The sequence below is a fragment of the Urocitellus parryii genome, unplaced genomic scaffold (genome assembly GCF_045843805.1).
Source record: "Urocitellus parryii isolate mUroPar1 unplaced genomic scaffold, mUroPar1.hap1 Scaffold_540, whole genome shotgun sequence".
NCBI lineage: Eukaryota > Metazoa > Chordata > Mammalia > Rodentia > Sciuridae > Urocitellus > Urocitellus parryii.
The window spans coordinates 1-127,008 of NW_027554073.1; the positions used below are offsets into that span (position 1 = coordinate 1).

The following is a 127,008-nucleotide window of genomic DNA, read 5'->3' on the forward strand; positions in this document are numbered from 1 at the left end:
TTTTTAGAGTGAATGCTTTAATTTTTTCCCCATTTAGAATGATGTTGGCTTGGGTTTAGCATGGATAGTTTTTACAATGGTAAGGTATGTTCCTATTATCCCTATTTTTATCCTGTTTTGAGCACAAATGGATGCTGATTTTTGTCAAATGCTTTTTCTGCATGTACTCACAGAATCATACAATTCTAGTCTTTAGGTCTATTGAATTACATTTATTAATTTTCATCTGTTGAAACAACCTTGCAGCACTAGAATTAACCCCATTTGATCATGATGCAGTATCTTTTTAATGTGTTTTGATATGCTACTTGCAATTATTTTATTAAGAATTTTTGTATCTATGTTCATCAGGTATATTGATCTGAAATTTTCTTCCCTTGAAGTGTCTTTGTCTGGTTTTGGTATCAAGATGATATTAGATTCATAGAATGAGTTTGGAAGGTCCCTCTTCTTTCTTACTTCATGAAATAATTTGGTGTAAGTTCTTCTTTGAAGTTCTGGTATATCTTGGCTGAGAGGCTATCTGGTCCTAGGCTTTTCTTTGTTGATAGCATTTTGACGGTGTCTTCAATATCATTGTTTGAAATTGGTACATTCAAATTTTCTATGCCCTCCTGATTCAATTTAGTAGATCATATGTTTCTAGAGATTTAAGACAGAAACTTTTGACAAACTGGTAAACTGTTTTCTTAAAGAAACTTTCTCCAATACCAGAGATCTTGAATAGCCTCCAGATCAATAATCCAGAAACATCTCTCCACATAATTGAAGAACTTGGCTTCCATTTTGGGAAGAGAAGGACCCTTTTGTACTTTCTTTCATTTCTGTTTTTTTTTTTTTGTTGTTGTTGTTGTTTTTGTTTTTTTGGGTTTTTTTTTTTTTTTTTTTTGCTTTGGCAGAAGTGGGTCTTTGGTTTTTCAGGAGTTTTTCTCTGTGTTCTGGAGGATTCTTGACCTCTTGATCTAGGTGTCAGTGGTTTTTCATCTTCCCTGTTCTTATGTCATTGTTGTGCAATTTTAGCTGGAGAGTCACAAAGAGGTTTCCTCACTAGTGCTTTTATTTAGTTTCTTCATCAACAAAATCATCACCTTTAGCAGAAACAAGTTTTACTGCTTTCTGTTGAACCTTGCTACTGCTTCTAGGGTCCAACAGCTTTTCAGATTCACTAAAGAGCTTGACATCCCTGGGATATTCCTCCACAGTGTGCACAGACCAGGAACCACACTTCATATCAAGACCATACATGGTGTAATTTTCAAGTCCCCAAGGGAAATTATTTACTGCACAGATATTTTTCAAAACTGCCACCATTGCCTTACTGGGACTGCCTTCATAATCTATTGCCTCTGTTTCAGCAAGGTGCAGTTCATTCTTTGCACCACCCATCAAAAGACCATTCTTAAAAATTACTTGTGTTCATTTTCATCATTATCCACCTGAAAGTGATCATCTTTGTCAGCCTCTATTTCTCAACCAAAAAGGTAATTCTGGGGCTCTAGGGCTCGTGTCTGTATTGACTGAATCTCTCATTGTGGGGTATTGAATGCAAATGGATCTCAGTCTTTAAGAGGAAGGGTTTGAAAGGTTAGAGGTAATGGGACAGAGGAGAGTGAGGTTGGGAGAAAATACAGACATGGGAAGAAAGCAGATAGCAAAAGAGGCAGGGAAAAGAGGAGAAGCAGTATGTAGAAGGAAGGAACTCATATAACCTCCAGCAAGCTCTGCTTCCCCTACAGAGACTGGGTATTCACAGTGAATTTTGTTTTTTAACATCTGCATTTCTAATTTTTAGAATTCTATTAATAAGTAATTCTGTTTTGCATTACCTGCTAAACATGCCTTAAACAACCTTTTTCTTCATTGAATTTCAATAGACTGGTCCTTAGTCCTCCAATGGTAGGTTTGGGGCATGCCCACACCCTAGAGGCTAATTTTGCGTGTTTCTCTGAGACTTATTCTCAATAGAATGTCTCCGGTATATTCCAATAGCTATCTTCTTTTGCTACTTATGCTGCTAGTAGAAGCTTGGAAGACTGTGAGTCATGAGCGTTAGCAAGAACTGGTTAGGGGTTGGGTTTGTAGCTCAATGGTAGAGCACCTGCCTTGCATGTGTGAGGTACTGGGTTTGATCCTCAGCACCACATAAATAAATAAAATAAAGGTTTTGTGTCCACCTAAACTAAAAATAAAATAAAAATAAAAAAAGAACTGGTTGGAAACAGGGAGAAGAGATTGGGGCTCCATGCTGGGCACAGATAAGTGGATACCTCTTCTAAAGAATGGGGAAAGGGTGTGGTTTGGCTAGAGAGGTTCCCTGGAATCTGATGATCAGCTCCTAGGGCCCCAGCCTAGGACACCAGACTAGGTTCTGTGCTCCTGTGTGGCAGCTCCCCTCTGCTGCCATGTTCCTGTATCTACTCCATGATGACCTCCCTGAACACCAAGACCATGATGAATTGACCTGTGATCCCTGATGCCTCCTTTTTCTCTCTATTGGAAATACTGACTGTTCAGCTAGGTTTTAAGTTTAAGGAGAACAGATATCATCTTGTATTTTTTGTACCCAGAAGTTGGTAGAGGTCACTGAAAGTGCTTTCAGATTTTCTCCTGGTAACACTGTGCCTGTGAGGGGTCCCTGATAGCATGAGAGCATCCTACAATATCAGTTAAATGTGACACCAAAATAAGGATCTAGAAGATTGAGGGGGTCTAGGATGAAGAGTCCTCTATCTGCCAGCCTGGCCCTTCAGAGGGAGTCTGAGAGTCACAAAATGATGGGAACTAATGGCTGTCTTCTCCCTGTCCTGAATCTCACATCCACGTTTCTCTCACAGGTACCCACTCTCTTTGCCTCGACTTCACAGTCAAATCTCAGTCCAGACCTGGGGAGTCCTGGTGTGAAGTGCAGGGCTCAGTGGATAAGACCACTTTCCTTCAGTATGACTGTGAGAGCAACAAGATCAAACCTTTGGGTCACCTGGGAAGGGAGGTGAATGCCACCAAAACATGGACACAATTGACCGAAATGCTGAGAGAACTGGGGCAAGATCTCAGGATGATCCTGCTTGACATGGACTTGGAAAAAAAATAAGACCATGGGTAAGTATGGAATGGGGTGAAGAGATAGAGCAGGAGAGAGGAAGGGGTGGAGTGCACATGTGGAGGAGGCTCTGGATGTATTTGTGTAAAAGAGATTAACATTGGCCCAGCCTTAGAGGGATGTGGGGCTTAATGGGCAAGAAAGGGCAAATCTGGGAGAAAAGAATACAGGCCTCTAAATGTGCAGAGAAATTCTCAACTTATTGGGAGGTGATGAATCTATCAAGAGTGGAAGATGATAGTTTTGTTGTGTATTGCAGGTCATCTCACCCTGCAGGCCAAGATGTCTTGTCAGTTTGAAGGAAAAAATCACATTGGTTCATTCTGGAATTTCAGCATTGATGGACAGCCATCTCTCTACTTAAACGTGATGCACATGGAGTGGACAGTGATTAATCCTAGAGCCAGAGGGATCAAGGAGAAGTGGGAGAATGAGAAAGAACTGACAGAATTTTTAAGGAAGGTCTCCATGGGAGATTGCAATCACTGGCTCGGGGAATTCTCAGAGCACTTGGAGGAAATGCCAGGTAGAGAGCTGAGTTACTATGAAACTCAGCAGGATGTGAAAGATGTAGGAATTCTCTTTAAAGGTCTGATGACTTCCCTGTGGGATGTGAGCATGTGCATATAATGGAAAATTTGATGGGCTGAATGACTGACTTCTTTATCAGCTTCTTGACTGGACAATCAGTGATAGCCATGTGGATTTGTCACTAGCCTCCTTTCTCATCTCACCTCCCAAGGTCTCTTCTTTACAGGAGCCCCCATTGTCCATTAATCAATGATGCAGTCATTAATGGTCGGCCAACTAGTTCCCAGGTCTATATACATTTCTGTAAACTTCCAGGCCTTCTCTTGTTACAACAAATTGGATGAACTTTTGCTGTCCCCTTCAGTTGTAATGTGAGCTCTATAAGGACATAGCACAACCTCTGTTCATCTCTGTACTCCCAGGACCTGGTAGAATAATTGTCCCATAATGAGTCAGTATATATGAGTTGAATGCACTGTATGGGGAAAACGGGTGCTGAACAATGGATATTTTTAATTTTGACAGGGATTTTGCTCTTTTGTTTGTTTTAGCACCAACATCAACAGTCCCAGTTACCAGCAGATCTCCACGTACCTCATCTGTTTCAGTGACCAGCTTAGGGATCATCATTGTCTTAATTTTAGTCATCAGTCATCATCATCATCTCCATGGCCAACAAGTTCTACAGGAAATAAACAGACACCATGAAAGGTGAGGAATAGTCTGTCCTCTGGCCTTTGGGTGGCGCTGTCTCAGTCTGGTAGGGCCTTAGGACAGGTGTCCCACCAGTTTCACCCAAGCCCCTGGCCACTGATATCTCTCCACAGAAGTAATGCCCTTCCTTAGCCTTGAGCACTACCCACTCCACAGTAGTGCTGGAATGACTGCTGCTGAGTAGAGGAGGCCACTGTAGGTAGCACAGCAGTGCAGTGAGAGGAGGGACACACAGGAGTCTCCTCCTGAGTGGGGCAGTGCCTCAGATCTGGAGAATCTGGTGGGTGTTGGCTCCAGATCTTTGGTTGAGGAGTTATTTGCTCTCTGGGATAATATAACACAGGTTAATAATTTTCCTTAATGTTGTAGAAGCTGTTCCATCATCTACTATGTCTTCTGTGGACCACAGGAAGGCAACATCATCAGACCACCCTTGGTGGCAAGAAGTGTCCTTAGATGACTGTCTCTACTCTGCCACTCTTTCCAACAAACTTTCCTCCATTTGAGTGGAATTGGAAAGCCTGCAGACATTTCCCTTATTTATAGAGGAAGATGATTTAAAAGGATATTTATCTTGGTTTAATGAGGTTTATCTATGTATTCACACTTATTTTTGTATATAATTAAGTTACTGATGGACAGAAACCACAAGTCAACTCTGCTAACTCACTAGATATTATGACACAAATGATTAAGGCCATAGAGTGAAGTGACATGTGGATATATTAACATCTTGTTAACACTATTAGACTTTATTAGCAAAAACTCCTCCTCTGGCTAGTAATGTTTCTGATATGGGGCTCTGGCTCCAACATCTAAATGGAGAATCTCCATTGTGACCTGAGCTGCAGAAGAACAGTTCTTCCAGCTAATAAAGACTGAGCTGACTCAGAGCAGAACATTCAGTTGGGTTTCTTGGAGGCTTGTTTATAAAGACCATTCTCTGATGGAACAATTCCATCTTCAGGAAGCCAGAGAGCAGCAGGGCTTGCAGACTGGCAGGCTGTTGGTGAGGACAATTATGCCCATCTTCAGAGGAGTTACTAACACCCCCCCCAGGACTTTACCCTCCGTGTGCCTTGAAATCTGGGGCTTGGGAGGGGTCCCCAGTGGCATCTGCCTCCTCCTCCTCCTCTAGCCTGCCTCAGAGAGACTGGTGTCTCTTGTTCTCCTTGATCTTCAGAGAGGATCTTACAAAACCCTCTAATACTTTTTTTGGCATTTCTAAAAGGAAATCATTATAATGCCAACTTCTTCTTAGCATTCCTGTGGTTTTAAAGCCTGGGCATTTAGGCCACCTATTAGAGACTGGACCAACAAACCTTCAAAGAAAACAAATTTCCTCTTGGTCCATTTGGCAGAATTATACTGGTCTGGGCTAACAATTGCAAAGCAATGAACCCCCAAAGAAAATCATCAGAGTTCTCATGTAATAGAGATATTTTCCCCTTTGAACTACCTTTTTAGAAGGTCATCAGAACACTAGACAATCAGCTTTCTTCAACTACTTGCTCAATGTTTTTAGCGAGACTCCTTTGGTATGAGTTTCTCTCTCCCAAATAATCCTCTAGTCCTTTTAACTTTTAGTTCAGCACTAGCTACTCTAATATTGCTATCTGTGGATGTTACATTTTGCCTATTGAATTTCTGAAGGCCAAGTTCCTGATTTGTTTTTCCTTCTATTACACTCCAGTACCTAAAATAAACTTTCCTCCATTTGAGTGGAATTGGAAAGCCTGTAGACATTTCCCTTATTTATAGAGGAAGATGATTTAAAAGGATATTTATCTTGGTTTAATGAGGTTTATCTATGTATTCATATTTATTTTTGTATATAATTAAGTTTCAGAGGTCTCAGTCCATCGACAGACGACTCCATTGCTCTGAACTGGAAGTAAAGCAGAACATCATGGCAGGAGGGTGTAGAGGAGGAGAAACAGCTCAGGAGGTGACCATCAGGAAGCAGAGAGTGCTCTCACTGAGCAGGGACAGAGGCATACTCCAGTGACCTAGTCACATCCTACCTGTGGATTTAGTTACCACCTAGCTAATTCCTATTGTTAATATATCCACATGTCACTTCACTCTATGGCCTTAATCATTTGTGTCATAATATCTAGTGAGTTAGCAGAGTTGACTTGTGGTTTCTGTCCATCAGTAACTTAATTGTCCTCTGCCTCAGAGCATGTCACATTTTCCATCTTGTAGTAAAGCTGTGTATGTATATTTTGTCTCCCCAGTATAGGGACAAAAGATATTTATGGAAGTGTAGGATAGGTATTTCTGTAGTTCAAATTCAGAAGTTAAAAAGGGTAAACAGAAACTCTTAAGCATGACACCATAGTACCCAATTCCTTTTCCCCCAGACTACCAATGGGACCAGTTTCTTCGAAATTGTTGATGTAAAATAATAACTCAACTTTAAAGGAAATAAGAAAATAGTTTACTTTGAGCCAAATATCAGTGTGACCATGGCCTTGAAACACAGATTCAAGTTAGTTTGGATGACGTTCCACTGTGAAAGAGGTTACATGAACTTTCATAGTCACAGAATAAAAAGTCATGAGTCAGTGTACTTACTAAATACATGGGTGAGGTCCTCCAGCACGTGAACCCCAGTGAGATGGCGCAGTCTCCTCCACAGGGTTCAGGTGTCTCAGCTTTGAGGTTGGTGGAGGCTAGAGGTGTTTCAAGCTTAGCAATACATTCTGAGAGTTTTTTCTGTAAGTCACAAGGGTGTCAGATACAGAGGTTGATAAGAAGTGACTGTTAAAAGGGACAAAAGTAGCCCAAGATAACTTTGACTTCCAATCTACACCACACCTCTGATGTTCCACTTAGCCAGGGTCACATGTCTGTAGGGTCTTTGGTACACAGATGCAGCTTCTTCAACCTCAGTCCATAGCAGAACCGTACTCATCATGCCATGTATTATTTATTCCCTCTATCAAAAAGCAGAAATGCTAATGTGGAGGAGGAAAATGTTTTCTACTCATCTTGGGTTCATGATTAAGATCTTATAACCAAAAATCAAAACAGAAAACAGAAAAGCATACAAATTATAACTTCCGCATGACTTGAGAGCCTTTATAACAAAATGGGAACTCAGTTAAATTAAAGTGATTTTTATAGTGGACTTGATGAGGAACGGTCAGTCATGGAGAAATATGATTGAAGGCAAAAGGATATGAGGTACCAGTGATCAACAAGGGACTTAGGAAGGCCTGTTCGGATTCTTCTTGGCTCATAGTCCTGGAGGGAGGATGCTCTTTCCTCCAGGTAGCCAGGAGGGCACTTCCTATAGGAAGGTCTCATGACCTGTGTTTTAGTCAGATTTCTCACTGCTGTGACTAAAAGACCAGACAAGAACAATTTTAAAGGAAATATTTATTTGGGAGCTCATAGTCTTGGAGGTCTTAGTCCATAGACAGCTATTTTTTCTTTCTTATAGAAAAGGTAGCATATCATGCATGTTTTTCTTCACTTTGCTTCCCTCAACACTGTCCCCTGGCAATCACTGTAGTGAGAAACCCTCCTTGGTGTTTCTACAGTGTATTTTGCTGTGTGGTGGAAGCTCTGCCTATTTAACTATTGACCCATCGGTTCCAGCTGCTGCTAGTCTTTATCACCAATAGTGTTGCAATGGTACCTGCACATCTTGTCTTGTGCTATTCTTGCTAGTATGTTTTTGGGATAGTGTTGTAGAATTTCGATTCCCAAAAGACTAACTTCCAGGGTGACTGCTTTGTCAAATGGTATCTTTCTGCTAGGTTTGGCCAAGTTCCTCTTCATCTGAATTGTGCCATTCTCCCCTCCCTCCAGCAGTGCCAAAGGGCCCTCCTGCATCACGGTTGCCTCACCAGTAGAGCACGTGCCACATTTTAGTTGTTTGCCAACCTAACCGGCAAGCAATGGTATCTTACTGTAGTTTCAATTTACATTCATCTTGTGATAAGAGAAAGTGATATTGGGCACCTTTTCAAAGGGCTAACAGTCACTTTCACTTATTTTCTGTGCATTGCCTGTTCATATCCTTGATGAAGCTTTTCTTTTTATTTTGAATTATTACCTTTCTGTAAACAGTATCAAATCCTAGCAAAAATACTCTGTCCAAGAGACCTCAGCTCCTGTGAAATACAGTGGAAGGTGGCATGGGACTCTAGAGTGTAATAAGGAATATTGGATTTCTTGGGTATTTTAATTCACATAATTAACTAATCAATTCAACTAATAATGTTTGCATACACACTGTGTCTGAGCACTGTTCTCTCTCAAAGAGTGGTGGAGAAGAGTTTCCTCCACAATTTGTTCTTGTCAGGATTTTTGTCACATATAGCAACAAACCACAGGGTCTTGAGAGGGGAAATCAAAGGATCCCATCAGGACTTGACAGGGGCCTATTACACTCAGTGAAGAAGATCCTCTGAGGATCTTTGGAGATAGGGCAGGAAGAAGGGTCGCTCATGTTCTCCTGGTTGAAATCCTATATAAAGAGGTTTAACTGAATTTGTGACACAGGAATGAAAGAAAGGCAAATGTGAATCAAAGGCCCCATCCCATTATTCCCACCCTAACCTCAGATCCCCTCCCAGCGCCTCTAAATCCAGGGAAGCCATTTCACACTACTCTCTAAGACTGTCTTTAAGCCCACCCACCATACACATGCACAGCAATTCTCTCACACTCTCCAGATGAGCCACTTCTGGAGGGTAAGCCTGGCTCAGGGGATAGGGCTGTGGTGTACAATGGGAAGCCCTTTCCTCCCCTTCCCACTAGGTGTTTATGATTATGCACAGCTTCCCTCTGGAAAGGAAAGGCATGAAGTCATGTCTCCATTTAGGGTCTGTGTGGCTTTGAGCTCCTTCTCAGCCCTTCTCATACTATCTGTTACCCCAGACAAACACAGGACTGAGACTGCACCTGTCCTCACAAGTCTACCTGACATGTGGACAAGGACATTCTCACGCCCATGGGTTTCCTGGTCACTAGAAACTACTAGTGTTTTTTCAGCTACTTGTGGTGATAGGGACAATTGTCCTGGGCTGGGCTGGAGAATCATTATGCAGGAGTGAGAACTTATGTTTTTATGTATGTCTATTTCTCTATTTTTTTAAGGTACTGAGACTGAATTCAGAACCTCACCATACCAGCAGGTGCTCTACCACTCAATGTACTAGTGAAGCCAGACTTTGAGAGCAAACTCCATTCTCCTCTTCTCCTGGCAGGTGGAATCAGCTCAAAGTGTGGCACCTGGAAGAGCCAGCTTCTTCCTCTGGTATTGAGAGTGTGTTACGGCTCTCAGGGTGGGAGCTCAAGATGGTGGGCCATGCCCACCACTGTTGCCATGGACACCATTGCTCATCACCAACTTTTCCCTGGGTTCTTGTCTTACAAACACGACAACAGAATCCAAGGGTGGAAAGAGCAGGATTTATTCAAGTGTGAAAAAGAACAGAAAGTATATCTAAAATGAACAAATAAAATTAGAAAATAGAAACAGAACTCTCACAGGGACAACAGGTGAGCCTAATAGAGGTTGCCGCCTGAATGTGCTAGTCTAGGGGGCTTTTCTACACTTGGGTTAACACCATTGGTCCAAATTCATGCTCATCAGGGCTTGGGAAAGTGCCATGCTATTGGCTAGCCCTACAATCCCATTCAGCTCTGCCTCACTTGTTTTATACCCATTTGTTGGGAAGCGAGAGGTTCGTGAAATTGGGGATGTTGCAGGGTGTGGGTGTATGTAGAGCAGGTGTCCACACCAGGCCAGCCTGCCCCTGTGAGGTGACAGGTCTGCACCCTCTGGCTCCCAGCTCCTGAGACCCACACTGTGATGGTGGTTCTGTGGCCCTCCAGGGCCACAGCTCCAGGACAAGGACTTGGCTTCATTGTTTAAATATACTTCAGTGGCACTAGAAGGAGCTTCTCACCTCTGTGTTCAAGTCGTGTTCAGAGTACTGTGGCCTCTGACATTTTGTTTTGGTTGGGGGTAGGTTAAAAACAGGTCCCAGAAAATGAGAAAAGTTGAAAAAGGCTGTTGACAGCATTTGGTAGAGTCAGGGTCTGAGGTCATTAGTTAGAGGCCTCTTAAGTGCTTGCCAGCCTCCTCTGTGACCTGTCCAACGTTCAGGTAGCTGTGCTGAACACCAGGGTGTGCCAGCAGGACCTTGCTACTCCCATGGCACCCCTGGCCTTTGCATGTTGTCGTGTACAAATGTTTGTCATGTACATGTTTGTCATGTACAAATTTCCTGAAATATTTGTGCACTCAATTATCCTCCCTTAACTATCTGACTTTTATTCATCTTTCATATCTACTCTGAAAAATCCAGCCTGGGTTAAGTGTTCCTGCTTCCTGTTCCCATGGCGTCTTATACTCTCAGTGTCATATCATTGACCTCACTGCATTATAATTGCCCATTTATTTGTCTGTATCCTTCACTAAGCTGTAAATTCCATGACAGGGACTCCTTTCTATCTTATATGTGGCTGTATTTTTATAGCCAATCATGTCAGTAAATTATAGGCTTTTGGTTAAATAAATAAATATTTTGGAGACAAGATTTCTCTCTACAATATGTGATAATTCATAAGCATCAATTAAATATTTATTCTTATCAAATACATTTAATATTTTTAGTCACTAAAATGTATAGCTTCAAATTGTCACACACTTGAATTTCATTTGGAGACATTTGAGATGTTATAAATTATATCAAGAGTGACACTCTACTCCAGGCACAAATGCACACAGCCAAACACAAGAAGTGTTATTAGACACAGTACTGCACAGGAAATTGGGACATTTAAATTCAGATCCCCATTTCACCACAAACATTGTGTCTTTGGCAAATCTCATCCTTTTCAGGATTCATCCTCATTTGTAACATAAAGGGATTATATTAAAATGTTCCACTTGGTTCTCAAAGATCTAGCCTTAAAATTCTGAGTACTAACAATATTAGCTTTGAAATCTGGTATGTCTTAGTTCAAAATCTGGTCCTTAAACTTACTGGCAGGATTTCCTAGTCTGTATAATGGGGGTAATTGCTACTCAATAATGTTGTCATTGATGAATTAAATAAGATCAAGTTAGTTCTTGACCTGGATCAGGTACTTAGTAAGTGTTCATTTCTTTTCCCTTTAGGAAATGTGAAATATCATAAATAGGATTTAACTGGGATAAAAGAAGATAGTTTATGTAATAAGTTCTGTTTTTCACCTTGCTAACTGCTAACACTGCAGGTGTGACTAGGGAGCAAATACCACTTGACTTTTGGTTTCATTTTCTTAGAACCCTATTCTATTGCCAGACACCCTGGTGTTGGTCATCTTGCTTAGGAGGTAATTAAACCTGGAAATTTGAACATGACAGGATAGCAAGTACCAAGCCGTTGATGTATGTATATAATGGGGGAAAGGAGAATCTAAATTGATGACCTTATACCACCTCCAAAGATAAGTAAAATCATACTTGATCATTCAAAAGAAGGACACAGATTAAAGTGATTCATAAAAAAAAGACCCAGATACTGGTGAAATCTGTTTACCAAGCCTTAAAATTTGGATACCATTATTAAGTCATTTCCAAGCAATAAGGAAATATAGGAAAAAATGGTCTTCTGATTAGAGCCAGTTCCAGAAGATAGACACCAAAAGGGTTCCCATTGTCAGATTAGCAGTTGAAAGATATCAGCAAAGTTGCTGAATTTTTTTTTCTATTTTCAAGCTATTCTTAGTTTTATATAGTGATTTTAGCCTTTATTTATTTGGTAATATTGAGAGCAATTTCATGTAGAATGTATTTTTGCCTTGCTGAAGTTCCTTGTTATCAATAGTTTCCAGAGAGTCCCACCAGGCCCACCTCTTGGCTTTTGACTGACAGCAGGGTGACATCAGAATTTCAAGTCTGCTCTGCCATGACAACTCTGTCACCTTGGCCCATGCTGACTGGTTCTATCTGGATTCTTAATCATTTTTACAGGTTTTATGGTTAGGAGGAATTATCTTTATCTTCCAGAATCTGGTCTGTGAAGGGACACATAACTTGGGTTCTTCTTGTCAATGTTACTTCCTGCCTGAATTTCCTTGTAGATAATAATTTGCTGAAGAATAAGACATATCCTTTCCACTTTGGTTAGGCAGAGCTGCAGGTAAATTGTTTTTTGGCAAAGAAAGCATGTGGGGGTGAAGAAAGCATGTGGGAGTAAGCACAGTGGGACATTTCATAGAATTATTCTCTTAATGTGTGTTCCCACCCTCCTCATCTGTCTGTCCCCTAACAGCAATGGTACATCTATACATTTCTGTAGTAGCATCTATAGACTTCTGATCTTGGATCCTAGGCTCATCTAACTCTTGAGGATCCAGCATCATATAAGGGTATAAAGTAGGCACAAGTTGTTTACTTTCTCCGTAAAGGCAGATAGTAAGGGGTGGCAGGCCTCTGCAGGCCACACTATAACTGTCTCTATATCAAGTACTCATGAGAGCAACTGAAGACCACATGCCAATGAATGGGGCACTGGCATAGTTTTCTATGCCCTAGTTTTCTGACCCTAGATTAGGGTATCTCCTGTGTCTCCAGTGTTGGTGCCCATCCTTATGCTGTCTTTCCCAAGTGATTCTGCAGATGCATATTTTAGAGTGAGCAGCAGGTCTTATGCTCCTGTGGCTTCAGATGGTCTGGTTTTTAGGAGGGGTTCCTGTAGATTGAGGCCTACTGTACCCCCACCCACACTCACACCCTTTGCTGCCCAGTGGATTCTTCGGTTCATGTTGATTATAGGGTACACTTTCTAAAGCCACAGGTGTGAGCTCAAGGTGAAGTGATACACTTAGTAGAGGACAAATGTGTGTTCTCCAGGATGAGATACTATTTTAAGCATTGGTCTGGGGAAAGTAGTGTCAGAAGATTGTACTTGACCTTCTCTACCAGGGTATCCCTGACCCCACAGGTGACTCACTAAGTCCATGGATGATTCATTTCAGTTACAAATTCAGAGAATTTGAAATAACCATTGAATGGATCTGTGGCCCCAGACCTCTAGGAGAAGAACCTGGGACAGGTCCATTTATTCCTTGTTCCTGGCCCCATGTGAACCTTGTCAGAACCAGGGGGCCATCATGATGCATCTTGAGACAGGGTCTCCCTATGTTGCTTAGGCAGATGAACTTCTAGTCCTCCTGACTCAGGGTTTTGGTACCTGGGATTACAGACACATGCCACCATAACAGGATCAACTTTTAAAAATTATTGTTATATACATTTTTAATGGTTGATTTTTTTGCCCATTTCATTAAACTCTTATTACAATATGATCATTTCTGTGTTTTTGTTTCTGATATGAGTGAGACATGATCTTTTTGTTACCTGCTCCCCATTCTTGGTATCTATTCCATTGTTGTGTAAGTGATAAATATTTATTAATATTACTTATTAATATTGAGTTGATTTAATAGTTTAGTAACAATGATCATGCAGAAGTATAGAAAAGATGTTCTTGTATTAAAAAATAAATAGTACTTCTTAGTGAGATAAGAAATATTAGGATTCTAGTCAACTAGATCAAGAAGGTCATGGAGAGAGTGAATGTCCATTTTAGATTTTCCCTTGCCATTTTGTATAAATTTATTTAGGCTGTAATTCTCTCAATAGCCTGTAAAGGAAGTAGCATTTTCATTTTAGAACTGGGGAGATTAGAGTATTTATGTAAATGTTCAAGTTATTGTTGTAATTGTAGGGCTAGGTTTTGATTTAAACCTTCTACTTTGATCTTCTGCTGCTTCCCCTTTGCTTGTCAGACTTAAGTTCCCACAGTCCTTTCTGTGCCTCGAATAAGGCAAACTGTTTCCTACTTGGAAACTTTGTTGTTGCTCCAGCCTGTTCTCTAATACCTGGGAAGCCCTTATGCTAGAGCCACTTGTGGATGATTCCTCTCATCTCAGGTCTTGGCTCAAATGTCTTCTTACAGTTTAGTTTTGAAAGGCACCCTGTCTACCTTAGCTACTCTACCAAGTTCTCTCTGCTTTTACACAGCATCCTGTTTGTATCCTTCATACCACTAATCACATCTTACATTATCTTGTTTATTTGTTGGCATATTTATTGTCTACTTTTCCTTAGTAAGGTCTAAGGTCCAAATATGAGTTCTTGATTACTGTGTATCTTTAGCACCTAAAACAGTGATTGGAACATTGTGAGTACTCGGTATGCATTTATTGAGAAGAAGAAAGAGATAAAGGATGAGGAAGAGCTAAAGGGAGAGAGAATAAGAGTGAGTAATGAGAATCTAGGTACAAGTTTCCAACTTCTTTCTCACTGGATGATTGACTCCTATTGGAATAAGTTATGTAATTACAACCTGTTCTTTTTGAATTTCCTTATTTAGGAATCCAATATGCCATACTCCTTTTAACTCAAATCTGCAAGACTCCAAAATTAAAGTCTGAGTAATTAGAGTAAAAACCATGGGTTGCACAATTAATAATGCTAAATATTCACCTTGAAATAATTGCAGGTAGTCACTAGAACCCATAAATTGGGGAATGAAACAATAAATTTCATAAAATACTTTTCCAGATACAGATAGAATTGTAGATCAACCAGGACACAAGAGGTGATAGCATTATGTTGTTTGATGACTTCCCTGAGGAGAAAGTCTGCTGTGTGTGTGTGTGTGTGTGTATGTGTGTGTACACAAGTGTAAATATATATATATATATATATATATATATATATGCACACACATATATGCATGTATATATGTGTGTACACATATACAATAAATTTCATCATAAAAGGAATATTAGAATTATAACCTTGCTGCTACAAACCTTACCAGTGTGATAAGTATTGAGGGAAATCTACTTAGGATAAAGAATAAGATGTGATTATCTATTTCTCTTTAATTAGTCATCTTCAGTATCAATCTTTTAATTAAAATACTTCAGGAGAAGAGGTATTCTCTTTCACTGGTACCCCATATCACCTAGGAACTTGTACATTGGAGAACTATTTTATGGTTCATTTTCTATGAGGGCTCTGAGACTTTCCTTGGAGATCTTACAGTACCTGCAGTCCACAATGGACATTTTTATTTTGCTATGACACTCAGTAGTCAATTGCAGAGTCTTGAAATGATAGTGAAGCTCGGAATTTAAAATACATATATTAATGTGTGGTTAATACACTATAAAATATGATTAAAAGTATCAGTTTAAGATATAACATATAAGACTAACTAATATATAAGTCTTACATAACATGTAAGATTAAGATATAAGACTAATGTTGGTCTATGTCTTTATTCTAGTCCTAAAGAATATTCTCACATATAATAAAGAATTTCCATTTGATGTTCGGCCTGTCCCATTAAGGTAAATAAATAAGCATCCATATTTTGTCTTCTGATTTTATTATCTATTTTATGCCTGTTTTTCAAATATTTCTGGATTTTTTCCCTATCAAATTTGGTATTGGTGATATGGCTGATACCATTGGTAGCAATGAGATGATTGACATTGACATTGATATCAACATTAACCTAATAATCAGCATCTTATCTGGGAAGTTAGTGGCTCTGAGGGTTAGCTGGTATATTAAGTGGAGTAGCTCACTATTTTTTCTATCCTTTTTTATATAGGAGAATTTCAGCCCCTGGTGAGGAAGAGCATTTGGAATTTGAAGAAGATGAAGAAGAAGGTGGCGCTGGAGCAGGGTCTCCTGATTCTTTTCCTGCTAGAGTGCCTGGTGGGTACAAAAAATGTACATTATATAATTAAAGGTCAGGTGTTTGGAACTTACTTTTGTACTTGTTAGTGGCAGGTAAAACATCTCCAGTTTTGCCAATCTTAAGCAAATTATCATGGCCATTCTGTTAGCGGTAGCTATCGGTTTATTGTGAAAGTATCTTACTATTTGTGTCAGGGATCCTCAAAACATCCCGTGTTTAGTGATTGGCTAGGAAGAACCACAGGACTCAGCATATAGCTGTACTCACAGTTGTATTCTGAGTCATTACAACAAGAAAACACAAGAACAAAATCAGCAAAGGGTAAAGGCACACAGGCAAATTCCAGAGGAAACCAAACTTCTAAGAGTCCTCTCCCAGCAGAGTCAAATATGTACTTGATTCTCTCAACATTCTTTCACACCTGTGAAATGAAAAATATTGTCTATTGGGGAAACACTGTAGAGATTCAGTGCACAAGACACTTATTGGGGTTAGCATGAACCAAAACTACAGACTCCAGGAAGAAAGCAAGTGTTCAGCAGAAACCATATTGTTTGCATGGATGGTTTAGGCACAGTGATCTTCTTAACAGGGCATGATAGGAATCCTGCTGAAATCCAGGTTCCCAGATGCTAGCCATGGGCCAACATTGTAAGTAGGCTTTCTAGAGTAACTGTTTGCTATGTTAATTTTTTTCTTTATATATCTAGCTGTTCTTTAAATAATCATATATGATTGTGAAACCTGGACCTGGAGGAAAGGATACTAAACAGTTGCCCTTAACGGGGAAATAAAGAATACATAGCAAGTCCTTTTTATTTGTGGAAGATCTTGACAAGGTTGTAAAATACCCTGGTCAAGCACCCTGAGTAAATTTTTTGCCTCTTCCACTTCTATACTTTCTTCTGTTCTTATACAGTGCACAGTTTTTACTTCTGATGAACTAGTTCATTTTTTGGAAGTGTGGATATAACACTGTACTATTGTGATGCATTTTTTATGCTTTATGGTATAATTAGATATAATATACATATCATCCAGAAAACTTCATAATTAAAGTCATATTCCAGTAATTTAAATACTCTTTGGTAGAAGACGTTTGAAATATAAACAGTATAGGCTTAGACAAACAAGATACCTGCACTTTTGAGTCTATCATCTGCCAATCAGTAGTTAAGTGACTGTACTTAATTCTTTATAAAAGGAGATGTTGACAATGCCTAATTCATAGGGTTACAATGAAAATTAAGGCACCACATACAAAGCATTTGGCATGATACTTTTCATTTGCTGGAGTAGTGGTGGCTACTGTATTTTCATTATCACTTCTAAATGGTGCTAACAGTCCTACACCATAGGATTACTGGAAAAATTACAATCACTATAATATGTTATTGTTAGTGTTTCTTTGATACAAGGTAATTATTTTCAATCTGCTTGTCCTTATGAAGAAAGAGCTATATTTTACTTGTCATATTTGTAGGAAATTTCAAGATTGCTGAGATGATGAGGTAAATAAATTTGCTAAAATTTTTCTGTATTTTTTATTTCCTTTTCAAACCACATGCTGTACTTGAAATAGATTCCAGTTCTATAAATTTCTGGTTTGATTATTTGTTCACTAGCTATACTTCTGTAGCAAACAAGATCCTTGAAGCAGATGATGTAAGTCATGAAATGGACAGATTAAGGTCTTTATGGGTTTCAGGTTGCTGAGTTGAAAAGAAACTCTGTAAATTAAGTCTATTTGCTATGAAAGATTAATCCCAAAGTAATTAGATTTTTGTATTCTGATATAGCATTTTGGTATTTTATTTCAGAGATACAGAAAGCTCACTAAACCCTTCTATTCCCTGAATTATTTTCCTCAAAGTAAGAAAGAGTACATATAGTTCAATTGGCAATATTTGATTTGTAATCATATTTTCCAGGGCCTATGTCATTATAAAATTGAAAATGTCATTGAAGGACAATTTAACCTTTAACTTAATTGTAGAATGGGAAAAAATTGTTATACTGTGGACATCCAAGATTTCAGTCGTGATAAGGCTGTTGTGTCTATATTATCATGGAAGGGTGCTTCTAAGAATTATAACATTTTTATTACCTTTATTTTATGTAATTTATATAATTGTAAGTTTGTTGTACTTTTTTTTTTGGTACTGAGGATTTAACACAGGGGTACTTTACCAGTGAGCCACATCCTCAGCCCTTTTTACTTTTTATTTTGAGACAGGATTTCACTTAGTTGCTTAGGGCCTCACTGAGTTGCTGAGATTAGTCTTAAACTTGGGATCCTCCTGCCTCATCCTCCCAAGTCACCTGGATTCCAGGCTTGTGCCATAGCATCTAGCTTATTATGATCTTTTGAAAAAAAATATTTATTAAGGTGTCCCTTGCATATATAAAAGGCATCTTTTTTAGTGTGCAGCTTTATGAGTTTTGACAAACACACATGCTAAACACTACTACTGTTAAGCTAATGAGATGAAGTATAATATATGACTATGGTATGACCAAGAGTAGTTTATTCCCATTTAAAATTAAAAATGGATTTTTATCCAACCTTTCTTGAAAAGAATAAAAAATTGTTAAACCTTTCTTTGACATTAATATCATTTTCAAAGCCTTCAATTCTCATAAGACAAACAGTAACTTTTGTGTACTGCTTTAAACACTAACTGGCTTAAGTACATATAGTAGTTTAATTTTCTTAAGGTAATCTCAGTAGATTTCATTTAAATAGAGGATATAAATTTATAACCTATTATTTATTACCTGAAAACTTATTTATCATGTTGAATATTAAAGCTTCTAAATGATAAACCAAAGTAATACAAATTAAAAAAAAATAGCTGGCCAGGATTATATGCTTATAATCCTAGCTACTTAAGAAATTGAGGCAGGAGGATTGCAAGTTTGAGGCCAGTGGGGGCAATTTAGAGAGACATTGTCTCAAAATAGAAAGAACTAGGGATGTAGCTCAGTGGTAGGGTGCTTGCCTCACCTGTGTGAAGCCCTACATTCGTTTCCTAGTACCACATGCAGAAATAGCCATGACATAATTTTAGACAAAATTAAAAAAAAAAAAAACATTTCTGAGTGACCTAAACATAAGCCTAGCAATCTCAACATTATTCTAGATTTGTATTGGTTATTCATCTTTTATATAGTCTTAGATATGTACCAAAAATGTTTTTTTGAAACTCAAAATGAAGAGTGAATCTTACTTCTTTAATATCAAACCTGTACTTGTTTCTTTCCTGCATAAATATTCAATTCTGAGTTGAACTTGAGAGTTAAGCAAATATGGATTTCATTTTCAGCTAAAGTGCAGTTTTTTTCTTACCCATGCATATAGGAAGTTGAAAACTGCAACAAAATATTCATTGCTGTTCCATGAATATTAGGGCATCCTTATTTCACAGAATTTTAGAATATATTTAGGGTTAAGCAGTAAATACCCTCAAAGTGTGCAGTTAGACTCTGGCTCTCCGTGCACTTCCTTTCTCTCAAAGTCTCAAATTCTCAGACTGAGCCGAACAGTCAGAGCCAGAGTCCCTCATCCAGTCATGTACTTATTTTTTTTTAAAGGAACAGTTTCTTTTTTTTTTAATATTTATTTTTTAGTTTTTGGCGGACACAACATCTTTGTTTGTATGTGGTGCTGAGGATCGAACCCGGGCCACACGCATGCCAGGCGAGCGCGCTACCACTTGAGCCACATCCCCAGCCCCAGTCATGTACTTATATTGAAAGGAAAGGAAAATACCATTCAATGTTATCTGGTAGTTCTCCTAGCTGTTTTTCAATAGTTTTAAGGCTTGCTAATATTCTATTACTCTCAAGCAGTTTTGGAAACATTTTAAGATTTCTTTTTTATAATTTGTTTCTTGTTTGTTTGTAGTACTGGGGATTGAATTCGGGGGTGCTCTACCACCTAGCTACATCCCCAGCTCTTTGACTTATTTTTTTTTTATTTTGAAACAGAGTTTTGCTAAGTTGCCCAGGCTGGCCTCTTCTGCCTTAACTTGCCAAGTTCCTGGGATTACAGGCATGCACCACTATGTCTGGCTCAGTTTTTTTTTTTTTTAATCCATGAATCTTGTCACTTGAAGTCAAAAGGTTTTCTCCAGAGCTTTGCAGATATTGGTTCATAGGAAATGTCTATTGAGTAGGCTCTTCATCAAGGCTCTAAGCAACATCTGGCCTGCTTTTTCTTGAAAGTCCTCTGGCCACTCAAATTTTTAACCCAACACCTGTAGTAACTCTTCCTTGCATGCTAAATGGCAACTGCGTATGAAGCATATACCCACTGATTCATCTTAGGTTTTGTGAGAGTATTTATTATTTTTTTCCAGATATGATGGTGACACTTAAGAATTCAGCCATTATCCAAAACACATATTTCTGAACACAGAAAAATACATATTTCTAGTACCAGTCAATAAAGAAAATAAAAACAAGAATATATTCATATAACTTATATACAAGCAACTTTAATCAGGTATAATTTTTAACAGACCTAGAAATATTATTATTTGAATGCTAATGAACCCTAAGATTTTTATCAAACTTTTAATATAATTTCAAATTGAACAAACTTCTTATGATTTTACTCTTTATCTTGAAAGGTTGGACCAGTTTCTCAACTACTAATCAGTTACCAACCAAAAGAAATTGTGCATGTGTTTTCATATTTTCACACAATTTGTATGTGTGTACAAATTGCAGATGTGCAGTGCAAATTGCAAAATTTTTCTCTTGCTAGATTTTTAAGACCCATTTCATGTTTTGTGCCATCTACAAAATGTTATGACCAAATAATGATTTGACAATACCATTATTTTAAATTATGTTAAAATTATCCCAAAATAATAGAAAATATTATTTTATATATATCCTTTTTATTGGATTTTAAAATTACAAAGAAATGTGCACTTAAAAAATGTGTGTGACAGACTTTGAATTGGTAGTATCAACCATCTGAATTTAATTGCAAGTATGATAAATCTAAAACAAAGAAGACATAAATATATAATCACACACATATGATAATGCTGAGTTTACATTTTAGATATTAGGTTCATCTCTGTCCTAAAAGTATGGACAACAAATTTTGTACTCCTTATTCATGACATTTAATTCACCAAGCACCAAGGCAAAATGAAGACTGACTCACCTCTTATTGAAGTAAATGCCTGTGACAAACATTTGTACGATATCATGTAAAAAGCAAATAAATTCAAATCAGTGTTTTGAAAAAATATAATCTTTGGTAATTTTCCTCTTTTAATGTTCTGACCTAGACAATAATGTACTATTTTGGAACAAAGACTGTCATGCCATTTCCAATTTTGGACTAGAAATTGTCCTTATGGTATGATATGAGATATAAACAATAGCAATTTTAAAAAGCAAAAATAAAAAGTTGAAAGAAAAGAATGACTTCCTCTTCTGCATGTGAGGACAGGGTCTTAAGGATCCCACTGACCTTCATATCCATGTCACTCCAGACTCATTCTCAGGCTGGTGGTCCTTTCATTGTCTGATTCTCCATGATCTCTATGGCTACACAGAGACTATTGAATGTGAGGCCATCCTACTTGATACTCAGACCTTCATTTTTTCTCAGCATCCTCTTGTAACAAAGAAGTTGTGGGCGATGGGCGGGGGGTGGGGGGCTTCAGATGCTCTCCCATTGTTTTTCTGTACCTGTTGCAGGTAGAGTGGTGCTTCATTTCTTGGTCTGTGTCAGTGCTGTGGGGTGCCCAGCAGAGGCAGAGGCCTTACTTGCACAATTCCCTTTCCTCTCCACAGTGGCAGTGGCTGTAACATTCTTGGCTAGGTCAGACGCTTTTACACAGTTTTTAAAACATTCTTGAGCGAACTTGTCTATGTTTAACAAACAGCCATTTGGGGGATCCATAGCTACCTTCATAAATTGTTTTCCACAGATGAAGCACAATGAAATAGAGCAACTTGAGTTTTTACCCAAGTACCACCTGTTAATAAACAGTTTCCATCAACAAGATGGACTTTTTGGTGTCCCCTATTACAGTAGTGTGGTGAAATGGTTCCAAACCTTCTAATTCATTGTCATTACTTTATCAGAGTTGTCTTTAGGTTTAGGCTTAGAATCTTACTCTCGCAGAAAAATCACACTGAATTGAGTAATTCCTTCCAACTCTTTTTGACACCAGTGAGAGCATGCCTGCTCTGGTTGGTGCATAAGAGGTGGTTGGGGCAGATAAGTCAGAAAAAGACGTGCTTTCTGTGTTCAGTACAACTTGGGGCTCACCAGCTACCAATGGCTTCCTTTGTCTTGCAGTAAAAACTGAAAGTGGAATTAACCAAATGAACACAGTCCTGCTGCTCACTGCTATATGAGTGTTAAAGACCTATCATATTGCTATCTGGGCTACTCAGTCTCTGTCCATTCCTGTGAATGTGCATTGCCCAGTGTACAAAGTTCAAATGTTACTCTTTTTTAATCACTCCCTTACTTGGAGTTCTTAGTGACAGCTCAATAACATCCCTGGGATGTTATTGAAAACTTGGTTTGGACAGCAGTAGCCATTTAGAGTTTTCCATATTTAAAAGTATGAGGCATAAATAGTGGCCTCACAAAAATGTCTATATTCTAATCCTGGGAACCTGTGACTGTTATGTTACATGGCAAAAAGAACTTTGCAGAAGCTTGAGATGGGGAGGTTCTGCTGCAGTTCCTTTTAAGGCTTTAGGGACAATTAAAATAAAGATGTTAAAATGGAACATGATGGTTAAAAGCATGGACTCTGTAGCCAAACTGCTGTGTGATTATGGATAATTTGTTTTTCTATGTCTCAATTTTCACCTCTGAAAAATAGAACTAAACTATTGTTGTGAGGATTAGATGAGAGGATTAGGATAGTATGTGGCACATCACAAATACTCACAAGTGTTAGCTATTTCTTATTTACATAGCAATTCCATGTGGAAGAACATTTCTTCTGATCTTTGCTCTAGATCTGAGAGCAGATGATCTAGCTGGAATAGCACAGGTTACACTGGATTGTGTGTAGGGATTTCTTTCTTATCCTTGTTAGTCTTTGAATTTTATGAATGTAGTTGACTTGTTCTCATATTACACTATGTAATTGGATATGTTAATTCTTCACTTAGAAATCTTCCTTTTAATGCATTGGCTCAATTTACAACTATCATGGTTTTATCTTTGATGCAGAAACATGCACCCTTTTTCATCTAACCTGGGAGCTATTGATGGTATGGTATTATTTTAGTATTTGATCTTCTTTTATGTTTATTATTTCTTCACTCATTGATATAGATTTTCTAGCCATTTTTTTTTTACTAGACAATGATAACCTCTAGAACTGGAAATTCAGTCATTCATTCAATAAAATATTTCTTCAACAAAGATCTGTTTAATCCTTGTGCATACTACAAAAGGAACAGTTCCCACACCTTTCAGGATGCTTATTGTGTAGTCAGCAAGACAGAGCCAAAAGCACATGATTATGATTAGAGATGTGTACCAATGTCATAGGTTGGCAAAAAGAAGGACTGAGGGAGTTCAGTAAATCTAGACAGATTTAGGACTCACTGAGTATATAGGAGTTGACCATGCAGAGAGAGAGCACATCATAGACCATTCTGAAACACCTAGGCACCTTTCTATGTAATCTATGATCTTAATTACAGTCAGCTTCCTTCATCATGAAGCACAAGGTTTGACATTCTACCTTGAATTAAAAAAGAAATTCAGACTTGAAATCACTGCCTCCATATTAAATTATTTGAAGCATAATGATTACATTAAACCTTACTGTGTAGTCTCAGGCAAAAAGATTGTTGGTAAGGAATGTAGCATCAGCCCTACCATTTCAACTGAAAGATCTAGATGATGATAGGTTATAAAATTGACTTACCCCAAAGTAACAAGTTTAATATCAACTTAGAAAAAATAATCTTAACATCAAAAAGACTTTGAAAGTTGTAAAGCAATCATCTTTTGACTGTCAAAAAAAGTAGTAAAGAGGTAAGACATAAAAGAGGTAACATTCTTGGGGGTTTCTTAGGGTGGGGTGGGGTGGGTTCTTTTTTTGTCTTTTTGGGAACTGGAGGCCGAATCCAGGATTTTGCAAATGCAAGGCAGACACTTTGCCACTGAGCTACATCCCAACCCAACATTCTTTTTTTTTTTTTTTGTTTTTTTTAAAGAGAGAGTGAGAGAGAGAGACAGAGAGAGAGAGAGAATTTTAGCATTTATTTATTTATTTTTCTTAGTTTTCGGCGGACACAACATCTTCGTTTTGTATGTGGTGCTGAGGATCGAACCTGGGCTGCACGCACGCTAGGCGAGCGCGCTACCGCTTGAGCCACATCCCCAGCCCCCCAACATTCTTAATATATAAAGAAAAAATTTAATTGTAATAACCAAAGCAGAATACATGAGAGGAACAGACAACATGAGCGAGTGCGCACTCGTGCACACACACACACACACACACACACACACACACACATACACACACACACATTTAAAAATACCCGTTAAACATATAAAAAGATACTAAACTTTATTTTTAATAAAAAACATAAATTAAAGCTACTGTTGGTGAGTCTTAGGAGAAATAGGTACTTATTAATCACTGGTGGGAATAGAAAAATGGTGCAGTTTCTTTGGAGGGGAATTGAGCATTCTCTAACATATAAGTACATATTTTTATTTTTCCTTAGCAATCCCATTCCTGAGAATTTACTCTGAAGATGCACCCATAAAATACAGGAAAAAGAGGGGGAAACACTTGCATATACACCAGATTCTCTGTTGAGGTGTTTTTTATAATGATAAAAAGTTAGAAATAATGTAATTGCCATATGAAGATTGACTGAATAAACTATGATAAATAGGATACTGTAGAAAATAATTCAGAAAATCTCCATGAACTAATGAGTGATTTTTCAAAATATATTATTAGCAGAATTTATCAAGATAGTTCACATTAGCAGATTAAGGGGAAAGATTTCATAATGTTGTCAACAATGCAGAAAAAGTTTTCAGTTAAGTTTGAAATACAGCCTTGATTTTAAACAATTCTTGGCAAAGGACAGAAAAACATTCTTAACTTGATAAAACATGGCTACATGACATTTACAGCCCAAAATCATTTAATGATGAATTTGAACAAAACAAGAGTGTCTATTACTTCTTTTCATCAGCATTGTTTTGGAAGCCCTAGCTACTGCACTAGGACAAGAAAAATGAAATATAAAAGGGGGGATGTTCTTTATTTGCATATTTATGAATATATAGAGAATATGCAAAAAAACCTATTCATAACTCATTAATAAGATAATGCAGTTCCTGGATATAAAATTTGTACAGACAAATCAATTCTATCTCAAACAAGTAATAGTTGCTTAGAAAATGAACTATTATAATATTTATAGTAGTATTAAATAATATCAAGGACCTTATTATAAATTCAACAAAAGAAATATAAGAATTTTATGTAGAAAATAAACCTTTGTTGAAAGAAATAAAAGAATATCAAAAGGAAAAGGAAACTGGAACAATCTTGAAATTAGGGAAAAAGATGGAAGAGTGACTTAATAATTGTTATGGTTGGTGAGATGTTAAATTGTACATTCTCTTTTACTTTTTTCATTTCTCTCAATTGAATTGTTTATGAGAATGCATTTTATAAAAACAGTGAAGTCATTATTCTTTTTTTTCATTTGTTCATAATAGGTATTCTTGACATTAGATTTATTTGGACTAATTATAAATGCATGGAATATAATTTGCTCCAATTCAGTCCCTTCACCCTCCCCATCCTCCCTCCCACTGTTCCCTTTCATCCACTTTACTGATCTATTTACATTTTTTAAAATTAGTATCTTATAGATATTCAAAATGATGAGTTTCATTATAGTATATTCACATATGTGCATTGGAAAGTTAGTTTGGGTTTATTCCACAGTTTTTCCCTACCCACTCCCCATTCCCTTCTTTTTCTTTTACTGATTTTATTTTTTTTAAATACACGACAATGGAGTCTATTACAATTTTTATTACACATATAGAGCACAATTTTTTATATCTTTGTATAAAGTATGTTCATGCCAATTCACGTTATACATGTACTTGTTTTTTTGCATTACAATTCTTATTACACATATATACCACAATTTTTCATATCTCTGTTTGTATATAAAGTAGGTTGACACCCAATTTGTGTCTTCAGACATGTACTTTGGATAATGATGTCCATCAATCCACATTCATTAGGAGGCTAATCCCCTGCCTCCTCCCTTTCCCTCACTCCCCTCTTCCCTATCTAGAATCCAACTATTCATCCCATGTTCCTCCTCCTTACCCTATTATGAGTCAGCCTCCTTATATCAGAGAAAACATTTGGCATTTGTTTTTTGGGGATTGGCTAACTTCACTTAGCATTATCTTCTCCAACTCCATCCATTTACCTGTAAATGCCATGATTTTATTCTCTTTTAAAAAAGTTCATTGAGTGTAATATATCACATTTTTTAAAATCCATTCATCCACTGAAGGGCATGTAGGTTGGCTCCAGTTTAGCTATTGTGAATTGTGCTGCTATAAACATTGATGTGGCTGTGTCCCTGTAGTATGTTGTTTTTAAGTCCTTTGGGTATAGTCCAAGGAGAGGAATAGCTCAGTCAAATGGTGGTTCCATTCCCAGATTACCAAAGAATCTCCATACTGCTTTCCAGATTGGCTGCACCAATTTGCAGTCCCACCAGCAATGTATGAGTGTGCCTTTTTCCCCACATCCTTGCCAACACTTATTGTTGTTTGTCTTCATAATAGCTGCCATTCTGACTATAGTTGTATCTTAGTTTTGATTTACATTTCTCTGATTGCTAGAGATGTTGAAAATTTTTTCATATATTTGTTGATTGATTGTATATCCTCTTCTGAGAAGTGTTTGTTCAAGTCCTTGACCCATTTTTTGATTGGGTTACTTGTTTTTTGTCAGGGCTTAGCTTTTTGAGTTCTTTATAAACCCTAGAGAGTAGTGCTCTATCTGATGTGTGAGGGGTAAAGATTTTCTCCCAGGATGTAGGCTCCCTGTTCACCTCATGGATTGTTTCTTTTGCTGAGAAAAAACTTTTTAGTTTGAATCCATCCCATTAATTGCTTCCTGGTTTAAATTCTTGTGCCATAGGAGTCTTATTAAGTAAGTTGGGGCCTAACACACATGATGAAGATTAGGGCCTACTTTTTTCTTCTGTTAGATGCAGAGTCTCTGGCTTAATTCCTAGGTCCTTGATCCATTTTGAGTTAAGTTTTGTGCATGGTGAGAGTTATGAGTTTAATTTCATTTTGTTGCATATAGATTTCCAGTTTTCCCAGCACCATTTGTTGAAAATGCTATCTTTACTCCAGTGCATGTTTTTGGCACCTTTGTCTAAAATAAGATAATTGTAATTTTGTGGGTTAGTCTCTGTGTCCTCTATTTTGTACCACTGGTCTACCAGTCTGTTTTAGTGACAATACCATGCTGTTTTTGTTACTGTTGCTCTGTAGTATAGTTTAAGGTCTCATATAGCGATACCACCTACTTCACTCTTCCTGCTAAGGATTTCTTTAGCTATTCTTGGTCTCTTATTTTTCCAGATGAATTTCATGATTGCTTTTTCTATTTCTATGAGGAATGCCATTGAGATTCTGATTGGAATTGCATTAAATCTATATAGTGCTTTTGGTAGTATGGTCATTTTGATAATATTTTGATTTGAATTAACTTCAAACTTTTGAATTGAAGTGGGTAGGATAGTACCAGATTGCTTTGAAGGGAGATTGGATCAGTTATGATCTGTCTTATAGGCTGTTCCTTAGAGCTGGCCTAAATTCACCCTCATCTGATAGTTCTACTTAGAAATAGTGTGCCTTAATCAGATCAATATCTTATATGGGAGTGTTCCCCAGATTGTAGCTGTGATTTTTTTCCAGATGACCAGATTGTTTTTCTGAAAGTGAGCACATTTTTAGTCATGTTGATTAGTTGTTCTACATCACATTGCTATTGTTTCTAGGGTTAACATTAATGATTCTAGGGTTAACATTAAAACCATCTCTCTCAGAATAATTACAAATTTTTGGGTGGTTTACGTCTTCTAAATCATGTCATCTAAAAATAATTGAGTGAGATGCTAATGAGATACTGCAGGAACAACTGCTGTTTTTCTGACAACTGATTGTGAAACCTTAAAACCTGCATACCTTGTCTTTATAAAGTGATGAGTATGCAAAATCTGGAAAGATATTCTATTTTTTAAATATAGGTAGATATGACTGCCATTTATTTCCTATTTAGATATATTGACATTCATATGAAAATATGCAGGTCATTAGCCTATTATAATTTCACTATTTACATTACTTTTAACTTGATGAGACATAAATAAAACTTTCATAGTACACAAGGTGGATATTTGATACACAGAACATAAAGATTTGTGAGGAGCTTTTTTGTGGGTTACATGTAGAACCCACGTATTTTAATATTCACTATTTTAAATGAACAATGCATGAAGGGAATGCAATACTTGGCCTATTTTTAAACTAGTGTAAAACCTAATGATACCATCCGTTTGCTTTTTAAAACGAATAACAGTTATTTTAGCCCTTGCACTTCAAGAGATCTAGTCTTTAATTTTTCAGTTGTCTGTTAGGTCAGTTTTGTTTACTAGATGAATGTTAACAAAACTATATGAGCCTGAAAGAATTATCAACCAAATTTAGTCTTTTCTTTCATCTGGATTGGGTTAATTTCACAAGTACAAAAGTAGTTCAGTCTACAGTAGTTCTAGGAAATGAAGAATTTGCCTTAATAAAATGTTCACTCAACTGAAACTCTGAGTAGTCAAAATTTCCAGACTCTAAACTTCTCAAGAGAAGGGCCTCATGTTCTCCATGTCATGTAAACTTTCCAAGGTGCTTGGCAGCACTCTGTACCCTGTGGAATACTCAGTACCTTTTTGTTTGATGTTACTGATGTTTGATGTTGCTCCCTTAAAATCTACTATTAAAATGTAGCAAAACTGATACATTGTTCTTTCTGTTTTCTCATACTATAAAACATGTATACCAAAGTGATAATTTAAAAAAAACCTTTTTTTTTTGGTTGTAAATGGACACAGTACCTTTATATTTATATGTGGTGCTGAGGATCAAACCCAGTGCCTCACATGCAACCCCAGCCCCTCAAAGTGATAATTTATATGAAGAAACATTTAGCATCCTTCACATAAGAATGCTTTTTTAACCTCTATTTATTTATGTGGCGCTGAGGATTAAACCCAGGGCCTTGCCTGTGCTAGGCAAGTACTCTACCACTGAGCCACAACCCCAGCTGCCACCAAAGAATGGGGTTATATGGAAAAAAAGGATGCTTTGTATGAATGTCTGTTTCATCAGCATTAAACAAACTTAAATTGAACATTGTCATCAGCTTAGCTTTAATTAAGATATGAATGACCAAACCTCCCCCCCCAAAAAAGGTGATTTTATCTTGAAGCAATTAACACAAAGCAATCTGTATCTCACAAATTAGTTGTTTAAATTTACTTTCTAGTGTGGGAGGGGATGAGTCACTGGACAATAATTACAACTATAGCAGTAATACTTTCAGGTTGAAACACTACTGCTTCACAAATGAAATGATTTTAGTAACTAAATTCAAACACAATTTGCTGGAGAGGACTTCTAAAACTTTTGATACAAAAGTATAATTGAATCAAGGGACAGTATTCTCTACACAACCTGTACGTGGGCAGCTACCTTGGGCTTTGCTACAGAAGTGGTACAATCAGATGGATGTAAGGAGAGGCAACTATGGGTGGGTTCAGAACTGCTCAGATAAACTACATAGAACACATTATAACTTACTAATAGAATAAATACAAAAAAGGCTTTAGAGGGAAAACTACTGTTGCTTTGAATAAAATAATAAATCTGCCTTTCCTTGAAAATCTATCTTCCTAGCTGACATCACCTTTATTTAAATGCTATTTTAAAATTAGGAGTTATAGTAACTTCAGCATTGCCTTGTGTCCTGTAGAGGTTGAAAGATACATTCAAAATGTGTTTGTGACTTAAATTTTATTTTACATGGTTAAAAATGGCATAAGCTATTATATGGTTTTCCTCTTACACACAGCTGCTGCTTCTACTATTAAATGGAGGTTATGTAGATTGAATTCTTCCTAAAGGACTCAAATTCTTTTTGATTCTGAGTTATCTTCAGTAGTTTAGAGATTTTGTTTCACAGAGATTTTGTTTCACACTGAAGCTTTTGCCCCTATTTTGAGAATACTTAGGGGACATAAAAAGAACAATGATATGTTATGTTCTAGGTTTCAACAATCCTATTACTTTCTAGAATTTAAAAGAATGGAAGAATCTGGTCTAGCAGTAAGCAAAAGTACCAGGCTTTTATAATTTTATTTAAATCTTAAACCTCTTTAAAATGTACTGTTAAAATTGCCGTAATTAAAATTACAGTTCTGGAGAGCTAGTTCTTAGAAACATTGTTTTAAAGACAGTAGTTACAGATTCAGGACTTGCTTTAATTGATTTTTAAATAAAATATATTTGAGTATCTATCAAAAAAAAGAATTTAATTCAGCCCATAGTTGCTGATTAAAGACATTATAAGCCTTAGAGTTTCATTCATTCTTAGAGGATTATACTTTTCTAATTTTTTTTATCATATTCCTTGAAAATCAGTGGCAAGGTATGGGAAAGAGAAGAGTGTGTTGTGTACATTTTTAAAAAGAAATTTCCTAATTTTTTATAGACACAACATACCACCTTATATTTTACTGTTATAATGCAATAATGGCAAAAGCAGTAGAACTTCAGGTCAAACAACTCTTGCTACCAATGTAAACTCATTCTCAGAAAACCATTCTCACATGGACAGTGGTTAGAAAAAAGTACATGAATGTGCTACAAAAATAGAGCCACAAGACTTCTCACAAGTAAAAGAAATCCTTTGTAGAAGTCCACAGTTGACCAAGGTCCAGCCTCCTTAACAGTGAGCAACAGGGAATATGCTGACAAGTCACCATCTTCAGTTCTGAGAGTGAGTTGGCATGCTTCCCCAATGGCACAAAGTCTCATGACGATCCAATGAATCAACAGACACTTGGGAAATATTAATAAACATTTTTTATGAACTATTACAACAAAGAACTTCAGCAAGAAGGAAAATGAAGTTTATGATCTTTGAGTAAAAATTTTTAGTGTAGCAGTCTCTGCGACCAGATATTGAAAGAGAAAAAAAAATCAAGCTTATAAAACACCATTTCTCTGTTATCAACTGGAATACACTAAAAATAGGATAATGGAAATACATGTTCTTAAAGCATTTCCACAGGAAATGTCCATAATTATGACACTCTAAATCATTTAGCAATTGTATATGCTACATTAACTAAAACAAATGTATTCCTTATTGCACATTTTAAAATTGGAAGGATACTCTAGCTTAAGTGGGGGATATTTAGGGGGAAAATATTTTGGCTCAAAATGTATACTGCACCAAGGCAGCTTCATTCTAAAAACATAAACCATTTAAAATAAACTTTTATATTTTGAAGCCAATAATCCTTTAACTTGATGAATAGTTTATAGTCCATTTTCTGACTAAGTGTCAAAGGTTAATTTTATGGGCCCTGTTTTAAGGCCTGTGAACAGCCCTCACTAATCTGAGAATTAGGTGTAGGTGGAGGTTCATCTTTAAAGCCTGAAGGCATTAAGTCTTTTGCAGCAGGTGGTGGCCCATAGTCTTGGGGACCATGAGTTGGAGGTGGTAATGGGGCACCAGGAATGAAGTACTCTCTTGGGCCAAATGAGCCTAAAGGTCTAAATGGTGCTGGTGCGGGTCCTGGAAAAAAATCACGAGGGTCAAAAGGCAAATCCCATTTTCCAGGTGGAACACCTGGTGCATATTCTCTGAAGCCTATTGGTGGACACATACCAGGACCTGGAAAATAAAAAGGAAGTTATGTAAATACCCAGAAATTTCTGAACTAGGGTGATTTCAAGTATGTTAATATAGTCTTTAATTTCTCCCAAGCCTAGAACATCAACTGGTGAACATCCTGACTTGCCAGATGAGGCAAACTGAGATGGAACAAGTTTAGTTATAGCCTTTGACCAACCAGCCATGAAGCAACATATTAAGGATTTAAACATGGCTCTACCTAGCTCCAGGCTTGTCTTTTTTCTTTCCCTACTATATAATTGCAGAATTATTTCTATCTCACAAGAGCTCCATTTATATTTGGAAGTACTATATTACCATGACAAGATGATAGATCATGAAATAAGAACTTCACTACATCAAAGAAATATTGATAAAAGGAAATTCCACTATAATTACTGTATCCATTAAAAATTCATGAAGTATTTCAGCATGGACTTTACACATGCCATCAGAATCAAGGAGCATGCCCTCCTGAAAAAGGCCTTCCAAAGCCACCTAATTAAATCAGCAATATTTATTAGGTCACTGTTAAATCCTCCTCTTTAACACTTCCCTCTGACTTTTCTCAAGGTAAGGAGGGTTTGACTTTTCTATATTCTATAACCTACTGCTTATGCTTCCATTATGGGTGATTACAAACTTTATGTTATAGGATTTTCATATCTGTGACAAAATTTTAAGTTATGGCATGTGTCTCATCCACCTTTCCATCTATTGCAGTGCATATCAACAGATTTTCAACAAACATCTGCAGAAGTAATATTTCTGGCTTTTCTGTATATAGCCCCTTATCCTTGTCTATGAGAGATAGCTATTGCCTATCTCAGTATAAGATTATGTAGTGTCCCATATGTCCCAGAAAACTGGAGGAAAAGTTAAAATGTACTCAGCTTTATCCTTCCATTGTTAAGACCTGAGATAGCAACCAACTGTTTTAGCAAGCAATAGAAATGAAAGATGAATGTGATTTATAAGTCAATCACTACTGTTCAGATCATCATACCAAACGGTGGAGGAATTGGCCGAGGCCCAAAAGGCCCACCAAGCTGACGTGGCGGTCCATACCAAATGGGAGGTGGTGGAGGCCGTCCCATCGGGGGTCCCATGAAGGGTACCCCTGAGAAAGGAGGGGGCCCTTTCATAGCCATATGAACCTGCAATTTAAGATTTGAAAGCAGTTAAAAGTTTTAAAATTCCTATGTATTAAGACAAAGTACCAACACCGATAAAAGCTAAAACCCAAAACAGGCACCTGTCCAGAGAACACCATCAGTGCAACAAAACTACCCACCCCTCCTGTGTATTCCCACCGACAGCTTACAGAAGTTGGAAGGATGCCACAAGAGGGAGCAGTTTGTTACTGATTATATCTGCACAGGAAAGGGAAAGGCAAGAGGACTGGCAGAGGTTATTAACAGAGGTGATTTCTGACCAGTATGTCATGCTGTATTCACTACAATCTATTTCAAAGGGAGTCCCCCCCTCCCCATCACTTCCCTTTCATCACAATAGCTCATTACTTCCATATTAAGAATGAACAGAATAAAATGAAAAATCCATTCTCTACCCATGTAATAATAGCTACTATTCAGAGTATCTTCAGTAAGTCTTTCATATATTATTCAACCTCTGAGATCTTTAAGTAGACTGTCTTATTTTAAATAAGAGGGAACAAAAGCAAATGGAATATCATAATTTGTTGAAGGCCACACTGCATATTAAAGGAACTCAATCCCAGGTTTGCCTCCAAGCCATGCTTTTCCCACCTCTACTCCTCTCTAACAATGGGTCTTTTCTCTCTTTTAAATCTTCTACTACAAAGGGATTTGGGGTCTTATCTAAGGTGCCCTTAGATTTCTCTAGAGATGTATATTCCTGGAATATATATACACTGGAACTTGAGAAGTATTTTCCATCACAGTGCTATATACACAAATTAGGAAGACAAAGCTTTAATATTTACATTCATTTACTGTACACCATTTGAGATATTGATTTATCATTTCCTATGAGTAGTGGGTTTGAAACTAAACAATTAAAATTTATTTTGTTATAGAGCTGCAGAAGACCTACCAGATATAATAGCAACACAGTTACAAGAGAATACACTTATGTGAACAAATGAGACCATTTCTTGGGACTGGCTCAAGAGGTCATTTTAGATGATCATTGTTTCATTGAAACAGTATTTCAATTTCAGAAAATCTGATACCAATCTAATTCAAATCACTCAAAATAGGGTTTGCACAAATGGAGGAATTCTTAAATAACATTCTTCCAAAAAAATAAAAAAATATATGAATTATATAATTTATAATGAATTTACTTTGCCTTAGAACATTCAACACAAAACACCATATAAAGTTAGAGTGATAACTTTTCACATTCTGTAGTTCATTACAGTTGTACACACTTAAGCAACATTCCCAAGTTAAGGAGAAAAGTAAGCTCAATATTGCATGCAGTTTACAGCAAACAAGATCAGTGTCATGCTCTGAATATCCTTCCCAGAAATGCACAGAATAAAACCCAATTCAGTTCTCAACCTCTAAGCATCCAACTGGATGCTCAGTCAAAGAAGTAATGGTGGAGACTGAGGGGGTCTCAGGTTCTTGGGGAACAGTTTGCTTTTTAAAAAACAAATGGGATTGTACAAATAGAACACAAAGAAGGATAAAGCAAAGAGCAAGTACTGTAGGAAAGCTACATGTTCCTGCATGACCACATGATTCACAGTAACTACAGAACTTACCTTGCCCTCATTCGTAACCTTAGCTGGAGAAGAACTTCTGGAGCTGCTGTTCATGTGAGGTGGAACACATCCTGGGTCTGTTAGAGATCAAAGAATGGATTCAGACTTATTCTAACATGAAAAGAATAAAAATCATCCATCCACAATTACAGATTCTTTGAAATTACTTGGTCCCTTTACCAGAGGCAACAGGTTTCCCAGATGCCTCAGAAGACCAGTACGAGGTAAAGGTCCATCCATTGACCCTTGGGAAAGAAAGATCAGAGCCCTTGTATGTATTTTTCAGAAGAAATAAACCACTGGTGGACAGGTCAGGATTCAACAATACCTAGAAAGCAAAATGAAAAATGGGTTGCCCAGAGGTTGGGGTCATACCTCAGTTGTAGAGTGTTTGCCTAGCATGTGTGAGGCACTGGGTTTGATTCTCAGCACACATTTAAAAAATAAATAAAGATATCATGTCCATCTACAATTAAAAATATTTTTTTTAAAAAAATGGGCTGCCCAATACGTAAATCACAATTTATGAAGAGACTTAAGTAAAATAAAGAACTGCCTTGGGTTGATAGAACAGCAGATTAATAAGTATTGGTCCTAAACTTTAAGCTATAGACTTGAAGTATGTGTAGGCTGGCTTTTCTTTAGTCTGTATAACCTGACTTCCAATCTTACCAAGACTACAGTCCTATTTAGAATTGGAAATAAGACTCAGTATTTTCATGTAGGAAATAAAGTATGCTACATAAAGTTTAAGGCTACTTTTATAATATTTGGGAAAGGAACACCATAGAGATTTAATTTAAAGATAAAGGTTTACACTTCACAGAGTAAAATTTAAAAGAAAAAAACAATACAGAGACCTCCAGGAAAAAAAAAAATGTTTTCTATTCTAGAACAGATTTTACAGAAAACATTCACTAAGATAAAGTAAGAAATTATCTTCTATATATTGTACAGGCCCAAATTATATGTTTTCATTAAAATATTCAAAAGGGAAAAAAAAAACCAAAACCTTGAAGCAACATGTGAATGCTAACCAAATCCGTTTCTAGGCATATCTTTTTGATTAAGAGTAGCAGAAGGAGGTCTCCCAGCTGGCTCTGCTGTCAGTGGAGGGGAACATTCTCCACCACTCAAGGGGGATGGACCAAAAGAGCCATTATGGCTCAGTGGACCTAAAGACAACAATGCCGTGCTACTACTTTAAGGCAGCCTTCTCCCTGACACCAACCCTCACCTCCCGCTTTAGCAAATCATTCAGATTATTTCATAACCATTACACACAGAAATAAAAAGTAATTTACATACATTATGCACCAAGAAATAAAATAGCTCCTTTTACAAAGTGCCCCCTACCTCTCCGAGGAGGATTTTGTAAATTTGGTCTTCCCGGCATAGGTTTTACAATCACGGGTTCATCTTGCCGCACTGCCATCTTTTGGGTCATTTCCAATAGTCTTGAATATTGAGAAAGAATGGGCTGAATTATGAAACAGCAATCTATTCCTTCATAGATAATATCTAGGATAACCTTAAAACACTATAAAACATATAGTAAGATACCAAAATCACATACTTCTGTCTCAAATCAGCAGCTTCCCTTTTCTCTTCAGCTATAGCTCTTTCTGCAGAACGAGCTTTGAGCTATTAAAGAGAAAATATTCAAAGTCAGTTGCGGTAGGCTATGCACAAAATAAAGAAAAGGGGGAAAAAATCTTACCCAATTATCATGAGCTTTCTTCTCATGCATAGCAATCTGAAAAAGACAACACATTAAAAAAATATGTTTTTAGGGACTCATTATAATAGCCTATAATTGTCTGTATTAGATATCAAAGAATTCTGCAACTACAGGACAGTATTAATTACTACCTGGTTTTTAAATGAGCGCTCAGTTTTCTGTAGTTCTTTTTCCATCTCTTCAATTCTCCGCCTAAGAATTACAACAATTGAATAACATTTGAAACATTCTGACCATTTTCCCTTTATTCCATCAGCTATACTTTTAAAGACGTTATCATACATAAGAAAAACATTTCTATGGTTATATGAATCCAGTGTGATCAAAACTAATACTACAGGCCAGGTGCAATGCCACATGCCAGTAATCCCAATGATTGGGAAGCTGAGGCAGGAGGATCACAAGTTCGAGGTCAGTCTCAGCAATTACGTGGGAACCTATGCAACTGAGACCCTGGCTCAAAGTAAAAAAAAGGTCTAAGGATGTAGCTTAGTAGTAAAGCACCAAAAATAAATAAATAAATAAATAAATAAATAAATTAATTAAATAAAAACCTAATACTAATAACTTCTTTATCATTTAATTGCTAGAGATTCTGAATGATAAATTATAGTTTCCTTAACTGTTCATGAGTGTGTTCTCAAGTAATTCTGCTAGAAATATCTTCCTCCTTAAAACTTTTTTTGTTTTTTTCAAATTATATCCATAGAAGATTTCCAAGGTCTATCAAATGCCACACTTTTGTGGGTCTTGATACATCACACAGCAAACTGATTTCTTAAAGAATTACTACAACATACAAAACCCCCAGAACTGTTTGCATTGACCAAGTTCCCTATGGTCTTGCCCATTAGGTATAAGTAAATCTTTGTTAACATTTTTCATTTGTTAAGTTGAAATTTATTTTTTCTCCTGTGTGAATTGAATGTATTCATATCCTCTCGTTATTTATACTTCCAAGCTATTTTCTTCTATCTACACAATGTAAAAAAAGATTAAAAAGAAAGCTAACACTAGTTCATTAGACACTGACACCCTCCTTTAGAAACTGAACTCACTTGTAATTTTTAACTTCCTGTACAGCGGAAACCACCTTTTCATCTGCAGCTGACAGCTGCTGCTCTTTTTCTAGTCTCTCGTATTCTTCTTGGCTCAGTTTCCTAAAATAAAGCCAGTTATCAAATCAAAAGTTTTTCTTTGTGAATATCACTTCCCACAATTCTATAAAATGCTTAGGCACATAAAATAGAAATTCAAACCTGCAATTTCGTAAATCAAACTCTGGCAAATCACTTACATTTTCTAACTTCTCCTCTTAATTCTCTACTTACCAGTAAATAAAATAAATGTGAAAACAACATGTGCCCCAAGGGCAAGTCTCCTGTGTGTAAGATAATAAAAACTCACTTTACTTCAATGTGGAAGATCAGGACTGATCAACCTAACATAATTAAACATATTAGGATAAAGCAGGGGATAATTCTTTTCTCGTTTCTGCCATGGGTAGGACATTAAGTATATCTTTGTCATGGGGGAACTCTTCTCAATCCAAGACTGGTACCATAATAAAGATATAGTCAGTCAAAGAAAAAATCTTCTAGAATATGTCTTTTAGCTATGCAATTTACCACAGAACATTTTTCACACTTTAGATATCTATTTCAAAAGAATTGTAATTAAGCAAAAAGACCAATCTGAGTTTTGATAATGCCTGTCAACCAGAAAAAGAAGCCAAACTGACCTACAATCAGAGTATTATCTACTGACAAGTTTTAACTCTGATCATGAAACTCAAGATGTTCATCTACTGAGACAAAGGTAGACACATTTAATGATTTAAAAAATACTATTTTCTGCTATCCTTGTACTACCCTCTTTAGCCATAGTTCCAATTCAAAAGATAATTAACTTGAAACTTAATTTTCCATAAATCAGAAGAACTATAGTAAAAAAGGATTATTGATACCAAATAGAAAAAGGGGATTATATATTCTTATATAGCTTCTCATTTAATTCTTCAGCAAGTATTTTATGAGTGGCTATAATATACTAGTTACCTTGTAAGATGCTAAAGAATAAAAGAGTTCACTGTTTCAGGTATAAATGATGCCTAAAGGAATATAATAATTTTCCCCACTGGCTTAAGAAGGAATATGGAGAAAACTAAATCTTGAAGGACAGAGAGAATTTTGTTTCCAATTATCAAAGAGTTAGTCTGAGGAGCACTAAGAAAAATCAAAATATCTTTATAAGAATATAAAATTGTGTTTGAAGGGATCCAAGCTAAAAAGGCAGTGGAGATATATGGATGTGGCCAAGATCCATTAGAAAAAGGAATCTCAGAATTACAAGTAAGGTTGGCACTTTAAGGTACTTTTCTCCTAGGTTTACCCACATATTGAACATAACACAAAGATATAATGAGTCTGAACTAAGCCTTCATCCAATTCTTGGGCTTAGAAGAAAAAAAGAAGTGTTTGGGGCTACAAATAAAGGGACCCTTAATAAAAGCCCTAGCCTTTGAGTTTAGATTAGAAAATACTGCACACTTAAGTGATGAACAGGCAAAAAATCCAAAAGGAATAATACTGAAACATTGAAAAGACAAGTCATTTTTGAATTATCTTAATTGCTGACTAAGTTTAAAGTGACAATCTTACTCAAGTAACCTCAACACTTTTCTATAAGAAGATAACTTCATCTTAGTCCTCAAATTTCATCTATAATTATCACAACAATGTTAGCCAATCAAAACTGACCAGGCACTCCATAAGACAAAATTCTGTGAGAAAAAATCCCACAGAAAAGAAAACCACCTAATGGGGTTATCTGCACATGTTTTAAAATCACTGTGCTTTATACAGTCAAAAAAGTAAAGTCAAGATTATGAATTTCAGGGCTGGGAATATAGCTTAGTTGGTAGAATGCTGCCTTGCATGCACAAGACTCTGAGTTCAAACCCACCACCACAAAAGAGGAAAAAAAAAGATTATGAATTTTGTCAAAGGATTAGAAACTATAAAACCAAGAAAAGGTTGGGTGTGGTGACCTACCTACAGTAGAAGATACTCAAGAGGCAGAGGCAGAATGATGAGATTAAAGATAGCTTGGAAAGCAGTAAGACACTAGTCCCTTATGAGAAAGAGCAAGGAGTCTGGGGAGGTAGCTCAATAGTAGAGCACATGGCTCAATGTCCTGGGTTTGAGCTGTAGTACTGAAATAGGACTGGGGTTGTGGCTCAGTGGTGAAGCACGTGCCCCACATGTGTGGGGCATTGGGATCAGTCCTCAACACCACATAAAATAAATAAAATATTGTGTTGGGCTGGGGATGTGGCTCAAGCGGTAGTGCGCTCGCCTGGCATGCGTGCAGCCCGGGTTCAATCCTCAGTACCACATACAAACAAAGATGTTGTGTCCACCAAAAACTAAAAAATAAATATTAAAATTCTCTCTTTCTCTCTTAAAAAATCCTATAAAAAATAAAATAAAATATTATGTCCCTCTACAACTAAAATAATATTTTAAACCCTGAACTTTTTAAAATCCTAAACTCAATGAATGATTTTAGCAGCAGATTTGGGAAGTAAAATAAATCCTAGCACTTTTAAGATAGGTCAGAAGAAAATATCCAGAAGAAGTAAATCCAGAATGTAGGAGGCATGGGAAATCAAATTCTAATATGCATTATTATAATCAGAAGAGAGAATGAGGTAAAATCAACATTTAGAAAAAGACTCGAAAATTCAAGAAATGTTTAATGGTCCCAAGCAACATAACTGCAAGAGAAAAAGTGGGTGGGGTGGGGAAAACTACACCTAGGCACTTCCCAATACAACTGTTAAAAAAACAGAGAAATGACTACAGGAACTAGGGGAGGGATAAGACCAAACAACAATGATAATGGATTCCTTAATGAAAAAATTTAAAACAGATGGTAATTAATTGGATATTTTTAAATTGCTAAAACTAAGTAACAGTCAAAATTCAGTAGCCAAAAGAAAGAACCTTTAAAAAATGGAAACTGGTTTTAACTCTAATCATGAAGTTCATGTCAACCTAACACAGATTATAAAGGTAGCAATATTTAGTGGATAAAATACTATTCTCTATTTATCCTTGTACTACTTTGATACACTAATCAAATCTATCATTAAAGGACAATGTTCAAATAGAATGAAAATAATTTCAAATAAGAAACCAACAGTGTAGAATGCAGAACTACAGAAACTTTAAATATGTGTATAAATTGAATGAATGTTTTGTGGAGTTCACAGTATATGAAGTACTAACATACAATGCCACAACAGTTATCTGATTCAGGAGCTACTTAAAGCCCATAAAAAGATAATAAACCTATTAATCTATGTCAGGTTGTTATTAAATCCAGAATATATACCATGGCCTTTAAATTATGAGAAGATGAATAAAATTATAATTATAATTATATAATTATAATTCCATTATAATTTAGGATTACATCAAGCTTATACAGGGGATGAGGAAAATAATTAAAAATATTTAAACTATTAAAAAGATACAAGGGGGGCTGGAGATGTGGCTCAGCGGTAGCGCGCTCGCCTGGCATGCGTGCGGCCCGGGTTCGATCCTCAGCACCACATACCAACAAAGATGTTGTGTCCGCCGAGAACTAAAAAATAAATATTAAAAATTCTCTCTCTCTCTCTCCTCTCTCACTCTCTCTTTAAAAAAAAAAAAAAAAGATACAAGGAAGAAAAAAAAGAACAGGTCATCAAATAGAAAGCAAATTCTTCATAAACCACAGGCACATATTGACATGGACAGACTTATATTTTAGAAAGTCCACTCAAGCGGCTATAGAGAAAATTAATAAGAATATATTATATAAAAGAATATATATATTATATAAAGTAATATATATTATATATATTATATATTATATAAAGTAATATATATTATATATATTATATATTAATTATATATATATTATATAAAAGAATATATATATATAAATGCTGAAGAGTAAAATCAGGTGCAAATAAATAAAATCTGACACACAAACTATTTTTAGAGAATTCAAGTATTTTTGTGGATTAAAAACTTCAAATGAACTTTCAAAAAATAACTAGCTCCACACTGAGAAGATTAATATATAAATATATACTACAAACAAGTACTTCTGTAATCATAACTCCTAAGGTCCTTGCCACAGTTCAATTTTTAGTGTGAACATCTGAGATATTCAAGTCCAAAACTTGTACCATCAATAAGTAAATATTATTCCTTTTTGAAGTTTTTATTCTACTAAAACATGTCATTCCAAATCACTCAGTATTTTTAAAGGTCCAGAGTTAGAGATACAAGTTCAAAACATTAGAATTACATAACTGATCACAATGAAAGGTAATTAAAATAAGTAGTGGGATCATAGAAAGGGTCTAGATCTTTGAGAGGTATTTCCACATAAGTGACTGTTAATACCAGTTTACCACTTCCTGCCTTCATATGAATTTGACAATTGATTACGATGTCCTCACAGCCTTAGTTTATGGTTCCAACTACCTCAGGACTCTTAAGACTGACGATGGAAAGAAAAATGCAACTTATAGGAAACAAAACACAAAGGAAAAAAGACAAATCTCTACTTATTACAACTAGAAGAAATTGTAAATAATCTTAAGAAAAGATAAAATTATCTGTTAGTTCACACAGTGATAACAATAACAAACAATGAAAATCTTACTTTTGTAATGCCATCTCATTTTGCTGGTAGAGTTCATTTAAAATCTCCACTTTCTGCCTAAGAGTTTTGCATTCCTCTTCCAGTCCAACTTTAGAAGACCGTAGTGAATTGCAGTCACTTTCTAATTTCTTTATTTGGTCTGTAAAGGATAAAACAGTTTATCTCTATATGTGTACAAGGACTCAAGAACTTGTTTGAGGGAGTAGTGCCAAGAAAAGTAAGAAGCATGAAAGCAAGAAGCTTTATCTTTCCAATAAAATTTTAAGTCTTTCCAACATGGCAATTTCTTCTCAAGAAGAACCCACCTTCTAGATTACATTTTGTGGACTTCGAGGCTCTTAGCTCAAGTTGTGAAAGTTTTAGATCCTCTTCAACTACTGATATTGTAGTTTGTGTCTAAAAATTGCAGAAAAGAGAGGTATTCTTAAAAGTGAGGCACAGGAAGAATTCACAGGCACTATGGGACTCTTACAAAGAACTATACCCGAGAGACATCCATCATCTGCTTAATTTGATCTTTGATCTTCTCGTTCCGATCACCTAAAAAACAAAAGACTTTAGCTTTTTCTTTCCTTACTTTTAACTCTATATTCTCCTAACTTCCCCAAACTAAAGAATGATCGTGTTCAAACACCGGAAGAAAAAAAAATCAATTAAATAATTAAACTGATTAGACTAATGACTTTTAAGAGAATTGCAAGCTTAGATTTAAAAAAAGAGAGAGAGAGGTGAATTTCAGGTTGGGGTTGTGGCTCAGTGGTAGAGTGCTCACCTAGCATGTGTGAGGCACTGAGTTTGATCTTCAGCATAAAAATAAATAGAAGTAGAAACCAAAAAAAGGTGAATTTCTAGTTTGCACAACTAAAATGTTATCTCTGCTATTCTTGTAAGATAAAAGCTTTTCTTCTCTCTCAGATCTATCTTCACCTGGGCAAGTAAGTGTCTTATTTAGAAAGATTCAATCCTATATTTTCTCCCTGAATCTACTACCAGGTGTGGTTTGAAATACTTGCTATGTAAGCAATATCCAACTTGGGAGAAAACATCTGGAAATATTTTCCTCATCAGTAAACACTGTTACACTCCCTCTCTAGCTTTCTGATAGTCTCTAGCCTCTGTTCTCACAGCCTTAGTTTATGGTTCCAACTGCCTCTGGACTCTTAAGACTGACTGTGGACCTTAAAACCACAGAGCCATAGAGATGATGAGTATCAAAATCAAGTATCATCTGCATAAGTTAAGAAATAAATTTCTCTTACTGTACAATGTTCAATACTTAGAGGTATAGGATGTGACTATTGTAGCTGCAGTGTACTTACTAGTTTTCAATGGGATAGAAAAAGTCAGTGTTCTTCACATGCCTATTGCTACATTATACCGCAGCAACCCACCTCTGCCAATGCAACAGACATATCTATAGATCCAGTGATATGTGTCTACAACCCTGAAGCTTAAGAAGAAATTCATCCAGCTGAAAAGTGGCATCTGTATACTTAAAGACAGGAAAGCAAAAAAGGATTCAACCTCCCTGAGACTGATCTTACCTGCTCTCTCTCCATTGGTTAATTCATCTGACTCATCTTCTCTATTTTGATCCTCAGATTTAGATTCACATTGTAACCGATTCAACAGTGTGATATAATTAGTCAAAGCCTAGAAAAGAAGCAAAAGGTTGGAAGACTTTCGATTTTAATTCAGAAGATTTCAGGAGAATTCATGAGATGAAACATGTATTTGGAGTATAAACTTACTTTATTAGTATTATCTTCGTAACTAAGAGCTACTTGTAAATCTTTCTGGGACTTCTCAAATGATTTGATTTGTTCACTGAGCTCAGCATGTGATGTACTCCAGTCTTTGACTTCCTGCTGCAACTGAAAAGTCAAAACACATGAATTCCTATGGGTTAGGTAGGGGTTTCTGCACTGGATACATTAGGACTACAAGACTTAGACAAAGAAATAGAGAGCCATACTCCTCGGTGGCCTGCCTCAAACGAGGGGGTTGAGACCTTGGTTAAGGAAGAGGGCAGAGTGGCCCCAACTCTCACAGCTGCAGTAAGAACATCAGAGCTATCAGGAAGTTGACCCTGTTTTATTGCATTCCCCAGAAAATTGCTGTCAATTCAAATAATTTACCTCCAGCAGGAATGGCTGGGCACATATGACTGTCTCCTAAATTTAGATTCCTTATCATGTAATCTTCCCTTGGCCGGTGAATCAGTAACTACTCAAAACAGGATCATAAAATACTTAATTTTCTGTTTTAAAAAGTTTCTTTGAGGCTATGCAAGTTAATAACTGATTGATATTTGATAAGAAAAGCAATAATCCAAAAATCCAAAACAGATGGAGAACATATATATGCACTCAATTTGGGGAGCATTGTTTAAACTTTGCATATCTAGAAAAGGTCCTACATGAATATTCCTTACCTCAGAAACAGATCCAAGAAAGATTCACTTCTCTAGTTTACATTATGTATGACATCAAATTTTCTTTACCTGCTCTTTCTCCTTCTTAAGCATGGTATTTTCTTTCTGAAGCTGACAGCATTCCAACTTCACCTTCTCTTCACGAAGCTTAGTTTCATTGAGGATAATTTGAAGCTAATGCAAAACACTACAGTTAGTGAATTAGTTCCAAAGAAAAAACAAAGTTATACTTTCCCAAACCAGACATCATATAGTTCTTATTTTTTGCACATTTTAGCACACCTCAAATTTTTGGTTCGCAACAAAACTAAGATGTAGTATTAATATCCGTTAGCAAGAGTTGGCAGCTTTACCTCTGAAAGCTCAGAAGTATTCACTGAAATGACATCTTTAAGCTTCTCTATAGATTTCTTATTTTCCATTATCTGCCAGGTAAAAACAGAACACAAAATATGCATTAGGATTTCAGTAGAAATACTGATACATATGTGTGTGTGTGTGTGTGTGTGTGTGTGTGTACACACACACATATATATATATATACTAAAAAAGATAAACACAACAAAATATTTGTCAAGCCATCCCATTAAATTTCAGGTAAATGCAGGGGATCCAGCTTGGACTAAGCAAAAAATCAAGAAATGAAAGAGATGAGGGAAAATGAAGTCATAAATATTTCATGGCATCCACAACATTACTGTTTATGAGATAACCAGAAAAAAAGGACAAAGTATAGAAAACCATAATGCAATAAGTAAATAAAATGTTTTAAAGCATAGAAAATTAACTAATTAATTACTGTTTCAAATAAACCAGTTCAAATTAGTAATTTTTTTCGAGTGATAGAGAAAAAAATTTCCCAAGATCATTTTTAAAATTTTCTTATCTGAAGTAAAAAATGATAAAATTTAAGGAAGAATAGACTAATCTCACATACAGAAGAATTCCAAAAAAATTATAAAGATACTCGCTCCTTAAGGAAGTGGACATAACTCTGCAATCTTTGTTTGCAATGCCTGGGATTGAATCCTGGGCCTCATGCATGCTAGGCAAGTGCTCTACCATGAGCTGCATCCTGAGCTTGTAACTCTTCATACTTTAACTGTGGGCTGTGCATGGTAACTTCCAAAGAATGCAATATGACAAGGATTGGAAAGAATTTTTACAGTGGAGAAATCTGATAAATACTACCTCAGCTAGGTGATCAAGCTTACTTGGGGGTAGGATATTTCAGAACACACTCTACTATCTTTTGCAACTTTTATGTAATTACAGAAACTTATAGAAATTGAAAATGAAATATGTAAGTAAAATTTTTTTAAGTGCAGAAAATTCATTAATTCATTACACTTTCAAGTAAAAAGTAAACAAATACTATTCAACTGGACAATAGTTTTTTAGTTGTTCTGCATGTTTCCAAGGGCAGAGCAAAGCAATATGAAAATTATCCAAGGTTGAGAATAAAAATATTTCCTAGGCCCATAAAAATAATTTGTTGTATCAGTACTTAAAAGTTCCACAAAATGGGCAGAAGTGTGTTCAACTTCCTTGACTCCTAATCTTACTTTAGTTAACAGCTGGACTAAGTTCAACTTAACCAATTTTACAAAATATTTCAAAAGCCAAATTGCAGTAACACTTAGCAGCAAAACTCATACCAAGTCCTGATTCTTAGCATTCTGTTCTCTCTCAGATTCTAACATAACAAGAAGACTTTTAGCTCTCTCATCCAGAAGTTCATTAGCTTTTTCAAGAAGCTTCATTTCATCCTGGAAAAAAAAGGTGTCAAGATCACTCACTCATTACATTTACTTTTGAGTTTAGAATGTAATTCCCCCCAAAGAAGGGATTTTTACCTTATATTTAGTTACTTCATCAGAAAGAATCATATTTTGTTTCATGGTCTCTTGGACCTGCTGTTTCTTTGATTCCTTCATCTATGTAAATAAAGCATTCAGAATTAAGATACACAAATTATAGTGCTACTATACAAGTTACTTCCAGACAAGTGACCCTTTCCAGAAGAAAGCAGTACTTAATACATATGACTGCTTAGAATTTGGATGATTTGTAGGAAATAATGAAACAAAAATTTTAAAATACGATTTTAAATTAAAACAGGTAGAAATGATTCAAGCTAGAACCAAGGGAGAAAGAAAAAGAATAATTATACCTTCTGTTCATAATTTGACAATTTCTGCATTAGTTCCTCATTTTCTTTCATGAAATTGTTCACCTTTTTGGAAATTTGCTGTTCATTGACTAAAAGGGGGAAATACACAAGATTATTACAATCACTAAATGAAATTCAATTACTCAATCTACTAAAAGCAAAGACATGTTATATGGTACTATGAGGAAATACTTCTTAGCATAACTATTATGCTTTTAAAAAGCAATCTATGCTTATTAGCAATAAGAGTATAAAAATTATTAAAATTTAAGAAAAATATAAGAACAATGATATTTTGCTGGGTGCAGTGGTGCACACCTGTAATCCCAGTGGCTCAGGAGGCTGAGCTAGAAGGATCCCAAGTTCAAAGCCAGCCTCAGCAAGAGCGAGACACTAAGCAACTAAGTGAGACTTGGTCTCTAAATATAGGGGGTTGGGGATGTGGCTCAGTAGAGTGCCCCAGAGTTCAATCACAGGTACCCCTCCCATCCAAAATGATATTTCAATTTAAGCTTATTTCACAGATGGGAAATACAGTAAAGTGTTGTAGCTTGATATTCCTCCCTTCTCAAAACACTTTCTTTTCAGAAAATGGAATCATTTCATTCTTTGCAAAGAAAAACAGAAATGAAAACATACTGATTCACATTACCATTCTTTAAATTATCTACTCAATTACTTAATGCATGATTAAATAATTAGCATAGAAATACTCTTCAAATGTAATACATCTGCATTACATCAATATTCAAAGTTAATCTGCCCCAAATTAAAACTTATCATCATCTCCCTATCCACAATTTGTTCCTCCTCTTTATCTCCTATCTCAGAGTTGGAACCATCATCATCTACTCTATTATCCATGCTAGCAACCTAGGAATAGTAAAATTTTCAGGAGGTAAAAAAGATAATAGACATTAAAAGTCACTGTATCTATTTCTAACATACATAAAACACACATCAAACACCAATACAAAGGGTTATTACAAGTTTAAGAAACCTAAAAATTTACCTTGATATACTCTATCTTTTACCTAGGAGAGAGAAAAAAGATTAAATTTGATGTCAAACATATGCTCAATAGAAACAGTAAAACAACAGTCAGAATCATAACCAAGTGAGAATTTAATAACATTCTGGTTCAGGATAATAATTTATAGGATTAAAAATAAGTAAAGGTTAACAAGCCTTTTAAATTTAATTGGTAGTGAGATTTCATAAATAGCCTCTGACATAAAAACACTAAGATATGTACCTTATTTCACAGTAAAGATGTGTGTGTGTGTATATGTGTGTGTGTGTGTGTGTGTGTGTGTCTTCAAAATCATTTACTTGACAATTCTAAATAACCAGGATAAAGTCTAGAAACAATGACTATTCAAAAGGAATCTGAGGAAACAATATTAAAGGCATAATCTTTGTACTAAGATATGCCACTTTCACTCACCAGAAAACATCTTAGAACTCCAATTTAAATTTGGCTATTGGCTGAATTTAGAAACTAAGAGGCTACATCATCTTATTTCTGCAAACCACTAAATATATAGCAAGAAATCTGAAAGGGAAGACTGCTAGAAGAAAATGCACAAGCAACAAGAGAAATGACAATTAACATATTCTGGAAAGGACAAAAACAATCATTTCCAAAAGACAGCAATAAACTGCCTGATAATAAAACCTAAGCAGAATTTTTTTTAAAACATCACTAAATTTCTTTGTAACTTAGCATATTACTTGTCCTTTCAAACTTATGTTATTAATGGTGATGGGATACTCAGATGTGTCCATGGATCATCCATGGGATCTTCGTAATAGGAAATTGCATTCAGAAAACTCCAACACAGAAATAAATGAACATTTCTTTAATGTCATAGCCTTGCTAACCTTTTACTCAAAATGGCAACAGAGGAAAATGGGAAGTAGCATAAAAGCAGTCATCTAAGGTAGGGACTAAAGTTCCAAAGTCAAATGCTGAAACTGAGGAGCAACAAGTTAGGAACCAGATCCCACATAACCTAGTGAAAAGAGAAACAGGTACCGCAGTTCTTGAAATGAAAGAAACAAGAGGGAGAAATATAAAATGGTTTCATGTTTTTCCCTTCTCTTTATCCTTCTATTTCCTTTTTCCTTTTAGCTGAGACAAAGTTCAATGAGATTAGAAAATTCCTCACAGGAATCCAGGCAAACGATTCTTCTATTTAAGAAGGGAATACTTTTTAAGAGATTTTACTCTCAATTGTACAAGGAGAGGAAACTTATCTTAACAATGATATGTCTGAAATAATTAAGAAATCAGAAAAAGAACACTCAGATTTGAAAAGATTTGTATCCAATGCTTTTGGCCTCTTTAAATGTTAGGATTTTCATATGCAAAGTCCATTTACCTAAAATAATTTTCTTCCAATTATGTTAAATAACTATGAAACAGAATAACCTACAGTACAAACATAAGTATGTATAAGCCTACACACACACACACACACACACACACACTTATACATATATGTACACACATACACAGACAGACTAATTCTGCTCAGGAAAAAAAAAAACTTAATGAACAAAACATTTAATGGATTTTTGGACAACACATAATCTATACTTCCAAATAAAAAGGTATTTTCTGAACATATGATCAAATCATAAAATCTGGGAAAATTTATATAAAAGACTGGAAAAATTATCTCATCTCCTTTTTCTCATTTTACTGTATTTCTTTGCAGCATTTCCCCCTGTTTATATGTGTTTATATTAACATACAGTTCATCAACATTTAAATCTTAGTTTCTGCTTTTTTCCCCACTTCACATTTAATTGTGAGCATTTTCTGTACCTCAAAGCTTTGAAATAAATAAATCTGCCTACTATTCCATTAATCAAACATACAATAACCCCTAAATAATGTTGTGCTAAGTCTTCAATCTAATACACTGTTCCATTGAAAAACATTACCAAAATCTTCAAAGCATAGTTATTTCTTTAAGATAGACTACTAGACATATATGCTACATAAAAGGATATTTATCTAACCTATCCCATCTTTTATCCCACTTTTAAGACTTCTGATACATATGAAACTACTGGTTAGGATGGCTGTAAGAATTACCAGTTATACCAACTGCACCCACACTAAATTATTTTATAAGGTTAGTTTGACTTAAACCACTAATTTGTGTTTTAGCAACTGAAAAAGAAAAAAAAAGGGGGGGCAGTGACTATATAAAATAATCCTTGTGCTTATGTGCTAAGGTATAAGTAAGTCAATTTACTCACAACAACGACAGTTCTCCAAAAGAAAATGAGAAAGGATACAATCCCAAAGAAAACAGTGAAAACTACAGGCTTCCATGGTAGTCCATAAAAATCAGGCCCAGGTTGAGTATCATCAGGCAATGTAGTAAACAGCTGAAACAGACAAATTAGAAAAAATGGGAAACCTTAAATTTATAACAAAACAGTCACAAAGAATCATGGCAATTCTAAACCAACCTCCTCATCAGAAATCCACCTCCTCAATATTTTCCAATAGCGTCTTCAAGAGAGAGGATACTGGCAGTCTCATATTTTTTGTTCTCTTGCAGTGTTTTCAAGTATAATGAATCTAAATACTTTTTTAAAAATATTTATGTATCTTTAGTTTTAGGGTGGACACATTGTTTTGTTTTTTATATGGTGCTGAGGATTGAACCCAGTGCCTCATGTATGCTAGGCAAGCGCTCTACCACTGAACCACAACCCCAGCCGGAATCTAAATACTTTAAATTGAGCATACATTTCCAGTTTGTAACAGGCCCTATATCATCACATTGTCTAACACCTGGCTAGAATCCCTCTGGATCATTCTTTTCTCTGATAACCTGGTTTTTAGAATTTAAAAAATTCATTTAAGACAAAAACTTAAATATATGAAAGAACTAATTAATTTTATGGCAACAAATAAAAACAATGATGATGTATGTATAAGATTTTATATCTTACTTCCATTCCACTCTTATATAAACAGATAAGTGACATGTAATTTCAGACAACTCTTGAAAACTGGCTTAGATAAACTTCTCTGAATTTAACATCCTTCTATAAAATTCAAAGCCTAATTTTAAATGGTTGCTCAAAGGCAGTGTAGTAAACACCTGCCTACTCTTCCCTGTTTTCACCGCCCTCTACAGGTAATACCAGATAACTGTCATCTGGGCCCAATTCCCCAGCAGTCTCCGTAGGGAAAAGACCTGTAGTAACGTTAGCTGTTTGGATTGTTGGCTGCATTTCGGAACATACCATGAGGTTGTCACCTCTATTCCGTCAAAAAAAAAAAAAAAGTGCAAGTGGGGAAAGCTCAAGTCCACTCTCACCGGCCTCGCTTAACAATACAGTCACATCCTGCCTGCCTTGGGCCTGACACACTCCATTTCTCCGTCGCCATGACAGTCAGTGCACCCACTCTGCCAGAACTCAGCCACCCGCCTGCCAGAGCTGGGGTCCCTCCCTGGGAATGGGACCGTCACCTCCAGTAGCTTGGCTATGAGGGCTGCGTAGAGCATGGACAGGGGTCCCAGGAGCTCCGGGTCCCCCGGGGAAGCACAGTGGCAGGTACTGTGAGTCCATGGTGTAGGGACAGGTGAGCAGAAGTGATGCTTCCCTGCAGAACAGCACAGGACCCTGTCTTTCACTGTTTCCTACTTTGGGAGGACCCAGCGCAGGGGGCGGGTACTGGGAGTGAACTTTGCCTTCCTCCACAGGCGCTTTTTGCCCAAAGCACGTAAAATGCGTCATCAGAGAAAGCCACTGGGTGGACTGCAGTGAGCAGATGGAGGATGCCGAGGGGCGGGGCTGGGAGCGGAAAGAACCAACTGCAGAGCCCAGCGGGGGACAGCTCAAGGAGAGCCAAGCGGAAGAGTCCAAATGAAAGGACTCCAGAAGGAAAGACACTTACCTGTCCCTGGATTACTGCTGTACATAGGTGTAATCTTAATATAATCTTCTATTTGTTCCTTCTGTTCTTTGTTCTTTTTCTTTTCTTTCTTTCTGTCTTCTTTTGCAGAAATACCACTATCGGTATTTTTAGTGATTCCTCTATTGGCTTATTATTCCTCTATTGGCTATAACTCTGTTTTCTAATCTTAGTGCTTCAGAGTTTAGAATATACATCTTTAATTTGTCACAATCTACCTTCAGATGATACTATATTACTTCACATATTCAATAAGAACGTTACAATAGTTACTACCCTTCTGAGATTTATACTGTTGTCATGTATTTTACTTTACATGTTTTCTAAGTCCCATACTACACTGATATTTGTCTTTAAACAGTCAATGACTTTTTAAAATGTTCAAATAAGAAAAATTATTTTAAACATTTATGCACACAGTAACCATTTTCTTTACTCCTTTATTCCATTATTTCCATCTGCTGTCTTGGTGCAAGTGTAGGGTGAATTCTTTCAGCTTGTATGTAAGTACAAGTCTTCATTTTAGAAAGATATTTCACTGGGCACGATATTATCGGCCAACATTATTGCTCTTCAAATATATTAAAAGTATCACTCCACTATATTCTGTGTTTCATTCGGGGTACTTCTCTTGCTATGTCTTCAAGTTCACTAACAATTTCATTGCAATGCTTATTCTGGCATTAATCCCATCCACTGTATTTATCATATATTTTCAACTCTAGAAGTCTGATTTTCTTAAAATATATCTTCTATATCTCTTTTTACCTTTTTAACACACGAAATATAATAGTGATAACTTTAAAAAAAATGCCATTACCTCATTCTAACATCTCCGCCAGTTCTCAGTTGGCTTTGATTGGATGATTCTTCTCCTCATCATTGTGGATTGTATTTTTCTTGCTTCTTTGCATGCCTGGTAAGCTTTGATTCGATGCCATACATTACGAATTACTGTTCTTAATATTTTGTATACAGTTAAATTACTGGAAACAATTTGAGTCTCTTGGGTCTGAATATTTGTTAGGTATGACATAAATTGTAATAGTCAGTCCGAGGTAACACCCTTCTGATTATTCTACCCAACTTCCTTAGATAGTTTTTTCCAGGTGCTATTCTGGTCCCTGTGTTAGGACCTATTCCTTCTAATCACTTAAGATTGTTTCTCTGACTTGCTAAGCAGTTTCATCACACTTATGTGCTGATCAATACTCTGCTGAACACTCAGGGAGCCTTTCACAAATTTCCAGAATTGTCTCTCAATGTAGAAACCTTCTTTTGTTACTCCACCCTGTGAATTCTAGTCACTTTGGTTTTCCTGGAATCTCAGCACCATCTCTCAATTCATGGTATCCTCTGGTTCTGCCCGACTTCCCCTTCTTTGTCATGGCTTGGGAATCTCTTAACATAGTAAAAGCTGGGACAACTATAGAGCTCATAGCATTTGTTCCTTATGTTTCCAGAACCATTCTTTGTTGCTTGATCTTCAATGTTGCTTGATCTTCAAATTTTATGTTTGTGGGGTTTTTTCATATTTATTTTAGTTGTTTCAGTTGGGAACGTGAAGCCAGTACCTATATAAACCTATCATAGCTAGATGTAAAAATCATTTGCTTTTCTTTTTCTTTTTATGGTGCTGGGGATTGAACACATGGCCTCTTATATGGTAGGCAAGTGCTCTACCACTGAGTTACATATCCCTTTTCTCATTTGCTTATTTTTTTAATAGCAGAATACATAATGAAATAAATTTTTAAAGTTAACTATAAAAGAGAGTAACATCAGGATAGACAGAACTGGGACAAAAGCTAGAGTTCTTTCAAAATCAGGCAGGAGAATCACAAGTTCAAAGCTAGCCTCAGCAACTTAGCAAGTCCCTATGCAACTTAGTGAGAACTATCTCTAAATAAATATAAAAAGGCAAGGTATGTGGCTCAGTGGATAGGAGCCCTGGGTTCAATCACCAGTACAAAAAAACAGAAACAACTTATTTTTACAAATTAACTTTGGCTCTTCTAAATATTTAAATAATTGTAAAATAAATTAAAAAATCTTAAAAAGTAATACCTAAATATTGAAAGCAAAAATGAAACAACCTGTGATATCAACTTGGTGACAAACCACAGAAATGAGTTATTTCAAACACACCTTAGTGGGATATAGCTTAAAGACAAGAGAATTTCATTTCATTTCAGGAATACATTTCTGAAAGTATTTTAAATAATATAAATATAGTCGTATGTTGCTTAATGATGGGAATAAATTCTGAAAAACACATCGTAGGCAATTTCAGTGTGCAAACATCATTGAGTATACTTATACAAACCTAGAAAATATAGCCATTTCCACACTTAGGTATTCATATATGGTATATTATTGCTTTGAGGATAAAAACCTATAAGATATTATTATACTGAATACTGTAGACAATTGTAACATTGTAAATGTTTATATATCTAAACATATCAAACACAGAAAAGATATTAAAAATACTAGGTGACAAGAATTTTTTAGCTCCATTATTATGCACTAATGACCAAAATGTCATTAAGTGGCACAATACTGTAAACAATTATATTGATGTCATTGAAAACTGGAACTCCAACATCAGAGAAAGAAAACACAAATCTAAGATAGATGAAGTGAAGTAAAATCTCTAGCATCCTGAATTTTCATGGGAATTATCTAAATGACATGATGAAAAACCCCCACATATTTCTGAGCTTTGTTCACTAAAAAGGCCTACAAATGACAGTCAATTTGAGCAATAAGCAATCCTAGTACTTGGAATGTAGCCTCTAAATATGACTTCTTATTGAAAGGAACCAAAGTTATTTTAGAGAAGTAGTTCCTTCAAGGTCTGGACAGGAAATGTTTAAGATGAACGTGGAACATCTCATACTTCAAAAGCAAGGGAAATAGGTAACAATGACCACTAGGTGGTGGCAAAGGGTCCCAGGAGCCAAGATAAAGAGGCTTCTACAAGGCAAAAGGGGGGGGGGAATGGAGCATCAGGTAAGAACAATTACTATTCCTAATTGGATTAAACACACCAAATATTTTTAAATGCATGATAATCATATTGACAAATAAAAGTTAAAAAGATTTCAAGCCCCTTTGTGTATCATTTGATAATGCTAGAAGAATACCTTACTATTCTGAATTGAACCTAAACCTGACTACCAATTTGCAAGAAATATAAAGCAACAGACAGAGGCTGAGGTTGTTAGCTCAGCACTTGCCTAGAATGCATGGAGCCCGAGGTTCAATCCCCAGCACCACCAAAAAAAAAAAAAAAGCAATAGAGAAAACAGGTTAAATTGTTGTACCAGGGGATGTCATTTATTCACCAAAACTATAATATATCCTAGAAGTCCCACAAACATATTTTTTCAATTATTGCAAAAAGTTACATATATATATATTTGGTACCAGGGATTGAACTCAGGAGCACTTGATCACTGAGCCACATCCCTAGTCTCAACCCCATTGTGTATTTTATTTAGAGACAGGGTCTCACTGAGTTACTTAGCACCTCACTTTTGGCTTTGAACTCGTGATCCTCCTGTCTCAGCCTCCCGAGCCGCTAGGATTAAGGCATGTGCCACCATGCCCAGTCAAAATATATTTTTAAAGAGCTATTTTTCAGATAGAAAGCCACAAGGGACATGCAACTGTCACCCCTAAGAGCAGGAGAACAAATAGGTGAGCATTCTACCTGGAGGCACCCTCTAGACCTCAGTTTGGGAAGGAGAACCCAAATGGGGCATAACAGTCTCACTGTGCAGAGAGAGACCAGAGTTCCAGGAGATTAAGCAGCCAAAAATATGTAGAGAAAACTACCAGAAAGATGGGAGCCACAAGAAAAAGAGTTCCAGAAATCTGCATGGAGGTGGTCTTCAGTTTGGGGCTACATTCTAAGCAGTACCTGTGAGGGCCAAGAACAACTATAAGCTAACCAATCCCACAGTTGGCACTGAGCTGAGAGAAGTCTGGATTCCAGCTAGCCAGAGAGAGTTGACATACAAAAACAGTATGGTCAACAAGCTCATGAAGAAGTATTTGATCCAGGCATCATGGCACATGTCTGTAATCCCAGCAACTCAGAAGGTTGAGGCAGGGGCTGGGGATGTGGCTCAAGCGGTAGCGCGCTCGCCTGGCATGCGTGCGGCCCGGGTTCGATCCTCAGCACCACATACCAAAGATGTTGTGTCCGCCGAGAACTAAAAAATAAATATTAAAAATTCTCTCTCTCTCTCTCTCTCCTCTCTCACTCTCTCTTTAAAACAAAAACAAAAAAAAAAAGAAGGTTGAGGCAGGAGGATCCCAAGTTTGAGGCTGGCAACTTATCAAGGACCTAAGCAAGTTAGTGAGACCCTATCTCAAAAGAAAAAAAAGTTCACTCAGTATCATTAATTATCAGGAAATAAACTCACAAAGACATACCCACTAGAATGGCCCAAGTGCTAGTGAAGATGAAGTCAAGTGGAAGTCTCCTAAATTGCTGGTGGAAGTATAAAATGATTGTAGTCATTTTTAGCATGGCTTGACAGTATCACACAAGATAAAAACATACATTAAACGTAGGAGGCAATTGCACTCCTAGATATGAGTCCACTTATAGTGGCATATATATAAAATAGTACTGTAGGAAAAATGAATCTATAGTTAAAAAAAAAAAAAACTTATCAGTGGTTGCCTGAAACAGGTGGTGAAGGAACTCACTGGGAAGGATCCCAAGGAAACCCCTTTTCTAGTGAAAAAACTGTTCTATATCTTGATTATGGTAGTTTTTATATGGGTATCTACATTTGTTAAAACTCAGAGTGTGCTTGCTTTGGCAGCACATATTCTAAAATTGGAACAATACAGAAAAAATTAGCATGGTCCCTGAGCAAGGATGACACCCACATTTGTGAAGCATTCCATAGTTTTGTGGAACCAACCCTTCAACAGATGAATGGATAAAGAAACTGTGGTACATATATGAAATGGAATATTACTTATAGCATTAAAAGAGAAAAAATTATGGCATCTGTGGGTGAATGGGAATATCAGGTTAAGGGAAGTAAGCCAATCCCAAAAACCAAAAGCTGTATGTTCTCTCTGAAAGTGGATGCTGACCCATAATGGGGGTGAGGTGTGTGGTAAGGGGCATGGAAAGAATGGAGGAACTTTGACTGGGCAGAGGGGAGGTAGGACAGGTGAGGGGGCATAGGGATAGGAAAGATGGTAGAATGAGATGAACCTGATTACCCGAGGTACATGTAGGACTACACATGTGTTGTGTACAACTAGGAAAAGTTTTGTTCCATTTATATTCAATGAATTGAAATGCATTCTGCTGTCATGTATAACCAATTAGAACAAATTAAAAAAAAACCTCACTGATATTGGCTATCAAGGAATTACTGTTAAGTTGGGTGATGGCCCGTGGGTTCATTATACTATTCTCTATGCTTTTCTTTAAAGCTTTTCTAATTAAATTTATTCTTTAACTAGTACATAGAAACAAACACTACAATTATTGAAGTAGGTAACATGACATTTTGATGCATGTATACACTATGTAACGTTTAAATCAGGTTAAATATATATCTACCTCCTCAAACATCATTTCTCTATGGTAAAACTTTCACAATCTTTTCTTCTAGTATTCTGAAATGGACAGTATGTTATGGTTACCTATAGTCCCCTACTATTCTCTCTGCTCTTATTTGAAAGTTTCCATGATAAAAATACTAAAAATAATTTTTAAATTAAGATATAACTTCAAATATTTAAAGGATTTCTATGTAGAAAAGAATTCAATTTTATAGAGAAAATCATGTGAAGGAAAATTTGGAGTCAATACAAGGATGAACTAGACAACAGAAGAACATATAGCCTTGTAAGAGAGTGACTCATGCTAGGAAATACTGGTGTACAGGCCTCATAACTACTCGTCAGGGCCACAGTAAAGAAAATTACAGCAATGAATGAGAAACTAGACTAGCTGACTTCCAAGGTTTCTTCTAACACTAAGATTCTACTAAGATTCCATTGATCAATGAATCTGATTGGTGCACATCTCCCAAACACATCAGAGCCTATTACTCTCCAGTCCTATCAGATATCATACTACTTGTTTAAGATTTTACATTGACTTGTTCATAATTTTTGCATATATTTGTTAAGTCCTTTTCTTAAGGCTTTCAAAAATCACAATCGTGCCTTATACCTGTTAGACTCTTTTAGTCCTCGCACAATGTCCTGTACATACTGGGCCATCAAAATGCCTTTTTGAAATCTCCTTTCAAATCAGTCTCCTAACATTGTGCCTCTCCTTTACCACTCACATCTATGTCTTACCTATCACCGTACAATCACTGACCATACCTGCACCACATTTGTGTCCCCCGACCTAGAACTAGAGGAGGGCTCTGTGCATACCTAAAAATATGAATAAAGTAATCCTTCCCATATCGTGAGGCTGTTAACTTTCCAAGTGATGCTGATTCATTCTGATAATCAAATTATGACTGTGGAAGACTGCTTTAATCACTGGAAATATCACTATTCTAACTGCCTGGCTTCTATATACCTCTTACTCAGGTGGCTGCCACCATCATGAACAAACATGGAGCCAACTGAAAAATGATTTGTTTCTCCCCACCACATCTTTTCCACCCTGGTGGTCTTTCCTCCCCAGGTATATTCATTGTCTTTATACCACCTTCTGACTGCCTACATGAGAATTAGGGGGTACGTGGGGGTAAAACCCTTCAAAATGCCAGACACCTCACCAGACACTTTACCTTGTCAAATCATTAAATTCTTATGATTGGAGTAAGCATTATCTACATTTTTCAGATGAGGAAAACTTTTTTCAAAAGTTTAGTTATTTGCCCAAACTTCTAAATGATAACCTTGGGATTTGAAACCAGATCTACCTGGCTACAAAATTTATACATTTTACAAGGAAAACAACATCATCATCTTTCTTACTCAAGCCTTGAAATAACACAATCTACAGGAAACAACTTCAGTTTAGGAGGATTACTGTCACAATGGCCCTAGGACCATCTTATCCTCCAACCTCTAAAAGCTTTCTCATTCCTATAATTAAATTCTAAAAGTCCAATATCAACAAATACCAATGGGGGGGAGGTAAGCCCTAAAATGCTTAGATAAGCTTCTAGACAGATTAAATGTCTTGTTTGGATCATGATTTTCTTTAGAAAGATCAGCCTTAAGTGACTCTAAGAAACAGATCTAACCTAATTCCTTCCATTCTTAAAACTTTCTAAGGATCCCCACTATTAATGGTCTAATGCTACTTTGGCTCATGACTTCCTTTAAGATTTGCTGGCCTCTCCAACAGACCATCCCCTTCCAACTTCACACTTTACAACACCAATTATTCACATTCTCCTGCCCTCCCCAAATATCCTTTTCTTGATGTTTCCATTTCTCTGAACACATTTCTTCTGACTACCAGCTTCCCCCTCCGTCTTCCACCCCAGCCTGTCTAATCAACAACAAACTACATGTCAGACTCCTGTTTGCCCTTTGCCAGTGCTTCAAACACATCTCAACTACTTTATGACCTTATTGATCACCCTTCCAACCATAATAAATGCATTTATGGACAATAATGTTCTACCATCAAATAAATACCTCTCTTTCTGCCATTATCTTACTGTGTTTCAAGTGAATGCTGTTATCTCCCTGCCAGAAAGAAAGGTTCTGAGGGGAAGAACCAAGTTTTTACAGGTATGCAAATGACCAGCCTTGGTAGACAGCAAATCTTCCTCATGTGCTAAACCAAGTAGCCATTTAAGCCACACCCCTATGGCTTTTGTTTCTGGAGCTATCTACTCAAAGGGTCAGGAGTCATTTTCATAAAGACATTTTAAGTTCTTCACTTCATGACCAGAAGCCACTTACAAACTAATAAATAATCAACATTCTAAATGAAGAAACTATGTCAAACTTACCATCTTAGACAAATAAAGCAAGAATGAATGTAACAAGAAAAGTATGCTGTCCAAAAGGGTGGCATCTGCTGGCTCTTCTACCTTTATCGCTAGTTGGTTTTCTGTATCAGCAGCATCAACAGGAGTACCTTCTGTTATAAGTAGCTCTAAAATTGAAAGGGGAAATGGCTATTTTATTTTATGTTATAGAATAAGAATTGTCTCTCTTCAGTTTCAATATTCATCGAGTGTTTCACTAAATATATGAGTCACAGTGCCTGGAATATGTGGCTCTCCTAAAGACAATTAACACAGAGAAGAAAACTTCAAAATCCTAATTAGAGCTGTCAGACCCTTCAATTATAAAATGAACAATCTCCAGTCTACTCTCCACTACTTCCATGGCCATACAACTGCTACCAGAACAATATTAACTCAAGGAAAAATTTTAAAACCAGAGATATGTAGACAGGGTCACATTCAACAAACATGGATTTAGTGCTGGTGAAACTTTGTGTTTAAAATTTTAGGAAAGCTGAAAGAGAGGGAGTCTTGGTTTGCAGATTTGCAGGTGGAATGAGCCAAGGCTTAACACAGCATCTGGCACCTGGCAGAGATACTCAACAATTATGTATTGAATGGACAGATGACAGCTATTTAAAAAGAACACAGTAATACCAAGAGAGACTAAAGGGAATTGGGTACAGACCTGCATTGAGGCTCTGTGAATGAGGTAGAATTCCAGTTAGAACTGAGAGCTTGTAGGGGTGGAATTTCAGTATGAGTTACATGAGCCTGGGGTACGTTTGATTAAACAGCAGGAGTCCAACATGCAGTTATTAAGAAGTTGGACCAGTTGCTTCTAAGGTCTTTCTCAACCCTGAGATTCCATTCACTACTATTCTTTTAAGCTTTTGCCTAATTTTTTTTTTTAGTTTTTTTTTTTTTTGAGAGAGGAGAGAGAGAGAGAGAGAGAGAGAGAGAGAGAGAGAGAGAGAGAGAGAGAGAGAATTTTTTTCATATTTATTTTTTAGTTTTCGGCGGACACAACATCTTTGTTTGTATGTGGTGTTGAGGATCGAACCCGGGCCGCACGCTTGCCAGGCGAGCGCACTACAGCTTTAGCCACATCCCCAGACATTTTTTTTAGTTTTTGATGGACCTTTATTTTATTTATTTGTATGCAGTGCTGAGAATCAAACCCAGTGCCTCACATGTTAGACAAGTGCTCTACCACTGAGCTATAACCCCAGGCCCTCCATTCACTATTGGTCTATGAATTTGACTGCTGGTGAAGTCTGCCCCATTGCCTCAGCATCTCAGCACCTGAGACACATTAAATGACATTTGGGAAGATTTTACCTATAGAGGTCATTGACATCACTTTGTGGTGGAACCTAAACATCTCCTGAACATCTGTCTCTTTTCCTTTAATATGAAGTTCGATGTCCACTTTTGGCTCTTCATCATTATCTGTCTTAGAGGTTTCCACAAAAAGACCATATTCTGCACTTTCAGGATAAATATAATATGTTGCTGCTTGTGGTTTCTTCTTTTTTCTATCTGGGACTAAATCTTCCTCATCTTCTTCTTCTTCTTCTGAATAAGAATTCTCCAAATCCATCATATCTGTTTTCTCATCACCACCTGTGCCAATAAATAAAGTATCCTCCAAGGTTGTCAGTATATTTTTATCATCATCCTTGATGCCCGGGGGCAGAGTTACCTCAGCCTTATCTTCTCCATTTGAATTCTGCTCTTCACCTATTGAATATTTCTCCACTCCAAACTCCACTGTGAATTTCATGTCTTCTTCATTTATAAAGGTTAGTAACGGGGGCTCCCCAAAGCTTTCCTCATTCTCCTCTTCTTCCTTATCAAATGCATAATAATCAGCATTCAATTCCTCATCATCAAAATCATCTTCTAATGAAGTCACCAGTCTGGTCGTCTCACCATCAGACACAAGTGCATCAGCAGTAGAGCCAAATTTGGTTTTCAAGTCGAATGTCATTTCTTTTTTCAAAAGTTTATAAGCATCAGTCTTCTCCTGTTCGTTTGAGACCTGAGAAATGTTGCTGGTTTTGTTGCTTTCACTTTCTGGCACTTTCAATTTATCTGGTAGTATTTCTTCAAAAAGTTCAAATGAAGTTTGTTCACCCTGAGCATTATCTGTTTGACTATCTGCATGAGGATGGTTCTTCTGAGCCAAAAATTGTTCCTACCATCCATAGTGTTTTCTGAGAATGCACTTTCAATGCGCTCTGAGTTTTTCCCAACCCCCGCCTCAGTCAGTAGAGAAAAATAAAACGCTGGCAACAAGTAGGAGGGCGCCGGCAGAGACGGAGGGGACACACACAGGGTCCCGAGGCTCTGTCACTCCTGCACCCCACCCGTTGTCCTTCGAACCCCTAGCCCAGACCACAGGGCTGGGGACCAGGGGATCGGAGCCCCATGCAGCCCCAAAGAGCCACCGCAGAGACCCCGGGCCGCCCACCCGCCTGCTCACTCACTGGTGCATTCGTAGTCTGCACAGAGTTTGTGCTTCGAGCAGCGCCTGCCGGTGCTTGGGTCCGGGTGGCCCGGCACTCGCCAGGTGGGACAGAGCACGAACAGCCAGAAGAGCAGCCCAGGCACCGCAGCCATGTTGTGGTCACCTCAGTGAGCCCGTGATGCGGTGGAGTAGGCTGAGGCAGGCAGTGGCAGGCGGCGCTGGAGGGGGCTCAGGGGGCGGGTGGGTAGCGAGGCAGGGAGGGGTGGTGGGTAGCAAGGCGGGGAGGGGTGGCGCCCGGGAAGGCTTAAGCCTTTCCCGGGTGACACGTCAGCAGGGATATCTGGGGGTAGATGCACAGACTCTACTGGAGAACTCACAGAGCCAGAGCTCTGTCCTTCTCTAGTCAAGACCTTCTCCTCAACTGAAGACCTTCTCCTCTAGTCGCTGCCTTGGCAACTAGAACTCTCCTTCTCGTCCAATCACCTGCCTTTGCTTCTATGCCCTCACAAGTCATCACCCACCCATCCCCCCCCCACTCCGCCAACCGGTCCTTTCTGGCTTTCCTCAATGTCTCCTTTCTGGTCCATCCTGAAATAGCCCACTCCACTCCACCATGACTCCCATCCCCCATTCCTGGTCTGGTACCTCCTTTTCTGAACTACCAAATCCCACCCATGACTTGTCACAGCTAGTCTAGGGTTCCAGGCTCCCTCCCCTTCAAACTCCTTGAGGATCCTTGAAGCCCCACCCCAAGATCCCTCTGATTAGGAAAGGGGAAGGTGAATGGAACTGTGAGTGAGGGTGTAAACTGGAGACAGTGGCCTGCTTTTTTTTAAGGCGGGGACAGGTGGGGGCAGAGAGATGGACATTAGTCTTCCAGCTAAGATCTTGAGATTCTTATCTTTATCCATAAGGGAAGAAATTATTTAATTCAAAAGCATATTTTTAACTCTCATTTTGTGCTACCATTCATGCCAGACGCTGGACAAGGCCCTAGAATGGTGTTGGAGTGGATGAAAATCAAAAGACAAGATATCTGGTCCTGGTCGGAAAAAGTCCACAACTTAGTGGGAACCAACTGACAAAACCGATTGTCAGAGAAGAAAGCTACTAGCTAACGTTTCTTGAACGCTTTATGTCCAGTTGTTATTCTGAAGGTTTTATATATATCAATTCATTTAATCTTCATAACAATAGTACCTTACAGTAGTAGTAGGTCCTATTCAAATCCTTATTTTAGAGTAAATTGAGGCAGTCACACATCCAGTGAGTAATGAAGCTAAGTTTCAAGCCAAAGGAGTAGACTCCTTTTCATCACAACCTATCAACTAACAAGCAATTGTTGTACTTTCTGACAAGAGGAGCAAAATCTGATTTAAATCATAATATAGCTGAATTATTGATATGTACAGTTAACAGGGGGAAGGCACAAGCTAGCCAGCCCAAGGAAGAGTGTCTGCAATGCTCCCGTCCTGGGTGGAGCCATTCTCGTTTGTCTGTGACCAAGGGCTTGTCACTATAGTCTCTGCTAAGGTTATTCATCAACCTCCAACAATGAACCCATCAGTTGTTTCCCCAAATTAACTGAATCTTTAAAACTTAGAGAAAAGAATGTAGTCCACCATGCTCATAATGTTAAATAAAGAAAACGATGGAAAAAAGGTGTGCACAAACATTTGTCTACAGCGGCCATGAGAGGTCCCGGTTGGTCCAGTGTACTTCTGCGCTTTCTGGAGAACCAGTGGATCATAGAGAGAAACTGTCTGAGTCATTCTTCATTTCTTTTCTACCATGTATTTATTATAAAATGTATCTAGTAGGCATCTCTAACAACATGTTGAAAAAACTGAACTCATTTTTCTCTCAAAATCTGCTCCTTTCAGTCTTCCCTATCTCAGAAATAAGAATGACAATTTAATTCCCATTTTCCAGGTGCTCAAAGCCCAACACTTACAAACCATCTTTGATCTCTTTTCTCTCACATTCCAACTCCAGTCCATTAGACAATATTATGTCTTTATTTTTATAATTTTATTGAGATATGGTTGACCTACAATAAATTGCACGTTTAAGGTGTACGATTTGATAAGTTTTGACATGAGTATACCCATGAGACTATCACCAAAATCAAAAGAGTCTTTCATCGTTCTTTGTAATCCCTCCCCTCTCCTTTTCTGGGCTGTCTCCAAACATCTCCTGTCATTATAGATTGTTTTGCATTTTCTAGAATTTGATATAAATTATACAACATTTTATTTATTTATTTTTATTTATTTATTTTTCTGACTTCCTTCTTTCCAAATAAGCATTTGAAACATGCCCCCAATCTGACCACTCCTCTGCATCTGCTAAGCCAATATACAGGCCAAACCCACATCATAAGTCACCTGAATGATTCCCTTAGCCTTCTTCTGTCCTTGCTTCTGCCCTCATTTCCCCCAATATCTATTGTACTGATGGCAACTAGAGTGATATTCTTAAATATAAATTTGATTGTGTCTCTCTGCTCAAAATCTTCCTATAGCTTCCCATTTCCAAATAAAAGGCAATGACTTTAGCCAGGCCTGGTTGTATTCATCTGTAATCCCAGCAGCTCAGGAGGCTGTCAGGAGGATCCTGAGTTCAAAGCCAGCCTCAGAAATGCAGTGAGTCCCTAAGTAACTCAGTGAGAGTTATCTCTAAATAAAGTATTTTAAAAAGGACTGTGGGTGTTGCTCAGTGTTTAAGTGCCCCTGGGGGTTCAATCTCTGGTATCAGGAAAAAAAGCCATGACTTTATTATGGACTGCCCTGGCTTATTATGGACTGCTCTTATTCAATGTGACTCCCCTCATCCTTTTCTCCCCATTTCCTAACATTCTTCTCTTGTCTGTTAGTTCCATTTAAATACACCAAGCCCACCCCTGCTTCAGAGCATTTACACTTGTAACTTTGCCTCAACCTTAACTCCCCAAATCATCTGACTAGCTAACTACCCCTTCACTTTATCATGTCTCTGTAACAGTGGCATTTCATGTGATAAAGGCCTTCCCTGGCCATCCTACACAAAATAGAGCCTCTTGCCATGACTATCAAGCCCATTACCCTGCCTTTCTTTCTCTTCAGACTTGCCTTTCCACTTTAGACTTCTCTTACCACTTTCCTTACATTTGTTTATCTACTTCACTGCTCTGAGCCAACCTCAAACACAATTTCCAACAGGAGCAGGAAATTAGTTGTTTTGTTCACTACTGTTACATCAGTGACTAGGGAAATGCCTAGAATGTATGAGAGAGTTAACAAATGATTTGTTGGGTAAACTCATGGTTCCAATGATATTATAAATATACTACACTATTAACCTAAACACCTATATTAACTATTAAGCCCCCATATATAAATAGTACTGAGAGGAAATAAGCTATGAGAACAAGGCATTTAAGGTCTACCTCTCAGCAGCATGCATCCTCAGCTCCAGGAATGTACCCCTGAATGTGTTTGTTGTTGAATGAAAACATACTTGTGTGGAGAGTAGTTGTTTGGTTACATGATACTGGAATATTTAAGTAGATCTTTTAAAACTAGCTTTAATTTTTTCTTATTTTTCTTATTATAGAATATGGTATGTTGTAGAATTTTTCTTATTGTAGAATAGAAATTAATGATAATTCATTGGTGGAAAAATCAGAATAGCAAAATGATCTAATTGCATATTATCTTCTTGATATTTACCTTGACTCATAATCAGATATACTTTTATATGCATAGTCAGTGCTTCCAGTTACTGAAGAACTAGCTTCTTATTTTGTAGAGTTTTCAATACTTTGATTTATCAGTATTATTTTTTAAACTTATTGCCTTAAAGACATATTAACTAGTCTGGTGGATAATGAGAAGAAAATTTCTCAACTGGCCACAATAAGGTAGTGGTAGTTCTTTCTATCAGGATACATACAATTAGTGGATGAATCAGCATTCACTTTTACTCATGGCATTTAAATTTGTGGCATTGATGTTTAACATGATGTTTAATATAAGGTTATATTAAAAACCTTCAGAAAAGGAACAGGATAGAATGTGGTGGTGATTGTTGGCATGGAGATAAATAATCTCAAGTGCATTATTCTTTAATACCTCAAAGGGAAATCTTACGGGGTAAGGGATGAGTAATGGTTAAAGGTAAATGTGACCAGTTTGGGTGGAGGGGACATAAAATTCTAAGATATGAAGGGTTCCTAATGTCAGAGTACAATCTAAATGAGACAAGAAAAACATATCTGAAACAAATAATTGGCAGCATAATAACATATACCATTGGAAACTTGTGAAGGCACTTGCCTAGGAGCATTCAGTAGGCCTAACGCTGCTGTTACCAGGAAGAACCTCATCTATTGTAAATGATGAGTCAGAAAATAGTGTTAAACATTTATGGAAGACTAAATCTCTCCAAGAGGGGCAACAGATTTACCCTCACATATAAAACATTGGAAAAAAGTGGACAAAATACAAACAACAGTTCTCAGATATTAGATAATAAGCAGCGTAAGAGTGACCTCTAAGATAAAGTTAAGCATGAGAGATGAGTGCTAGGATTATCCCAATTTACTCCCTGGAAAGAATTTTTTCAGGCCACATCCAGAGAAGGGAAACTCAAATAGAAAATCTCCTGAGTTGAAGAGATGGATTTTAAAGTCTGAAGAGACAGATGCAGCTAGAAGTCCCAGAGCAGAATAAAGGGGAGAGTAGGGAATTGCAGAGGGAGGGAGAGTGTGTACATGCACTAGCTCTCTAGACATCTATGGACGGTTCCCCTGAAGTCTGTGGCTATGTAACAATGGGCACACATGTAAGGCCAGAGAAAGAACCTTCAGAAAAGAACAGAATGGAAGGTGGTGGTGATTGTTGGCATGGAGATCAATTTTTGTAATCACCAGCTAGAATGGAAAATCTATAATAAAAGGGCATCAAGTAACATAGTCAGTAAAAGGGAAAAATTAGCCCAAGATTGAAGGTAACTCCAGTCTAGCAGAATCTTAAAAAGATAAAAATGCTTCCAAGATAGTTTAGAAAAAAAAGCTATACACAGCTCAAGAATATTTAAACGAATACAAAATATCCAGTACTCAACAAGGTAAATTCACAATGTTTGGAATCCAATAAAAATGTATGAGGCATGCAAAGAGGTAGGAAAATATAACCCATGTTGAAAAGAAAATTAATAGAAATGATCATTAATTACACTGTGATAGAGTTATTATACAAGGACATTAATACAGTTGTATACCATATGTTCAAGATGCTATGGAAAAGAATAAGCATGTAAAGGAGAAAAAGAAGATATAAAAATGTCTGAATTAGATAAAACAGATAAAATTAGATAAAATCAGATAAAACAATGGCTAAGGTGAAAATTACACTGAATGAGATTAACAGCAAATTCGACATTGAAGAAGTCAATATCAGCAAACTGAATATGCAGTGATAAAGACTCCAAAATCAAACATGGAGAAAGAGACTGAACTGAACAGAGCATCAGTATGCACAGCTTCAACCAGTCCAACATATATATATATGTATGTTATGGTAGTTCCTAAAAGAGGTGAGAAAAACACATTTGAATAAATAATAAATAAAAATGTTCTATATCTGATGAACACTCAGATTCAAAAAGCTCAATGAATAAGAAAAATGATAAAGATGACACAAATATACACTAAATGCTTAAAACCAGTGCTAAAAATTGAAAAGCATCTACAGAAAACAGACACCATTATGTACAAAGGAGTGAAAGTAAAATGTCAAAATTCATTCAAGAACCATGCAGAAAACAGTACATCAACATTTTCAAGTTCTGAAAGAAAAAAACACTGACATCCTAGAATTGCATTCCAAATGAAAATATATTTCAAAATGATGTAGTCTTTAATGCAAAAGAATTAAGTTAAACCCTACCCCACATAAAAATTACCTGAAAATGGACCACAGACATAAATGTAAGAACTCAAAATGGACCACACACACACACACACACACACACACACACACACACACACACACACACATATATATATATATATATATATATATATATATATATATATATACCAAAACTAAATGTAAGAAAGCATAGGTAAATCTTGGAGTAGACAATGACTTTGTAGTTAAGACACCAAAGGCCCAAGCACGAAAAGAAAAAAATAATAAAGTAATGAACTTCATCAAATTTAAAACTTTTAAAGGCTACCATCGAAGAAAGTGAAAACACAATCATAGAAGAAAATATTTACAATTCATGTAGTTAGAATATAACTACCTAGAATATACAAGCAATTCTTATTGTTCAATATGAAAAAAAATGGCAAGAAATTAGAATAGACATTTTTCCAAAGAAAATATGCAAAAGCAAATAAGCAAATGAAAGGATACCCAGCACCATTAGGGAAATGTACAACCTCAGTGAGATACTACTTCACATCTATTAAGATGGTTATAATCAAGAAGATAATAATAAGTTGGCAAGGATGTGGATCAATAGGAGCCCTCACACACTACTGGTAGGAATAGACTACAGACCTAAATGTAACAGCTAAACCTATACAACTTCTGGAAGAAAATATAAAAAGCTGCTTGGCAGAGACTTTTAAAATTAACTAGCTCTCTCTGCCTCATGCTCTCTTTTTTCTCTCTCCTCTCAGAAATAAATCAGACTTAAAAACTTTGTCTCATGCTGGGCGTGGTGGTACATACCTGTAATACCAGTTGCTCAAGAGGCTGAGACAGGGGGATTGCAAGTTCAAAGCCAGCCTCAGCAAAAGTGAGGCACTAAGCAACTCAGTGAGACCCTGTCTCTAAATAAAATACTAAATAGGACTGGGGATGTGGCTCAGTGGTGGTATGCCCCTGAGTTCAATCCCCAGTACCAAAAACAACAACAACAAACTTTGTCTATTCTATATTCATTGTTATGGAAATGGAAAGGTAAGCTGACAGACTAGGACACAGTATTGGCAAAACATATCTCTCTCAAGGGAATGATATCTAGGATATACAAATGATTCTTACAACTTATTAATAAGAAAAATCACCCAATTTGAAAAGATGGGCAGAAGATTTTTTTTTCTTCACCAAAGTAGATACAAATATGGTGAATGTGCACATGAAAGGATATCCAACGTAAGTTGAAATGTAAATCAAAACTGCAATGTTATTACACATACAGTAGGATGGACAAAATTTAAGACTGATCATAACAAATGTTGACAAAGATGAAGACTATGGTATCTCTCTTAGAACTGCAGACTATAACATGTAGTACAAACAATGGCACAAACTGTTAGAAAACTGTTTGGCAGTTGCTTTAAAAGTTAAATCACATCTGTCGAGATATTTACTCCAGAGAAATAAAAGCATACATCCACACTGAGACTTGTGCACAACTATTCATGGTGGTTTTATTTGTAATAGTCAAAAAATCCCCAATGTTGGACTGTGGGAACATGTCTGTCTTACATGCCTCAGAACCCTTATACTCATATTAACCATATAGTAGGCATTTGATTACTAACTTTTACATGAATGTAGAGACTGATTTTTTTTACTGTTAATAGAGCTTCTCTTTTATTAAATATAACAGACAAAAGAAAATCACGTATAGCACAATGAATTATCACAAAGTAAACATATCCACTGAACCCTAACCCAGGTCAAGAAACTGGACATCAAATGCACCTTCATGAGCCCTTTCTTATTGCTCCCCTAATTATTCCCTCCGCTCCCCCAGAGTTAGGCACTATTTTAACTTCTAATAACAAGGGTTAGTTTTGCCTGTTTTGTTACTTTATACACTGTAATCATACACATGTGATCTTTGGTATGTGGCTTTTTTTAGCTCCATATGTATTTTTATAAGATTTATCCAAGTTGTTGAATGTGAATGTACTTCTTATTTTCATTGCTTAATAATTTTCCACTGTATAAATATAACCTGGTTTACTTAAAAAAAATCCCCAATGTATATCAATAGGAAAATAGATAATAAATTTTGGAAACATACTTAGCAAGAATAAAGAACTATTGATAATAGCAAAAACAGGGAGATTCTGAATGAAATAAACTAGACAAAAAGTAATATGCATTGAAAATTCTTTTTTTTTTTTGTACTCCCTAGTACAAATATCCAGGGGTGCTCTACTGCTGAGCTACTCCCTAGCCCATTTTATTTATTCATTTATTATTAATTTTTTTTTTTGCTATCAGAGATGGAACTCTTGGGAACTCAACCACTGAGCCACATCCCCAGCCCTCTTTTGTATTTTATTTAGAGATAGGTCCCACTGAGTTACTCAGGGCCTCGTTAAGTTGCTAAGGTTGGCTTTGAAATCCCAATTCTCCTGTTTCACCATTCTGAGCTGATGGGATTACAGGTGTGTGCCACCAGTTTAGTTTTTATTTTGAAACAGAGTCTGGCTCAGTTCCCCACATTTACCTCAAACTTGTGATCCTCCAGCCTCAGCCTCCTGAATATCTGGGATTACAGACTCTGCCACCACCTTCCAGCAGATTCAGTTATATTTAAAGGTAGAAAGTTATAAACCAGGTGAATCCTAGTAAAGGTCTTAGTAAAAAAAAATAATAAAAATAAAAGCACTATGCTTGGTCACAATATGGTAAGTCAGAAAATGACAACAAATACCCATTTTCTGTCAGGTTGACCAGAACAGTATCATTTCTCAATGGATTTCAAAGGGTCTCCCTCCCTCCCTCCCTTCCTTCCTTCGAGTTTTGGCGCGTGTGTGTATGTGTGTGTGTGTGTACATCATCTTCTGTGCCAGTGTAAGAGGTTTAGGCAATGGATCAACCTTTACACCTGTGCCAAAGGACCCCAATCTGGGATCTATCTCCAAGGGTGGAGGTGACTCTAGATCCTCATTATAATCCCGAGAGTGGGAACTCCTAAAAAAATAAACAGGTCTTTCTTGGTAACACCAGTTTCCTCCTTGGTAAAAGTTAGTGTAGTGGGGGGGTGGAAAGGGCACTACCCTGCCACAAAATAAATGCTAAAATGTATTTTGGTACAAATTGTAAACACTAAAGAGTTAAAAGTAAGAGATGAGTCTTGGGATTTGAGCTAGACCTGGATAAGTACATAGGATTCAGATTCTAAAAAGAGAATAAAAGGCAAGTGAATTAAACAGCATAAGAAAGACTCAGCAGAAAGAAGTATGTTTAAAGGACAGTAAGGACACCTCATTTTGCTAAGAGGAAAGGATTCTATAAAGGATGACATATTTGTGTGCTTAGGTCAGATTATGAAATTCCTTGAAAATCAAGCATAAGGATTTAGACTTAATAGAATAAAAATGCAGAAAATATTAGACTTTAAGTAAAGGGATCATATAACTTAAGTGGAATTTAAACAAGTATCTTGCCCTTAAATCCAGGGAAGATGGAGGTTTAGGCTGGGCATGACCAGTAGGGCTGAGGCACTCCCCACAATTAAAAAGTCATGTTGAAGTGTACTGTACTAATGGAAGTGAGTCATATACAAGGCAAGGTCTTCTGCCAGCATCTACTGTTTGTCTAGCCCTGAAATATTATTCCACTTTCAACTGTACAAAGAAAGAAACTCAAACATCTGAAATTGCCACTAATATATGGCATATATGAGTTCCTGTTTCTGGTTCTGCCTAATTTACCTTGGCATTCTTTTCACGGAGGTCAAATATTTGGTGTGTTGAAATAAATGCAGAACAGATGTTGGGGACTTGTGGCCTGCACATCTCAATTTCCACAGTGCACTGTTGGGCTTTATACATTTAGTTTTCAGAAATATAAATTACTTCCTTACTAGAACAGCAGCAGAAGTAAGGAATATAGCCAAAAAGATTGTAGTAAGAGTCAGAAGTCTAATTGTGTGACTATAGGGAAATCATTAACTTTTCTGAGTCTCAGATATTTCATCTATACAAATATGGGGTCAAAGTTAAAATTTTATAATTCACTTTTTAAGAAGAAAATGAGATAATATATGAAAGATTGCCCATTTATGTGGTTTAAATAATTAAACAGCAAAATCCTGGCGGTTACAGCCAATATAGACAATTGACAAAGCAACAAAAGTCTTGGCAATAAATGCTTTCATCACTAAGAAGACATTTTTAGATAGTGCATACTCTGGAAACTGTTCTCTTCTCACTGAAACAAAGTAAGGCTGATAACATCCTCCAAAAGTGTGCTTGGAAGATCACAAGCACCTCTTGGAGGAGACAGGGAGAGTGGAGGAGAAAATATGTTCTTCGGGATAACATATAGTCTACCAGAGCATACACTGAAGCAAAGCAAACCCTCCTGAATCTTCAGCATTTTAACTGATGCATGCAGTATAAAATTAGAAACAGGACCATAAACACTATTATGAAGACTATACTCAGTGGGGGACACTGAACAAATATATATGGGAAAGTAAGTTCTCTGTGATTAGCATGAAAGCTCAGTCTTACCCAAATCCAAATGAAATTTGAAATGGTTTGGAATACATAAGGAGGATCAGTGAATGACATCAAACGCAAATGATGAAATAGAGAATCTGAACATGATCTTTCTCTTATTTCTCACTGATCCCTTAGAACCACCAATAGAAATATAATATTAACTCTACATGTAAATTAAATTTTCTAGAAGTCATATTTTAAAAAGTAAGACAGATGAGCTTCATTTAATAATACATTTTACATAATTCAATATATTCAAAATGACATCCTTTTAACTTGTAATCATAATAAAAATATAACTGTTATTTTACATTCTTCATAATAAGTCTTTGATATCTGACTTATGGCACATCTCAGTTCAAACTGGGCACATTTAAAGACAGTCAAAGCATAAGAAAGTAGGGATTGTAAATTAACACTAGGCCATATCATATACTTGCACTTATTTTAAAGAAAAGCCAAGTTTAATAGCATGTTTTAGGTTTTAAAATATTTTTGGCCAACCTCTCTTGGTACTTACTCAGAAGTGAGAAAAGATGATTGAAGGTATCTCAACATCCCTCTTTTTTTTTCACTCAGAGGTTAGGATTTCTGTTGCAGTAGCTAGGGATTGCATTGTCATTTCAGATGAATGTCAAGTCTGTAATCAAAAAGTGTAAGTCATCATTAGGTTCCTACACTTGTCATTCTTTTATTATTTTTCATTGTTATCTTAAATATATTTACTTCTTGACAAACATAAAGAAATAAAGAATTATATTTAAATGGATAATAAAACAATTTGACTGCATAAAATCCCTTTTCGTTTTAGGTAGACCTACTGGTACAAACAAATCACTTGGGTGGTCTATTTTTCTTTGGTAACAGGGATTGAACTCAAGGGCTCTAGACCACTGAATCACATCTCCAGCCCTATTTTGTATTTTATTTAGAGATAAGGTCTCACTGAATTGTTTAGGGCCTTACTTTTGCTGAGGCTGGCTTTGAACTCACGATCCTCCTGCCTCAGCCTCCAGAGCCACTGGGATTACAGGCATGCAGCACTGCACCCGGCACCTGCTCTGTTCTCTTACTTAACTGCAACTGTGTTTTCCTTGGTAGATTACTTCTTTGCACCAGGGTTTCTTGATAGAACTCTATTGGTACTTTGGTTTGGACTATTCCTACTAGCTGAAGGTTATATACTATCTATGGGCCTGGCCAAAAAATGTTAGTAGTTTCCTCAGTCATGGTGAAACAACAACAAAATGCCCCCAGGCATTTCTAAACTTCTCTTGAAAAGACTAGTATCACTCTCCCAGTTTGAGAGTCACTGCTTGAAATGTTAGTTAAACTCTGATCATTTAACAAAGCACCTTTAGTTGTAAGTATCCTATATTTTGTAGTTTGCAAGTATTCTGTATTTTGTAATTTCTCTTATCAGCTAAAAAGAAAGGATTATAAAATCAACATTTAAGGCTGGGCTTCATGATGCACACTGTAATCCCAGTGGCTCTGGAGGCTGAGGCAAGAGGATCTTGAGTTCAAACTCACCATCAGCAATTTAGCAAGGCCTTAAGTAATTTATGGATTTCCTATCTCAAAATAAAAAAAATGTAAAAAAGGGCTGGTGATGTGGATCAGTGGTTAAGCACCTAGATTCAATCCCCTGTGCCCATCCTCCACAAATCAACATTTTAAAAACCAGAATCACTAAAACATCAAAGAAACTCAAAGGCCCTTGTAAACACAACTGAATTTGCTTCAAAGGTTTTTTTGCTTTTTGTTTTCCACTTCAAGTTAACACTACCTTTAAAAAAATCACATTTTTGAATTTATTTTTTCTGACCTCTAAGAGGGATCTTACATTTTTCTACTTTCCTTTCCAAGACTATTCCCTCTTTTGCACTGTGTAATCTTGAATTTAAATCTGAACTAGTTGCATTGTGTTAATAGTCAAATTATGATACAATTTGAATTATTGAAATGCATATGGAGGGGTTTCTTTTCTTATTTTTAGTGAAAACTCACGTTTTTAAAATTAGCACCTAGGGAACTATAGGTGGAGACTTTACATATTAGAGTCATCAGCATGATAATTGTAATTAAATAAACACAAATCAGTTCATGATAGCTGATTTCATTTACTATTATAATCAGCTTTCTCCTCTATAAAACAGCCCAATTAGTCCTAAATTGACATTCACTAATTGTATATTAGAGTTTCAAGGAAAACAATGAAGAGTTAGTGACTATCATAATGATTGAGATGTGTTTTCACATCAGTAATTATTATTATTTTTAAGATGGGGGTCTTGCTATGTCGCCTAACCTGATCTCCAACTCCTGGACTCAAGCAATCCTCCTGGCTTGGCCTTCTGAGTAGTTAGGACTACAAGTCACCAAACCAGCCCAGTAATTACTGTTTAGTAGATCTCTTTTTGGACACTAAAATCACTACTAATATGATTGTATATGTTTGAAATTGGTTTTATGAGCAACATACAGATTTGATGCAATTCCCATCAAAATACCCACAAATTGGTGTGAATATACTTTGTATACAACGAGAGATATGAAAAATTGTGCTCTATATATGTAATATGAATTGTAATGCATTCTGTTGTCATATAAATTTAAAATAATAATAATAATAATAATAATAATAAATATCATTTTTCCAGAAGTAGAAAAAACAGTCCTGAAATCCATTTGGAAGAATGAAATATTCAGAATAGCCAAAACAATTCTAAGTCAATAAAGCAAGCTGGAGGCATCATCACAATACCTGACTTCAAATTATACTACAAAGCTATTGAAATAACCACTGCATGGCTCTGTCATAAAACCAGATACATAGACCAATGGGAAAGAAGAGAAGACACGGAAAAAGATCCAACACAGTTAACAGTCATCTGATTCTTGACAAAGATGCCAAAAACACATTGGGAGAAAAGACAGGCTTTAAACAAATGGTGCCAGAAAAATTGATTACCCATATGTAGACAAATAAGACTAGACCCTGTACAAACTTGAAAGAGATCAAAAGCCCAGGAATTAGACCAGAAACTATGCAAATCCTTGGAAGAAAATATAGGTTTGAGACTCCAGCATATAGGTACAGGCAATGACTTTCTTATTAGAACTCCTAAAGCTCAGAAAATAATGACAAAAGTTAATAAACAGAATGGCATCAAATTAAAAAGCTTCTGCACACAAAGGAAACAATTGGTAACATGAAGAAAGAACCTATGGAATGGGAGAAAATATATTTGCTAACTACTCTTTTTTTCTTTTTTTAAAGAAAGCGAGAGAGAATTTTTTAATATTTATTTTTTAGTTTTCGGTGGACACAACATCTTTGTTTGTAATGTGGTACTGAGGATCGAACCTGGACTGCATGCATGCAAGGCGAGCGTGCTACCGCTTGAGCCACATCCCCAGCCCTGCTAACTACTCTTTTGACACAGGATTAATATCCAGACTATATAAGAAACTTTAAAAAACTTAACACCAAAACCTCAAATATCCTAGCTTAATTGGGCAAATGAATTAAACAGATACTTCTCAAAAGAAGAAATAAAAATGGACAACAAATCTATGAAAATGTTCAACATCAATAGCAATTAGGGAAATGCAAATCAAAACTACAGTGAGCTTTCATCTCACTCTAGTCAGAATAGCAGCCATCAAAAATATGAATGATATGGGGCTGGGGTTGTGGCTCAACAGCAGATTGCTTGTCTAGCACGTGCAAGGCCCTGGGTTCGATCCTCAGCACCACATTAAAAATAAATAAATAAAAATAAAGGTATTGTGTCCAACTACTTAAAAAAAGAATATGAACAATAATAAATGCTAGAGAGAATGTGGAGAAGGGACACTTTTTTCTCTGTTGATAGGATTGTAAATGAATATAACCACTATTGAAATCAGTATGGAGGTTCCTCAAATGACTAGGCAGGAAACCACCATATAACCCAGGTATACAACTACTCAATGTTTATCCTAAAGAATTAAAGTCATAATACTAGAGTAGTATATGCATACCCATGTTTATAGCAGCACAATTCACAGTTGCCAAACTTTGGAACCAAACTAGGTGCTTATCAAGGATGAATAAATAAAGAAAATGTGGCATATACACACAATGGAGCTTTATTCAGCCATAAATGTGAATTATGTCATTTGCTGGAAAACGGATGAAACTTTAGAACATTCTGTTACACAAAATAAGCTAAACTCATAAAATCAAGGGAGCATATGTTTTCTCTCGGATGTGGAAGCAAGAGAGGAAAAAGGGAAAGAAAAGTGAAAATCAAAAGGAGATCAGTAGAGTGTAGGAAAGGGACCAGGAGAGGGAGGAGTGAATGGAAAATACTGGGGAATGATATTGGCCAAACTATAGTGTTATATTGTGCATGTGGAAATATGTTACGACAAATACTGCCATGATTTACGACTATAATGTATCAACAAAAAAATGGAAAAAATAAAAGAAAGCAAACAAAAGAACAAAATTGCTTTCATGTATATATGTATGTATGTATGTATACAGCCTAGCCAAACATCTATTGTGAGCATAAACATTAATACTCTGGAACAGTGATGAGCAAATCATACCTGTCAGCCTGACACTGTTTTTTTTTAAATTGTTCTCTTTATTCCTTTTTTCTCTTTCTTTCTTTCTTTCATTCTTTCCCCACACCTTCTCTCTCCCTCCCTTCCTCCCTCCCTCCTTTCTTTCTTTCTTTCACGGTGTCCAACAATAACACTTGCGTTTGTAAACAAAGTTTTATTAGAATACAGAAGCTTATATTATTTACCCACAGTCTAGGCTGTTTTTGTGCTACATTGGCACTTGAGTGGTAATGAAGACTTGCCTACAAAGTCTAATATATTTATTATCAGTCTCTTTTCAGGAAAAGTTTGTTGATCCCTGATTAGATTATAGATTAAAGTCAGCAGAATAAATACATAAACATTTCTTTTCTTACGACTAAAATTGGCTGTATGAAATGAGATAAATGATCTATTAATTGCCAAGATAAATGTCCCTTCCCTATAGAAAGTGTGTATTCAGGACTAGAAATCTTGGCACTGTGTCATGTCAAATGTAGGAAAAAAACCTGGCAGTTCATTTTGATGAGACTTAAGAAATTTCTTTTCCAGGGCATTTTGAGGTGTATCTAAACTTTGTAGATAATACAGGGAAGAATATTGTAATCTGCAAATAGATTATGTTCATTATTAGTTTGTAATCATTTCACAACTATCATATAATATTAAAGCATCATAAGAGACTGCCTATCATAATAGAAACTTTTATGACTCTAGCCATTAACTTGTATTTTTCTAGTTATTGTAGACCCATACTTTTAAGCTAGTGCTATTGGTAAAATATATGATTATTTAAGTCTGATTGCCTTACTAATTTTGACCAGTTTATTTTTCAGATATCCATTTTGGGGTTTACTCTTTCAATTAATTTTGGGTTCCATGGGCAATGAAATTGTTGTTGAGTATGTAAGATGTTGCAGTTTCTATGTAAGTTCACCTAAGTGCCTCTACCACTATTGATGGGCAAGGATATAAGTAATTTAGTACTTTTACTTGAAACTGTTATAGATCTACTGTACTGGATTTGTTTTCCTGACACAAAAGTGTATAAAACTAGGAAAACTAAACATTTTCAGGTATTAATTTCAGACATGACTGTAGGCCTGGTGCACAAAACACAATTAGGGAGATGAAGCTCAAGTAAGATGGAGGTCATACTGAGTTAAGGAGAAAATTATCAAAGTGCAAGATTATCATAGTGGTTGGAATTTTGTGGACAAGAATGTCTGAGCTATTTATGGTGGGTGCAATGTGATTGTGTGTGTGTGTTAGAGAGAGAATACTAAAAGCCTGGAGGAAATTCATTTTTCATATGAATGTACCAGATGAGACTCTTTAAGGCTTAGCAGAGTTTGACTGCTATAAAGGAGACTGAAGATGATGCTAAATGGCAATGTTGGAAGAAATTAGGTTTCCAGCAGAGTCAGGTTGCAGCAGCTTCACTAATATATCAGGTACTTAATTAAGAGTTCAGAAATAAGCCTTAGCAAAAAGAACCACACACAAAAGAGTAAAGGGAAAAAGGTAGACCTAAATTTGAAACCAAAATTGATTCATGCTGAAAATGTATGTGGCAGCCAGAAAGGAAAAAGAAAAAGAAAGGTGTGTGTGTGTGAAAGGAATCTGACGACAATCAAAGGGAGATCAGTAGAGGAAAGGGATCAGGGGAGAGAGGAAAGCAGGTAAAAGAGAAATACTCGAGAACGATATTGGCCAAGTTTTATCACTGTATTGTACATATGCATGCAAACATAACAACAAATCCCACCATTATGTACAAGTATAATGCACCATGAAATATGGAAATAAAGAAAAATACCAAACCTAGTGAGGCGCGGTGGAATATGCCTATAATCCCAGTGACTCAGGTGCATGAAGCAAGAGGATCACGAGCTCAAAGCCAGCCTTAGTAAATCGAGGTGCTAAAGCAGCTCAGCAAGACCCTGTCTCTCAATAAAATACAAAATAGGTCTGGGGATGTGGCTCAGTAATTGAGTACCCTGAGTTCAATCTCTGGAACCAAATAATAATAATAATAGTAATACCAAATCTAATATGATCAAAACAATTCACCAGTAATTAGCCTGCATGACAAATAAAACAGAATATCCTTTATAGGAAGACAACATAATCCAGACTTCCTATGATGTATCATCTATAAATGACCAGAATATAATTAAAAAAATTTTTTTTGGTACCAGGGATTGAACCCAGGGGTGCTTAACCATTGAGCCACAACCTCAGCACTTTTTTGCATTTTATTTAGATACAGGGTCTCACTGAGTTGCTAAGTGCATCCCTTAGTTGCAGAGGCTAGCTTTGATCCTCCCGCCTTAGCCTCCTGAGTCGCTGGGATTATAGGCATGTAGAATATCATTAAATTTTGCCAGAATGCAAAGAAGATAGAAAAATGAGAACCACAAGAGAAAATATCACATATAAAAAAAGTTCCATGAGCTGACCCAGATGTTAGGATTAGCCGAAAAAAAATTTAAATAGTTTTAATAACTAATTTCAAGGAGTTAAAGAAAAGCTTAATCATAATGAATAAGTAGATATGGGTGTCAACATATAAATGAAAAAATTCTTTTAAAAGAAATAAAAAGTATAGTATTTGAAATGAAAAATTCATGAAACAAATCTATCATCAGATTGTATAGTGCAAAAACAGCAAAAAGTTAACTTGGAGATAGACCAATAAAAATTATCTGTTCTAAAAATCAGAAAGAAAAAAATAGAGACTTGGTTACTATCAGTACAAAGTGACCTAACATACATATAATTAGATTTCTAGAAGAATAGACGCATAAATTGTACAGAAAAAAATATTTAAGACAACGATGGCTAAAATTATCCCAAATTAACAAAAAAGATGTTAACAGATTTAGGAAACTCAGTGAATACTAAGGTTAGTTACAAAGCAAATCACACCTAGATGCATCAGAGTCAACTGTAAATAATCAATTAGGAGGAAAAAGGTCTTGAAGGCAATTAGAAGAAAGTGGTGTGTTTTACATTGGTAAAAATGACTAAAATGATAGCTGACTTCTTATCAGAAATGAGAGGTTAAAGTTAATGGAAAGGTTTAAGGTGCTAGAAGACAAAAACTGCTAATCCAGGATAAATACTCTTCAAAACTGAAAGCAGAATAGACTTTTTCAAATAAATAAAAAGAAAATTCAATACCAATAGATCTCTACTATTAATGCTAAAAGAACCTCTTCAGGATAAAAGGAGATGATCCATCAGGTAGAAACAGATGCACTGTGTGCTTTAGTTCACTGTGTAATAAACTTAATGGTTTAATATAAAAATTCTTTGTTATTTCTCCTTATTCTATGATTTGGCTTTACATAACCTGATGGGTCCTTTGCTCTAGGTATTTATTACTGCTTACGTGGTTTCCTTTAGCAGGAATTGTTTAACCAAAGGTAGAACTGACAAAATAGCTTCGTTTACATGTCTGCTAGCTCAACTGGTTGGGTCAGGCTTATCTCTTCAAATGCTTTTAGTCATTCAGTCATTCTAAAATTTTTTATTTGTTGATTAGATTTCTAGAGGATAATAGTAGAATGTATACACCTTCCCAGGGTGTTATGTCTAGGATTGGCATGGAATCACTTTCACCAAAAATATATTTTGTTCATTAAAACAAGACAAAAGACCAGCCCAGACTCAGTGGGTGGGAAAATAGATATTACTTCATAATGAGAGAAGCAACATGATACAGGAATGTGGAGAATTTGGGGTAGATATTTTTAAAGACAATGCACCATAAACAGAAATGAAAAGTACTAGAAATAGTAAAATGTAGGTAAATATAAAAGGCAATATGTATACATATTTATTCTTTTAATTTCTTGGAAACATGACTAAGGTAAAAAACATAGGGTATACAGCTGTAATATGTATGACGACAAAGCACAAAAGACTTGGGGAAATGTGAGAAAGTATCACAATTTAAACTATGAAAACTGTGATAAATTAAAGAATGCATTTCATAATTCCTGGAAACATTGCTAAAACAATAATGTAAAGCAATACAGCTAAAAGCTAGTGGATAAATTAAATAAAATTTAATTTTTATTTAATGTAATTTTATTTAATTACATTAAATAAAAATACATCATTAATAGTAAGCCAAGAAGAATGCAGAGGCTATACTAACATCAGATGAATTTAAATTCAAGATAAAGAGTTTTATAAGAGATAAGAAAGACATTTCATAATACTATAATGTGTTTTTTAAGAACACAGAAACATGACACCATACAACCAAACATTTATATGCCCCAAATACATGAAAGCTGACAAAACTGAAGAGATAAATCCATACTTTGAATTTTTAACAGCCTTTTAACAACTGATAGTAACAGTATAAAAAATCACTAATGATACACAAGAGTCTGAACAAAACTATCAACCACCTTAACCTTATTGACATTGACTGACAATGCCCAACAACTCCAGAATATATATTCTTTTCTAGTCCTCATGAAAATTTGCAAGATAGGTTATATTCTTGGCAAACTAATCAGTTTCAAAAAATTTTAAATATTGAATATCAGTTTGTTTGCTGATCACAGTAGAAATAAATGGGGTATTCTTTAATAAAACTGGTCATTAAATAAAAGCCCTGCAAATCATCAATAAACAGTGTTTTAGTTATCTATTGCTATATTTTTTAAAATTCCAAAATTTAGTGGCTTTAAAAAATAACCATTTGCCAGGAGTGGTGGTGCACACCTGTAATTCCAGTGGCTCAGGAGGCTGAGGTAGGAGGATCGAGAGTTCAAAGCCAGCCTCAGTAATGGCGAGGCACTAAGCAACTCAGTGACACCCTGTCTCTAAATAAAACACAAAATAGGGCTCGGGATGTGGCTCAGTGGCCGAGAGCCTCTGAATTCAATCCCCACTACCAAACAAACAACCATTTTATTTCTCATAATTTTGTAAGTCAAGACTTTAACCAAGGTTCTGCTCCAGTGTCACCTAGGCTCACCCATACAGCAAACGCCTGATTTAGACTACAAGGTCTGAGATGGCTTTGTATGTCTGGAACTAAGGTGCTGACTGTTGGCTTTATGTAGTCTCCCTTTCCATGTGGTCTTTCAAATGTCAGGGGCTTTCTTCAAATGGACTCTCCCTCTAGCAAGATAGCCTGGGCTTCTTTACAGTGTGGCACAGGGTACCAAAGAGAAGAAAAAACGAGTTTGTGCCTTTAAAGGATACAGTCAGTCCTTCCTCAAGTCTCAATCTTGGGTAGGATCTTGGTCCATGCATTTTGAGGGAATTTATAGTTGGATGACATTTTAATCTACATTACTATGTGAAATGTCTTTGTTTTTATGATTTCATTTTTGCTACATTGTTTCTTTTCCATACAATTAACTACAATATAGGATAATCTATTAACGATAATGTCTCTTCAATTGGTTGTGTGAAGCTTGCTCTATAATAATTTATATAGAAAGGACTCATGGGAATAATATTCTCTAAATGACAATTTCCTGATTTAAAAACATATAATTTGTAGCCAGTACAATAGTGCATGCCTATAATCCTAGCTACTCAGGAGGTTGACAAGTAGGAGAATGGTAAGTTTCAGGAGAGCCTGGGCAACTTGGTGAGACTCTGTCTCAAGGAAAACAAAAACAAAACAAACATTAAATGACTGCAGATGTAGCTCAGTGGTAGAGCACTCCTCAGTTCAATCCTCAGTGCTGGGGGGGAAAAAGGTCATTCATCACCATACTAAGATACTCCTTAGAGAAAAGTAATTGCAAGAACATTGTTCTCCTCCCTTGGGATATGTTTGTTTTTTTTTCTAGATTGGAATCTAGAAAGCCTTTTGTGTGCTTTGTGCTCTCATTATGGTTATGTGGCTTTTTAAATCTTGTTCATGCCATTGGATATAATATCAGATTTTTTTTTCTGGTGGTGCTGGGGATTGAACCCAGAGCCTTGTGCGTGTGAGGCAAGTACTCTTCCAACTAAGCTATATCCCCAGCCCCAGTGGATTTGTTTTTTTGGAGGGGAATCTCTTCTCAACACATTTTGTGCCAGATTGTACTTGAGAAAGGGAAGTGATATGTACAGCATGGAACGATATTACTTTCTGATTTTCCCACTTTTTTTATCTTTTTAAAAAATTTATTTATTTTTAATCCTAACTTGTTATATATGACAGGATAATGCATTATAATTCATATTACACATATGGTACACAATTTTTCATATCTCTGGTTGTACACATAGTCACATCAGTTGTGTCTTTTTTTTAAGAGAGAGAGAGAGAGAGAGAGAGAGAGAGAGAGAGGGGAGAGGAGAGAGGAGAGAGATTTTTAAATATTTATTTTTTAGTACTGGGAATTGAACTCAGAGGCATGAACCACTGAGCCACCTCAGCCCTATTTTGTATTTAATAGAGACAGGTTCTCACTGAGTGCCTCGCTTTTGCTGAGGCTGGCTTTGAACTCATGATCCTCAGCTTCTGGAGTCACCAGGATTACAGGTGTGCACCACTGTGCCAGGCTAGAAAGAACTCTTGAATTAAGAAGCTCAGTAAGGGTGAAAGATCTATATAGTGAAAATTACAGAACCTTAAAGAAAGAAATCAAAAAAAGACCTTAGAAGATAGAAAGATTTACCTTGCTCTTGGATAGGCAGAATTAATATTATCAAAATGACCACACTTCTAAAAGCGCTATACAGATTTAATGCAATTCCAATCAAAATCCCAATGACATTCCTCATATAAATAGAAAAACAATCATGAAATTCATCTGGAAAAATAAGAGACCCAGAATAGCTAAAGCAATCCTTATCAGGAAGAGTGAAGCAGGTGGCATCACTATACCAGACCTTAAACTATACTACAGAGCAACAGTAACAAAAACAGCATGGTATTGGCACCAAAACAGACTGGTAGACCAATGGTACAGAACAGAGAGAGGATACAGAGACTAACCCACAAAACTACAATTATCTTATGTTAGACAAAGGTACCAAAAACATGCACTAGAGAAAAGATAGCATCTTCAACAAATGGTGCTGGGAGAACTGGAAATCCATATGCAACAAAATGAAATTAAATCCCTATCTCTCACCATGCACAAAACTCAACTCAAAATGGATCAAGGACCTGGGAATAAAACCAGAGACTCTGCGTTTAATAGAAGAAAAAGTAGACCCTAATCTCCATCATGTGGGATTAGGCTCCAACTTCCTTAATAAGACTCTTTTGGTGCCAGAATTAAAATCAAGAATCAATAAATGGGATGGACTCAAACTAAAAAGTTTCTTTCTTCTCTGCAAAAGAAGCAAATCTGTGAGGTGAATAGCAAGCCTACATCTTGGGAGCAAATCTTTACCCCTCACACATCAGATATAGCACTAATCTCTAGGTATATAAAGAACCTCAAAAGCTAAACACCAAAAAAAAAAAAAAAAAAAAAAAAAACAAATAACCCAATCAATAAATAGGCCAAGGACCTGAACAGACACTTCTCAGAAAATAATATACAATCAGTCAACAAATACATGAAAAAATGTTCATCATTACTAGCAATTAGAGAAATGCAAATCAAAACCACTCTAAGATTTCATCTCACTCATCAGAATGGCAGCTATTATGGATACAAACCACAATAAGTGTTGGCGAGGATGTGGGAGAAAAAGGCACACTCATACACTGCTGATAGGACTGCAAATTGGTGCAGCCAATATGGAAAGCAGTATGGAGATTACTTGGAAAATTGGGAGTGGAACCACCATCTGACCCAGCTGTCCCTCTCCTCAATCTATACCCAAAGGACTTAAAAACAGCATACTACAGGACACAGCTGCATCAATGTTTACAGCAGCACAATTCACAATAGCTAAACTGTGGGACCAACCTAGATGCCCTTCAATAGATGAATGGATTAAAAACTGTGGTGTGTGTGTGTGTGTGTACACACACACATACAATGGAATATTATTCAGCAATAAAAGAAAATAAAATCATAGCATTTGTAGGTAAATGGATGGAATTAGAAAAGATAATGCTAAGTTAGCCAATCCCAAAAAACCAAATGCTGAATGTTTTCTTTGATATAAGGAGGCTGATTCATAGTGGGATAGAGAGTGGGAGATGGGAGGAACAACAAGCTCTAGATAGGGCAGAGGGGTTGGAGGGGAAGGGAGGAGGCATGAGGTTATTAAAGATGGTGGAATGTGATAATTATTATCCAAAGTACAGGTATGAATACAGGAACTGGGTGTGAATATACTGTGTATACAATCAGAGATATGAAAAATTGTGCTCTATATGTATAATAAGAATTACAATGCATTCTGCTGTCATATATGAATAAAAAATTCTAAAAAAGGTCAGTAAAACCCTCTCACACCAGCCCAGATTGACTCCCTATTGCTGATACAGGAAAACAGTCATTTTAAAAATAATCATGAGGAAAAAAACAAAACAAAACAAAACTCCTTTCAAGTCTGAAATTCAAATATTTCAGAACAGAAAACGGACAAAAAGATAAATAGTGGGGCTAGGGCTGTAGTTCAGTGGCAGAGTGCTTGCTCAGCATGTGTGAGGCACTGGGCTCGATCCTTAGCCACCACATTAAAAAAATAAAATAAGGGCATGCTGTCTATCTACAACTAAAAAAAAAAATATATATAAATATATATATATATATATATATATATAAAGAGAGAGAGAGAGAGAGAGAGAGAGAGAGAGAGAGAGAGAGAGACAGACACCAAATCTGGGAAAAAAGAAAAAGGAAGACAAAATGATCTCCTACACCTCATGGGTCTTTTTTTTTAATATGTATTTTTTTAGTTGAAGTTGGACACAATGCCTTCATTTTTACTTCTGTTTTTATGTGGTGCTGAGGATTGAACCCAGGCCCTTGCACGTGTGAGGTGAGTGCTCTACCGCTGACCCACCACCCCAGCCCCCCACCTCATGGGTCTTAAAAGACCTAAAGCACATGACATAGTCAGCACTGTTGATGAACACAATAAATGTCCATAAATATCATTTGCAATTTAAAAAACATTCTACTATTGAGAAGAGGTATCACTGTGCAAAGCACCATCATAAAGATAGCAGGTTTACCAAATAAACTCCAGAGAAGAAGTCTGTGTCAAGAGAGAAAAGGTTCAAATTTAATCCTTGAGACTGACAGGACCATAAACATTAATATCATCACTTGGATTCAAAGTCCAGCTTCAAGGGAACAAGGATTACTCTGGCAGTTCTTGGACCAGGAAGCCTTAAGAATGTCAACAGATGACTATAGGGCTGGGTAGGAAAGAGAGGTGCCAGAGCAGGACACAGGACTACCCGTGGGGACGCATCTCACTCACACCCTAGCTTGAGGTGATGGAGTCACTGGCTCACCTAACCCCAACTCACTTCCTTCCTCCCGCTCTCTGATCCCTCCTCCAGCTGCAGGCAGGGCATCAGAGGCCCACTGGCTGTTCTCTGTCTCTCCCAGGATGGACTCCAGGTCTACGTCCTCCAGGATGCTCCCCTCAGAAGACAGCAGTTTATCCAAGCCAAATTTCAGTATGTCACTCAACTTGAATGAAGAAAATGAGAGATCCAGTTAGTTCTCATGAAAACACAGATGAGGATGTGTGACTTGCTAAGTGTCTAAATGACACCAGGTAATTCTTTCCCTGATGGACTTTCTTCTCTTCCATCACAAATGACACCTGCCAGGCTGTTTTGGAGTTGGATGAGGAATAAGCAGAGAGGTGATAAATGATGATCAGAGATGTTGACTTTGACAATTATTTACAATACCAAAAAAATTTTTTGGCCTCCAATTTTTTTGAGGAGTGGGGGCAGATAAAATGATTCCCAGCATCTTCTATAGCACTTCTCACCAGCAATTTTTACAGGCACTTCCAGCAGTCCCCAGAGAAGTCAGAGACCCTGTTGGCTACCTTCTTACCTCTCCCACTGCCAAACTCTTATAAAGAAAAGGTGCCACTGAATACCTCATCTCACCATGAGCTGCCACCTGTCCTTGCCAAGCCGCTTTGCTACTACAGTGCTTTATGGGACCCACTTTGGCAAAACCATAACCACCCTGATCACCAGACCCAAAAGCCCTTTCTCAATTTCAATCTCCCTGGATAGTCCTGCGGCACTCCCCATCCTGCCCTCTTGCTCCACCTAGGGGATATACTCAGCCTATTTCCTACGGCTATTGGAACCAGAATCTTAGATAGTGTTACCTGGCTTTCATTTGCTACTTGCAACTCTCCACCTCCCTAAGTACTATCTCTTAGGAATTCTGAACCAATTGGGATCCACATCATGGGACTTCATTTTCATTTTGCCCTTTTAGATTTGGTTAGTTATCTCTATATTGCCTATTCTGTAACTTGGAAACTTTAGCTTGAAAATATCCAAGATAAAAACTATGACAAAAACTAAGCAAAACCATAACTGTTATATTTATATTTAACCTTGGTGTACATATATATATATGTATGTGTATATATATATAAAACCAAGCCAAATGGCTTTGGCATTTAGTACCCAAAACAGAAGAAAGCCAAGTATTTATGATGAGGCTCAGTCCATACTGGGACCCTTCACTCGTCCACTCCTTGGACTATGTCTCCTGGCTTCCCTCGCTACTGCTCACTCACAACGTGTCTTTAAGGAACTACCCATTTTTTAAATGAAAACCACTTTATTATAGTAACTAAGAGCATGTAGTTGGAAGTTAAAGAGTGCTCGGATTAGAGTCATGAATCTGATGTTTGGAAAATTTCTTAAGATGGAGGTAAAGACAACGTCTATCTCATTTTTTTGTTATTCTTCTTCTGAAACAACTGGAAAAAGTGCACGTCACACAATGCTTAGCACACAGTAAGCATAAGCATTCAATAAGTGTTCACCGCATCTTTATCTGTTCTCTGTTTCTGTTGTGTTCTCCTTCTAAGACAAGGAACCTGCTCTCCTTTTTCAGGACTTCACTGCTCTATACTGCTTAGATTTATCAAACCAGAACCACGTCTTTTACTATTAGATTCTTTTAATAACTTAAAAAAAATGTCCTGCTGTATTTTGAGACAAGGCAGTGAGTTATCACCCTTGTTCCTGACAACCATAAATAACTCAGTCTGGTGGGGAGGAAAGAATCAAGACAGAACCAGAGTGTGATTTCTTGCCATGGCTTGTGCAGGAAGTCCCACCGAGGTCCTCTCCACCAGCCCATAGTTTGTACTGGCCCCAAGATCTGGTCCCATGGCAGAGTTTGTGCCTGTGCATTTCACAATGATGTGCTAGCAGCCAATGTCATAGAGAAACCCCTGACTGAATGCCTGGAGCTCCCTCCACTGGGGAAGCATCGAGCATCTGAGAATTTGTCTCCTCTAACTCCTGACACCTGTGCCTTCACAACAGCCCATGATGAGCTCCTCTCCCAAGATCCTGTGAAGAAGTGTATTTAGACACCTACAGTGTACATGCACCTCTCTCTCAAGCTTTCACCTTCCATTTGAAATTGCCTCTTCAATAGTGTGAAAATAAAATGCACAGCCTGCCCAGCCACCATGACAGATGAGCATGCAGAAGACTCAAAACACAAAAGGCCAAAGACTCCAGTTACTCTCTAAGATATACAAACGTCAAGCAAACAAACAAAACCTAGAGTTCTTCTTTCAGGTTCTAGTACCCCCAAATCTGTGAACCTTTCCTGCAGGTCAGTGACTCCCTAACAAAAACAGCACCTTCCCTGTCTGCAATGCTGATGTGTAAAGATACAGATGTGAGAAAACTGCCATTTTTAAACTCATGCTTGGGCTAGTTGTAAATTTGATGATTCTGCTTGTAATACTGTGTAATTTTTTCCCTTTCACATACCTCTTGAATTTTTTGTTTGATAAGCTGATCCTTTTAAAGCCTGGTTTTTCTTGCAAACTTTTCTAATTCCTTTCTTTTCTGAGTCTCCTTCTAACAATAATGTATATTGATTTTTACTACAAACTCTGTTGACTAAAGCCTACATTATCTTCATCCTTCTAATTTCTATCCCTATCTCCTACTTTCTACTCTCATCTTTCAGGCTTAAAGCCATCTTTGAACTTGCTCTCTCTCACTGCCTGCCTCAAAACAAGAGCCAACTCCTGTCATTTCTCTGCAGTTTCCTACAGCAGATCTTCCCACAGCTACTACCTTTTCTCAGACATTTATTACTCTCTTCATGCCTGAATCATACTAGATACTAGGGGTTGATCTCTCTGCATCTAATCCCTCAAAACGACCTGGGGTATATTATAATATAGGTTCAATTTTATCTCAAAGGCTGCTGCTAAGGAATAACTCCAAACCTCTTACCAAAAGAGAGCTCTCTAGGATATTCTAAGACAGCATTTGACTCCCATCTAATTTTTCCTTCTTCAACAAATTAACTCTAGTGCTTTCATCCCTATATCCTATGGCATAATTTTGAATTCCTAATCTTGTTCACTCATCTCTGAGTATGGAATGAGTACTGTAAGTCACTACTCAAAGGGTCTGGGATTAAGGAGGAGGTATGAAACTAATCATCACTGATTTAAAGAAAAAAAAAGAACTTAAACAAATTCTGAGGTAACTCGTGGCACACTCATCTTTAGAAGCCATGAAGAGATTAGATCCATGATGTTCAGTTACATGCTCAAAGTCATACATCCAATAAGGGATAAGATGTGAATTTCAATCCAAGTTAGATGGTTCAAAGCTCATTTTCTTTATTCTATTTTCTCTGCCTTTAAATGCCACCCTCATTTTTAGCTTGTATGGCACCTTGCATGTAGTTAGGTACTGAGAGGGTAAGAATTAGGCCAATGAAAAAATGGGTAATTTGCAACAATGGGTGGTTAATGCTGGTCCTTTTTATTTGCATTCTCATCCACAGAGAGTACTAGTTATAAATCATGAGACTCTAAAAAGAATACATTTTACCTGGAGGTCAGGATCAGCCAAAGGTTTCTGGGCTCCCAGAGTAAAATGGTCTCTTTCTATGATTGTGTTGGTGAGCTGCAGTTTGGAGGCTGCTTTCCTATAAACTATTTCTTCCACAGTGTCTCGGCCAATCAGCCGGATCACTTTCCCAGCCCTGTACTGGAGTCAAATGAGAGCAGTGTTAGGAGTCTGCAAAGCTGGGGAAAAAAGCATGCCAGGAAAATACACCCAAAAGGAAGCAGAACCAAATGCCACATTGAGGGAAAAAGGAAAAAGACACTGCTCATTGGGACCTGAGCATTTGTTAGAGAAATCTGGCCTCAACTTCTTCCTGAACTTTTCCCCAAAAGAGGAAGAGGAAGGAAGACGAAGTGACCACTATTGGGCCTTCATCTGTAGCCAGGATAACCCCTGGCAGGCATGTTACCTCAAGTCAAAGGGTAGCTGAACACAACTTTGTTTCCTCTTTGTGGTACTGGGAACCCAACCCAGGGGAGCTTTACCATGAAGTTATAATCCTAGCCTTAAAAAAAAAAAAAGTTTTGAGACAGGGTTTAGGTAAGTTGCAAGGTTGGCTTTAAACTTGATCTTCCTGCTTGTCTCCCATGCTGATAATGATTACAGGCATGTGCACCCACTGGCTTTAACTTCATTTTTAAACTGAATTAGGATCTAATGTGAGAAACATGAACTAAATAAATTCTAAGTTTCTTCTAATCATTTTGGAATTTAACTGTTCTTTTCAACAAAGTGAGTCTGAACTGATCATGTGACCACTGATCCCCCAACATGACTCTACAAGCCAGTAGCACAACGGGGTTCAAACCCAGTGGTCTCTAACTCCAACGTGGCACTGTTGTCAGGACTACACGGTCCACCTTCCTCCCCAATCCACAGCTGCAAGCCAACAGAGCAGAAAGGTGCCAATGTCTAACTCACTCACTTGTTCTGGCCAATTTGGTGAGCTCTGGCAGCTGCCCGCAAGTCATTTTGAGGATTAAAATCACTGTCAAAAAAAATAACAGTATCTGCTGCTTTTAAGTTCATGCCAACTCCACCTGAAAACCATAAAAAAAAGGAACATGATGAGCAACACACAAATAGGGAACTAGAAAATACACAAGGCAGGACTAGGTCCTAGTGAAAATCAGAAATCAGTCCAACTGACTGGTTTCATCCTTCAAACTGACATTTCTGCCCCAGACTTCAGGTTTGACCACCCTACAGTGGTCAAAAGTGCTACCTCACCTTCCATTGCATGAACTGGGAAAATTTAATTATCAAATATAACAGAATGAGAGGTAAGCAGAAGAAAAGGATGCTTAAGTTAATTGCGTGAAGACATTTAATATTTGTTTGAAAACCTTGATTGGATTTTGCTTCAAACAGTCTGTGAATAAGGACACAAGTTCTTTCAGAAAACAGCTCCAAAAATAAGAGGTCTGGGGGCTGCAGTTGTAGCTCAGTGATAGAACACAAGTGATAGAACACGTGAGGCACTGGGTTCCTTCCTCATCACCACATAAAAATAAATAAAATAAAGGTATCATCTGTTATGGTTTAGATGTGGTGTCCTCCAAAAGCTCACATGTGAGACAATGCAAGAAGGTTTGGAGGAGAAATGACTGGGATATGGCTTTAACCTAATCAGTGAATGAATCCCTAATGGGATTAACTGAGTGGTAACTGGGGCAGGTGGGTGTGGCTGGAGGAAGGGGTTCATCAGGCACATGGCTAAGGGGTATATATTTTGTATCTGGACAGTGGAGTCTCTCTCTCTCTGCTTTCTGATCATGATGTGAGCTGCTACCCTCAGTCACACACTCCTGCCATGATGCTGCCTCCCCTGGAGCTCCAAGGAATGGAGTCGGCCTTCTATGGACTAAGACCTCTGAAACCATGAGCCCTCCAATAAACATTCCTCCTCCACAGTTGGTTCTGGTCACAGAGGTGAAAAAGCTGACTAAAACAGTGCCCATCTACAACTAAAAATGTATCTTAAAACAATGAGAGGTCTGCAGTGGGCAGTAAGAAACACACATGACCACACTTGCAGCTTCAACAAGGTAGGAAGACCTGACGCTAGCTATGATTAGAGCAGATGATACCTGCCTCTGAGTGGAGAAAACCTGAGAGTGTCTTCCTGTACTGGTTTCCACACTGATCAAAGAAGATGTCATAAAATCAGTTCAAGACAAGAACACTCAATGCAACAACTCTCTGCTCTTTCTCCAATGGTGCAGGAAAAGGCCAAAAGAGCACTTTGGGTTCAGGAATTTAGAGTACTAAGAAGCAAACTACAGGCTTCTCTTTGATAAATGTGGAAACTGTACAGAACACACTCTAGCCACGGTCGTTGGAGCTCATTGCTAAAACAGGCCTAAAAGGGCTTGTTCCAAGAACTGAATGAAGGGTTCCTTTCCACAAGGACTACTAACTCCCGGCTGGATGTAAGACAAGCCAGGCAGGAACATTCTCATTGAAGTCTTCCTATAAAATCAAAGTTGGAATAAAGAAATACTAATGACTGAATACGGAGAAAGGCTAAGTTATACCCAATAATAAGAGCTACACTTCTACTTTACTACTGCCAAGCACTGCTCATGGCACTTTACATGCATTGACTCTTTTAACTATCACAACAACCCTATGTCCTTGCTAGCACTATTCTCATTTTGCAGATGCTGAAATGGAAACAGCTAGATTAAGGGATTTATTTGAAGTTGCACCACTAGAAGATAAAACAGTCAGGATTCCATCCCATATTCCAGAATCTGAGGTCATTACTCCTGGGACAGAGACAGGGTCTCACAGTGTTGCCCAGGCCGGCCTTGAACTCCTGGGCTCAAGCCATCCTCCTGCTTCAGCCTCCTGAGTAGCTGGGACTGTAGGCATGCACTACTGTGCCAGGCTCCACAACCTTTTTATCCACTGTGTGCTAACTATCGAGGCAGTCATCTCATTTGAAAATGTGTTTGTGTTCCATAAGAATTATCTTTCTTGGGCTGGGGATGTGGCTCAAGCACAATTCACAATAACTGAACTATGAAGCCAATCTAGATGCTCTTCAGTGGATGAATGGGTAAAAGAAATGTGTCACGTATACACAATGGAATTTTACTCATCAATAAAAGAGAATAAAATCATGGCATTTGCAGGTAAATGTATGGCGTTGGAGAACATAATGCTAAGTGAAGTTAGCAAATCCCAAAACAACAAATGCTGAATATTCTCTCTGATATAAGGAGGCTAACTGATAGAGGGGTAGGGATGGGAAACATGGGAGGAATAGATGAAATCTAGATAGGGCAGAGGGGTGGGAGGAAAAAGAAGGGTAAGGGGACTAGCAAGGATGTTGGAATGTGATAGACATTATCCAAAGTAAATATATGAAGACACGAACTGGTGTCAACATAATTTATATACAACCAGAGATATGAAAATATGTGCTGTATATGTGTCATAAAAATTGTAATGCATTCTGCTGTCATTAATTTTTTTAAAAATCAATTTAAAAAACACTGGCAAAAAAGAAACAGAAAATGCAAAAAATAAAAATGAAAGAAAGAAAAAAAGAAATGAGAGAGTATATGCTAAAAACCAAAACCAAAACTAACAATAAAACCCCAGAATGCTTCCAGTAATCATACTGTAGAAGTATTGCAATTTTATTCTTTGACTGATATGTATTATGGGACAAAAGAAATGAGCATTTATGAGACATGAAAATTAAATTATTCCCTCTATGCTTCCAAACCAGAGTTATCAATATGGAAGAAAACAGTATGCAAAAAAATAAAGATGATAAATAGAAGCTCTACTCTCAATTAAGTATCAATATACACATGGAAGTATAAAGTTCATAAGCATGTATGTATATACACACATAAAATATATACACACATATAAAGACACGATAAATATGTAAAATATATACATATATACATATAAAGATATAATAAGTAAATACTTATATATACACATATTAAAGTATATCCTCAAATCCTCCCATCCCCCTCCAGTCTCTCCCAGGTCCAGTGGAACTGAGGGGTCCCTGAGTGCTGAAAGAAGGATGTAGTAATCACTGTGACCCAGCATGCCTGGTGCAGTCAGCCAATGACAGCACCTCCTAGCACCCTGGTGAGTGGTGCTGGTAGGTGGGTGAGAGGCCATAGGTCAGAATGGCCACTCCCCCCTGTAGACCTATGCTCCACTTCCAGTGGCTGAGAAAGTGAGTGTTGCATTTGTTAAAAATAATGTGTCTCTGGGCATTGGTCCCTAGATCCTCCCTCATACCATGGCAGGTGAACTGGTGCTTGTCTTGTATCTTCCTCTGATGTGGCTGGGACAGGAAGCTCCTTGCTTGCCTGCACAGGGTGAGTCAGAGTGCTGTCCGTCCACCCGTCTGTGACATGGGCAGATTACTGGAGAGTGACCAGGATGCAATATTTCTCTTTGTGTATTTATATAATCTAATATAGAAGAGTATTTTAAAGCCACAATTAAATATCAAACTTTTTTCACTAAAATATATTTCTTCTTATACACATCAAATTTTGTCTCGTTATTATTATCCCATAGATTTCTTGTGTGCTATATAAGCATTATGAACCTTCGTAGATTATTTTCACTTATATATCTTTTGCTAGTATATGCAAACAATTCATGCTAAGGTTTTATTAACATTGAAGTGAATTATATCTGATCAATATATTAGTTTTCTTTGGGGATGCACTTAAGTAATTTTAAATGATACAGAAAATTAAACTCACACTGCCCTTAACATAACACTTTCTCTTCTGTTATTTAGTAAAAATGGATCACAAAACTGTTAAATTTGTGCTGTTCTGCTGACAGTAAAACTTAATGAATGCCTGTATGCTATCAAGTGCAAGTTAAAAGAGTAGAGCTAAAGAAATTTTTTTATTGTATGTGAAATGTGAGTATTTTAGAAAGCGAATTGGCTAAAAGCAATTTAATGAGGTACCTTCTAAATTGAGGTGATAAGAAGGCTTTGTAGTGCTGCAGTCCGGCTGGGTAAAATAACCGGGAGGTGATAAACAACTTGAAGGTTGAAGCAGGAACTGCTTTATTGAGGAGAAACTCAGAGGGAACTGAGCACGAACTCAAGGTAGTGGGTACCCAAGGTAGCAGGCACCACTTTATTGCGGAACAGCAGAGGAATATATACCTAACTGATTACACACAGCTTGACTCAATTAGCATTATCTAGATACAGCAGTCAGCCAATAAGGAATCCTTATCATCTTAATGGCTCAGTGGCCTTGCCTCACAAACCACTCCTCCTGGCAAACTGCCAGATGCCATCTTGACTTGATTTGTGGTCCCCAACATTGTAGAAGTTGTGAGAAAGCAATTTAGATGTTCCTGATGATGTCTAAGAGGCCTGGGTGCCTAGAATCAATCTAAATCTGAAACTACTTCAAGGATATTGAATAGGAACACTGTGTCCTGTAACATTTTTGTATTTATCTTTGCTTGTTGATCTGCAATCACTCTTAAGACATTAACTATTTATTGTACTGTTCCATTTAAAGAGTCAGAGAATGAAGACATAAATCTCCAAAGACCAAAGTGATGTTCCTGAACAGGAAGTTTCTCTATGTGTCCTATATCCATGACTACTTTTTAATTTTTCATTATATTTCAACTATAATTGGAAAAACTCTCATATTACTTTCAGGTCTATATTCATTAAGTTTTGACTTATCTTTTGAATGTCCCAACTTCAAGAGATAAGTCAAAACTAATAAAAATAATTTATTATTTACCAAAGACATATTTAGCCTAAACTTCTACGATAAATATGTATTTGGTAAATAATAAATTAAAACACCTCATTATGTATAAAGCCATAAATAACTTTCTGCATCATTTATTATTTACTACCAGCAAGACATCTGTTAAGAGTTTACACACATTATCTAATTTAACCCCTATGGTTCCTAATAGGCTCCATTTAAAGATGCTCAAAGATCCCTGACTTTTCCAAGTTTTGAAATATTAATGGAGAAAATGGGCATTTTAACCCAGTTCTTCTCAGGCTGAAAACCAAATATATTATTGTTTAAAATATTAAATACAAAATCATAACTGTGTGAAAAATTTAATGAGACAATTTTTAATTTTACATTGAATTGGCTTTATGTAGAAAAGGCTAACGTAAGAAAAGGTAATGAGAGATTTGACTGCAAAATTATTTTAAATGACTTCACAAAAAAAGAATCCATAAATTGCAGATAAAATTAGTATTATATCTATCAAATAGTAAAAATTTACATGAAAAAGTGATATTATCAATTGAAAAAAAAATAATGCTTCTACAATTAGGAAGAGACAGGGCACATACCTTACTAAATAATACAGAGGCAGCATTAACATATAAGAAATGCTGAAATACATACTAAATAATATGTAAAATTTTTAAGGTGAAAAATCATTTTAGAATTTGGAGATGGGCAAGATTTTTCTAAAAAATCTAAAAATATTTGTAAAAGAAAAAAATTGCTTTGAAAGAAAGAAAAGGGAATTCCAGGTTTTAAATATGTTGAAAGGAAGAGAGAAAAAAAGGAAAAGGAAGAGTAATCAATATGAAAATCACTCAAATCAGTCAATGCAATGAAAAACCAAAAAAAAAAAAAAAAAAAAAAAACCCAAATAAAAAACACCAATGTGCAACAGAATGATCAAATTTACTGGATTTAAAGTCCACTACTTATGGTGAAAAAAGATAAATTTATTACCACCATATATTACAAAGGTAATATATTACCTTAGATTAGAAAAATGAAGAACAGTGTTACTTTATTAGATAATATACAACTTATGCAAATGCCTGGAATTTTATTGAGTTTGAAGCTGAGAATTAAACCAAGTGTCACAAAGAGATTAATAGATTATCTCTTAGTGATAACATTTTTTAAAAATTTTTTGCCTACTAAGAGTTGTTTCAGAGTAATGTCTTTATTGTTTCCACAATTAAATAGCTGAAAACAACTGTGTTGTAAAAGATGGAGGACAATGGGAAAAGTTTAAGCTGCATTTGGACTAATCAAAGAGCAAATTAATGTATTTTCTGATTTTAAAAAATACTAAAAAATATGAACACCTTTTAGCTCATGAATATTCTTCCAAAATATAACAAGTATCATATATATATATATATATATATATATATATATATATATATATATATATATATATCTACTTATATATGAAGATTACTGTGACATTTTTTATAGCATCTGAAAATTGGGTGTAGATTCTACAAGTCTATATAAAGGAATGGATTTAATTTTAGCATATCCATTATGTGAAAAAAAATTATTAACTTAAAATTATGATGCCAATTTATTTACTCTAATAATAGGTATAAAAAGGTAATAAAGTTGAAAAACACATGTTTGATCCTGGTTTTGAAAAATGCTAATCCAGTAGTAATGATTCATAAGATTATACAGAAAATATTAGCCATAATCAAGATAATTCTTTTTTATTTTACACTGAACTTTATGAACATAAAAAATTGACATCCTATTCCTAAAGTATTGTTAGATGTTTGACAATAGGTAGAAATAACACAAAATCAGAGAATGAGTACTAATGCTAAAATTTAACCTACAACTTTATTTCCACCTATGTGAATAATGAAACACATTATTTTTAAGTGTTCCTCATTCTTTGGTCATTTGAAAATGTAAGGCTGTATATGAATATACTTTGAACATGAAATAATATTTATAAAATTACTTTTTTTCAGAATAAAGTTTTAGAACCCCTAAATTTTCTTATGCTTCATAAAAGCACTATTGTGGTTCTTACCAGGCCAATAATAATAACACTAATAATAAAAAATTTTTCAAGGCTGAGATTTCCCTTTCATGCTCAGAAGATAAACAGACAATTGGCACCAAATTATAGATTTGGGACAAACAAAACCTTGATCCGTCAGTACAAGTAGAGAAAGTGAAGCTCAAGTGCTACAAAAGGATTTGATAGTACAACAGTTTGTTTCTTTGTTTGTTTTGGTACCAGTGATTGAACTCAGAGGCCCTGGACTACTGAGCCACATCCCAGCTCTATTTTGCATTTTTTAGATATTTTTTAGTTGTTGATGGACCTTTATTTATTATTTATTTATATGTGGTGCTGAGAATAAAACACAGGGCCTCACACATGCTAGGCAAACACTATATTATGAGCCACAACCCCAGCCCTCATATTTTGTATTCTTATTTAGAGATGGTCTCACTGAGTTGCCTAGCGCCTTGCTGTTGCTAAGGCTGCCTTTGAACTCATGCGCCTCTAAGCCACTGGGATTACAGTTGTGCACCACCGTGCCTGGCTGATAGCACAACAATTTATTAAAGCAGAAGCATCTTCTGTGAATTTATTGGACAGCTTCTGCTAACACCCTTTCAAGTGCAATCATGGGTTTCTTTCATTCTAACTGATGACTGATTCCTTTCTCTTCTTCTGTCCAGATAACTTTAAGCTCCTCATCTTTATTGAATCTAACTTAGAAAACAAATGTGTTGTATTCTAACATCAAATATGAAACACATTTTTGTAATAGAATATTGTTGTCTTTGATTTTCCATATTATATCCCTAAAATCACAGACACTTCGAAAAGACATTACATTGTGTTTTATGAACATTCCAAATAATAAGTAGCTAAGATAAATATTTTCTGAACTCTGAATGTTAAAATCTGGTACTTCTTTATATTCTCATATTCTAAAATAGCTACTATTACTTCTTTGTATTTTCATATTCTAAAATAGCTAATATGATGGGCATAGGTGTTCAAACTGGAGAGATTGAGTAGGGGTTGAAAATTGTTCGCCTTGGTTTCTTCTACTTTAATTATCATTTTTAGTTGAGTTCCCCTTAATTTTATGTTGGAATACTATAATAATATTCTGACTCTCCTGTGTGTGTGTGTGTGTGTATTTTTCAATTTACTCTTTAAGCTCATATGTCTGATATCAGCACCTCCCTATATAAGCACCGTAACTGTTCCCAGTAAAAAGCAAAAGCAGACACACTTTAAATTTTGCATCTACAAATGTTACTTTCAATACATCATCATTTTGTTGTTAACAAGTTAAATATTCTCCAATTCTCCTTCTTCTATCCTCTTTGTTATTACCACAAATCAGTGTTCTGGGGTGGGAGACTCCCCTGAGAACATCTGAAAATGCCTAAAGATATTGAGATATTGTTATACTGGAGGTGAGGGAAATATTACTGACATCTAGTGAGTAGAAGCCTTGGTTACTGATAAACTACTACATTTTTACAGCAAAACCCCCAACAGCACAGAATTCTGCAATGCAGAACCATCATAATGCTGAGGTCCAGAAACTGCCTGAGATCAAGACATCATTAACTGGTAAGTAGATACCTGAAACAACAGGATGAATGAATGATCTCTCACTGTTGCTCTGGCTCCCATCCAAGACAAATTTCCACACTATAGCAGAGCCAGTCTGTCCAAAATGTAAAAAGAGCCTGTATTTTATACTTAAAACTTCAATTACTTAGTACAAGGGATGGAAAGCATTATAAAATTCTTCATAAATTATTTCCTCATTAACTCTTTAGTTTCTTCCCACCTCCCTTTTTCTTTCTTTACCAAACTTCAGCGCTACTGAAGAGTTTTCTATTATTTAAACGTTCATCTTCTCTCTCTGTTGTCTGATTTCTGACATTTTGATATGCTGAAGCTTCTGCATGATTGCTATGACACTCAATTGATAGGACTTGTTCCCTTTGGACATAGGTCCCCCTCTGAGGAAAAAATAGAATATAATCAGGAAAATGCAAATAACCACTGCATCACTGTAATTTCTGAGAGAGATTATTAGACTATTTTGGAAAATTAATTTAGTACATTTTATAATTGAGTTGGATTCTAAAAAACAAACACCCACCTCAGTTTGTTATTTTTGCCATTTTAACACACAATAAAATACTTCTGAGACAAAGTTTTTCTCCTGATTTGTTTTGGCACTGGAACCTGGAGTCATCCCCCAGGACAGAGTGGCTAAGGAAGATGGACTTCCCTTCATTTTCAGATGCCCCAGTTGTGTGAGCATTAAATATTATTCCATCTACTTAATAGCCAGGAAGTCACAAAATAATTGAGAAAAAATAGCAGGTTTTGAGACAGTGAGGAATTTTTCCTGCTTATACTTTAAGAAAGGCAAATCAATATGAACAAAATTTATAGTGATGTTAATTGGCTTAGGTAAGGTAGGGGATAGCCATTTGAACAAGTCACTGACATATGAAATGTTACCTTTTGGAATTTTAAGCAATTTTATGACAAAGGAAACTGATTTTGCCAATCTGAGAGACAGTGGAGACTTTTTCTCTTTGAATAAAATCATCCTATTGACTTAGATAGATCTCAAATTTTTGTATCATGCTGCTTGATTTTGCAAATGCCACTGTCCAATTTCCCTTAGATTTTTTAAAGTTCTCCTGTGTAATATGTTGGAGTAGTTTCTTGGCCTGATGCGCCCAATTTCCCCTTTGTGACACAGTGAAAAAAAGGATACTGGTAATAGACATCAATAAGTTCCATTCCAATTTTAAAGAATTAGCATTTACATATTTAGCTTTCAAAAAATAAAAATCAAACAAATGTTATTCCTCATAAAAGACTTGTGACACAAAATATTTAATTTTTATATTTTTGCTGTTTCCTTCACTTATCCACAATAACATACTCTTTTTTAGATTGGAAGAGATAAAAGCTTTTGTGTTGATGACATATTAAAGAGAGAAAGTGAAATGAGCTTAAGTTTGATTTAAAAAATGTATTTTTCAGAATATGTGTAAGTTCAATTTTTATAAGCATTAAAACCAAGCATTTCTAAGTGATCAAACTTAACTCTTAAATTTATTCCATAGGTAATAGCAGGCAATTAAAAACTACTCCCCACATCCACAGAAGCATTATTTTACACTTGATAAACACAAGTACCTTTGTTTCATTATCTATTAGAGGATAGAGAAATAGTAGGCCTGACAAAAATATATGTATATATAATATATATGTATAATAGATGGGCATATTTAAGTATGTAAATTGTATCTCTGCCTGTCTTAAAAATTGCTAATTAATAAAGTGAATGCCATTCTAATTTTATTCTGTTTAAGAGGTAATTTATTCAAGAATATTCAGAAATCATCTATCTAATGGAAGGTTAGATTTTATTAGCATAATCCAAAAGTAGCATTTATTACTGGGGAAAGTAAGTGGTGTGGGGCTTTCATTTGGGCTTTAAAGTTTATGTCCACCTGCACTGTAGAATTATTACAAGAAGTTCCTTGTCACAAAATATAGAATTAATATTATAGCTCTGAATATTGGATATAATACACAGTAACTAGAAACTTTAGATATATTTTATATTTAGATTATTCTTTCATTCTTCCTTTTATATACTAGATGTTGATGATATAAAAAATGATACAATATAATATCAATCCTGAAAGAATTTGCATCATAATGGAGAAGATATTTATTTGTAAAAACAGACAAAGCACACTTAATGTTATGATTAAAGCTTTTGAAAAAGTATATGGAAATTAGATTAATAAGCTCTCACTTCTATTAGGATGGGAAAGTAATGATGGTGCAGCAGAAATTCTTTGGGGCATGAAAAAAAGAGAATTCAATGTGGAACTTAAGGAGCTAGAGGCAATGGAGGCTATGTTGGCAAATGTTAAGCATAAATAGAGACAGAGAAGCAATAAAAATCAGAAGAGGTAGGAATTGTGTGAAGCGAAGGAATGATGTGAACAAGTATTAGTGGGGCTGAGTTTGTTCCTACAGGGAATTTGGAAGACTATTTGTGATCATGCTTGGAAGAGCTGGGGGACATATGAATAAATATTGAGTTTATTGCATAAATAATAGAATACTTTCTTACTTTTGTGGGTATGGCATGGTTAAATGTTTATTTTAGAAACTAATGCTTGTGAGAGGGGAGAATGGCACACTTGAGAGAGGCTCATGACAGGAAGAGTAACCAGGGGCAGGTCACTGTTCTCTAGGCCAGAGATAAGAGAAAGGAGGGTTGTAAGCACTGGCAATAATGACAAAATGAGAACTTATTTAGAAAGCAGAATAAACAAAACATAATAGTAAGGATTTGATTTTTATTTGGTTTGTTGTAGCTAAAATCACAAAATTTAGAGATTTAAAATTGCCTATAGTTATGTCTCAATTATGGTAAAAACTGAATTAAAATAATTGAATACTTGGTGTGTCACAGCAACTCATGTGGTGGGAACAGCAGCAGTGGCCAGGCAGCACAGTTTCAGAAGGTTCCTGAGAGCCACTGCCTGCAGCACCTGCATGAGCCTTGTGCTCTCAGCCAGGAAGCTCCAGAGGAAGGTCAGCTCTGAAGAAAGTGAGGCTAAGAAGAAGCCTAAGAGGAGGTCTTCCAGGCTGTCTTCTCCGACTGCTGCTGCCAAGGCAGATGCCAAAACCAGAAAGGTTTTCTTTCATAGTCAGCAAATGGAAATAGTGATGTGAATGAATAACTGTGATATGAGGTAATAAATGCAGTTTTGCAAATATTTCCAAAATAGAACTGACGGGAAGCAGCAAGTCATCAAGGAGACTGTATAAAGTGTATGTTCACAAAAGGGAGATTTTATAAGGATCCCAAAGAGGAGTTGGATATTTCCAGATGGAGCAGAGTGAGACTGAGAGGTCTGTGAAAAGAAAATAGGATTTCAGGAGGTGCATCATCATCTGCCTAACTAGAAATATATTAGACAGTTAAGGGAACTGAAAGACTTTAATTTGATTGAAATGCACAATATAATTCTACAACAAAGGGAAAATAGGCAAAAGAGAAATTAGAGAGTACATTGCTTGGTCCTTTAAAAAGCAAAGACAAGAATAACATGGGGACATTTATATTTTAGAATAATCTCATTGGCTTTATTGCTGACGATGGGATAACAGATGTAAGACCTATGAATGAGGGGCTCAGAGTAGAGTTTACTATATTTTAGCAGAGAGATGATACAAATTTTAATGTCATTATCAGTTACCAGACAATGTTATTTAGAGTCAACAAAATATGATTACATAGAGAAGTAAATTGAGAAGTAAAGTTGATATATGTTTGATTTGATATATTTTGACCTGGAATTTATATATTTTAAAAAACCTTTTATAATTTACACTAAGTGTTTACTGTGCCTCTATAGATGAAATATTTGAAGGATTTACTGAGTCTGACAATTTTAGTGTTTTAGCCTCCTGATTCATTGATATAAAATGTTACATTTTAAGTAAGGGAAGTATTTTTTGTTTGAATTACTGCTGTCTAAAAAAGATATTTAAATGATTATATCAAACAAGAATTTATTATGTCTGTTTTTATTATTTAATTTTCCTTTTAATGTGTTATGGAAAACAAAAGTTTAATAATGGAAAATTACATTTATTTTACATAATTTTGGAATAATTTTTAGCTAAGTTATCTAAGGCAAAAAATAAAAAGTAAAGTTTTACAAAGCCAGATATGTGGTAGGAGGTGGGAGAACTAGAGGTGTGCAAAATTTGTGGTTAGAGACTGATCCTTCCCATCTCTTCCAGATGCTTCCCTTATTCTTAACATTTCTCAAAATTTGATATTGATACTCTCTTCTCACATTTTTCCGAAGAGGCAATTACATTACTTTCTATGATTGCAGAAAGTTATGATTACATTATATTAGATTTTGACACTAAATTACACACTGGTGAGAAAGCCATGCTCTTCATTTGGTTTTTATTTTCATCACTAAGACAATACAAAGGTGACTCCCATTCTGTAGTCACAAGTTACTTCAATATTCCTAGTAAAACATAACAGAAACATATATATGTTTTATTTCATTAAGATCTCCTGAAGGGAGACAATTCTTTGTTGTATGCTAGAGCCTTTTTCCCCAAGTTTTGAAAAGCAAAATGTCTCCAGGTATTGTCAACTATCTCCTAGACTATGAATATGGGGAAGAGGCAAAAACTTCCGTGATCCAGATGCAAAAGAAACATTAAATGTTTAAAGATATTTCATCTTTTAAATTCTAATGAAATGCCCAAACAGAATTCTTTTTTTAAAATTTAATTTTTAGTTGTAGTTGGACACAATTAGAATTACTGTAATTATCAACTACTTTCTATAAGCAAATAGAAATGATAGCTAAATAATCTTTAAGTGAATAATATTAAATATCACAATTATGAAAAAAGTAAAGAATATGAGTTATTTAATATTTTCTTTCAAATTCCAACTCACTGTTTTGCCTGGAATTACACTACATTATGTTGAAGTAATTGGTAAACTATACTATTATGAGTGTAAATTTTACAAATATTGAAATTACTGCATTCTGAATAAAATCACAAACTCTTAAAATGGGATATTTAAAGAGGGGAAAATAGTAACTAATACAACTATCTAAAAAATTTATTATACTTTACTGGGCAGTCATAGTCATGGCATTCTTATAAATATTTTTTAAAACATTTTTTTGTAGTTGTAGATGGACAGAATGCATATATTTTATGTTTTTTTTATATGGTGCTCAGGATCAAACCCAGTGCCTCACACATGTTAGGCAAGCATTCTGCCAGTAGCTTCAGCCCCAATCCCAGGCATTCTTTTAAAGTATCATTAAGTTTACACATATTTTTTGGAAGGGATTGAGTATTTGTTCATCTATGATCAACACTTTTAGGCTAATTTTCTGTTTTAACTCAAGTTTTAAAAAAAAACCTGCTTTTATTCACATTAAAAACAAACTGCTTGATATGTACTCAATAATTAGATGATGAATTAAGATGTAATTTTTCCAATAAGTAGGATGTGGATGCACTGGAGCAAACACCAGCAAGAGTGAGGGCATGCTGCTAAACTGTCTCACCTACTTTTATCATGCTGTATCCACTTTAGGGATCCAATTTATGTGGTAAACAAAACTTTCAACAAATTCATTTCATCCTCACAATAATTATACAATGGGGAGATCAACTTAATCTTCATTTTACAACTTGGAAAACTGAAGAACAAAAATATCCCGTAACTTATATAAAGTGGCATGCCAATAGTGGCACAGCATGGATCTGAACAGTCTGGCTTCAGTAGCAGGATTTTTCCAACCTCAATAGACACACAATTCAGTTAGCAATCTTATTAAATTCAGATTCGGACTCAGTACTTCTGGTTAGGGGAAAACAATATTCTGATTTTTAACAATCACACCTGTGATACAGATGTTGCTAGTCTGAAGATCACCCTTTAATTAGCAAAGTTCTAATCTACACTGGACAATAGTGAGAGATATGGCAACCATCAGAAACACAGTTTATACTCAGAAAATTACTCTTACGTGCAAATTGCCAACTTCTGATTTAGAACTTATGCTACTTCTTTTTCTTTCTTTTAAAAAGGGAAGTTAAGGGCTGGGGATGTGGCTCAAGTGGTAGTGCGCTCGCCTGGCATGCGTGCGCCCCGGTTCGATCCTCAGCACCACATACAAACAAAGATGTTGTGTCCGCCGATAACTAAAAAATAAATATTAAAAAATTCTCTCTCTCTTTCTCTCTCTCTCTCTTTAAAAAAGGGAAGTTAACAAAATTTGCAAGTATTATAGTATTTACAAGTATTATAGTAGCTAATTTCAGGTTTTGTCAACATATGATTAATATAAACTTGAAACTGTAATATCTACCCCCCATAAGGCCTTCCATTCATCCAAAAAGGATTTACAATTACTCTTAAATATCTTCTTTAACATAGATTCAGTCCAAACCCATTAATATTTAGGAGTACATGTTTGTACCCTCTATACAGGAAAAGAAATTCAAGGTTAACTTAGAAATCCAGCACCTTTCCAAACTTTTGCTGTTTACACAAGTGCTAACTCTAAGTGGAAAAGGAAGCACATCCTTTGATAAACAGAACGTAAATGTCAACACATTACTAAACAACTCTCGTCCATAACTTTCTGTAAAACAAAGGGATGTTCATAATAATTTCCCTTCATGCTCACTGGTGAATTGATTTTTATACCGTAATCTAAAATATAGAATGTAAAAAGTATAAAAGTAAACCAAAAAACATATATTATTTCCCTGTGTTTAAAATGCATTGGCCCACAGGCCTTCAATACTTAAAACCTAAAATACCATCAAATCATTAGAAATTAAATCTTTATCAACCTTGTTTACTAAAAGAAAAAGAAGTATTCCTATTGACATATAATCAAACACTTTTAAAGTCATGCATTTAATTTGACAATGATATCTTTCAAAGGCCATCCTGGATGTGTATATTAGACCTAATTATGTAACTAAATAATAACTTATTAATTAAAACAAAAGATGGGATTTAAGACAAATCTCCCTAGTACAAGTAATTCTGGTTTTCCTATATCTCATTCAACATTTTCCTGAATGTACCCATATACACTTAACATTTCTTCCCTGAGGGATAATTAACTGCCACATACTTTGACAAGTTTACACACACACACACACCTTACCAAAAGCCATAATTAAATAATTGCACCTGGAAGTAGCAAGCATAAGGTTTCAAAGGTCTCATGCAATATTAACACACAAATTCTAAATATACTTATGACTGTGGAATCCCATTTTTAATTACAACATAAATTAACAAATCTAAATAATACAATTACCATAAAGCTAAAATTCTCATTTATGCAGCTATGAGTTAAAAGAAATATAATACCACAATCTATTGCATTTTCTGGCATGAAAGCAAAAACACAATACAAATGTAGGCTTTTCTATCAAAATTACAAGAACTAACCTTCTACCCAGAAGAATCCAAAGACACACAAAAGCATCTGCATTATTTTACATATGAGGTGTATGGAAAAAAGTCTCTCCCCAAAGTAGTAAGAAACAACTTCTAATTTCCTAAGAAACTTGTATTTTACATTTGTTTTTTTTTTTCCTGAATCACTTACACAGCCACAAAGAAACTCAGATATTAAAGAACTAGAGAAGTTAAAAGATGTCCTTTTCAATAGCCAACAGTCACCAAAGACTGTGACAAAAGAAAATAGATATAAGTATTCCATGTTACTGTGCACAAGCAAGCCCAAAGTTTTACTGCTTCAATAGTTAAATCACTAAATGTTAAGCATTATTTCATGAACCTAAATGAAATCTGGTATATAAAGAGAAAAAAATATGCGATAAGTGAAACTTACTTTCTATTTCACAGAAATATTATTATTATTTTAGATTATTTTACTTCATCTAAAATAATCCTGTGACCTTGTGGAAACAGTCCTGGGTTAAACACTTAAAGTACATTCCTTTACCAAATGTACTAGTAAATTACTGCTCTGAAAGTATTCAATATGTCTACTATGTTCTCTAGATGTAAATTCATACACTGGTTTAAGCCATTTGCAGAAAATCAACAGAAATTATCAGAATATATTCTGAAAGTTAAGTGATTCTTCCACAGAGCAAATTTAACTTGACCTCCTAAATGGTACAGATTTGACACACCATTTAGAAGGGTAAAAGAAATACTGATTTACTTCTTCTCTAAAGCAATACTGTTCAACAAAATTATAATACAAGTTACACATGTAATTTTGAATTTTCTAATAACTATGCGAAGATGATAAAAATAAAATTTTTAAAACACTTACTAAACATGCCAAATATTATTTCAAGATGTAAAAATCCAGTATGCATTTCACACTTACAGCATATCACATTTTCAACTAACCACAACAACCTGGTCCATAGTCAGAATGTGGCTAGTGGCTACACTATTGAGCAGTATACTTTTTAAGTAATATTTTGAGATCTGACATACCACTCTGTTTATAATTAGTTCACATTCATGTCTGCTTTTTAAACTGAAATGGCTGTGACTACAAATATAGGCAAAACTGTTAATTCACTGGATAAATCAGGATCAGATCCCCCTTATCTGGGAATCTGGTTAACACACACAATAAGTAGCAAATGGATTTTTCTTTATTATGTCTCAAGTAGACTTCAGAGATGGTGCTGATCAACATGAGCAAACACAATTTGTAGCAAAAACACAGGTTAAACACCAAAACATTTTTATATCAAATCATAACACTGCCTTAATTCTAGCATCCCTTCCCCTCTCATTCTTGAGCACATATTTCTATGCAATTTATTTATAATATTGCTCTCTAAATTTGATAAATTTTGTAAACCATACAGTCACCATTCAAAAATAAACAGAACACTATATAAGACACAAATGAAAAAAATCAACCAGCTACTTTTAATACAATTTGTCAACCAATCTTAAAGTCTGAGTTCCACTGAATTTGATTCTTCTCACAATTCCAATTAATTTACTTCTAAGAATTTTCCCAAGTCATTAGGATATTTGTTTAAAATGTAAATAATTCCAACAATGTGTTTTCTAGAAAATAACAACTACAACCATAGCTTAGCACATAAAATTTGTCCTTTAGGCAAGTTACTGAATAAATCAAACAAAAACAACTATACTCCTGTTTAATGCTTTCACATTTTGTAACACCATATTCAACAATTTCTAAATTTGGAAAATCAGTTCAGATTGCACTCAAACATTAACTTTAAAACTTAAAACCTTACAGGTTTCTACAAAATACTTGTGAATAAATGTATTCCACAGAAAAACAACAGAAAAATCAACACCACTCAAACAAATCTCAGCAAGAAGCACAAGATCAGTATATTCATAAGTACAGAATATATGATACATGCTAAACAGTGTTTTTCCCCTAATTTAATTTAATTCACCTAGGAAATTTTTGTTTAAAGCACTTGCAAAGTTTTAAGGAAGCAAACATAGCTAGCTAGCCTCTTCTGCTGCACATACATACAAGGATAATACATTCATCTCCTGATATCATTCCACAATTTAGAAATCAAAATAACAAAATTTGTTTCTTACCTGTAGTTAGGAGAGGGTTAAGGGTTATTTCAGCTAGCTCCTTCTGAATTCTATTAGTGAAATGGGAACAGACAAAAAGGATTTGAGACAGTCTACAGAATAACCAGAAAATCAGAATGCCCTCTACCATCATGCAGGTAACTGCAAGGCTGGTTTTGCCTTCAGTAATGCTAACATGGCTGCTTCCTCTTTGTTCTCAGAGGCATAACCCAAACTCCTTAACAGAAAATTGCAGCTTTTTTCTCACTTGGTACTGTAAATAGGTAAGTCATTTACACCTGATTTGAGAAAGTCCTCCACTACTACTCAACAAAACGATGTAAAATCTATTTTAAAACTCTTTTTACCAAAGAAATTCTCTTTTCAAGCTTATATGCAAATGAGACAAAACAGAAGGAGGAAAAGCACTAGAATATTTTTGACAATGACTTCAATCCACTTTTACTGTGGTAAAAATTAGAAAGCTATTGCAAGAGCACATTAATAGTTTTGTCAATATTTTATCTGTTTAAAAAAAGTTTAAAATTTACAAATACCTTTACCAATGAAAAACTTCCAAGGACTATTTTAGCAATCTTACTTAACCATTTCTTTTCTCTGATCTTAGGTACAGCACGCAAATTTAAATTTCATACTCTTGGAGGAAAGAGGGCCTTAAGGTAAGGGGAAAAAGAGCATTTCTCTGATTTTCTTGAAATTTAAAATGTTCTCAAAAGTTGTTTAATGTTCTCTCCACAAGATTACAACATACTGAGAAGAATTTTAAATTATTTCAAAGACTGCTGCTATTCAATACAATATTCTCAAGTTCATTAGTGTTTGATTAATGGTGCAATGACTGTGAAAATGTATAGAAAAATAAGAACATGAATCACTATAAAATGCAATAATTGATCAGTTTTTATATTTCCTTTTTCTTTTAGTTGTGATCAATGAAAAACCACAAAACATCAACATTAGGTAATGCTATAGGTACACTTTATGTTTGATACAAGAGTTCTACTCAACACAACCACTATCACTGATGGAGTCCCATTGATGGATTTTTTTTGCCATAATAGAAAATAAAAGTCAGCAGGAAACAAATAATCTTTCACTTATAACCAACAAAATGTTTTTTTTTCCTGCTGTTGATTTTCACTACTATGTCAAGAACATCCAGGAGTTTTAAAGATGTGCAAAGTTTTAACAGCAAAGTGACACCTGAGATTGTTAATGGCTACTTTTCCATTTTATTTGTTCTCACAAGAACAAACGGGGATAACTATAACTACAAAAAAAATTATACCTATTATGCAGGATTTAAAGACTTGTTTGTAAAACTAAGCAAATTTAAAATCTGCTTTCAAAAAAAGCCAAGGCCTGACATTCAACATTTTTTAGCAAATATAAACTTTTTTGATCATTTCCTTTCATGAAAAGTGAGATATTTCCTTTTATGAAGTTGCCACCACAGATGCCTGGAATGACACCCACATGGACACACGCTAATTTCACTCAAGAGTATAACTCACAAAAGGAAACATCCCCAATGTACCATCTAATTCAGTTTCACAAATTTTCCTTGCCAACTCCTTAAACTGTCAGGATGAGAATTCAGTCTCTAGGACTCTTGCTGAAATTACCAAAGTACAGAATAAGTTTGCTTAGAAGCATAATTTTAGTGAGGATATTTTCATGCTCCCTAAAGGATGACAATTCATTCAAGTACAAATAAAATTGGTCATGAAGTATTTCTGGAGTATTGTTCTTGATGTAAAAATAAAAGCATCCAATTGCTTGAAAGACAACCTGACAATGTTACCTTTTAGCACTAGTGGATAACTTAGCAGTGGTTTTGCGAGAGAGTTTGGTGCTCTTCTTCCCCTGGGTGGCAGAAGGTTCTTTCTTCATGATCTTCAGGCTCTGGAGCAGCAGGGTGTTGCTGGTCGAATCTGAACTGCCACTGCTGGTGCTGGGGCTGTCATCATCGGACATTTGCTTATCACTGGCCATTTGATGAAGTTATCACTTGAAAAACTTTTTTAAAGAGGAAAGAGAAGAGGGAAGAAATGTTAATCTAAGAAATCAATCAACAGCGTTTCCTTATCTTAATATCATTCCCAAATTGTATCTTTATAAAAAGGCTTCAAAAGTGTTCACATTTATTGTATGAAAATGTTACTGGGGATAGGATGAATCTTACAATGCCAGCTCTCAGGGATTGTCCGAAATCACCCACTCACATTTTTTTCCATTCCTTGGATAATCTATGAATTGTCTACTTTCTCAGAAGGCATGAAAAAGATTTGCCGGGGAACTTAAGGCAAGGAGTATTAACAATATAACTGTAAATAACAGGTTTTTATGAAAAATGTTAAAAAGTCACTACACGTCTAAATATTCACAGACTGACATGGGTCAGAGCTACCAAATTCCCTTTCCCAGAGGAAAACATTCCCTGTCAACCGCTCATATGCTTATTTAAGGTGAACATTCCTCTTCTATGCACGTAAAACCTTTAAACACAACACTGGGAAATTTAAAACTCAACTAACAAGCCTCCCTAGCCTTTTCCACAGCCAGCAGTGAAGATTCATCCAGCCGCCACCATGGGAAAAGCAGAATCCAAACTGCACTTTCGGCAAAGCTCCCCACGTCACCAAGGTTCCTTGCTCAATATTTACATCACGGGGGACATTTTATCCAAAATTAACCAAAAGAAGGGTAAAAGCCCAAGGAAAACAACAAAGCCCCAAGAACTGCAACAAATGTCTGCGCCCTCATAGGCGAGCCACTGCCGCTGTCGCTGCTGCTGCCAGCGTCCACGCAGCTCCGCGGCCCTTTGTGGGGAAGGTCACCCACAGACAGCTCGCAGCCCCAGCGGGCAAGTAATAGGAGCAGCCAAAAGGCCCCGCAGCTCTGGGACACCGGTGGCGTGGACGCCTGGCGTGAACCTAGCTGCTGCCACCGCCCTAACTGCCCACCCCCCAGGACCCCCGCCCCGCCGCCCTACCTTGCCGCCTGAAGGAAGTTGCCGCCGCCCCTACTGCCCTGATGCCCCTACTACCCCGATGCGGACCCCAGGACCCTGCCTTACCTCGCGGCAGGAATGAAGCTGCCGCCGCCACCTCCCCAGCCTAAGCCCATGGGGACACCATCCCCGCTGCCCTACTTCCTGGCGTGAATGTAACTATGGCCACAGCTGCCCTAACTGCCCACCCCCCAGGACCCCAGCCCCACCGCCCTACCTTGCTGCCTGAAGGAAGCTGCCGCCACCCCTACTGCCCCCCACGTGGACCCCAGCCCCGCCGCCTTACCTGCAGCGGGAATAGCTGCCGCCGCCACCGCCCCAGCCAAAGCCCACGGGGACACCATCCCCGCTGCCCTACTTCCTGGCGTCAAGGTAACTGCTGCCACCGCCGCCCTAACTGCCCACCCCCCAGGACCCCAGCCCCATCGCCCTACCTTGCCGCTGGAAGGAAGCTGCCGCCGCCCCTACTGCCCCCCACGTGGACCCCAGCCCCGCCGCCTTACCTGCAGCGGGAAAGAAGCTACCGCCGCCACCGCCCTGGCTAAAGTTAACAAGGTTCCCATCCCCGCTGCCCTACTTCCCGGCGGGAAGGAAGCTGCCGCTGCCGCTACCACAGCCCTAGCTGCCCCCAAAGCCGACCTCAATCGTGGCGGCAGGAACGAGAACGAGGCGGCGGCGCCGGCAGGAACCGGAACGAGGTGGCGGAGGCGGCAGGAATGAGGCGGCGGCGGCGGCAGGAAGGAGGCAGGAAGGAGGCGGAGGCGGCAGGAAGGCGAGGCCACTGAAGTCGTCCCCTCCCCGCCCCCCTGGCTGCCACCCCCAAGCTGACCCCCCACGCCGACCCCCACCCTCCCTCTTCCTTACCTCGAGGAAAGAAGGAAGCAGCCGCCACCGCAGCGAGGCGGTGGCAGGAGGAGGCGGCAGGACCGGGACCCCGAGGCGGTGGTGGTCCTGGCAGGACTGAGACCCAGGCGGCAGCGGCGCCCCCCTGGCTGCCACCCCCACGAAGACCCACACCCTCCCTCTTCCTTACCTCACAGCAAGAAGGAAGCAGCAGCCACAGCGAGAAGATGCAGAGACAAATCCACATACTTACAGCCATCTGACATTTGAAAAATCTGTCAAAACTATATTTTAGACAGACAAAAGACAGCCTTTTTAACAAATGGTGGTAGGAAACTGGATAGCTATGTATACAAAAATAAAACAGACCCCTCTATTTCACCCTATACAAATCCCAATCAACATGGATCAAAGACTCGGGAATTAGACCAAAAACTTTACAACTACTAGAAGAAAACATAGGCTCCATAGTCCATCATATAGATACTGACAAGACCCCCAAAGTGCAAGAAATAAAATGAAGAATAAATGAATGCCATAAAACTAAAAAGCTTGTCTACAGCAAAGGAAACAATTAAGAACATGAAGAGAGAGATGACAGAAAGGGAAAGAATCTTGGCCACCTATTCTTCTGATAGGGGATTAATATCCAGAAGATTAAAAAAAGCTTAGCACCAAATATAATATAATAATAATAATAATAATGATGCAATCAATAAATGGGCAAAAGATCTAAACAGAAACTTCTCAAAAGATGAAACACAAATGGCCAACAAATATACGAAAGAAATGTTCAACAGCAATCAGGAAAATATAAATCAAAATTACAATACAATGTAATCTCAACCCAGTCAGAATGGCACTGCTCAAGAATATGAATAATAATTGCTGGCGATGTTGGGGGGGGAAAGGTACACTTGAACATGGTTGGTGTGACTACTAAACCACTCTGAAGAGCAGTATGGAGATTCCTCAAAAACCTAGAGATGGAACCACCCTATGACCTAGCTATCCCACTCCTTGGTATTTTTCCAGAGAGACATAAGATTGACACACTGCAGGGATATAGCCACCTCAAAGTGTATAGCAGCAAAATTTCAATAGGTAACTTATGGAATCAACCCAGATGCCAATAAATAGATGACTGGAATAGAATGAATATATATATATATATATATATATATATATATATATATATATATACACACACACACACACACACACATATACATATACATATATATATTCTTAATATGTATCACAATTATGATACATACACACACACAATGGAGTTTTACTCAGCCATAAAAAAGAATGAAATGATGGTACTTGCTGGTAAATGGATGAAAATGGAAAATATCATGTTAAGTGAAATTAGCCAAACTCAGAAACTCAAAGTTTATATGCAGAAGCTAGAGTAAAATAAGGAAAGGAGGAGGTAAGGAAAGGATAATACAAATGAATCAAATATTAAATAATAGACAAGTGAAAGGAAGTCTAGCAGAGTGGAGGAAAGGGATGGAGAGGGGAAGGAGGATGGAAGGGAAAAAGAGGAGGGAAAAATGGATATCATGAACTAAAATAGATTTCCATGCATGTATGAGTTTTTCAGGATGAATGCAACTACTATGTATAACTATAAAGCTCTAATTTAAAAAAGAAAAATTAATAATTATGCAGTCAACAGTTAGGACTTTTGAGACAAGCATTAAGCTAGGAGCCTGGGTACACTGACCTCCTCCTTTATCACTCTTATTAACGATGAGGAAAAGGCAAAAACTCACATAGCAATAACTGAACAAATGATGACCATAAATTAAAACTGGTACTGAAGCCAAAAGTCAGGATGATATGATGAAAGAAATGTATGTATTAGGGGAATGAAGTTAGAAGGAATGACATGACAGTTTCTAAGATACAGATGGTTATGGTGCTCTGAATAAAAACTAGCCCAGAAAGCTGACAGTGCTAAGGGGTTGAACAGTCAAGACAGGAAAGGGGAGGTCATGAAGTATCCTTTCTTGGGTGACCATACAATTACCATTCATGTAGGGGTTCTTTAGAGATTGAAATATTAATAATAATTATACAAGGACATGGCATGATCCAGTGCTATCCTGGGCTAGAAGAAATATGGTTATCCTACATATATAGTATACTAACTAATGCTAAATTTATTATCATTGGGAATCACTAAATTTTTTAAATGAGTAACATGAATCAATATTTTTAAAAGATTACTCTCGCTACCAATAGAGAATGAATCTGAGATCAGAGAACTTCAGAGACTTGCTTGGAGACTAGCAGTTCAGGTAAGAAAAGATAAGAACTACGCTTAGATGGAGATGAGCTGAGGTGGGAAGAAATGTCTACACTCAAAAATATTATGGAGACACAGATTCAAAAACACTTAATGATCAATTAGATGTGAAAGAAAAAAAAGGGGGTAATTCAACAAAATATATCACAGAATTCTCCCTTGAGCACTTGCATTTCTGAGGTTACTACTTCCCGAGATAAAAGCAAATACTCAAGCACAGTTTCATAGAGAAAATTAATTACAGTTCAGCTTGATATACATTATAACACACTCCTAAAATATATTTAAGTGGATGCATCAATAGGCAGTTAGACATTCAAGTCTGGACTACAGAGGAAAGGTTGCAGATATGATTTGAAAGACATTAGCCTACAGCTGATATGTAAAGCTAGCCTAATGTTCCTATGAAGAGCTACAGAACTGATGAAATTTCCCATAGTAGGTGAAAAGAAAGAAGAAATATGAACTAAAACTGAATTATGGAATACTCTAAGACATATTGATTCAGAAAAGGGAGGAGGATCCAGCAATGGAGACTGAGCAGACAGAGTTCTTAAGAAGGAAAGCCTTGTGGTATCACAAAGCAAGAGTAGAGGGGGATGAGATTTGGGTATGACTAAGTCTCATGCTGGTGGGAAGTTGTATATGACAGTGATAAACATATCCACTAGATTTGGCAACCCAGTCGCCATGGGTGAGCATGAGAAGTAGACAAAGCTAGCTGACACTTCTCTCACAACGTCCTACCGAAAAGGAGAGAAAATAAATGAAAAAAAAGAAATCAGAAAGGGAAGAGATCAAGGGATTTCGTTGTAAACTGAACAATTCTCAACTATTTATGCCAACTGTAATAATTTCGTGGAGAAAGAAATGCCAGCTATGGAGGGAATAACTAAACCTTATGAAGGCTGAGGGGCAGCCATGTGAAAGGAAGGGCTTCTCCAGAAGGACACTCCTCCGCTGCAGCAGGAGGGAGGGGCAACACTGGCTTTTAAGTGGAATTTTGAATTTGGTGTTGGGAAAATAAGTAATCTCCCTCTAGTGACTTTCATTTCACTGAGGTCATTAGTTGAAAATGAGGCGATAAGAAGCATGTACAGAAGCACCAGAGACAAAAATTATCAATTAAGCATTAAGGAGATTATAAGATGTAGTGTGCTAGAAAAATGTGAAATTTCTGGGGTGATGCTGAGTGCCCAATTGGTAATGTTAATCATGAATTTTTAGTGATACCATCTATCTAGCTGTGTGATTTTCCTCCATAATGTTTTCCAACTCAATTAAATTCTTATTAAATGTTCATGTTTATGATTACATTTGCTTTGGCTCTTGAAGAACATATAATATTCATAACTGTTGTTTAAAAGTTAATTGGGACCAATAAATATTCATATTCTCCTTTACTACTTTACCACAAACTATGGTTTTCTTTTATACCAAATCTCTAGACCCTACCTCATAACTTTCAATTACAGTATTTTTTTAAAAGTTGGGGAGATCTTCATTTTCAAAGATTCAAACCTGAGTTAATTCGGAATCCTCTCTTTGACTTGCAACAATTAAATAATCTTGACTGTCTGAAGTAAAATATCTTACTTGGGAACTCTCAGAAATAATGATTGTTTGCACCTGCAAGGAAGACAGAAAAGTGGGAATAAAAATTTAAAGAGTTTAACTCAGAAAGGCACTAAATATTATACTAATGAGTTAGTATTTGATGTTTAAGACTCGATGTTTAAAACTATTCTGATCACTAGGTATGCATATATCATAAGCATACATCATTTCAAGCCAACAAAAATAGCCCCCGTTTAAGATACATGCTACAATTTGTATCAACTTGCAAAAAGTTCTGTTACTCATTAACATAGAATATACATTGTCATCCATTTAGATCAGTCTTACAAATCTGAATTTCTTTTAGGTAAAGCAATATAAAATGAAGATTTTGTTTTTACCAGGAATAACTGGAATCCAGATGTGAAGGTATACACACTGTTAACAGAAGACTTCTCTTCATTTCTTTCTTTATGAGTAATTACAAAGTAGGGGGAAAGACCAATATTAAAGGCCTCACAAGTTTTAGGATTTTGTATCATTAAATCCTAGAAAATGAGAATTACAAAAAACAGTTAACTCATAATGTATCTCACATTTACTTGTATATATTATTTTGTGCACTGTGGAAAAAAATAAGCAATGTTTACCTTTACTGGAATAAAAATCCCTTGCCATCGGTAAATAGTAAATGATGATTTTCTTAACATTATACCATATACTGAATCTTCCAAAGTAAAGAAACACCAGCCAGAAACTGGCTTGTCCAAAAAAACTTTGAAATATGGAAAAGACAACATCCATTCCCCCTAAAAAACATAAATCATTATTTACCAGTGCATAATTCCTTCTCAAACTTATCTGCTCTAATTTGTTATTTAAACATTGAGACTAATGACTTCAATACAAATGAATTCCCCATGGTGTGTGTGTGTGTGTGTGTGTGTGTGTGTGTGAGAGAGAGAGAGAGAGAGAGAGAGAGAGAGAGAGAGAGAGAGAGAGAGAGAGAGACAGGGACAGAGAGAGAGAGAGACAGGGACAGAGAGAGAGAGAGAGAGAGAGAGACAGGGGCAGAGAGAGAGAGAGACAGGGACAGAGAGAGAGAGAGAGAAAGAGGCTAGAAAACTTAAAAATAGTAACTTAAAATAACAATTATGGATAACAAAAGGAGTACTAATACTTCACTCTATAGCCATATGAACTTTCCCAAGGTCTATTTAAATATAAATACTTGCTAACTGTAATTTTAAAGGGAAATATGCTAAAACATGTTTTATTTCTTTCTTTTCTTTTTTCCAGCACTGGGGTTTGGACTCAGGACCCTGGGCATGCTAGGCAAGCACTCTGACATTGAGCAATAGCCCCAGCCCGTCTCCCACCCTTTAACACACTCTTCTAGTATCTGCAATCTACTGTTTTCTCCTGTATTTCTCACCAGGTCTCCAAATCCCCTTCGTGAGATCACTCTGCTATCCCTAGCCATTCAATCTGATGCTTTTCAATTTTCAGGCTGGGTCTTCTTCCCTTCTCTGTCTAGAGCTCCTCTTCTCAGATTGTTAAATCAATGTCCATGACTTTAAAAACAGTAACACATGTCAGATCCCTAAGTCTATCTTGCAGCAGAGACCTTCCTTTGAGTATAAACGCCTTCTCAAAAGGAACTCAAACTTAAAATGTGCTAAAACAGATTTATTTTAATTCCCTCACCAAAACAACACCTAGCCTTCTTTCACACATCTCTTAGTCAGTGGCAAGACACTCTATCCTACCACACAAGCTAGGAGTCATCTGGGTCTCACCCTCACCCTTGCACCCAGTTCATCACCTGCTCTAAACTTCCATCATCTGTTGCCCTTTTGCTCATCTCCATGCATCCTCTCTTCTCTGCTATACCAACCAATTCTTTACACGGTCCTATGAATAACACTTAAAAATGCAAACATGATCATACCATACCATCTTCCCCATGCCTAAACCACTCAAAGGTTTTCCATTAACTCTGGGATAAAAGATTGACATCCATAAAATATTTCTCAAGTTCTTCAATGATCTCTGCATCTCCCCTATTTCTGTACTCCCTATTCACTGAGGTTCTTCAATTATGACATGTCCTTTTATGCCTGAGTTTCCTGCCTCTAAAGCTTCCCCCTCGTGTCTCCCAGGTTCCTCCAACCCAGTTCTTTGCATAATTGATTCCTCCACATTGATTTTTACTTATTATTTTGGTACACTTTAAATTCTAAGCTCCATGAGCTCAGTAACATTCCTAGGCACTCAAATATTCTTGGATATAGTAATAAAATTAAATATCTGTTTCCCATTTTTAATAAACCCATAAATTATAATTCATGGAAATAATGTAAATCTTATACATGCAACATTTCTGAGTTACAGCATTTTTTTCTCATAAAAAACTAAACATACTCATGCCAAGGGCTGTTTCAGATATCGTCTCCCACTGCACACTCACAGCTAAATCAATGCCATTAGTACACGACACATTTAAGTATACCATTCTGTTGGTTTCTTCAATATCTATAGAAGTGGCTCTGAAATTGTGGAAAACAGAAAAAGAATATAATTTCTACATATTTAAAATATATGTCACATTACCAGTATATGCTTAATATGCTTCTACATTTATACAACCCAAATGACATGCACAAATTTGATACATGAATATTTTCAAGACAAATGTGTGCTTGAAAATATTCATTTATGGAGTTTTTTTAAGTACAAATGCAACACTTATAATCAGAAAATACTGAAGATCAGTAATTTAACATTACACATTTTAAAACTGTCTTTTTTGAATTTTTTCACACATAAATCAAAAACATCTGACAGGAAAAAACAGGAAATTCTTAGTATAAGAATAAAACTAAATCTCTTAATATACTGTATATAAATATCTGTCAGTTTCCAAAGGAAATTTTATAATTATAATCATTTTAATATGTTTAAAGAGTAATGTATTTGGATTCAGTGACCAAGTATATTTTATATTTTTTCTTGCTTTTTATTTCTAAAATCACAAAATAATGCAGGCCTTTTCCTAGAAGTGTGAAGTATGAGAAAATAAGAATTCTGATGACACCATTAAGCAGGCCATGGTTAAGTCTGGAATTCATTTTAAAAGTCCACTTTACATAATCACACCTCAATTTTCTTTTGCATTTTCTTATGTCAAAAATTATTTCTTCCTTATTTTCAGAAGTGACATTTTCTTATAAATAAATTATACCTATTTTCAATAGCAGAAATACTGAACAGCCCCAAAGGGGCCTGATTTTGTAATACTGTTATCAAGGTTTGAACCTGAGCCCCTAGTCTAGCACCTCCCGTCGGATTAAACAAGGTGCAAACAAAATGCTCATCCATTTCTGGTTCTGTGTCTAATACAGCAGAAATGTGCAGGGCCTGAAAACAAAATAAAAAAGTAAAGTTACTAGAATAGAATATATTTGCAAAACACATAGAGAAATTTACTAAACATTTTAGAAACCAAAATAATGTCTTTCAAAAAACAGCACCTCTTTTTTATTTAATAATGGTCCCCATAATGTGATAGCTACTTTTGGGATTTTCATGTTATTACTTTTGGGATTTTCAACACTGTGGTACACTACATGGAAGTGTCTAAAAAATAAATGACATTTTTAAATAACACAGAATAAAATATTAAAATATTAAATTCATGTCCTTTTTTGGGATACTTTTTTATCCTGCTCTGGCTATATAACTTCATTAATGTCTTTGTAGTCTAGGATTCACCATTAAAAAGCCATGGTAGAGGGGCTGGGGTTCTGGCTCAGGGGTAGCACTTCCCTAGCATGTGTGAGGCACTGGGTTGAATTCTCAGCACCACATATAAATAAATAAAGGTCCATTGACAATTAAAATATATATATTACAAAAAAGCCATAGTAGGAACAAATTAGAAAACAACCCAAATGTTCATCAACAGGAAAATGGATAAATAAATGGTGATCTGTTCCACAAAACTCTATTCAACAATAAAAAAGGATCAGCTACGGATGTCCGCAACCACACAAAAGAAGCATGAAAGAAGCATGAAAGAAGCTAAACACAAAATAATAGATACTATAAGGCCCTATTTATACAAAGCTCAAGAATCAGCAAAAATGAGTCAATTAAAACATTACAAAGTGGTTTCCTCTTGAAAAGGCAAGATGCCAAAGAGAACCATCTGGGTAATAGTAGTGTTAATATCTTTAATCTGAGTGGAGGTATTATGTTTTGGATATGAAATGTTGTCCAAAGTCTCATCTGCTCAGAGGTAGACTTTTTGGAAAGTGATAAATCATGATGGCTCTGATCTCATCAGTAGATTAATCCACTGATGGCTGAATGGACTACTTGTATTAAGTAGGTCACAAGGGATAGAGGTTTTCCTGGAAAGGTCTGGGTTCTCTCTGGCACTTTCCTCTTGCTTTCTGTTTTCCCCGGGTGCAATAAGCTGAGCAGCTTTCCTCAACTCCACCCTTCCACCAAGATGATTCTACCTTGGAGCCCGATGACACAGACTGAATCCTCTGAAACGCTAAGCCAAAATAAATCTTTCCCCACTAAGTTGTTCTTATCAGTATTTTGTTCATAGTGATGAAAAGCTGACTAATACAGGTCATTATATGTGTGTATACTATGTTTAAAATCATTAATCCATATGCTTGGAATTGGTGCATTTTACTATTTATATGTCAAAATAAAAACGTGGAGCAAAAACAGTTGTGTGAGCCAAAAATATTTAATCTAATTTTCTCTAATGTTTAATTTACCAAATGAACAAAAGTTTTACTTAAATACACGCCGAGAAAAAGACACAAAATATTACAGTAAAAAAATTTTAAACATTTTAAATTACAAAAAAATTATTAAGAGAAAAATGTGAATAAAGCAATGACAAATTTTAATATACTTCAAATTTGAACTTTTGTATTTTTCACAATTTAAGTGTGTCTTTGAAGAAATCAAAGATTTTAAATTTGGAAGAACGTTTAAAAAATGAACAAAAAATATGTTGAACTTTACAAAAACTTAAAATTGAGAAAGTTATTTGATTGTTAGATGAATTAGTTTAGAGGAAAGGGCTGCAAATGTATTTCTTTTTTTAAAGAGAGAGTGAGAGGAGAGAGAGAGGGAGAGAGGGAGAGAGGGAGAGAGGGAGAGAGAGAGAGAGAGAGAGAGAGACAGAGAGAGAGAGAATTTTTAATATTTATTTTTTGGTTCTCGGCGGACACAACATCTTTGTTGGTATGTGGTGCTGAGGATCGAACCCGGGCCGCACGCATGCCAGGCGAGCCCCAAATGTATTTCTTTAAAGCAGTATTTTAGCTAGCTTGAAAAATGTCTAAAGATAATTCGATGAACTAATTTAAACTTCAACTATATTTTTAAAAATAAAGTTTAGTAGGAACAGAAAATCAATATACAGGAATGGAAAATATATAGAAAAATAAGTTGGGAAACTAAACTTATGTAAGGATAGATCACATTCATAATTAATCTCAAATCCAGGATTTTTCTCTTTAAAACACTATTCCTATTCTCAAACAGTTTGAAGCAGCAGTTACATGCTGCTTAATTAAAATATAGCAAAAAGAAATGACTGACTGAGGCTGGGAGCTTTTTTGGCTTATGCTTTACATATAAAGTGAAGTATACCATTTAAATAAGTTTGGAATTTAAAATAAAAAAATGTGTATTTTTATTATTTCCATATTTCTCTATTAATAGTAAATTCCTTCAGTTGCCCTCTATACATATTATATAGTACATTAGCACTTGTCACATAATAATCTAATCGTGTCTTTATTTCTCACCTAAGTTGGAAATATCTTTTTCTTCTTTTGAGGATGCAGGAAAAAATATTTTGTAAATATTAGAATTATAAGCTTCATCCTCATTAAAGTTGCATACTGTACCTTGAGTCGAACACCTTCTTCTAATACAATATAGCCTTTGGAAGGAGTCAGGTCCTTGGATTCTGTTGAAGAATTCACTTCCGTGACAATGAACTGAACTGTCACAGTTCCAAACAGTCCTCGTGCAGGTTCCCGAACAAAGTACAAGACCGCAACACTTTCCTGAACATAGAGAGCTGCTGGCTCTCTCAGGAAAAAGTGCTCACTGTTGTTAAATGATAGAACTCCAGGGCCATCATCATTAGCAAGGATGGTAATTACAGCTGTCAAAACAAAAATATTCAATGATAAGTGAAAATAAGAAGGGCTGTTATAAATGCTGAAATGAGTGTGGATATTTCATTGGAAAAAAGGTCAACTCTCGACCTCAAGTGATCATTTTAAGAGTACCTTTTCCTTTTTTTTTAAAGAGAGGTCATTTTTAAAGCATTACATAAAATTTCATATTCCTTTATTATATGAAAATACTCTGCAATCTTAGAATGGAAGGTAGGTTTGTCAACCTGATGTGATGCTACCTCTCAGAAGTCAACAGCAGAGACCAAATTTAATGATGAAACAGTGAAAACATTCCCAGTAAAAACAGAAGTTAACCAATCCCTAAAACACAAATGCCAAATGTCATCTTTGATATAAGGAGAGCAACTAAGAACAGAATAGGGAGGAAGAGAATGAGAAGAAGATCACCACTAAACAGGGACGAGAGGGTGGAGGGAAAGAGAGAGAGAAGGGAAATTGCATGGTAAAGAAAGGAGACCCTCATTGTTATACAAAATTACATGTAAGAGGAAGTGAGGGGAAAGGGGAAAAAAACAAGAGAGAGAAATGAATTACAGTAGATGGGGTAGAGAGAAAAGATGGGAGGGGAGGGGAGGGGGGATAGTAGAGGATAGGAAAGGGAGCAGAATACCACATACACTAGTATGGCAGTAGGTAAAAAAGTGGATGTGTAACCGATGTGAATCTGCAATATGTATATGGGGTAAAATTGGGAGTTCATAATCCACTTGAATCAAATGTATAAAATATGATATGTCAAGAGCTTTGTAATGTTTTGAACAACTAATAATAACAATAAAAAAAGAAAGAAACAAGATAATGATGACTGCCAGCACTGCTACTGCTCAACATGTCCTGGAGCTATCCGTCAGGCAAAGGTAATGGAAAAGAAGGTCCAGAACTTTCATCCTTAAATGAAATGCTTGTCTACTAACAAGATACAAGAAAAAAACTTATCTTATGATAAGAGTTTGAAATATAAATTTAGAAGAGATTCAAGATTGTGGAATAGAGGAAGGTTGCATTTCCAGTTGCTCCATGACTCCACACTCAAGCAGCAGGAGAACTGCTTCTCAGCAAGGTGGGTAAAAAAAGGGAACTGAAATTCAATTTTAGACAATCATGGTCTCTTAGAAACATAGAAATGAAGATGCATTGAACAAAGAACAAGAAAGAGTACATTGGAGCCAACTTGGTAGCAGCAGCAGCAGCAGCACTGATTGGCCACAGAGGGGAGGGGTAATATATATAGAGAGAGACACAACCTATTGGCATGGAAAAACCTATGGATGATAAAAAGTCATAATTTAGCTATCCAGAGGCTGCACAACAGGCTCTTGTTTGAAATGTGCTTGTTGTGAAATCTGTTTCTCTCAACCTGACATGGAAGTCATCTTGAGGAGGCCACCTTGCAGTTTGCTGCTGCAGAAGCCTGTAAGATCAAACAAGAACTGCCATAATGTCCCATCATGTGGCCCAACGTGTACCTAGTAGAACACAAATGCAAGAGTTATGGAGAATATTGTACCCATGGTGATTCAAGTAAGAAATACAGAGGGGAGTGCAACTCACTAACCCTTTGAGTCTGGTGGCTCACATAACCAGCTGAAGAGGTCATGAAACTGAACAAGTGGGTATGAATACACTTAGGGACTAAGTGTGGGAAGGCCATGTTTGTGAGCAACAGAGTGTGTAAGACTTATAGAGACGTGAAACACGTGGAGAGGACTGGCTTTCCTGTCCTACAAATAGAATTCTATGGAGATTCCTGAGATCCTGGCAGCGATTGCCATCAGCCTGGCACTAGGAATGTGTGTTCTCCAGGGAAGATAATACTCAACAAAGTCCTTAAGCTCTGATTAGACCTAAGCCCTAGCCACCAGAACATCACTACTAGGACTGTGCAGAAGCTCCACACTCGGAGTGCATCAATGTTATCTGTCTGCACAAAACTGCAGTTGATAGTACTTCCCGTTCCTTCCTGTCTTATAATGGTAAGCAGGGAAGCTGAAAGCTATTTCAAACAACTTCAATGTTAGGCCAACCCAGTAGGCAGTTTAGTGAACAACACAAAAAGAGGAAGGAGTTAACCCCCAACCAAGGTTGTGTCTCTTACTCTCAATACATAGCACAAGAAGAAACAGAATGACAGTTGAGGATAGGCACCGACATCCACCTTTATCAACACTTTGAAACACCTAAGTGGAGATGATTCTTTAAGTGTGCATGTGTGTATGTATTCTTGCTGGAGTGATTCGTTGGTAGACATACATACATACATACATTTGTTTTTTTTTTATCTCAGTTTTAGCATTTTTTAAACATGTTTATTTTTCCTTGAATTGACCCTTAAGGGTCTGTGTTTTTGTCTTGTTAATTTTGGTTTTGTTTTGTTTCGTTTTTTACTTGTTTCTCTTTCTCTCCTTTTTTTTCTTCTCACAGTCAAATTCTCTTATACATTCTTTTTCTTTCCCTTTATTTTGTTTTACCTATTTTTCTCCTCCTCCTTTATAGCCATCACTTGAGACATATTTTCTGCATTCTCTCTGTTCATGTTTTGAACATTCTAAATTGTGGAAATGACTCAATAGTATCTTTAGTACCAACTAACTCTTTTTGTTCTTTACATAAATATACCCATTCAAAAACACTGACATAGAATTCCAAGATGCCTAATTTAAAATGTTTTTTTTATTCTAAGTAGAAATCATGAAGTCTCTCTAATCTGTCTCTCCCCCAAATTAGGGAAACAAGCATGAAAAAGAGGTGGCTATGGAGAAGAAATTGTCAAATACCTATTGTCTGTTGCCCCAGTTCCAGTCCAGGAGAAGGATTTGTTAAAATGAGCTGAAATTTTTCATCTCCTTCTGGAATGTCATCATCAAGAATCATGATTTCTATATTTTTATGTCTTTCTCCATCAGAAAAATGAAGACTCTGGTTAAAAGTTAAAAGGAATAATATCATTTAAAAAAAACATTTTTTAATAAAATGTTTAGGATGAAACAATATAGTTTCGAACACAAAGAATTAGCTATCTTAATTTATTTAAATTGACAGCAGCGCCGGCCTGCTCACCTGCTACACTGCATGTGCAGACCTATCAGGGCGCGCCGGCCACCACACCCGCCCGGCCCCGCCCCCCCGCCGCCCGGCCCCGGCCCCCCCCCCCCCCCCCGCGCCGCCTCCGGGACCAGCCCGCCCAACTGCTAGCCGCCGCCAACCGCCCACCTGTGACCTCGCGCCGCCTGGCCGGGCTCGCGCATGCGCAGACCGGTCAGGGCGCGCCGGCCCCCACACCCGCCCGGCCCCGCCCCCCCGCCGCCGCCGGGCCCCGCCCCCCCGCCGCCGGGCCCCGCCCCCCCGCCGCCTGGCCCCGGCCCCCCCGCCGCCGCCTGGCCCGCGGCCGTCTGGCCCCTAGCCGCCGCCAGGCCCCACCGGCGCCGGGCCCCGCCTCCCGGACCCCCGCCCGACGGCAGCGCCCCCCGCCGCCCCCAGGCCGCCCCCAGGCCCGCCGCCGCCCGCCCCCCACACCCGCCCGCCGCCCGGCCGGCCCCCCGCCGCCGGGCACCGCCCCCCCGCAGCCCGGTCCCCCTCCACCCGGCGTTCCGCCTCCGCCCAGCCCCCCCGCCTCCAACCGGCCCCCCGCTGC

General features: G+C 36.6%; 1 protein-coding gene, 1 non-coding gene and 2 pseudogenes across 2 annotated transcripts; 1 reads left to right on the forward strand and 3 right to left on the reverse strand.

Moving 5' to 3' along the window:
- Window positions 1–29,415: 29,415 nt before the first annotated feature.
- LOC144252743 (transport and Golgi organization protein 1 homolog) lies at window positions 29,416–113,535 on the reverse strand (annotated as a pseudogene).
- On the forward strand, window positions 56,724–56,830 carry LOC144252746 (U6 spliceosomal RNA). The gene has a single exon (XR_013343053.1). It is a non-coding gene; the product is annotated as a U6 spliceosomal RNA (small nuclear RNA).
- On the reverse strand, window positions 61,190–62,499 carry LOC144252745 (transport and Golgi organization protein 1 homolog; annotated as a pseudogene).
- A 4,039-nt stretch (window positions 113,536–117,574) lies between the features above and the next one.
- LOC144252744 (adhesion G-protein coupled receptor V1-like) lies at window positions 117,575–126,289 on the reverse strand. Its single transcript, XM_077794867.1, has 6 exons — window positions 126,152–126,289; window positions 123,078–123,340; window positions 120,377–120,552; window positions 119,557–119,681; window positions 117,783–117,941; window positions 117,575–117,680 (listed from the first exon to the last, which is right to left on the reverse strand). Exons 1-6 carry the CDS (start codon window positions 126,246–126,248, stop codon window positions 117,658–117,660), a joined length of 843 nt encoding a protein of 280 aa, XP_077650993.1. The 5' UTR covers window positions 126,249–126,289; the 3' UTR covers window positions 117,575–117,657.
- Between the last annotated feature and the right edge of the window lie 719 nt (window positions 126,290–127,008).

Bases quoted from the DNA above. Each gene is read 5' to 3' on its own strand.
- LOC144252744 (XM_077794867.1), bottom strand. From the start codon at position 126,248: ATGATTCTTGATGATGACATTCCAGAAGGAGATGAAAAATTTCAGCTC. The intron at 123,341-126,151 runs GTATTTGACAAT...TTGTTTTGACAG, and splicing joins ACTGGGGCAACAGACAATAG to CTGTAATTACCATCCTTGCT. The intron at 120,553-123,077 runs GTACAGTATGCA...TTTTGTTTTCAG, and splicing joins AAGAAGGTGTTCGACTCAAG to GCCCTGCACATTTCTGCTGT.